This window comes from Cupressus sempervirens, chromosome 6, assembly GCF_028749045.1.
Source record: "Cupressus sempervirens isolate cs-2001-9-10 chromosome 6, ASM2874904v1, whole genome shotgun sequence".
Classification (NCBI taxonomy): Eukaryota; Viridiplantae; Streptophyta; class Pinopsida; order Cupressales; family Cupressaceae; genus Cupressus; species Cupressus sempervirens.
In genome coordinates this window covers 131,802,058-131,946,236 of record NC_143123.1, presented here as the reverse complement: position 1 = coordinate 131,946,236, position 144,179 = coordinate 131,802,058, and the positions used below count along the sequence as shown (strand labels likewise).

At 36.3% G+C, this 144,179-nt stretch overlaps 1 protein-coding gene across 1 annotated transcript; it reads left to right on the top strand.

Moving 5' to 3' along the window:
- The first annotated feature begins 26,772 nt into the window (after positions 1–26,772).
- Positions 26,773–126,154, top strand: LOC149551574 (acetolactate synthase small subunit 2, chloroplastic-like). Its single transcript, XM_089787080.1, has 12 exons — positions 26,773–27,100; positions 27,813–28,026; positions 87,999–88,082; positions 114,506–114,574; positions 114,681–114,764; positions 114,850–115,002; positions 115,116–115,205; positions 124,573–124,677; positions 124,768–124,890; positions 125,122–125,274; positions 125,573–125,638; positions 125,801–126,154. Exons 1-12 carry the CDS (start codon positions 26,868–26,870, stop codon positions 125,882–125,884), a joined length of 1,458 nt encoding a protein of 485 aa, XP_089643206.1. The 5' UTR covers positions 26,773–26,867; the 3' UTR covers positions 125,885–126,154.
- The last annotated feature ends 18,025 nt before the right edge of the window (positions 126,155–144,179 follow it).

Below are 144,179 nucleotides of genomic sequence, written 5' to 3'. Positions count from 1 at the left end.
AATATTTTATTGGGAGAGATTGTGGTGATACATAGACTAGACTCTCGCTTGTATTATCATCTCAATTCACATAAATGGATAGAATTCCCTACGTTTGTAATTCTTCACACCCCAATGGTAGAGGTTATTCCTATTGAATAGATTAAAACACGAATTAAAAGCCAAATTGGTACACTTTCAACTAGCCTTTGAGTTGGTGTTTTGTATCAGTATCACCATTTCTAGTTATTAAATAGAAGTATAGTTAGAGATTTCATCTTTCCCATTACTCGCTCCATGGGTAAGTGGATCCATTCTTTAAAGATAAGAGGAAAAGAATATTGGTAACACCCATTATAAAATCTTTCAACTTCTTGCTTACCTTGAGTTTATCCAAGGAACAGTGAGAAGGGGGAGCCTTCCCTTAAGGGTAGGAGGGTCTCTATCTCATACGTTGTGGTTGGTCTACCTATTTTGCAATTGAGTTTTAACAAATCCATCGGTTACAAAATATGCACCCAATAAAAGGAATGAAACATAAAAGATTACTTGACTCTTTTTCAGTAAGAATAAGTTAAGTATAACCACTCCCTATGTTTTGAATTCCAATGTTTAGTGAAAGAGGGTTTTTACCTAATTGAATAGATAGGCACATTAACTCATCTCTCTAACAACATCAAACATCAATGATCAAAATTCTTTATAAAATAAACAAATTATAATCTTCTAATAATTCTAGAAGGACAGAAAAACCTTCCCAAGACATGAACACACAAATCTAGTAACAATTCTAAGAATTATGGAAAGGATGGAAAAATAACTTGTGAAACACTTACAAACCCTTGTTTTCCTTTGAGAATATAAAAAAACTTTGAAATTTAAATTTAAAAAAAATTACAAATGAATATTTTTTGATGTAGCTATCCAATGAATAACTAGTAGACTATATTCAAGTTCACCATTAACACTCATGTATGAATGTGGTATTTGTAACTTTTCATCCTTCACTTTTGCGTGTCAAATGTTAATCTTTAAAAGATGAAAATTAAAGAAATAGTGATTCTTATTATTAAAAAATGACACATAAAAAGTGACTTTACACATCAAATTAACACTTCCACATTGAATATAAATTCTTTATATAAAAAAATATAACTAGTTAGTGATAAGGAAAATTGTGACCATTACATGTAATAACAACTTCATAAGGCCTAATTTTTAGAACCTACAATGGGAAAGAAACATGCAATATAGTGTTATATAGTTCCAAATCACCTTTTGGTCAAACATTTTTCAAATCAAGAGATAGATGGGCTCATGAATAAATGACTGAATGTATGAAGGAATTTCAATGACAATCACTAGACTAAGTAGTACAAGGGACCAAAAGCCATTACATCAACATATTTGCATATTTCTTTCTATGCTAGCTCTTTATTATGAATCTTGATGAAGAAGTTTAATAACTTATGATGGATTTTTCCCTCATAGAGATCATTAAGGCTTTCCATCTTCAAAGCACCTTCAAATTGCTTAAGGATATTCTCATATGTTGCACACTCTACAATGAAGTTTCACTTAGCTTTAACCACATCTTTGCCACAAAAAAAGCCACATGTTTTGTCCTCCCACTTTTCTTCGAGGGTTTTTCATCTAACCATTTTACATTTAAGGTAATGAGAGTCGATCCTCAACTATAAATATTAAAAATTTATCCTTCTTTTTTATTGTAGCCTTTGAATAGATTGCTTCATCAGACTTCCATGTGGGGTTGAATTTGTTAGCATAATGTTCTTTTTGTGAATGAATAACACCTATCAAAATAATGCAACATTAGATCTTTATTTTTTGTACATTTGCAGGGCTTGTAATAAACCTTAAGAAAGGAAAATCATTTAGAAAGTACTACGTAGGAACATCATAGTACACAACTAGAAAATAACTAGCCACAAGAGCCACAATGATAATAGAGCATATGATTAAAAAATGAATATTTTGATTAAATAAGAATGAGTGATGCGAATATATTGAATGATGCAATGCTCATACATGACAACTAGATGGCAACAAGACAATGGTTGATATCACTAAATCTTAAGTTGTTTAAAAAGAATGACTGGTAATATAAATAACTAGTTACTAGGATGAGGGGTTTAGTCAATCTATAAACATAGGGGCTTTAATAGAGATCTTGAGAGACAAGAAACATGTTAGAAAATCATCAATAAAAATAAACTAATAAACTTGAACAAGAATTATATTATTTATGGGTTAAGACATAAAATTCATCAAACTACATAGGGAAAGCCCTAGAAAAAATTATGAATCCTAAAACCTAAAAAGAGTTGTTCCAAGTAATATTTTAATTGTGATTATATTTTGACCACCTATCACACCATGATAGATGCATAACACCAAGACATAAGATTGAATTTATTATTAACAATAAGGTGACATAGATATAAGGGATCAATAATAAAGAAAATACATCTGCATCATCTTAAGTCTTCATTGAACCCTTCAAAATTATCCTAAGACAATTAATATGAGATACTAATTATGAAAGGGTTTGCTAAGAATTATATTTCCATACTCAAAATCCTTTAAAAAATAAATTTCTTAAAAAAATCTCTTGAAAATTAAGACTTGATAGAAAAGATGGAATCTCAAACTAATTTTCCAAAGGTAACAATCAAATTGCCTCCTTTGCACCACATATTTTCTCCTTGAAAGATGATCCATAAACACCAATCATCACCAATCATGAACATGCTTCATGCCATTATAGATCATGGGGATACTTATGTGAAAGGACATGGGAAAATGACCTTTACTATACAACTTTGGCCTATACCAAGGATTGCCAAACACCCCTTGAGTTCACTAATGTACTTAGTTATCTATTTCTCACCTATTTATTAACCCCCTTGAGTTATATGTTACAATATTATTTTCACAATTAATGTTATGCTTTGTATTCTTACAACATTTCCATTTCATCATTCAACATAGGAAGCAACGTATGTCCCTTTCATAGGTTCAATGCAATCACACTTGCTTTTGTTGGAATCTAATTAAACTTTCATTGAATCAATCTTAATCTTAGATCATTTGTAGTTACTTAAGTCATGTAGATTAATTTCATCATGCACCTACTTGACATGTTTTCAAATTGTTCAAAATGTAAGAAAACATGCTTCTCGCGAGGAAGTCGACAATCTTCTCTTCACTCTACAACATACTTTATAATAGTTTCTAACATGACCCCTTGTTTGGATTAAAAGGACATGACAAGACATAGGAAATCACCTTGATAACATACATGATTGCACCAATTAGAAGAGGTTGTGTCATTTGATCTAGTCCAAAATTATGCAATTTGATACAACTTAGTTCATGACTATATTTCATGGTTCTCCTAATTTAAGACTAGGTTGAATGACATAGTCTTGTCTTTAGGAAGAATTGTTTTTTTACATCCATATCCTAACTTCATTAGAAGATAAATTATAATTATTGATATGTGTAATCACCTAAAAATGGTCATCTAGACTATTAGCCCTCTTCTCAGCATTTTGGCTAATTTAATTAATCATTTACCTAGACCAAATTGCTAATAATCAATTAATTTGATTATAACCTATGGTTTTAATATCTTAAGTTCATTATTTGATTAAAAGAACATGTCCCCTTTAATTAAATAAAAAGACCCCATTCTCCTAACCCATTTAAAGTGCACACATAAAGTTCTTTTCTATTTTTGAAATTAAAAGAAAAGCTTATGAGACTTTTGTCTTATATGATAAGTCAACTCATTTTCCATTGGCTGACTTGTGTGTGCACACGGATCCCTCCCATTTTCAATTTCAACCATTGATCATCCAACATCTCAATCTTGATCTCTATTGTCTGTATGGCTTTAAAAGGAAGAGGGTTTCTCCCCTCAAAGGATCCACACTCTTGAGTATTGTTATGCTCCAAGATTTTTGTTTGAGTGTTTGAGAGCTTTTGTGGAGAATATCATCTTCTTGTCTTCATTCCTTGCATTCATAGCATTTTATTTACATGGCATCCTACCTTAGTTTGCATATAGTGTAGTTCTTTTGCAAGTAGCTTAGATCAGATAGTCTAATTAGGATGGCTACAATACTTTCATTTGTGTAGCATAGTTGCATTGTGCATACCATTTTAGCATACTTTCATTCTTGCATTGCATGCATCAAGAGTTCCTTGACACTAGTATTCTTGCTCTTGCTCAAAGAATCTCCCATTTCATGGTTTACTAGCAAGGGCTACATCTCTAAGGCTCAGTTGAGAGCCATTTTATGCTTATTTGTATGCTTTTGCACTCCATGACTAAGGAGCCCTAAGCCAGAATTCAAGCTTTCCAATCCATGGAAAACCTTGGGTAGAAGGGTTTAGGGAAGTGCACTCTTTTTAGTGTACATTTTTGGTGCCCACCATGGGGCAGAATAGTAGTTTTGTCCTTAGTTTTGTTGTTTTTGTCACCATTTTCATTTTTTGTTCTGTGTTTTCTTTTTTTTAACAGTCGTAATTCTAGGTGATATTTTTCTAGTTTTGTATGATAGCTCCTACTACTATTGTGTGATACTTTTTTTGGAAATAATGTCGCATAGAAATAGTGAACTATATCGCCTCTGTATGCAAAATTATGTCACCTGGCTTAAGAAAATATATCACACAGAGAAGTTTTGTTGCATGGATATACTATGAAGTATCGTACGATAATCTTCCAGCAAAAACTACCGCCCGACAGAGATTTGTTTGCTATTTGAGGTGTCTTGGTCAATTTTTGATTGTTGTTGGCTAGTTGCTGGTTTTTATAGTTCTGTAAATGGTTTTATAGAAGTCCATTTACAGATTTATCTTTGTTTTTGGAAGCTAACCCTTGGTGCTAATAGTTGTGGTTGTAGGTTGTTATTTTTGAAAATTTGAAACATTGCTTAAAAGAATGCATGTCAAAGCTCCAAATGCAAAAGGGCTACTAACAATTGTTGCAGGGCTGCCCGACGCATAAAAACCAAAAAATTTCTTGTTCTTTTTATTTCATGTGCGACATATACTAGTTGTTCATTTTTTTAGGCACATTAAAACTTGTAATCAGGATTCCTTGGTTATAGGAGAGTATGCTCTTCACCCTTGCGGTGAATTAGAAATCTTGACCCACCTTTGGATTTCGAAAGCAAGTGGATAATTTACTCTTCTTGGTGTGTTTGGGTGAAGCAATTGGAATAGGAGAGTATGCTCTTCACCCTTGAGGTGAATCATAAATCTTGACCTCCAAGAGTTGATCCACTCAATGTTTAGTTAGGATCCTTTAGTGGGCCTGCTCTCGAACAACTTGAGAGGAACGACCCAAGTGGAGACAAGAAAATTACCCTGCTCTTGCAACCCACTATAAACTCAAGGCTATCAAGGACATAAAACCTTGGTAGACATAGTGTTTATCTTCACTTAGTGTGATCGCTTATGGGATTTCGACCATAGGGAGATCACTAGGAAAGAACACTTAAGGTGCTCTCATGGCTATGAGGTCTATTACCCATCGCAAGGTGGGGTGTCCCATAATTGGGAGCAAGAGGAACACTATGAACGGAAGCCCTATATAGACACCCTAGGTTAGTATCCATGAATGGAAGCCCTATCTAGACACCCTAGGTTAGTATCCACCCTATTTTGTTGCTCAACTTCTTGGTGCAAGGATTAGTCCTAGTGGACTACCTGGATCACCCCAATATTTACACTCATAATATGTGTTCCCTTAGTTGTGCTTATGGAACTTCTATGACAAAGCCAATATCTCTTGTGGGTAACCACTTGGTGTGAGGCAAAGGAGCATCAAGCATGGGCCAAGTTGTTGAGTAATGAACTGTGACCTTAAGGTAGATTGCTTGGCTACTATTTTTGAATGTGTTGACTAGTGTTAACATTCTTACACATCAAACAATCGCGGTAATATTATTAGAAAGGTTGTTATCATATCACAAGTGCATGTTGGCAATGTTGTTTTTACCCTTGTTCAAGTTTTTGAAGACATGTTAAAACACTTACTGTTTGCAAACCTTGCTGATAACTAACACGAACTAGAAACATACATTGTTTGATTCAAAAAATACCTGATTGTCAAGACTGAAACACAAAATTTTGGAGTCAAAATTGGTCTTTTGTACACAAACTGGCACTTTATTTCCTGGTCTCTAAAGAAATATCGCATGACTATAATTTTCCAAAATTATATCGCTCGCTTGTTGTGAGTTATATCGCCCTTGGTACTAAATTCTATTGGATCACCCTATGCGAACTATTACCTTCAAGAAAAGTATCGCCCTCCTATTATGAATAGTATTGCACGATATTTTATGATGTCCTACTATCACTTGATAACTAAGAAAGTATTTCCTAAGGTTATTTCTTGCCAAAACAACATCTGCATTTTAGTTTTTCTGGTCTGGGGTGTGTCACTCTTGTTCCCTGGATTCTAGTTACATATTTGTATGTTAGGAAACTGTTCAAGGTTGAAAAGATGGGTCTAGTCCATCGGATGTAAGTCTTGAACCGTCACTGATAAATCACTTGTCAAAATTCAGTTACCATTCTTTTTAGCTACTTTCTATTGAGCTTCTTCCTCGCTTGCTCGACTCAAGTCACTAGTGTTGTAAATTCTTGAGCATTGCTTGACAAGCCATCTATCATACTTTGACAAATGACTAATCTTGATTGTGAAAGCTTCAACTTTGACTCACTTTTCTTGTTTTATTAAACAAGGATAATTCTTTACATGCTGGTTACAACTAGATTACAAATTGGGAGTGGTAATCATTCCCCTTTTAATTTCAAACAATTAGAAACCCCACTTAGACGTCCTCGTGGACAACCTTGTATGGAAGACCCTAAGCCAATTGAAACACAAAGAGCTAACATTAGGCATAATCTACTTTACAATTTTGAAAAATTGTTTGGCACATCTTGTGAGACACCTAAGGGTGAAAATAGTTTGGTCACCATGGTGCACCCCAACGAAGTCCAACGTTGTTTAGAGGAACAAGTGCGTGAAAATCAAGGGATCTTTGAAGCTATGTATGCTAGGGAAAAAGGACATAAACAAGTTGAAAATAATAACCATACCCACCATGAAGGGAACAAGGGGACTTGCTCTCGAAATGCTCTTGTTGGTAATTATGACAACAACACACTGCCAAGAACTCCTAGAGTTACCATGGGCACATGCCCTTTTGAAGTAACTAGCGAAGATGTCATAAAGTTCCAACAAGACAATTTCGCTCAAAAATTGATGCTTAGAGCTTTAGAGGAAAACATAGATGAATACTTTTGATACATGGCAACAAGAGGATGGAAACTTCCCCAAGATTTTGATATAGAGCACATCATTCCAAAATAGGAACCCACTGAAGCTAAGATATTAAGGGAAGAAATACAAGAACTGAGCAAACAAATTACACAACTACAAGTTTCAAAAGAACCACCTAAAACCTCATTTTTCAAATCAATATGTGCCCTTCCATTTGATAGGAGTCTCTACATGCTACCATTTCCTAAGGATATAGAGGTTCCTAAGTATGACAAATACGATGGAAATGGTGATCTGCACAATCATGTGAGGCATTTTTATGCTCTTAGCATGGACTTTATGCATGAAGACACCTTTCTTATGAGGTTATTTCCTAGAAGTTTAAGAGGCCAAGCTATGGAATGGTTCACTAAATTGAGTCCTCCCATTAAGACATTTGATGAGCTTGCACAACATTTTATCTAGCAATACTCCTATAATATTCAACATCCTATAATAGTGCTGAACTTATACAATATCAAACAAAAACTGGGAGAGCCTTTTGCAACATATCTTCAACGATGGAGGTCATTATACTCTTAGTATCCTCGACAAGTTCCTGAGGCTAAAAAAATTGATATCTTTGTCAATACTCTCATACCAGAATTATACTTTGATCCAAGGAAACATCTATTGATGTCTTTCAATGCCATGGTTGAGAGTGCGTATCATATTGAAGATGTTTCTATCAAAAAGGGTGATATTGTCACAAACAAAGATGAGAACAACAATGGAAATGGTAAAGACAAAGGTAAACCTTGGAATAAAAACAAGTATGTTGTTGTTAGTGAACAGATTGTCCTCCAAGAAAGTGCATGCACATACAACTCTGAATGCCCAAGTGGGAGGATTAATCGACACCAACAGTTGAACAAGTTATCATTGGATTGATAACCTTCCTCTAAATTTTATCAGGTACAGCTCCCCGTTTGAGATGTTCAATGAATAAATTATGGATGCTTTAACCAGAAAGCGCAAAAAGATATCAAGCATCTGTCCGTAAATATAGCGTAGATGCGTAAACCTTAAAAATTGAAAGGTAAATAAAAGTAAAGAGCAATAGATGACACAAGGTTCATTTGCTAAACGTTGCATTACATAATGAAAATGAAAAAAAACATGTCTTTCGTCCTCTTGAGAGAATTCAAATCAGAGCTTTAAAAGATGTTTTGAAATGATAATGTAACAAGGAAACAATGATATCAGAATGTAATTTCAGAGAAAACTATAAATGACGTAAAAATCATAATCAGTGGAAGGAAAAATACATTATAATCAAAGTTTAATGTGCTTAACCTCCAACCTCCCTTCCCTGATTGTAAAAGACCATAAAGACTCTTTTACACATTATAACCAAACCATTATTTAAAGAAAAACTGAAACTCCTTTCACAATATTACATCAATCATCAAAATCTCAGTTCTATCTCAGACACACGGTTTGGAAAAAGAAAAATCTGCCCATGCTCTAGCCTCTCATGATCTCTCAAGAAAATGCAATGATTTTGGAAATACTCCTCCCTTCCTGGAGCACACAATCTATAGTCGAAAGTTGCTAAATAATGGAACCCCTCTCTTTGTTGTTGCTGACCTATTTATCCTTTCACTTCCCATGGCTTTTTAGTTTCATAACTGATTCTTGAAAGATTTTATGACTCACCTTTCCTTTAAATCTATTTTATTCTCCTGTCTTTATAACTTTTTCTTCTTCTCGGTTAACTTTCTTTATCACCATCAATATTTATAATGTTTCTCACAATTATAAATACAACTTTATAATAGGAAGATGCATCGTTAAAATTTAATAGTGAGCCACAATGCTAAAATTAATCCTTTCTGGATAAATCTAAAACCTGCCTAAACACCATATAACTCAAAATATGTGCTTATTTAGACAGCTGGCATATAATTTAACTTTTTAAACTTTATCTTATTGCTTTGGCATGAAATCATCAAACTGTCCATATTTCTATTTTGGTTGTTCCTTTGCAATTGTGAGTTCCTTCATGCTCTGCCACATCTTTGCATGGCAATAAGATATCTCCTTTTGAAGCACAATAATTGCAATTTTATGTGCACTTATGGTTTCCCCCTTTCCACCTGTTTATATCATGATAAATATTGTCTTTTACCTTTACTAATAGGAAGCCCCTATCACATATGCATGCTGACAGATGGCATATAATTTGAAAATGAGGACTTGATATCACAGTGATTGTACTTGGAAATGTGACGTTCTTCCTTCCATCCAAGAAAACCCTCTCTTTTATTATATAGCATACGTTGAATGCCTGAATGCTAAGAATAGAAAAAGAGTTGATATCTAAAATTTCCTCGTATACGATCTTCTATAGATACTAATACTTCGACTAGGTGGTTAAATAATATCAACTCCAAATGACCAATGTTCATAGTTTTATTGTTTCTTAGAATATAAAATAAGAGATCTAAAAATAAAGATGTGACTTCAATGTCATTTCTCCATTCTAAAGGGCCACTCCCAATGGCGTCACATGTTGCATATCTATTGATGCTTGAAGTGAACTATTAACAGGAAACAACTCACACTACACATATTGTTGCATCAACTGATCAGCCAAAACCAAAGCCATCATAGTCTCGACCATTGACACAACTCTAGGTACTACACATGGATAAGACAACCACATGCCTGAAGTTTAGTCTCCTCCCTATCTTTGATGACAGTCATTTGTTTCTTCTACTAAGAGTGAATTTGATGGTGGCATAGATCATGAGTTTTCTATCAATGAGAACTGAGTTTAGAAATTTTCCATTGGCGTCAATTTTGATAAAGCACGTGATTTTTCATCTTCATGTTGCAAAGGTTGTTCTCTGAAAATGAAATTTTCTTGATGAATTGTGAAATCTTTCACTAGTACAGATATAGTAGAGATTTCTTTTGTTAAAAATTGCTAGACAGGCATTGCCAAAGTCTTCCCTGTAGCAATGTTATGCTGCAGAGACTAGTCAGGACTTGATGCACTCATAGAATCACCATCCTCTCCAAATGATTGTATGCACCTCATTCATTTCTAGTATACACCAGAATGGCTTACTTATCACCTTCCTTCTAGCATCATGTGCATTTATAACTATATTTAGCACCTCCAAAAACATGGCACAAACAGCTTCAAGTAATTCAAGATTAATATGTAGTAGGTAAGGCATTTGCCTCCACCACTCAAGTTTTTCCTGCTCTGGAGTCTTTTTATGGTATCAATTTTGTGAAACTCCTTGGGCCAGTAGTTCTTTCACCTTGCCATCTGCATAGAGTTCAAACGGACATCCATGGGCTTCTAGATCAAAGACGCTCGAGAGCACCAAGATGAGGCTACGCCATAGCCCGATTAAAAGTATCTGTGTATAAATATCCATGTGTTGCACACCATCTTGCAAGTAACTCATGAGCAACAAATCTCAAGCACACAAAAAATCATCTAATATAGCAAGGTGATAGATATCACAGGTCACAACCCAATTTACACCACACTTGGCAGCTTGGCAAGACTCAACATACATGATGAATTTCTACTGCAGATTTGCTAAGTATTCATGGAACTCACTGCACATTTATTTGTAGAACTCACCTCATTCCCAAGTAAGAATACGCTGCTTTTCCTGATAGGATGTTCATGAATTGCAAGAGCTCCATTAGCAATTTCTGTCCCACAAATGTCACAGTCCTTTCCCTAATGAAAAATAATAAAATCATCATGTGTGATTGTCTTCTAGTTGAGACCACAGAACACCCATTGAATATTTGATGCCATCAATCAATTCAAAATGAAGTTCAGTCTCTATGTCTGCACATGAGTCATGCCATTTCTTCCTAGTCACTTCTGAAACCTGTGACTTCTTCCCCACAACAAACTTTTCATTCCCGTTTTGATGAACTAACGGCAAACCATGACTAACTCATCTCTTCATTCATGCATCCCCGATGCGATAGTGGCTCAATTATTATTGACCGCCAAGTAATCACTTAGGGTGACTTGATTGTTTCACTTCAAAGGAGATACTTATTCATCTTACCTTGGGTTCAATCTTCATTGATTGCCACATTCAAAATACCATCTCATTTTTCCATGGGTGCTGCCAAACACTAACATTCTGATAAATATACTTTCACCATTCTTCGGTCTCCATTTCAACATATTGCTCTTTACTGCCAGTGCTTCAAAAACAAATTCCAATGCAAACTCTCGATATGTCTCATGAGATTGGTCAGACGTTCCAATAATGGGGGTTGGGCTTCCTTGTTTAGAAGTTTATTTCTCCATTGTCTCTTATATATAGCCAACGTCCAACCGTGGCATCTTCATTATATAAATGTGATTTTTTTATTGTATGTTGGTCTGCAGCTTGAGAACAATAGCTTTAGCTTCCTCAATGATTGCATATGTCATTATTAAACTTGCTTGAACCTTTGGGTTGAGCTGGACCTTTGAGTTTGAATGTTGAACTTCTAAATTAAGGAACTTTGAAGAATCAGCATGATGGTATTTTGTTCTTTGACTAAGATGCATCCTCAGATTATGACCTCTAAACTTTTGTATTGACCTTGAATCATGAATTGAGGCTGGGCTTTGAACTTTTTGGAAACTTATAATTCCACGATCTTTTTTACCCTTATCACAACTATGAGCTTTGAATTCAGACCATGAGGTAGGGCTAGCATAGTATCTTTAATGTTGAAACTGTTGAATCTATGAAAAATCTACATCTCGAACCATGAAACTGAACTCTATTTGTGTTGAATGTACAGGATGACTCATTTGAACCACTTTAAACTACTTTAAACTTTAGTTCGAAGTGATTTAGAAACTCTGCACTTAAAGCTTTAAGTTCTAGGTTCATATGTGTACCAACAATTGTTAATGATGGAGTGGTGGATACACCTAAGACCAAGGAACCTATGTTTAACCTTTCCACTTCCATATATGCAACAAAGCAACAAGAAAATGCAAAACCACAAACATGTGACAAAAGCTCTAAGTTTACTAAGAAACTACGTGTTTACACACCAATGGTTGAGCCCTATGAAACAGTCTTGAAAACTTTAATTGCAAACAACTTAATTACTTTTTCAGATAATTCCTGACCCTATGACCCACTCATCAAACCCCTTGTGGTGGAGAGAAGATCATATTTGCAATTATCATAGAAGCAAGGGTCACAACATTGAAAATTGTTTCAAGCTCAAAGATGTGATTCAAGATCGTATTGAGGAAGGCAAAGTTGTCACAGATGGTCTTGCCAAAAATGTTGATCACAAAGCTTTTAAGCAACCCTTACCAGAATATGAGAAGGGTGAAACCTCTAAAGCTACTAAAAAGAATCATGATGCCAAGATCAGATATGCTTATGCTGACACAGACAATGTCATAGGTATGCTTGAGCCTGTTGAGTATTTATGCATGGAAAATTCCAACGATGATAGCCAATATGTAGATGAACGACATAAAGTTTTCTTAAAAACATGTGATGTTCTTTAATACCATAATGATTCTCAACCTAATGTGGTGCTTCGGGTGACTGATTCTTTTTCATCACAAAGTGAACCACTTAATGTTGTTACTATGGGGCAATCTAAGGTTGTTCTAAAAGTTGCCCAAATTTTCAAGAATGTTTCATCTTCTAAACAACCAACGACTTCTAGGATCTTGAACTATGACCTTGTTAGTCAATTATAGCGTAACCTAGCTCAAATTTCCCTTTTTGAGTTGTTAGAGTTATCTCCCTTGTATAAGGATATCCTTGAAAAAGCTTTACACTCTACCAATGTTCCCATAGATATCGATGCAGAATGATTCCAAGCTATAGTGAATCATATCTCTTCACCTTATCCCCTTTCCTTTTTTGAAGAATATGATCGAGCTCCTAATCATCCCCACAACTTGCTCTCCATGTCGAAGTCCAAATCTTTTGCACTCGCATTCACCAAGTCTTGATAGACAATGGTGCAGGGTTAAACATTATCTCCTTTAATTTCATCCAACAATTGGGTATGTCAGAATTTGCTATTGATCCTAGATGCAAGATCACCATAAAAGCTTATGACAAAGTTGAAAGACCTTCCAAGGGTCTAATTGTGCTACCAATTCAAGTTGGTCTAGTGGAAAAGGATGTTGTTTTCCAAGTCCTAGATATACCCCTTGCATATAATTTGTTGTTGGGACGACCATGGATTCACAACATGCAAGCAGTGCCTTCTACGTATCATTAGTGCATCAAGTTCCCTTTCAGTGGCACTAAAGTAGTTGTCCCTAGTGATAACTCAATGTCTATCAACACATTGTCTATTGCTGAAACACTAGTTCCCAATAATCACTCTTCTCATGAGCCAACACCATCTCTTACAAAGTGTGAATGAAAAATGAAAATGATGAGTCTTGGTATGGGAGAATACACTTTAGACTCTATTGTTGCCCTTCCGATTTCCCCTCGGTCTTATGGAAAGTCATCCACCAAAAAGAAACCTTCTACATCTGCCATGACTCTTTTTGTCACTTTTTTCCAATCCTCAGTTCCTCTGGAAGCGAAAAAAGAAGAACAAGCTATTAAAGACTGGATATATAGGGGAGAAGATGATGAAGAGGATGTTACAGTTACCACTCCCATTTCTCCCAAATGATATAACATGCTTGCAAGTATGGGCTATCAAAGTCATGGGTCTTTAACTAGTAATAAAAAAGCTCTAGTTGAACCTTTAAGTCATACTCAAGGTCATGATGCTCGAGACACTATTGGCTTAGGATTTGGGCTAGAGAATAATATGCTCATGTCTACTCAAAATGTGCCCATATCTAGTGAATCAGAAGACAATGATCCTCCCTTTTTTGCTACTACTTTGCAAGATGAAGACTTTGTGCCTACAACTTCTCTTCTTTGGGGGGAAGACACTCCAAATACTACTGATGATGTTGAAACTTCCACTTCTTGACAATTAGAACAAGATGAATCCGCCCATGAGGACATGAAAAGAGGCCAGATTAGACAAAATATTGCACATCTAATTGCTAGAGATCAGAGTACAGACTCTGAAGAATATGAATGGGAAATTTTATCGGATGCCTCTTGTGAACTAGGAGTGGATGTTATTCACGCCTATGTAACTCAACCAAATGTAGTTGATGATGATTTTGGCTCACAATATGCTTTCGTGGATCACACTAGTTCCTCTAGGATTATTCTTGATCTAAATAACTTTGCAACATTCAATATAGGCTCACCTTTGCATGTCACCATAGATGACTCCTTTTACATCAATCACCTTGAAGCTTCTACCTCACTCTCATTGATCCATCCTGATCTCATAGATTGGTCCATTCAATATTGAACACTAGAAATACCATCTTTCCATAGTGACTATGAGATCGCTTGTTACCTAAATGCCATTGAACCCATCACTTCTTCCATCAATGAACCTACAATTCATATGACAAAAGCAGATATCAAGTACTTTAGTCATAAAATCAAAAGAAAAAATAAATAGTTAGATGGCGAAAACCACGTTGTGGCAGTATCTGAAACTAAAAATAGTAAAAATAAAGACATATCTAAAGGTGAAAACCTCTTTGAGGCACCTACGGATGAGGTACTTAGTAGTCTACCAAGTTATTTTCAAGACAAATTATCAGTTCTTATTGAGCCTACACAACCAATCAACTTGGGGACAGAGGAATCTCCAAAAATTGTTCATGTAGCTCAATCATTGTCAGCAAAAGAAAATGAGCAATTTACCCTATTTTTCTAGGATAAAAGATCAATTTTGCATGGACATACTCAGGCATGCCTGGGCTTGACACAGATCTTATCATGCATCATTTGTCTATTTCTCTTGATATTAAGCTTGTTAAATAAAAATTGAGGAAGATGCATCCACATGTAGCTTTGTTGGTAAAAGCAGAGTTGGAGAAACTTTTGAGTGCAAACTTTATTAGAGCAATTGACTATGCAGTATGGATCTCCAACATTGTACCTATATCTAAGCATGACAAAACTATCCAAGTTTGTACTGACTTTAGATATCTTAACAAAGCATGTCCCGAGGATGATTTCCCACTACCAAACATTGATATGATCATAGACATGATTGCGGGATATGAAATATACTCCCTTATGGATGAGTTTTTTGGGTATAATCAAATTAAGATAGCTCCAGCTGATCAAGAGAAAACAACCTTCACATGTGCATGGGGTACTTTCTATTGGAACATCATGCCTTTTGGGCTCAAGAATGCCGGTGCTACCTACCAAAGAGCAATGACCACCATTTTCCATGATATGATGCATAAAAATATGGAAGACTATGTTGATGACACAATGGAAAAATCTAGAACATGAGACACGCACCTTCAAGACCTTAGTTTGATATTGGACCGTATGGAACAATTCCAACTTAGGCTAAATCCAAAAAAGTGTGCCTTTGGTGTCACTTTGGGAAAGTTGCTATGCTACATTATCTCAACAAAAGGTATTGAGGTTGATCCTAAAAAAGTCCAAGCTATCATGGATATACCTCCTCCAAAAAATATCAGTCAACTTAGAGGTCTACAAGGACGTCTACAATCCATTAGAAGGTTTATTTCTCAAATGGTTAATAAAGCTCAACCTTTCAACAAGAATTTGCACAAAGGTTCTACTCATATATGGAATGATGAATGTCAACAAAGTCTAGATTAAATCAAAGGGTACATGGAAAAACCTCCAATTTTGATGCCACCCATCCTAGGCAAACCTTTCATCTTATATATCTCAACTATAGCTTCTTCTTTAGGAGCCCTATTAGCCCAAAGTGATGAGACTAGCAAAGAAAGGGCCATATATTATATTAGTCAAAGTTTGGTTTCATATGAGATGAATTATACCATCATTGAGAAAGCTTGTCTTGCAGTGGTCATTACTTGTCAAAAGCTTCGACATTACATGTTGGCACATACAATCCACCTAGTTGCTAAAATTGACCCTTTGAAAGATCTGTTAAGCAAAGCTGTGCTTACTAGTCGTCTAGCTAAATGGATGATGATTCTTTTAGAATTTGACATTAAGTATGTCGAATGTAAAACCATCAAAGGATAAGCTATAGATGATCAACTAGCTAATTTTCCTGTAGAGGATACAACACCCATACAAGCTGAATTTCTAGATGCATCAATAATGTACATCACTGGGAGAACTTGGAAAATGTTCTTCGATGGTTCTCACACACAAAATGGAGCTGAAGTTGGTATGTTGTTTGTTTCTCCTCATGGGTATATGATTCCCAAATCTTACAAACACTTGTTCCCTTGTATAAACAACATGGTAGAATATGAGGCTTTAACAAATGGGATCAAGATGGCTCTTGAATGGAGAATACCTGAATTGAATATCTACAGGGATTCCCAACTTGTTATTAACTAGGTGAATAATGACTATCAAATGAAGGATAACAATTTGATACCTTATAAAAAGTTGATCGATGCTCTAAGGAACTACTTCACTTTTGTGGAATTTCAGTGAATTCCTAGGGCAGAAGACAAAGCTGTTGATGTTATGGCTACTCTAACATCTATTCTCCAACTACAAGAACATGAATCTTGATTTGAGTTCCTGGTGGAAGAACTGCATCATCCCGCCTATGATTCCCCCAATAATCAAGTGATCTACACTGTTGTAGGTCATGATTCTTCTTGCTATGCCGACATCTTCTCTTACTTGCATGATCAAATTGTTCCTAAGAACCTCACGTGCAACCAAAAATGCCAATTCCTTCGTAATGCCTCACATTACATTTTGGTCTCTGGTGACTTGTATAGAAAGGGTCTAGATGGAACTTTTCTTAGGTGTTTAGAGATAGAAGAGTCCAAAAAGGCACTTGCCAAAGTCCATGATGGCATTTGTGGGGCACATTCTAATGGCCTTGCACTTGCTTGAAAGCTGCTTAGAGTAGGTTATTACTGGCCAACTATGCAAGCTGATGCTGTTTGTTGTGCCAAGTCTTGTAAAAAATGTCAACTCCATGGGAACTTAATGCATGCTCTTGGACATGAGTTGATCCCTTCTATGACATATTGGCCATTTCAACAATGGGCCTTTGACTTGGTCGAAAAAATTCACCCAAGTTCCTCTAGTGGCCACAAGTTCATCATAACAACAATTGAGTATTTCACTAACTGGGTCAAAGTTGTGTCATTATCTGCTACTATAGGCAAACATGTTGCCCTATTCATACTAAATCACATCATTTGTTGATATGGTATTCCTTCCTCTATTGTCATTGATAATGGAGGACAGTTAAAAAATAAGGACCTGAGACAACTATGTAAAAAGTTTAAGATCAAACAACACTAGTCTTCTATTTATTACCCTCAAGGGAATGGTCAAGAATAGGCCTCCAAAAAAACATTGCTGAAAAATCCTACATCGCATAGTTCATAAGTCTAGGAGAGATTGGCACCTATAGATAAATCTAGCACTTTGGGCCTATAGAACTATTATTCATACTCCTACAGGGGCCACATCCTTTTCTTTAGTCTATGGTTCTGAGTTTGTTTTCCCATTAGAAGTAGAGATCCCCTCTTTGCGAGTCTCTTTGCATGCATTGATAACTGATGAAGACCATAGAGCTATGCAAATACAGGAATTAGAGACCCTTCATGAGCATTGTAAAGTAGCTTTTTATCACATGAGGGATTATCAGAAGCACACGTCTACTAAGTATAACAAAACGGTTCATCCACGTGAGTTTCAAGTTGGTGACCTCGTGCTTAGAGAAAATCCAAAGAATCAACAACATCAAGAGCAAAAGGGAAAGTTTGAACCTAATTGGTTAGGCCCATACATTATTATAGTAACATTTGGGTCTAGTGCTTATCAATTGTCTACTCCTGAAGGTGAAGAGCTTACAGAGCCTATCAATGTCCTACACTTAAAGAAGTTCTATGCTTAAAGGCCTATTGCTCAACTATCTTGTACATATTTATGATCCTGAAAAAAATCCTAAAAATCAAAAAATGTCCTGAAAAATGATCATCTTAGTGAAAACCTAGCTATAGGCTCTTTGATGTATCACCAAAAAAAATCAAAAAAATCAAAACTACAAAGAAAAAAAAAAGTCCTGGAAAAAAAAAACACCAAGTGGTGAAAACCTGGAAATAGGCACTGCTTGAGACCCTTGCACCTATGTCTATCAGTCTCAATCACTCATCCTGCTACACATTCCTTGGCTTGGGATTGTTTCTTGTTCTCATCTTCAGGGCATCACTATTTAGCCTACTTGGGATTTCCTTGTGCACTAGGGTTTCTTTGGCAACTCACAAAACAATGTTTCTCAACACTACCCCCCAACTAGACATCAAGTGTTTCTCAACACTTTCAAATAGTTTAGCTACAGTCTCTGATGTTGTGATATTTCTCACTATCAGGATCAAGTCTTGAAGAAATAGCGAAGTGACTTACACACTTAAATGATTGAGCTATGTTGATCTTTATTTACTTTGTGTGCTGTCTATGATGATTTTTTTACTATGTGTTCTCTCCCTAATAGTCTCTCGAGGATGTTATTGACTAGAAGACTAGGGGCATGGGGCACATTTTCTTGATTTCTGCTTGTGGGTATACTTTATTTGTTTATAGTGTTTTAAGTGTTTCATGCAGATCCTATTTGACACATGGACTTATAAATGTATGACTATCTTCTTTGAAAGACCGCAATCGGGGGTTATCCCAGCGCTTATGCCTTGATACAGGTGTAATCTTGCTATACTAAACTTAGGGAATCTTATCGTGTAGTCATCTTGACTTCTGTCTTTGATGCTTAGATTAGATTTCCACATATCTATCTGATATTGATCATATTCATATCCTTATAGTTATACTAGTGATGGTTATATGATCTCACGATGTCCCTAATAAACACTCAATGATGAAATACGAGTCTAAATGTTATGTGTCCCTTGCCGGTAAACCACTTTGCATATTAGCTTGCATTTTAGGTTCATTATATATATATATATATATATATATATATATATATATATATATATATATATATATATATATATATATATATATATATATATATATATATATATATATATATATATATATATATATATATATAATTTTTTCTAATCTAGTCTTGCATTCCTACACATGGGGAGAACTCTCTCTTTATCCTTTTTGTGGACTTGTCAGCTAACTGCTTTCATGTTCTTCTTTGCTTTCTTTATCATGTCTTTCACCTTCTTCATCTTTCATTTCATATCTATCTTGTTATCCTGTCATCACAAAGGGTTAATCTAAACATCACATTCAATCTATCCAAGTGTCACATATTTTCAGAAACATAAAAGTCTATATCATACACATAAGAGCTAAAAACATCATACATAAGAGAGACACATGAGCATAATTATCCAACCAAATGCATACATGAGCAAGAAACAGAAATAGAAACATCACATGGAAACTAAAACGCTAAAACATCCATTTGAGACAAGTACACAAGATTGCCAATCGAATCCAGTATCTCATATATATATATATATATGTATATATATGTATATATATGTATATATATATATATATGTATATGTATATATATATATATGTATATGTATATATATATATGTATGTGTATATGTATATATATATGTATATGTATATGTATATGTATATATATATGTATATGTATATGTATGTATATGTATATGTATATGTATGTATATGTATATGTATATGTATATATATATGTATATATATGTATATATATGTATATATATTTATATATATATGTATATATATGTATATGTATATGTATATGTATATATATGTATATGTATATATATATATATATACATATATACATATACATATACATATACATATACATATACATATACATATACATATACATATACATATACATATATATATATACACAAGATTGCCAATCGAATCCAGTATCTCATATATATATATATATATATATATATATATATATATATATATATATATATATATATATATATATATCAATATGTCACAGTACATATACAAAAAATGAGATCCAAAATCTGGATATCTGTCTCAAAAATACATGATGTACACTCAAAATGTCAAAATGTTGATATTAGCCTATGACTGATTCCCACCCTCTACAATAAGTGGAGGTGGTAGCCCTGGTGGTGGAGCCTATCTCCTATTTGGTGGTTGTACTGCACCCTCTGATCTACCCACCTGCTCTGAGTAATCAAGTAGTCCCTGCCCTGGTGGCACCACACCCTTGTAAGTGGCATAATAGTATGCGACACGGGGACCATGATGAACTGCCTCTTGTTGTGCAACATCCCTCTCCCTGTGGAGCTCATCTCCTCGTGCTCGCTCGAGCATCCATGAGTTGTTGATCTCGCACTGCAATGGTAACCCAAGCTGCCAGTAACTCTACCTCTAAAGTGCAGATCCTAACATCTTGCTCGTCATCACCCCCCTAACCGGCTGCTCTGGCTTTGCCTTTGCTCTCCTCACTCACCATCACCTCAGTGATACCTCCCCCTCCTCCTCCTCCATCTCCCTTGCAGCTTGTGCCTGCATCCTCCTCCTCCTTGATCAGGATCCCTCTCCAACCTCCATCCACCTCACACCCTTGCCTTTGCCTTCGCCTCTGCCTCCACCGCCTTCGTGTGCCCCTCCTATAAGTAGTGCATTAGGCTCGGTGAATCGTGGAAATGGGTGCCTCTGCCTCTCATATAAGTATTTAGGATCTGCCCCTGCATCTTCCACATCTGGGAGATAATCCCAGTGAGTCGGCACTAGAGTCGGTGTATCCCATACTGCTGTATAGTAATCCAACATTAGCAACCATCTTCGTGCCTCATCTGACCACATTTGAGCATAGGTGGTAGTCTCCACCGATATCACCTGCCACTCTGCAAACAACTACCATACCTGACTGATCACAAATCACTCCACCACATCTGTCATCCTCCCCACCAGTGGCCTATTGTATCTCATATAGTCCAGCTCCCATGCATCAGACCATCTGTGGCACTCTCAGTAAGGCCGCCATGTGAATGTCGTCAGCTCATCAAAGACCCACTGATAATAGATCACATCCCCACTATGTGTTTGGGGGATAAATCCTCTATAACCAAAGATGTACGATTGGCTCTGCTCTCATGGCTGCACTCGTGGCCGGATCACCGCAATGTGCTCCCAAACCCAGATCTGTACCACTACTACACCACATGCCCATGAGTGGCCCTCATGATACACTATCTCATGTAGCTCATTGTACATCTTTGCCAGTATCGTAGGTCCCTATGCCATCCTACGTGGCCATGCAATCAGATCAAATACCAGTCAACCCCATCCTAGTGGGAAGCCCTTCTGGCCCTTGTCTGTCACTAAAGCTTAAGCCACCAATGAACATAGCAAGCTGGGAAGAGAGAAATCTGCTCCATACTCCACAATCAACCGCTCCCAACCCAGATGCTAGTCTAAGATAGTGACATCATGAAACAACTACTATGTCACAGCCTGCCCCTTTATCGGGGTTTGATCATAGTATACTTGCGACATCTCTAAGGTTAGCATCAGTCTCTCTCACATCAGTATTTGCAAAACATGACAATAGCAACCAATCAAACAACTTACTAGCTCACCTTGACATGGCACTCGAAGAATGTGATAGACGTCCTCTAATGTAATAGAGGCCTCACTAGTCAGTAGATGAAAGGTGTTATGCTCGTTGTGCCATCACTCAGCCAACATTGTCAACAATCCATGGTTTGCCTGTATATGGGGCATCTGTATAACCCATCACAAACCTATCACATATATGGCCCATGCTCATCATCACTCAGATACTGCACAACACGCAACCCCACCACTTTGGGGGCTTTGATCACTAGCGTTGGGAATACCTCCTGTTAGCACACAACATGTACACGTCAATAACACATCAAAAATGTAATCATAATGTAAAAAATTCACAAAAACATGCTAAAACATAGCTGTGTGATACTTTTTCATACTACCATAATTTGTTGACAAAGTATCGTACGATACTCTTTCTAAAGACATGTAACACAATTCTATCGTGCAACATTTTGCACCATTTCATGCGACATATGGGTATGTCCCATACAATAGATTACATTACATGTGTACAATACATTTAGGGTAAAAATCTACCGCATGATATTTATCAAAGTACTTGTGTGATACTTTTTAGGTATCGCGCGATATTCTGCAAAAAACCCTGAAACCGTATGAAATAACACCACCAAAAGCTCAAAAAAGTGACAAAAAGTTGTTACTTAACAGCGCCCCATTCTGCTCTAGCCGGTTGTGCAACTAGCTACGTTCGAAATGGTGTCGGTGAAGCGAAATGTTCACTAAAGCCATCATAGCTTCTCAACCACTCACAAGCTCTCAACAACTCACAAAAGACAAAATAAATTTGAAAATGACACTTGGGCCCCTTTTATAGCTTCTAACACCATTTTGACCTAATTTTCAAACCTCTCAGAATTGCACGAAAACTGCACCCTTGGCTAATTTCAATGTCTTGGATCCATTTTTGGGATCAAAATCAAAATCCGAGTTCATCTTGATGGTCAAAATTGGATTTTAAAATTCTACCTTCTTCTAAGTAGTTAGTTAATTTTCTGAGGTCTACTCTCCAAATTATCGTTGGGGGATCTTCATTTCTTCATGTCTTCATCATTCCCATGCTTTATATCTCCTTCTACTCACCTTTTCATGCTTCCAATCACTTTTCTACTTAGTTTGACCTAGTTTTTATGCTTTATCCTTTGTGGTCAACTTTGGTCAAACTGGGGCATTCTATCACTTCTTAATAGTCACCCTTTGGTTCTAATCATTCATTTATCATCTTGGACATTGTTATATTTCAATTTATTCATATCTAGCTTATTTTTGCATTCTCCTCACCTCATTTCGATTTCGATCCTAAGGGGGCAGACATACTCTATCATCGCTTGCCACAGCTGTCTATTTCTTAGGAGCATGTGATTGACCTTTTCGCTTGCTCTTGATTTTTTTACTTTGCTAGATGTTAGCATCCTTCTTGGATTCTAACATCGTCTTTCTTTTCCTAGTTTTCAGTACTACTGCTATTAGTCTATACATTCAGGATTTGCTATCTCTTTCTACATTTCGTTCTTCGAAATCAAATATCTATATCTATTGCTACCTACTTGGCTTATGTTTTCTTTGACATAACGTGTTTTCAGATTGATCACACATTAGTCAAAGAGGGCCAAATGTAATCACCTATAAATGGTCATCTAGACTATTAGCACCCTTCTCAACATTTTGATTAATTTAATTAATTATTTACTTAGACCAAATTGCTAATAATCAATTAATTTGATTATAACCTATGGTTTGACTATGCTATCCTAAGTTCATTATTTAATTAAAAGAACATGTCCCCTTTTAATTAAATAAAAAGACCCCATTCTCCTAATCCACTTAAAGTGCACACATAAAGTTCTTTTCTATCTTTGAAATTAAAAGAAAAGCTTATGATAATTTTTTCTTATATGATAAGTCAACTCATTTTTCATTGGCTGACTTGTGTGTGCACACAGATCCCTCCCATTTTCAATTTCAATCGTTGATCATCCACCCTCTCAATCTTGATCTCTACTGTCTGTATGACTTTAAAAGGAAGAGGGTTTCTCCCCACAAAGGATCCACACTCTTGAGTATTGTTATGTTGCAAGATTTTTGTTTGAGTGCTTGAGAGCTTTTGTGGAGAATATCATCTTCTTATCTTCATTCCTCTCATTCATAGCATTTTGTTTACATGGCATCCTAGCTTAGTTTGCATATAGTGTAGTTCTTTTGCAAGTAGCTTAGATCACATAGTCTAATTAGGATGGTTGTAATACTTTCATTTGTGTAGCTTAGTTGCATTATGCATACCATTTTAGCATAGTTGCATTCTTTCATTAGATGCATCAAGAGTTCTTTGGCACTAGCATTCTTGCTCTTGCTCAAAGAATCTCCCATTTCATGGTTTACTAGCAAGGGTTGCATCTTTAAGGCTCAAGTGAGAGCCATTTTATGCTTATTTGTATGCTTTTGTACTCCATGACTAGGAAGCCCTAAGTTGACATTCAAGCTTTCCAATCCATGGAAAACCTTGGATAGAAGGGTTTAGGGAAGTGCACTCATTTTAGTGTACAATATGTAGATTCACAATTGAATTTAGATATCATTATCACAACTAAATCTTAAACTTTAATAGTCAATCATTACCATATCACATCAAACTAATCAATAAAGTTATAATGTATATTATATAAAACCTTATTAGTTCCTACCAAAGCCAGGAAACTATTGTATCCATTCAGTTTATTTTTTCAATTGAACTGTACGTTGTGAGTATTGGACCCCACCTTATGTACTCATTCATGTTGGTATGATCAAAATCAAAGATGATTTATTTCTGTTTCTCGCAAATTCTTGTTTAGAGCAGTTTATTCGATTTGCATGGAAATTTGTATGGCTTTGGGTACATATTTAATGTGTTGATGTTATCTGGTTGTAAATTTAATTTGCATCAATTTTTAATATTACATTTACTATTTGACATAATTAAATATATATTTTATATGTCTTTTAGAAAATTAAATGATTTTGTTTGATATTTTTTAACACAATAATATATTAAGGTTATAATACATACAATATTATAAATAATTAAAACCTTTAAATATTTTTATTTTTAGATTATTAAATATATTTAGTTATATTTTTCTATTATAATATAATTTATTAATAATATAAATATAATAGAAATTATTTACATAATTAAAAAATGAAAAATAATAAACTCTTTGATTCTGATTAATATTTTTAAAAATTGCTGTTGTGATATTTTACAAAAAAATTTATCATCAATATTTTAACTTACATTTAATGTCTTTTTATTTGACTATTTACAATTTAATTTCCAAAATTAAATCAATTGATAGATAGTAGTAGAATTTTAGAGTTACATTTGGTTGGATCATATTATCTTTTTAATTTAGATTACACCAATTTCTCCCAAATTGTCTCATATACAGTGATTTGGTTTGGTTATGTTTGCAAAACTGAACTACATAATAGGTATAATGTATTATAGCCTTTTAATCTAATTTTTTAGAACTATGTGTACATTTTTGTCTTCATATATTATCTGGATCTTTATGTATATAAATGTTGTCCTCCAAGTTTTATAAATCATGTTTGACTTAATTATTCATGATATTTTAAATTATATTCTTTACTTTATAGTAATGTTACTTGCATGCTAAAAAAATTAATTCAATTTTTTTGTAAAATAAGTCGAGAGGTATCTAATTTTAAAAGAATTAATATAAATTTAGTAAATATTGTATGCAAATGAAAACAAAAATTCCATGAATAAACTATTGTATTTATTTTTATATATTCTATGCGTAGAAGTTTTACGAGACTGTGAGCAAATCAAATTTAGACAATGATTTATTTCACCATGTACAAATTTAAAAAAAAATCATATTCCATAAAATTCATAGGAATAAAAAAAATGCATATTTTTATTTTGTTTTTCTAACATGTAAATGAATGTCAAATTTTTTTTCAAAATGAAAAATGTTTACATTGAAGATTGCTGCCACTGTAGAAAGCCTCTCAGCTTAATTATAGTTTTGAAAATAATACTTTTTAAAATCTTGATTTTTTTGTCATTCTCTTCCAACTATTTCTTTTTATTGCTATAACACTTATTATCCTCCTTTCCATCTATGACCTCTTTTAACTGTTTGTCTACATCTTCTTTCACTCTTATTTCATTTTCATCCATATATCTATAACACTTATTATCCTCCTTTCCATCTATGACCTCCTTAGCTGTTTGTCTACATCTTCTTTCACTCTTATTTCGATTTCATCCATATATCTATAACACTTAATTATCCTCCTTTCCATCTATGGCCTCTTCAGCTTTCTGTCTACATCTTATTTCACTCTTATTTCAATTTCATGTATATCTACTTTCGCGCTTCTCTTCTCTAACCATAATTGTGTCTCTTTTTTTAATTCCTAATTAAATTCTGTGTTTATTTGTGATGTGAATATCAGAATTTAACTGTGTGATTTTGAGTCAAACTCGATGACCCATGTTTCTCAAACTCGATGACCCATGTTTCTGTGTTTATTGACAATAAACCTATATTACCTGCGATGGGAAGCATTTTTTTCGTCACAAAAATACCGAAGAAATGGTGAAGAGTGTGGGTGCTGACACACCACTCCCACAATTGGCAAAGTGCGAGCAAAGAGCATACGAACACATTTTTCAGTGTCCAAGTCAAACAAAATAACTTAAGAAAAAACACAGCTGGACCACCAAATTTTAAACCGTGCAGATTATTATCAAATCGTAGGGAAGCAGCAGGAAGTGTTTGAAAGACAATCTTCACGCGGGTTGCAGAGTTTATGAAGTTGCGGCTATGGAGACCATGTTCAGATGTCATGTCTCAGAAGCTGCATTTGGAGTGGATTCGAGAATACCCACTTCTTCGTTTAAAAGATTTTGGGCGCTTTCGGTACCGACAAATAAACAGCAAGCAAGCCCTCGGGTGTATCTTCCCACGCTCTCCAACAATAAAAAGGATATTTCACTTCGTTGCAGAGCAACCCAGGTTGCAGTACCCAATGCAGCCCCTCCAAGATCCATATCTAAGTAAGCCGTAGTTTTTCCTTTATTTTTTCGTGGCACAAAAGCCTTATGCACACACAAGTATGTATGGAACACTTGCATTTAATAACCTGCACATATATAATATATATGTTCTGTACACTTATGCGAATACATGCCTTTACATATTCTATCTATATACGTTTGCATACATACAGTATGAACTCTATTAACATTTGTGTGTATACACTGTGTATATATACGTTTCTGCTTGTATATATCTCTATGCATATCTATTGAGTAATACAAATGCATATGTATTTAGGCATATGCACATGTATGCACTTAACACACACTTCCACATACATAGATATATATGTATGTGAATCTGTGTCTGAGTGATTTGAATATAAACAAGGTAAATGACGCACAATCTCTATGTTTGTGGGGATGGAAGTGGGATGATCAACCGGACAACAGGGCTGTTTGCTGGGATACATGTGTACATGAATGAATGATTTTAATGTTGTTTACAAATTAACTCCACATTCCTTTTTATTTCTGACCTCCTTTTATAAATCTTGATTATAAAGGACTAATCAGTCCCAGCCTTAAATTTACTCCATATTCCTTTTTATGTCTGACCTCCTTTTATAAATCTTGATTAGAAAGCTAGCTGTTTGGTTGGTCTCATATTCGTGAAATATATGATTTTTTAAAGTGAAAGTTGATGATGCAACCGATGTGCATTGAACAGGGTTAAGCGACACACAATCTCTGTGTTTGTGGGGGATGAAAGTGGGATGATAAACCGGATAGCAGGGGTGTTTGCTAGGAGGGGATACAACATTGAGTCATTGGCTGTTGGACTGAACAAGGACAAGGCACTTTTCACCATTGTTGTATGTGGCACAGACAGAGTATTGCAGCAGGTTACCCAACAGCTTTATAAGCTTGTCAATGTTTGGAAGGTCAGTTTTCCGTCTTCCTAGAAATTAGGATAATTGTTTTACAAATGCAAACAATTACAATAATTTCATACATTCAAGTTGTATAATGACTGATGAAATTGCAAGGCACATTATCCAAAATCACTTCCGCCTAGCCAAAATGGTATTTGATAAAACAAAGTACTATGTTGTTTCCCATCTTCCTGTGCTATATTCTTTAACCCCCTTAAAAAGATTCATGGTGAGCAAGGTAGTTATTTGCGTCTGGCCAGCCAAACTTCAAGTATAGCTGGTATGCACTTGCAACTGCAGATGATATTTGTACTCTGTCATGTTTCATCTTATCACACGTTGGGTGCCTATGGGACACATCCTGAACTTGGGATGCATTTCAACCTTGTGAAATACACCTAAACCACACATTCTAGGCAAAGACTTGTCGAAAACAAAATGTTAAAAAGTTTGAATAGTACAAATAAGTGTTATATTAGGATTTAACAAAAACATGTTGCAGTTTACATGTGGTTTGATTTTTAACATATGCTTAGTTGCTGGTTTGGGTTCGGGTACAGATTTGGGTTCGAGAATCCGGTTTATGGATTCGTGACTTTTTTTTCCCATTATGATTCATGAGGATTTGTGAGTTTATATATATATATCTAAGATATTGATGCGTCTGGAAAAAGGTCGGATGTGAGTGTGGATGCTTCCTGATGTGCGGATGCATTAGAAAGCTGCACAGGTGCTGGCAATCATCATTTGAAAACGGATTCAACTGAAGTTAAATAAAAGTGAGGGTGTCGTTTAGAGTAGAAATGATACGTTAACAAAGCAGTCGTGGAAGTGAATACAGACGAAAGAGGCACCCATTCTTAATTCATTGGCGACTACAGCTTGCATTGCAGCTTGGATTGTCAACGCTACATTTGGATGTGTAATATTGTAAAACGTCGAATTGAGTTGCCCCTTCACTTTACTCAAACTTAACAAAATCCATGCAATACACGCAATTAGGCTACCTATCATCATCATTGCTTCTTCTGTAGAACAAGAGATATACCCCATTGACTTAAATTGATAAATCGCTGGTGAAGAGCTTGTATAAGTTTTGGTCATTTATAGTTGCTGAGGAGGCTAATCTGAAATGTCTATCTAGCTGACAAAATGGCAGTTTATATTAATTTATTAATCATTTAAAACTTATAATACAATGAGATTGTAATTTTAATTTAATATTAAATAATAAATAAATGTCTAATAAACAACCATTTTGTCGGCTGGGTAGACGCTTCTAGCTAATATGCCCATTAGTGTTGAAATTGTCATTGAAAACAGTTAATGTTAATGTGGGGCCTTTTGCCTCTGCATTTGACTAATTTCATAGGGCAGATTACTAGATTCCTCATCTGATGGTCCATACGTCAACAACTCTCAATCAGTGGGATAATGTTTGTATATTAAGTTAATTATAGTATATTCTGTACCAAAGTAATGAGAATTGGAATTGGCAAGGCCAATTCGAATCGTGAATTGGCCATGAATCGGCAAATTTAAAAAACCTTTGAGATTTAGAGATTTCAACAATTTAAAACTTATTTTAATACACCCTTTATTGAATATAACTTAAACACACTATAACATCATCAAATAGAGGTTAACAACATATATAAACATGGAACATAAATGATAAATCCATCACATACGTAACTATGTTACACGTAAAATGTAAATTGTAGGCTGTAGCTCAAGTAAAAAGAAATCATAGGATCATAATGATTCAAATCATAGAATGTATGTAAGATGAAGATCCATAAGACATCAAATCATAAATGTATGTAAGAATCTAAGATGAAGATCTATGAAACATATGTATGTAAGAATCTAAGATAAAGATCCTCTCTTCTAGTCATGTTAAACAATTAGAAGGCCCTTTAGGGTTAAAACAAAGAGGAAAGACAAAAATTATATTAAAAAAACATGTGTTCTTATTAAAACAATGTCTTCGCTTTTGGCTGCTTGCGGCGATTCATGACAAAAAATTGGTGATTTGATTCACCAGCTCCAAAAAAATCACCTGGCCACGATCCCAAACTCATCCATTTCCCCCCAAAAACAATTATAGGATCTATATTTTTCCTTGAGATGCATAACCCAAGCTGTCTCCTAACATTTGCTCCCACCTTTGGATTGTTGAAGATCCTATTGAATGCCCTCTTATATCCACTAGCAACCTTAGCATCTCTATAAGGTGCCATTCTACCAAGCATAGCAAGTACCGCTGGGCTAAATACCTGGGGGAGAGAGCATAAGCTAGGAGATGCAAAGGAGTAGTCATCTTGTTCCAATGGTGAAGGACAATTGTTCCCACCTTTTTGTATAAGGTGTCTGTTATGTCATTCTCTCTCCTTTGAATGACCTAGGATATGAATAACAAATGATTTTCATGTAAATTATCTTGATGTAAGTTATGTAAATTAAAACTATTTAAATTTAGCTATATCTTAATAATAATAAACTTGGATAGAGGATTGACAATTGTATTATAACTTACCACTTTGACTTTCTCCAACATGGTGTCCATGGCATCATATATGTACCCTAAGCATAGCCATGATAGGATTGGTGAATTCTGATATGTATTCCGCTCGAGTCCACCAATCATCATCCAATATCATTGCCTTGACCTTTTCGGCCCTTGTTCTATTGGATTGTTTCCAAATGCCCCATTGATTGTTAATGAACATTCGTGAGAATGCTTCCTTCACCCCCACAAGTTGTCTAAGGATGTGTGATGCAAAGCGGATTTCAGCCACCTAAAAACATGTTAATCGTAAGTTAGCGACACATTTAGTTATGTAACACATGACATAAATTGATATTTCATAAAGTAAACTAAACAAATTAAATTTTAAAATTTACCTTCAATAACTCCAATTCAGAGAAAGTTCTGAAAATTGCTTGTGACATATGGTGGTTTGCCACAAACATTTGAATCTCCTCACCCTCATCATATGTTTTCTTCACCCAATCTATTTAGGTGCCAATGACTTGTATCACCAAATTGAGAGAATGGACGGTGCACGGTGTTAAAAAATATGATCATATCTAGCCTCTACCAATGCACTTGCAGCCCTGCAAACTTTTGCATTGTCCGTAACAACTTGGACAACATTATTACTACCCAATGCCTCTATGGAATCAATGAGAATGTGAGCAATAAATCCAGCATCTTTTACTTGACCCTCACAATCAACCGCCTTCAAAAACATTGCCCCTTTGTAGGACACAACAATAACATTAATCAAAGGACTATTTTTGCAATCTTTCCATCCATCTTAGATAATAGACACACCTGTTTGAACCCAAGAATCTCTCATGGGTTTGAGTCGAGTCTCTTCATTCTTTCTCTCATTGTGCAATAAGGTCGTGCGCAACTTCTCATATCTAGGGCCATGTTATCCAGAAGGTGCACTAATTATTCCGTCCACCATCTCCCTCCAATAAGGTGATCTAACTAAGTTGAATGGAACAGCATTTGCAAAGAGGTAATGTCTAACTTTTTCATCAGCTAGATCTCTCAACTCATTTTGAAAAGCCTTATCTAATGGGCCTCTCTTGCTGATGTGGAGTTGGGCTTTTTGTACATCTTCATCATCCTCTGTAGGTGTAGGCGAGAGAGGACTTGTAGAGGCTTGGTGAGTGGGTGGTGGCAATGTTTTTTCCCACTAGAACTTTGTTTCCCTTTTGAAGCTATCTTATCATCATTTTCATGTTCTTTTAAAAATGCTCCTATTTGCCCAACTGACAACCCTTTCTTATCAGGCCCCATACACATATTAATACCTTTATCCCCAGGACCCAAGAAATGAAGTTTAACTCTAGAGTAGGAGCTTCTATTTTGTTCTTGGCAAAAATTACATTTCCAAATGAAACCCCCACCTCCTACAATGTGGAATTCTTGTAGTCTGTCTCCATAAAGGAGACCCTTTATCAATTTTAAATTGTTGAGAACACTCTTCACCCGCTGAGCTTTGACTACTCATTCTTGCACTTACAATCTATAACAAAAATTTAAAAACAAAATTCTTCAAAACTTGTAGAAAACATGGAATCAATTTGAAACTTGAGAAAAACTTGAAACAATGAAGAAAAAACTAAAGAAAATGGTTCAAATATATACCTTCAACACTCAAATCAACCTTCAAGCAAGAATTTATCACTCCACAATCAATCTCCTTGGTATTTAATCACTTCACTTCAAACTTGCAAGAATGAAAGAGTTAAATGAGGGATCGAATGAGTCTAAAATGAATTATGTAACAAATAAAAAGGGGCGTTTTAGGGTTATGTTGAAAAAAACATAAAAAAAACTTTTATTTGTTTTTTTTTGGGCTGACATCTCATTTGGCCCGTGGGTTTGCATTTGACCTTGTGGGTCCAAGCAGATTCGCGAATCCACACGAACCCATAGGGTTAAATGCAAACCCTGTGTGAATCGGTTCGTGGACTCGAATCAGGAATAGACTTGGACCCGGTTCGCGCTCCAGATGCCCAAATCCGTAACTAGGAACATATATGGTAATTTTGAAGTATGGACATTAATAAACTTACCTTTCAATGTATGTTGTTTTATGTTTATTATTATGGTATTTTTGTGCATTAGGTGCTTGTTATAATCTTTAAGATTGCATTAATAAACTTACCTTTCAATGTATGTTATTTTATGTTTATTATTATGCTATTTTTGTGCATCAGGTGCTTATTATAATCTCTAAGATTGCATTAATAAACTCACCTTGTAATGTATGTTGTTTTATGTTTATTATTATGCTATTTTTGTGCATTAGGTGCTCATTATAATCTCTAAGATTCTTAATCGTTTTAATAGATGTATATAATCTAGGTTAGTGGGTTCCTTGTAATCCTTTCCTATATTCATATGGGTACAGATTGTGTTCAGGTCATAGGCTGGTTTCTCACTAGGTTCATCTAGGGTCCCTCCCAGGCATCCATGTAGGGACCTTGAGGGAACCTGAGCCATACCTAGGTGATCCCAAGGGCTGTCCATAAAAAATCAGGATTAAGTTATTTTACCTAAAGCATTTTTATAAATAATAAAGTGCTTGTGCATATGATCTTGTCCGTAGTGATATAATTGTGAAAATGGTATGCATCATGAAGGTTTGTGTGGTTTCAAAGGCCTTATGATTATACCCTTCTTGCACAAATTCATTAGCTAGGTTTTGATATATATCATTCATATCCTAACAAATAAAGAAAAGTTTAGTGGGGAGTAAAGTCGACCAAGAGAGCTGTGAGGGGATGGGAGTGAATCAGTTATCAAATTATTAAAACACTTATCAACCTTATTTATCCTTAACCATGTCAACAATATAATCAGCAACCATAAGAAGATATACATACACAATACACCAGATATGTTAACTAGGGAAACCCTAAATCAGAGGGAAAACCCCAGTGGGGATGGTACCCACAAAATGATGTACTAATATAAAAGTTCCTTGTAAGAGGATGGATTCTATTAGGAGCCAATGAAATACATTCAATACATATCAGTCCCTATTAGGAGACTTTGAATCCCTAGTAGGAGATTCCAACCCTCTTAGGAGTTGTGCCAACCTTGTTAGGAGTTCTAGAAGGGAGATGGACCCACTGTCCAAACAACTTCAGGGGCAAGACCATCGCACTCACTGTATTATTCCTTGCAGAATAATAGAAATGAATAACCTTAACTCCTTCTTTGTCCTCTTGAACGGACCAAACATCTTCTGATCTGAATACCAGATCATCAACTTTGCATCCAAATAATCCCTTGGATCGCTTACTCACATTTTACCAACTTCGTATATCACTTGTACAATTCACACTTCATACATAAATTATACACCTCACCACAAGGAAAATAACCTTCTTTTATACCATATTCTCAAAATAATTCCTCGAGTCGACCTTGAGGTTTTCCCAATTAATTATAATAGGACCTCATTAAGATATTGCAAAACATTACATCTTTTCGTAATTGAGAGTCATTGTCGGCTCAATCTTTACAACTTTTCACACATGCGACTACTGACACTGTGCACTCATTGACATCATCACCAGGCTGTCTACTATCACAGTCTAATTGCGCTTATCATGATTCTATCTCAGTTAAAAGATACAAATCAATCACCAGAAATCACTTATTAGGTACTTTGTCTGCTTACTGTCTTTTGTAATTCATGAATAACTTCCGCATGTCTTCAACTCTTTGTACGCGCACTTATCCACTTGATTAGGACACAATGTAGAATGCATCATTAATTGCACTTGATCTCATCATTAATACACAGTCCGTACGACCTCGGTTTCTGTCTGCTACTCTGCTAGTCTTCACAGAAACAATACTATGTTGACATCAATGTCAAACACATTCATGAATGCAACATGTCAATCATGCTATCCATCTATCCAATGCTTAAGATACTCCCCCCAAAGGAATACCATCAACATTCATGTTAATAATCTCCCCCTTTGGCGTTGATGGCAACATAGATGAAAAACATCTAAGTTCCAAGAATACCAAATCCAACTCTGTTGCTGTTCTCTTCTTTTCAAATCCTCTTCATCAATCAAATCTAAAACTCATTGGAACACTGCTCTGTCTGTGCTTTCTCATCTTTAGGATCGACATCAGCTGTTCACACTCTAATTCTCAGGAACAACTCTCCATTCTTATCTATCTTACATGGATGGTCATTAGTTTCACACTTCTCCCTCATTGACATAAATAAATCCTCGAACAATTATCCCTTATACACACGTCTCCCACATACTACCAGAAGATGTTTTTCATGTATACTTCTCCCCCATTGACTTCAATGACAAAGGCTTCATCATGTCAATCTTCTGCTCAAAGTTTTCAACCAGCTTTAAGTGTCCAAAGACATTGTTCAATACCAACTACCAAGAGTCCTTGATAACTCTGCTCATTTCAGATACTCCCCATACAGGAAGCATCAACATTCAATCCAGATAAACAATAGTACTTTGCACAACTGGACTGATGCATTTTCTGCATCATTTACTCAGAAGTAGGCAGGGGTAAAACCCCAAGCATACCTTGCAAATACTCAAATGTATCTTTAGGCAATGGCTTTGTAAAGATATCTGCAATCTGCTCATTTGTACTCACATACTCTAATTTGATCTCTTTCTCTGCAACTTTTTCTCTCAAAACATGATACTTAATAGATATATATGCTTAGTCTTAGAATGCAACACAAGATTCTTAGACATACTCATTGTACTTGTGTTATCACAATGTATGATAATAGGATTTGAAAATTCTATCCCAATGTCCTTCAACATCTACTTCATCCACATGATCTGATTGCAATTGTTTCCTGCTGCTACATACTTTGCTTCTGCTGTACTTTGTGAAATACAGTCTTGTTTCTTGCTTAGCCAAGAAACCTATCTTCCTCCAAGGAAAAATGCTCCACTACTGGTGCTCTTTCTGTCATCCATATTGCGTGCCCAATCCGCATCAGTAAATGCACACAAAGTAAAATCACTTGATTTGTCTTACCATAATCCAAAATTAGGTGAACCCTTCAAATATTTGAATATTCTCTTTATTGCTACATAATGTGAATCCTTAGGATTAGCTTGAAATCTTGCTACTATCCCAACTGCATTTGCTATATCTGGTCTGGTGTGAGTTAGATATTGCAAACCTCCAATCATAGATCTATACTTCTTTTGCTCAACTGTAGGTGTCTCATCTTTGCTAGATAACTTATGACCAGTTATCATAGGTGTATCAACAGGTTCACAACTTTTCAAGCCAAATCTTTTCAACAAGTCTTTCAAATACTTAACTTGTGATAAGAAAATACCATCACCGTTTTGTACAATCTGTAGACCCAAGAAAAATTTCATCTCAAATTCATTTTTCATTTTATTAGCAAATTTATCACTTGCTTCATTATTACCTCTAAAGATTATGTCATTCACAAATATTACAATAATCAACAATCCATTCTCAATTTCTTTCAATTAGAAATTGTTATCTACCATAGCTTTTGCAAATGTCAACTTTGCCAAATATTTGTCTAATCTAGCATATCAAATTGTAGGTGCTTGCTTTAGGCCATACAATGTTTTTTTTCAATTTGCATACCATGTCTTTTTCTTCTGTCAAAGGAAATCATTCAGGCTGCTCAATGTAGACTTCTTCTTCAAGTTCTCCATTCAGAAATGTTGACTTTACATCCATTTGATACACTTTAAACTTTGTACTTGCTGCATAAGCCAAGAACATTCTTACTGCTTCAAGTCTAGCAAAAGGGGCAAATGTCTTTTCATAATCTATGCCTTCTTGTTGTGAATATCCTTTGCATATCAATCTTGCTTTATTCCTCACAACCTCACTTTGTTCATTCATCTTATTTTTGAATACTCATTTAGTTCCTATAACATTCTTGTCTTTAGGTCTAGGAACCAATTCCCATGTCTCATTCTTCATAATCTGATCTAGTTCTTCCTTCATTGCTTGAACCCAGTGATCATCCGTACATGCCTCATTTGCACTTTTTGGTTCAACTTTAGAAATTAGACTCAATTCTTCATGTACTCTGTTTCTTGTCATAACTCCTTTGCCTTTGCTTCCAATAATCTGATCAACAAGATGATTTTTTATCAAATTTCTGTTCGGTGTAGGTGTTGCTGTTACAAGTCTTACTTCTTTTCTAGGTTCAAATCTTTGTTCAACAATTCGAACATCATTCTGCAAATCATTGTTAGTCTCGAAGGAAACTTCAATATTCTCTCTAACAGGTTTAGGATTATCTTCTTCTTCATCAGAGTTATAATCCAACATTCTTTCTTTAACTCCAAACTTTTCATCTACTTTCACATTTGCGCATTCAACAATAGTCTTAGTTCTTTGATTAAAACATCTATAAGCTTTGCTTTTCAATGAATAACCAAGGAACATACCTTCATTGTTTCTTGCATCAAACTTACCAATATCATCTCTCTTTACGTAACATTTACTTCCAAAAATTTTGAAATATTTTACTGAAGGTGCATGTCCAAGCCATAATTCATAGGGAGTCTTGTTTGGACCTTTTCTAATCCACAGTCTCTTCATGGTGTATATTGTTGTGTTGACCACTTCTCTCCAAAATGTCTTGGATACATCATTCTCAAACATCATGACTTTTGCCGCTTCTGTTACAGACCTATTTCTTCTTTCAGCAATCCCATTTTGCTAAGGAGTTTTAGGTGCTGATCTCTGTCTCTTGATACCATTTCTTCACAAAAGGTGTTAACTCTCTTGAAGTAAACTCTCCACCTCTATCTGATCTCAAACATTTTATCTTTACTCCAAATTCATTCTCAACTCTATTCTTGAACAACTTAAACTTTTCAAATGCTTTAAACTTTTCTTTAAGAAATGCTACACACATCATTCTAGTGAAATCATTAACAAAAATCATAAATTACCTTTCACCATAGGATCCTCTTGTTCTGGTAGGACCACTCAAATCTGTGTGAACAATCTTCAATTTTGCTGTGGTAGTGAACTTCCTCTCTAGGAAAAGAAATTTTCTTTTGCTTAGCTATAACGCATTCTTTACAAACAACATTAGTAGGTTTTACAATTTTAGATAAATCTTTCACAAAAAATGTACTACTAGCCTTCACAATGTTATCAAAGTTTATATGACAGAATCTTCTATGCCATAACAAACTGTTATCCACTTTTGCAACTAAACAAGTTATCTTTGTAGGGTTTAATTGAAACACATTACCTGTGGATCTTGTACTAGTGCCAATCAACTTACCATCCTTATCCTTGATAATGCATGTCTTCTCTGTGAATTGCAATTGATAACCTTTATGAACTAACTATCCAACACTCAATAGGTTATGCTTTAACCCATCAACAAAATAGACATCATTAGTGTTAGTCTTTCCATCAAGAATAATACATCCTATTCCCTTGATATGACAACCTGTATTATTACCAACTCTGACGATTCCTCCATCATGATTACTAAACTTAACAAACTTATTCACATCTCTAATCATATGATGCGAATAATCCAATCAGCTTTCTTTTCAACTTGTGAAACTGGAGCTTTTTCTTATCTAATTTATTTATTAGGATTTTCTTCTTTTATAGCTACAAATCCTAATTCATCATCACTTTCACTTTGAACTTTTTCTTTATACTCATCATCTTCATTTGCATACAAACAATCTCTTGGCCTTCTAGACTTGAAATTCTTCTTATACTTTTTCTCTCTTTTAGGACACTTAGAAGCATAATGATCAAATTCATTGCAAGTCCAACACTTAAAAATTCTTACCATCTGATTCTCTTCTTACAAATAAGGCAATTCCTTCTTCAATTCTTTTATCTTCCTCAGATTTGGATTTGCTACTACTAGCATAGTCTCCATTGTTTGGTTGCACTTCTTGGTAAAGAAGGACGAACACTTAATGCACTAAAAGATGTTTCCACTCTAGGCAATTCTTGAGATTGCTTTAGCCTCAATTTTGCTGCTTCCAATCTTCCAAGTAAAGTCTCTCTGGTAAACTTCTCAGTACAAAATATCACTTGTTCAATCATCTACGCTATCTGTTTGAATGGTGGTGTCAAAGTTTTTAAGATCTTACATACAATCTCATCTTCATCTTTAGATCCTTGACAAAACTTAATTCTTGCAACAATTTCTGATATTCTACCAATATAGCTTCTCACAGATTCATCTTCCATCATTTTAGCATTTTGAAACAAACATATCCAATTCTGTAGTCTGATTCTTTTAGCATGCTTATCTCCCAAGTAGATTCTAAGACTTTCCAAATTTTATGAGATGTCTCTAAGGATTTTACCTAAGTGTATTTGTTTTCAGGAAGAGCTGACAATAATGCTTCTCTGGCAAACATATTACACATAAACAAATATCGTGTAGCTAAATTGCAATCCTCAAGTTTGCTTTCTTCCACAATCTTCTTTCCATTCTTTGTCATCAGCCAATATCTTAGACCCATATATAGCAAATGAGTCTTCATTTTCTCCTTCTAGCTGTCATAATTAACTCCATCAAATTTAGGACTTTCTTTTCTGCAGTGACCCGCCATTGATCTCCTTAAGCTATTAAGCTTTTTCTTCAAGGACTTGATGCTTTGATACCAATTGTTAGAAAGTAAAATCCACCAAGATAATTGCGGGGAGGGTTGAATCAGTTATCAAACTATTACAACACTTATCAATCTTATTTATCCTTAACTATGTGATCAATATAATCAGCAACCATAAGAAGATATACATACACAATATGCCAGATATGTTAACTAGGGAAACCCTTGATTAGAGGGATAACTTCGGTAGGGATGGTACCCACAAAATGATGTACCAATATAAAAGTTCCTTATAAGAGGATGGACTCCGTTAGGAGCCAATGAAATATATTCAGTACATATCAGTAACTGTTAAGAGACTTTGAATCCCTGTTAGGAGATTCCAACCTTGTTAAGAGTTGTAGAAGGCAGATGGACCCACTGTCCAAACAATTTTAGGGGCAAGACCACCAAACTCATTGTCCAACTGGTCTCTGTATTATTCCTTGCAGAATAATAGAAATGAATAACCTCAACTCCTTCTCTGTCCCCTTGGACCAGACTAAACCTCTTCTTCGGACCAAACCTCTTCTGATCTCAATACCATATCACCAACTTTGCATCCAAATAATCCCTTGGATCTCTTACTGACATTTTACCAACTTCGGATATCACTTGTACAATTTGCACTTCATACATAAATTACACACTTCACCACAAGGAAAATAATCTTCCTTTATACCATATCCTCAAAATAATTCCTTGAGTCGGACTTGAGGCTTTCTTAATTAATTATAATAGGACCTCATTTAGATATTACAAAACATTACATTTTTTCATAATTGCAAGTCATTGTTGGCTCATAGTCATTATAACATTTCACATGTGTGACTACTGACATTGCACACTTGCTCACATCATCATTAGGCTGTCTACTATCACTGTCTAACTGTGCTTATTGTGGTTCTATCTTAGTTAAAAGATACAAATCAATCATCAAAAACCAATTATTAGGTAATTTGTCCGCTTACTGTCTTCTATAATTCATGAATAACTTCTGCATTTCTTTGACTCTTTGTATGTGCACTTATCCACTTCATCAGTTGACAATGTAGAATAATCCTTAACTGCGCTTGATCTCATCATCAATACACAACCCGTACAACCTCGTTCTGTGTTTGCTACTTTGCTAGTCTTCATAGAAACAATACTATGTTGACATCAATGATAAACATAGTCATGAATGTAACATGTCAATCATGCTATCCATCTATCCAATGCTTAGGATACTCCCTCAAAGGAATACCATCAGCATTAATGTTAACAGGGAACTTGGGGTAACCTGAGCTGTACTTAGGTGAGCCCAAGGGCTGTCCATAAAAAATCAGGATTAAGTTATTTTACCTAAAACATTTTTATAAATGATAAAGTGATATGATTTCGTCCTTTAAGTGATATAATTGTGAAAATGGCATGCATCATGTGTTAGAAATAGATAATACCAAGAGTGGGGGGGGGGTGAATCAGTATTTTACAAATTTTTGCCCACAATTGAATATTGTTAATTACTTTATAACTTGCATATGGAAGTAAACCAACAATGCTGAACAGTAAATATAACCATGCACATAGATAACTCATAACACCATTATTTGTTAATTAGAGAAACTTTGGCCAAGGGAAAACCCCAGTGGGGATGATACCCACTAGATGATTCACTAAACAATAGGATCTTGTTAAGGATATTGACCCTGTTAGGAGTTTATGAAGTACATATAGTGTCTTGAGTCCCTGTTAGGAGAGTAGGCCTTTTTAGAAGCCTCAACTCTGTTAGGAGTTGGTAGAACAAATACAATGTATACAAAAAGAGCCCACTGCCCTAACATGCAATTATACAATTCAATTCTTTACAAGAATAGATATATATACAATACTTGTTGTTTGCTGTACTTCGCACTTGTTCTAATCATACATCAGAATTCACATCACATAAGGCTTGCAATTCTTTCAAGCTCTTTGTACAAAAGTTTGCATCACATAACACTTGCTTGTCTATCATAGATAGCACACTTATCTTCGCAAGATAAGATATTTACTTATACCTTGCATAATTACAAAACTATGTTTAGTCGGCCTTCATGTGTTCACACGCTTGATATAATATAAAATAATATTCACATAGTCGGCTCATCATAACTTAGTAATTATTCCGTAACCAAAATAATTCCTGAGGTTGTACAATACAATTCTCTACTATGCTCTGTTCTGCACGGTTAAATACCCGCACTGGTATATTAACCATATCTTGCGTCATACTGTCCGTACAAATCTGTGCACTAGCTCAAGTCATCATGATACTATCATGAAGCTTCCTTGAACTGCGCATGAGCTAACTCTCAACGAGTCGTCCGTACACTTAACATCTGTTCATTGTGCTACTGCAAACTCTCTAACACTTAGACAATTTTCTAACTCTAAATGCATAAATGAAATGCTGAATGTATGTTGCCATAAATGACAACCATGAAGACATCTATCTGACCATATTGCCAACATCATGAAGGTTTGTGTAGTTTCAAAGGCCTTATGATTATACCCTTCCTGCACAAATCATTAGTTAGGTTTTGATATATATCATTCATATCCTAACAAATAAAGAAAAGTTTAGTGGGGATTATTATGTTTTCTGTACTGTTGTGTCTTTACAAAACATCCAAAAGAGACTAATGGGAATACCCAGAATCTTCTCTTCAGGAATAAGAGTCTTTGAGTGCTGTCTTCATCATGATAAGTTTTCTGTGAGATGTTTAAGCATGGATTTTGAGTGCAAACTCCCGATAACAGGGGTTAAAGGGCCAAAAATTTCATATTTCGGAGGAAAAGTTTAGGTGTTTTTGTCCTTTTAGGAAGGAGTTGTCCGAGCTGTCCTGGAATGGTTGAAGGACACCCAAATGTCATCAGGACTTCCTGAGAACAGTGGGAATTTCCCTTACCATCCCTTATAGGGGGTCCGCCCCCTGGACATTTCCATGTAGTAGGCAGTGGGCTCCAGCCAGGTTGTTTCATCTGCGTTCTTGCATCCCAGGGATGTCCCTGTTTCGGAAACACTCTTTTTTTTTCAGGGGGACAGACCTCTGTGGGACTGTTTTTTATATGGTTTTGTGATAAGCTAACAATTAATATTTTTAGCTTGCTTCTTAGTGATGCAATGTTTAGTTATATTATGAGCAGGTTCCGTTGCTTATAAGTATACAAGACATACTGCAGCAGGAATTTCTGTTAGGAGCAAGATAATGCAATATTACAGTAAAGATTGTTTTGTGTTTAAAATTAGGGTTGGCTTAACATTTAGCTGGTTTGTTTATTGGTTGTAATTATATCAGATATTTATTACTGCTTTGTTAGGAACCTGTGTGTTCCTTCTGTTTATTTTGTTACAGTAGAGTTGTTGGACGCATATGCTTTGTAAGTCGTCCCGTGAGTTTATTTTATTATCCCACATGCATAGGTAGTATTACTTTTCTAGATCGTACCCAGTATATAAGAATAGGTTGAGGCCCTTGATGGGCACGGACGAATTTATTGTATTGAGCTTGCTCAAAGGAGGTTACCCCCTCGAAGTGGCCTGCGATCAGTAGATTTATTATGAGTTCTGCTATCACTTTGTATTCTGTTATTTCGAGCATTCTCACGATATTGCTATAAGGAGGTTCTTCTCATCTGGTATCAGAGCACTCTCTTGGGCTCGCTGGGTGGAAATTACATCAAATTTTTTTTCTGTCGTGGCCTTCAGGTTCCTCTCACTTCTAATATCTCTTGTTATTGCAATAACTCTTTTCCGTTGCTCTGTCTGTGAGTGAATTTTTCTAAGTCAACTGTTCAAAAAAAAAGAGTAAAAATTTTTCTGTTTTTTAGTCGTAGCTTCCTTGTTTGCTTTCTGTTTCTGCTCATACTTCCGCAGAACGTCTGCAATATCATTTCGCATACTTCCTTCCTTGGCGACCCAACCCCAAATTTTACATATCAAAGCCCTAAATCCCTCATTTATCTAATTTTAGGGTTTGCCCTATCTTTTTCACCTCTCATCCAATCGCCACCAAACTGAGCCACAAGATTCAATTCCTCATTTTGCTCCCTTATCCCTCTTGGACTGTTCGCCTCATTTCGCCTCCCTACCCTTGAAACCCTCATTTTTCTTTTTCCCTTGTCCCCAGATAGTCTCCCACCACCCGTCGAACACCCATTTCCTATATGAGTTTTACCCAAATCCAAGTTTGCCGTAACTAAAAAAGTTTTTGTTTCTCATCTTCTACCCATTTCAAAAAAAAAAAAAAAAAAAAAAACCTTGTTTTATGGTTGTTACGCGTACAGGAGCAAAAATCATGGAAGAGGAAATTGCATCCCTCAAAACCAGACTTCAAGATCTGGATGACAAAATTCTGGGTCTTAACTTTCAGCAGTCAGCCATGAGCCGAAACCATTCAGGAGATACTGGGTCCTCTTCTGGCAATTTCCGTGGACCAAAGCTTGATTTTCCACGCTTCGATGGTTCTGATCCGACTGGATGGATCTATAGGGCAGAGCAGTATTTCAGCTTGCATAATACTTTGGATAACCACAAAGTCTCCCTTGCATCTTTTCATTTGGAACATGAAGCTCTTCAATGGTTCCGTTGGTACATCAAGGCTAATGTAGGCCCAACGTGGAGCGAATTGTGCACCCTCATTTTGGAGCGCTTTGGCCCTAGTTCCTTTGATGATTTCACAGGAGCACTCACTAAACTGCGTCAAACAGGCACTGTCAGAGAATACCAGACAGAGTTTGAAAAATTAGCTAATCACACAGAGGGCTTGTCTGATGAATTCTTCCGTAGTTGTTTTGTCAGTGGTCTGAAGGATGCACTTCGCTCAGAAGTCAAAATGTTTCGACCTACTACAATGATGGAAGCCCTTGGGTTGGCTAAGTTAGCGGAAGACAAGATTAGTGCTCTACAACGCTCCAGATCTAATTTTGTTCCATTCAGAAATACAGGTTCTCACAACCCTCCAGCCATACCAGCTCCCAGAACTACTCCGATCAAGCACTTGTCTGAAACAGAGATGCGAGTTAGGCGAGACAAAGGGCTTTGTTATAATTGTGATGAGAAATGGTCTCGGGGCCATAGATGTGTTCAGCAAAAGCTCTATCTCTTGGATGTGGATTCTCCACCGGAACTGGAAGAATATGTAGATGCTCAGGAAACAGTGGATGCTGAGGTTGAGCCTCACCAGCCTGAACCTCCTTCCCCAGAAGCTCCACCAGAGATATCTGTCCATGCTTTGGCAGGAGTCACTACTCCACAAACCATGCGGGTCCAGGGTTTCTTCAAGAAGATCCCTCTTACTATACTCATTGATTCTGGTAGCACTCATAACTTCATTGATCCACGAATAGCCAAACAGGCTGATTGCTTTATCCATCCCTGCTCTAGCTTTGAAGTCATGATTGCCAATGGGGGCACTTTACCTTGTAAAGGGAAATGTCGCAATGTGCGTCTCTCTATTGGAGCTTATAACATGCGCTCTGACATGTTTGCCTTACCCTTAGGTGGTTGTGATGTAGTTTTGGGTGCCCAATGGTTACGCACTCTTGGCCCCATTCTCTGGGATTTTGCTGAACTTTGGATGCAGTTTTCAGCAGAGGGGCACCAACACACTTTGAAAGGCTTACAACCAGGGTCTCTCAGCATCATCAGTTCACACCGTATGGAAAAACTTCTTAAGAAGAATTCACATGGTGTCATCGCTCAGCTCCATTCCATTCAGATGCAGCCATCAGCAGTCTCTAGCACTCCTGCCGATCTCCAACACATTTTGGACAAGTATTCTGGTATATTTGCTGAACCTGTGGGATTACCTCCTTCTCGTCCAGAGGACCACCGTATTCAGCTCCTTCCTGGCAGTGTTCCGCCCAACATCAGGCCCTACCGCTACCCATTTCATCAGAAGACCGAAATCGAGATACTTGTCCGTGACTTACTGAAGCAAGGTATTATTTGCCCTAGTACCAGTTCCTTTTCTTCTCCAGTTCTGCTTGTTCGCAAAAAAGATGGGTCATGGCGACTCTGCATTGATTTCCGAGCACTTAATCATCTCACTATAAAGGACAAGTTTCCCATTCCAGTTGTTGATGAACTTCTTGATGAACTTCATGGGGCTCATTTTTTCTCCAAGTTAGATCTTCGTTCTGGGTATCATCAAATTCGGGTTAATGAGGAGGATATACCTAAAACTGCCTTCCGCACACATGATGGTCACTATGAATTTTTAGTCATGCCCTTTGGCCTCACGAATGCTCCTTCAACATTTCAGGCAGTGATGAATAACATATTTCGACCATACCTCCGAAAATTCATTCTGGTCTTCTTTGATGATATCCTCATATATAGCAAAACTTGGGCTGAGCATCTCCATCATCTGGAGTTTGTCTTGCAACTTCTCTCTGATCATCAACTCTGTGCAAAACTATCTAAATGTGTGTTTGGCCAGGAGGAAGTGGAGTATCTCGGGCATATTGTTGCACACCATGGAGTGCGGGTGGATCCTACAAAAATAGATGCCATGAAAACTTGGCCGCATCCTAAAACTCTCAAGAGCCTTCGGGGTTTTTTGGGGTTGACTGGCTACTACCGCAAGTTTGTCAAAGATTACGGGAAAATTGCAGCACCATTGACAGCTCTGTTAAAAAAGGATGCCTTCTCCTGGACCCCTGTTGCTGAGACTGCATTTGAACAACTGAAACAGGCTATGTGCAGTACACCTGTTCTCGCGATGCCAGATTTTTCCAAACCCTTCACTATTGAGAGTGATGCTTGCGGCAATGGATTGGGTGCTGTTCTCCTGCAAGATGACCATCCTATTGCGTTCACTAGCAAAGCCCTCTCTGGTAAGAATCTAGCCCTCTCTACTTATGAAAAAGAAATGATGGCTATTTTGCATGCTGTACAGAAGTGGCGGCCATACCTCTTAGGGAGTCATTTTTGCATCAGAACCGATCACCAAAGTCTGAAATACTTCCTGGAACAACGGGTATCCTCTCCTACACAACAGAAATGGGTCAGCAAACTCATGGGGTATGATTATGAGATCACCTACAAGAAGGGTAAGGAGAATATTGTGGCAGATGCTCTTTCTCGCACATTTGATAATCAAGCTTCCCTTTCCGCTATTTCTAAGCCCATTCCCAATTGGTTAGCGTCTGTTCAGCAGGGCTATGACAGTGACTCTTCTTTATCTCAAATCATTCACCAGCTAGCCAATAATCCTTCTGCTATACCACATTACTCTTGGGATGGTGCTTCTCTTCGATACAAGGGTCGGCTAGTGCTTCCTCAGAACCCAGCTCTACATCAGGCTATTTTTTATGAACTCCATGCTTCTCCTTCAGCAGGGCACTCAGGCTTCCTCAAAACTTATGAGCGAGCAAGGAGAAACTTCTTTTGGAAAGGGATGAAACAGACGATTCAACAGATGGTGGCTGAATGTGATACTTGCCAACGCCACAAGGGTGAAACGACCCTCCTTCCTGGCTTGCTCGAACCATTGCCCATCCCTACACGGATTTGGACTGATATTTCTATGGATTTCATTGAAGGGCTTCCTAAATCCGGTGGCAAGACAGTGATCTTGGTTGTGGTTGATCGTCTCTCGAAATATAGTCATTTTTGTGCCCTCAGCCACCCCTATACTGCCTCCTCTGTTGCACAAATCTTCATGGACCAGATATTTCGTCTTCATGGACTCCCTTCTTCCATTGTCTCTGATCGTGATGCAACTTTTACCAGTCATTTTTGGACTGAACTGTTTCAGAAAACTGGCACCAAACTGAAGATGAGTTCGGGCTATCACCCACAAACTGATGGTCAAACGGAAATTGTCAATAAATGCTTGGAAACTTATCTTCGTTGCTTCTCTTCCGAACAGCAACATCAGTGGGCCAAGTGGCTCCCTTTAGCTGAATGGTGGTACAATACCTCTTACCACACTGCCTCTAAAATGACTCCATATGAAGCAGTCTATGGTCAGGCACCTCCAGTGCTCCTTCCCTACACTCCCAATAGCTCACCAGTCCAGGCAGTTGACATAGTTCTCCGCAGCAGGGATCAGATTCTTCGTACCTTACAGGATAATCTTCACATGGCCCGTAATCGGATGAAACAGCAAGCAGATCAACACCGTTCTGAGCGCTCATTTCAAGTTGGGGATATGGTTTTTCTTCGTCTACAGCCATACAAACAATCCTCCCTAAAGCTGAAAGGGCGTCATAAGCTGGCCCCAAAATTTTATGGGCCTTATCAGGTTCTGCAGAAGATTGGTTCAGTTGCTTATAAACTGGAACTTCCTCCTTCTTCCCGCATTCATCCAGTCTTTCATGTTTCTTGTCTAAAGAAAGTTCTGGGTACCACTGTCAGAGCACAAACTACTCTCCCTGAAATGGATACGGAAGGATCCATTATCCTGGAGCCGGTGGCAATCATTGACCAGCGCACTCGCCAGCTTCGCTCTCGCTCCATCTCTGAGGTCTTGATTCAGTGGCATGGCATGCAACCAGAGGATGCTACCTGGGAACCCCTTCTTCAGATTCAACAACAATTTCCACACCTTAAGCTTTGAGGACAAAGCTTTTTTCTAAGGGAGAGGGGATGTTAGGAACCTGTGTGTTCCTTCTGTTTATTTTGTTACAGTAGAGTTGTTGGACGCATATGCTTTGTAAGTCGTCCCGTGAGTTTATTTTATTATCCCACATGCATAGGTAGTATTACTTTTCTAGATCGTACCCAGTATATAAGAATAGGTTGAGGCCCTTGATGGGCACGGACGAATTTATTGTATTGAGCTTGCTCAAAGGAGGTTACCCCCTCGAAGTGGCCTGCGATCAGTAGATTTATTATGAGTTCTGCTATCACTTTGTATTCTGTTATTTCGAGCATTCTCACGATATTGCTATAAGGAGGTTCTTCTCATGCTTTGAGTTAAAAGATTTCTCTTATTTCTGTTTCCTTTCACATCTTAGCAATTTATATGTTCAAAATTTTCTAGATGGATTTACTTTGTCAAAATTTAAAATTTCAATGAATTTCATAACATTGAGTTTTAGAACTTATATGGACTCAGAACATTGTTATCAGAGAGAGCAGTATTTTGCCAGTATGTGAAGTTATAACAACTTAACCAAACTATCTGAAAAAAATTGGGATAGAAGCAAAGGTCAAATAAGGGGAAAATAAACTTTCTAGCTTTTGGTTCCTTATCTTATAAGTACATCCATTAGGGGTATGTTTTGTGGTATAGGTACCAGAAAATGGATATGCAAATGTTGAGAGAGCTTAGAAAAGCTTAAATTTGATTGTTTCTTATTGTTTTCCTACTGTGATCACAGATATGTGGTATTTAAAGCTTGGCCATTGTACTTCATGGCCAGGGATTCTGGGAACAATTAGACTTTTGCTTAATCACAGTGCTCACTAGGTTGTGATTGAATGCTTGAAAAGTGTTCTGGATGGCCTTGTGAAGGGAGCAAGCTTGTACATCTGATTTTGGCACAGTTTTCACTGAAGTTCTCATTCCACATTGGATTTCTTTATGGAAAATCACTCTTGTTGATTCATTTTCACATGTTACTGTTTCTTTCACTTATTTGTGCTGTTCTCTTACATATTTGCAAACAATTCATGCACAAGTAGATTTGATGCAGCTGTATATTAGGATGAACAACCATTTGTAAGCATAGTTCTTGTTCCTATTAACACTCATTTGTTGTAATTAATCTTAAGTAATAATACTCCTTGATTGTATTGGGGTTTGTGGAATGTAAGCATTCACATGTGTAGTAAAATATTTTGAATGTAGTAAAAATAGGTCTGTAATTGTGTAATGTCGCTTCCTTAGACAACTTAGCTATCAGTAAAGGTTGACCTACTTCCAGGGTTCTGGTAGGTTAGAAGAGTGGATAAGGGACCCAATGAGGGGTTGCAGAGTTTAGCAAAGAGATTTGTAGCCATTGTGGACAATTTCGTAAAATCTCCTATTTTCAAGAGGGATTTCTACTTGTTCACGGATAGACTGGGAGCTGACTAGAAGGCAGTACAGGACCTTAGGCATCATCCTGGAGGCTTTGGTTGCAGTTCCTATTTTTTAGGAGGGGATTGGCAGCTCACCTGCAAAATCTAGACATCACCGGGATGGCATGGGCATCAACAGTTTTCGGTTTGGAGTCAAGGAGATGGATTTGTGAAAATTTTCAACTAATGAAGTTGTAGCCTAATGTTTTAATTTAAATAAAAATGGAGTGATTTAATTAAGTTGCTTTTTAATATAATAAAGTATTATGGAGTGGTCCCCCATGGCACACACTCTAGGAGTTATAAGTGTTGAGATTGTTTTTAAAAGGTGCACAGTGTGCAATCAGACCCTCAAGAGGTTCAAACCTCTAGAGGAAAAATGATATTAAGAAATTTCATTAAAATAAAATGCGAAATCCTAAAAAGGGATCTGCTCGCTCGGAGGGAAATGGGAAAAGTTAAAAAGAAGATTTGAGATTCATTTCATTCATTCTGAAAACAAATTTTTGAGAGCAGCAACTGTGTGGAAAAGAAATTCCCAGATCTACTGTGGAGGACAAAAACCCTTCATAGATTGGTGGCCCATGGAAGTGAGAAAGCATATCAGGGACACAATTCTTCACTTTGGACAGGTTATCAGCTATTTTATTGTAGGAAAAGGGTATTTTATTGACAGGCTGGAAGTGAAAACAGTAAGAAGCACTTGAATTGAGCAGATCAGGGACATGCATTAACAGATTGGGCCTTTCAAAGGTCATAACTAGACCAAAATTGCATCTTTCGAGCCTTCCATAACATTTTGAGCACGTGCATCAAACCCTAGGTGGCACGTGGGGTTTCTTCTTGGTTTTGCAGCTGATTCAACATCTACAGCAGTTGGAAATTTCATATCAGACCTAGAGAAGAGTTGTGGAGTTGAAATTTGAAGGTTGAAGAAGTTAAAGTTGCTGTCCAGACTTGTATCAGATCTATGTATACAATTTGGAGTATGTACTTCAGCCATATTCTTGACTAAAAAGCATATCTATTGCCCACTATTTGTTCATATGTTCATTCTTTTTGTTAGCACCACTTTTTTATTCTAGCATTCATCAAACCCTTGCAAAATTTCAAGAAAAACCCCAAAAACACAATTAATCAGAAAAAAAGAAGACAAACAAAAAAATTATATTCAAATTTTCCTATTTGCTGGTCAAGGACGAAGCAGAAAACCTAAACACAGGAAACTGTATCAGAATTTAGTTGGGTATCTTTCAGTGTAATTAGAGAAGGATCGTGGTACTCTAAGGGTATTGTGAATTTATAACTACTTATTATGCATCTTAGAAGGTTTGAGGCATAAAAATTGTTATGGTGAATCGACATTGTTGCTAAATAGAGGAGATGAAAGCTCCTTATGTAGATTTACAAAGACGATGTTTCTAAAAGAACCAATTGTGAGTTAAAGACGAAAATAGAAACTACCTAATAAACTAAAGATTAACTAAGATGACCATTAAAAAAATATTATAATATTCTAATACTCTCCCTTAATGGTCATTGTCTAACTGCTGTCTTTTTTATCACAAATTCTTCAAAACATTTTGCTGCTGCTGAGACCCTTCCTGGAACTGCAAAATGTTAATGACCAAGAAGCCAAAATCCATTTAGAAAAGAACAAAGAAGGGTGCTCCTTTCTTCAGAAAGTTTTGGAAAAGAGATAGGAGCCCCCCATGACTCTACCATTGAGATGAGTCTGCCACTAGCCCCTTCTAGAATCAACAAAACATTTGACTAGAAATCATCCCAAAACATCCAACTTGATGTTGGATAATGGAGCTACTCTTCCTCGAAAATAGAGATAAGCACTAAGAACAACTAGCACAATCTTGAGGAAAAATCAGCAAACTTTGCAAACTTTGCAAATGAGTATGATGCCCCAAAACAGATCACTAAAAGCTATGATTTTTAGGAGAAAAATTGACAAAAAACCTAACATAATTTTTGAGTTGAAAAATTGATCAAAACCCACTATGATTTTTGAGGTGAAATAAAAATCAAAACCAAATAGAATCCAAGACATTGTAATAGATACACAAACTTCACTTTTGAGAAACAATTGTAAAACCCAATAGATAATTTTTGAGGAAAAAATTAATAAAATCCATTAGTAAATCTTCAAGGGAAAAATTATGATAGCTCATCAGATAATTTTTGAGAAATAAATTATAAAGCAACAGAGGAAAATGCAGCAAAACATGAGACTCCACATGGCTAAACAACGAATGCAAAGTGCATGCAAGTACATGCAACCCTCGAAAATCATAGACTTTTGCTCAAACCAAGAAATTGCGCTATCAAAACCCTTAATTAGGCTTGTAATTTTTAGCAAAAATCTTCAAAGGCAAACCACAAAATTTTCATAAAATACCTTTGAGGATTTTTATTTCAAAAAACTAAAAACAAAATTTTGGAAAAATTCCAGATCAAAAAAGGCTCACATTTTTCTTATGAAACTCATCAAATTTTATGAAATCGTATCAATTCGCTTTGATACCATGCTATGGTAAACCAATGTTGTTAAATAGAGGAGTTGAAAGCTCCTTACATAGATTTATAGAGACAATGTTTCTAAAAGAAACAATTGTGAACTAAAGATGAAAATAAAAACTACCAACAAACTAAAGATTAACTAAGATGACCATTAATGAATCACACTATAATATTCTAATACAAATAATATGTTTGTAGGAGAACACAGGGACAATTGAAATATGATTCACATATTCCAGCAGGTGTAGTTTTGAGTAATATGCATTAGGGTAGTAAGAGTCCTTGACAAAGGGGAAGAGAAAATGAACAGGGTGATCCAAAATGTGAGTATTTTGGAACTGTCGTCAATACACAACCCCTAATAGCACAAGCCTTATAGAAGATGAGTGGGACCTTTGACAAATAAGAGTTAGATCACCCCATGGATATGCGTAACATGCATGATAGATAAAGCATATCAATTTCAGTTGTTGTGAGTTATAGGAGTAGTAGAGATCCATCTTCGTTGGACAATGCTTTTGAATCTCCTCTACATGGTAGGGCACGTACTTAGACAACTGACAAACTTATGCTACCCCATTTTCCACCTAGAGAGGAGTCACCACCAATTGACCCAATTGAGAATGTGGAGTTTCAAGATACGTTATGGCAACTATTGATGAGTAGGCATGCCTCCTAGAGCCTATTAGACAAGTGTTTCCTATTTATTAGTATTGTGCACAATGCAGAGACAATACGATGAATCATCGTGATAGGTGACCCAAAAAAAGACATAATGGTGACCTCAAATGAGCTTCTAACAAGTTCACTTTATCTTCCTTTGAATGTAGTGTGAAGATCGACACATGAGCCTTGGTGCACAAGCTTGACATCTATCTTTCACAGAAGCCATTGGTTAAGGATGAAGCTATTCAGTTTGCAATATTACATTTAGACAACATGGTTTATGATTGGTGGCATTATGGTTTGGTTACCCAAAACCATGGACAAATTCATTCTTACAGGGAGTTCACTGAGTAGTTGATTACCCAATTTGAGTGTAAGGATGTTAAGTTATAGTACAATGATTTAGCATCGATGCAACAACTCAGACATGTTGAAACCGTAACGCCCCGCCAAGGGATCCAAAAGAACTAACCTAAAGTTTTACTAAGTTTGCCAAACATTTTTTATTTTTTTAAAAGAATAACATGTACAACAATCATAAAGTAGCGGAAGCAATAACATACAATCATACATAAACAAACATAACAAATTACATTCCTTAAGGATCCCAAGATGTTGAATCACATTTAAATTTAAATAATACTAAGTCTAATAAATAACACATCCACATGAAAGAATAATTACAAGTCCAAGTTCATTTAAATAATATACATTTGTTTCGAATGCCACTTGGCAATAAAATTCGGAATGCACAATCATCCACTGTACATGTCACAGGGTATGAAAGGCTAAAAGAATATACATTTATAAAATAGATTACATCATCCCTTTCGGCTCTATGAAACAAGATACAATACAATAAGTAAAATCATCCATCAAATAGATATAACCATCCATCATAATACACAAAGATAGAATGAAAGGAAATGTAGAACAAGGAACTCTAGCCACGACATCAACGGACGGATCTCAATGGTAAAAGTAAAAAGCATTACCACCCAACCTCGTGTTAACCTAAAAAGGTCCACTCCCACCGCATTGAGGAGATAGTCTCAAGTCCCAAACAGGATATCAATCCCAAGATCAAAAGTAATATCTATGTCCAGGAAACCCTAAAAGTAATTAACTCAAAGGTTCCAAGATAAATTGACATCTAGACCCAGAGGCAAACAAAGACACGTAGGAAATCTATACTGCTAGTGGGCAAGTGTCATCGCACGAACCAAGTCTAGGGTTACTCGACTAGTCTTTTAACTCTCCGACCCCCTAGTGACTCTATGTGGCACTAGTATCCTTTCATACTGACAAGGCATACTAATGATGCATGTTAGCAACCAAGCGTCCTCTCTATTCCCATCCTAGTCTGTACTAGCACTCGAGGCATGGGCGAGGCAAGACAAGACTCTTATTAGGTTCATTTTACTCTCATTTAGTGTAGTGTTATCACTTATTAACAACTTACAATGGGTTACCTTGGCAGCCACTTTGGACCCCAACCTCCATTGCAAGCCACTTCCCAACTTAACATACATATTACCTACCCTAGGCTCATAAAAGTATAAATCAAAGAAACAAATTTCACCTCAGCCCTATACAAGTGACTGGAAAGCATCAAAAGATAATCCACAATAACACCTTAGTTCTTTACAAGCAATTGGAAAGCATTCTAAAAATAATTGATCGAAGGCTCAAAGGTTAAGCCAAATATGTCATACCATCCATCTCAATTTCCTTCAAGAACATTGAAAACAATAATGAACAATAAATCCAAACTCATCATAGACCATACTAGACACATTACCATAGTTGAGTTTAAAAGATCGATATCAAATCATCATCATGACATCACAACACAGAACTCCCGAGCCTCTTGTAACATTTTAAGATTGGTCAACACTCTAGTCAACCCAAACCCAAAACATAGACAACATACAAATAATATTGTAGTTTCATAGTTTGGTTTGATTTTGAAAACACATAGTTGAGTTAACAATAAGGTTTAAGTATTTGTTTCAATGTATGTTTCAAGTAGATGAGATTCACAGTTTACCCTTACAAATTAACCCGTTTCTTATATTTGAATATATCACATAATTACCTTTATTTTATGAGATAATCAATAATTCATTATTTAACAATTTAATAAATAAATTATTTTAACTTATTATTTTAATAAATATTGATTATTTTAATAATCAAAATCGTTTAAAAAAACATAATGAATAAAGTTAAACTTACTCCAATAACATTTAATTTTATGAAGGAAATTATATTAATATATTATTAATTATTTAATTAATAATAAATAACTGAAACTATTAATAAAATTATTAATAACTAATTAAAATTAACTATATTTAAATATATTTAAAAAAAGTTCATTAATAATTAATAAAAAACTTATTAATAAAATTATTAATTAATAATAAAATAATAATAAAGTCTTTTTTATAAACTAAAATATATAAAAAGCAATCCTTGCAATTCTTTTAGAAGCCTGCAGGCTTTGCTGCCACGACAAGCTTGCTGTCGTGGCAGCAGGTGTACCTACTGTTCACGGCAGCAGGCCTGTTGTGCGACCTTTAATGGCCGTCGACAGCCTTTGCTGCCACTGTAGGGGAGTTGGTGGGAGGTGGGGGTTTGGTGGCCCCGCCTCCCCACCCCTATTATATATATATATATATATATATATATATATATATATATATATATATATTTTAATTAATTTATTATTATTATTATTTTAAAAAATAAATATTAATAACAACCCTTCCAATGAATTTTCTTTTTAATAAATATATTTTTTTAACAGAATTTTTATCCATATCCTGATAGGGAGAATATTACAAACCATTCAAATTTTCAATATAAAATTTCTATTTCTTTCAAAACCCTTCTCGGTTTAATTTTCAATTTTTAAATCTATTGAAAGAGGGTTCTAATGATATTTTAATCTTCACGTATACAGAAGAAATCAATATGCATACCAATAATTTCAAAATGAAATATTGAAAGATTCGTCATAATGAAATTCGGATAAACAATTCACAGTCACGAAGAAGACAGAAATATTAAATTACATAATTAACTAGGTGAACAAAACACAAGGATCTACCTGGTTTTGACGCTAAATTCGCAAACACCAAAAGATTGTGAGATATCTTCTCTCAAAACCTTCTCTTCGAAAATCTTCCTTCTCCAAAATTCTCGGTTCTCCCCAAAACTTCTGTTTCTGGAAAATGAACTCTAAATTGCTGATAAGGAGTTCTCTCCTAAATTCGGGGCACTGATTGTGCGATCACCTGAGGGAACTCCTTGATCACCACCCTTTAACTCTTTATTATCTTTTTTTTTATGTTTTCATGCACACTTTTTGCAATATAAAATATCTTTATTAAATTTATTTGCTTTCTCTTTTTAATTAATTTATTATATTTTAATCTCATGCATAAGCTTCATGCAATTTAATTAAAATAAACTTTATTAAATAATTGCTTACTCTCTCTTGCCGATAAAAAAAAAATTGCTTACTCTCTCAATAATTTTCGAAGTGTTTTCTAATATAATATTTAGCATTAATTTAAAAAATGATCTCCTAAATATATTATTATTAAATTAATTAAATATTATTACGCTTTCAAAATAAAACTATAATCTCCTTTTTAAATATAATTCTTTTATTTAATTAATTAAATATAATTAAATATGAAATTATCTTAATAATTTTCTATTAAATTAAATCATTAAATATTCTTTTAATTTGACTTGATTAACAAAAAAAATAACCAAAGACCTAAAAGATGAAATATGAAAATCCATCATACAATACCACATACAAGATCAAACTCAAGGGTTATAATTACGAATTTACGTCATATGACGAATTCAGAAGGGTAATCATCTCAAATACTTGTCCTAATTTTCTAAGACAATTGGTTTTAAGGTTAGGATTTGGACTCAAGAATTTATCTCCCCTCTCTTACCATTGAGATATTGTGATAGGGTATGCTCATCCTGGCAATTCACGGAAGTCGATACCTGATACCTGCAATTTGCATAAAATCCACACATGTACAAACACATATATTCTAAGCTAAATAGGCAATGGCAGGAAGTGGTGCATCATGTAGATCCCAACTACCAGGTCACTACGACTCTTTTCCTTAACCACATTAGAAACGTTATACATAAAGAAAACATACATGCACATCATACACATGCAGTATGGGGTAAGTATCCATAAGAAAACACGTATAATAATCCATCTAACATCATCAAATAATTGAAATTACTGTAATAATCATCATCAAGGTATAATTATGAATACATGAAGTAACTAGTACCAAGTAGTCTCATCATAAAATCAACCGAGTATGAAAACAATATTTGAATTTGGAAAATAATGCTACTAATCATCAAGCATAAACATAAACTGGCCTACAAGAGTTCAACAATAATCACTGAATGTAAACTAGGGGCAGGCACTACAGAAACTTATACTAGTGAGTTTTAGTGTATTGCTACTGTTCTCAGAGATGCCTGATAAACATGTGGGTGATGTAATTTGTTGAGGGGTTACATGAGAGGTTACGAGGTTTAGTCAAGGCCTTCAAACCTAGGACTTTAAAAGAGGGTATATAGACTACCTTAGAGCTTGATACCTCACCACCACCTACTTCTTATGAATAAGATAAGTAGTCTTCTAGGAGCTTCGAGCCATCTCAAAAGTCCTCTACAAGCCTGAGAGTGTACCACCTTTCTCTAGGATGGATTAGGAGTCATGAATGAGTTGAGGATAAGATAAGATAAGATAAATTAATTAATGTCCAACAAGAGACCACAAGTACCTAAGGGACTGAAAAACGTACAAGGCCACAACCTGTGGGGGGAGCACCAAATGGTGTTCGCGAAAAGAACAAATAGGAAAGCTAAACAACAAAAGAGAAAAATACGAGAACCTCCTCATAGGTGAGATGTAGTCTAGAATTGAAGGATACAGTATGGGGTGAGGGTGAGCCCCGGACCGTCTCAAAGAACCATTGGAGATAAGTTGATATTGTCGAGTGTATGCTCTACGCAGTCTCACAGCTCTGGTGTGACCCGAAGAAAGGTTGAGCAACTGCTTCATCCCCCAAGTAGGAGACGTAGGAGTGAAGGAGGTGATGAGCTGGTCTAAAGTATGTCCCGATGGGAATTGAATCTGTAAAGTGTGATCACGACATTGCATGGCCTCCTGGAGATTGAGGGCAAGACACTACTAATCAGTGTATCTGAAGAATGTAGATAGGGTCTTGCACTCCTTGAACAAACAATAGAACCTTCCCCTAATTTTATAGTAGATGGGGCAACAGAAAACAAAATGGGTCTCCATCTTTGCCTCCCTGAGAGGACAAAGGTGGCACACCCTATCCTCCCTATCAATATGGTGGTCGGTTTGTATACATAACCGATGGGAGCCCACTTTAAAAGACCCTAAGGAGATGCAAAGAGCATGAGTCCAATGACGAGTGAGGTACTAGGGGCGTACAACAACCCTGCCTTGGTTATCCATGTAATGCTCAACATAGAAAGCCATCCTTGGGTGGAGTCCCCCTGAAGGGTTACTCTATGTTGTGATAATCAATTGTTTGTAGATGTTGGTCTTGACGTGCTCATTTAGCTCCCGTTGAGAGGGAAGGAGGTGAGCAAGGGCATCCAAATAGAACTGAAAGGGCGGAAGGTGGTCCATTACAAGCCCAATTGAACCAAGAAGAGAAGAGGCCTAGGCAGACCAACAATGAGTTCTGCTGGTAGGATCAGAACCTGCCACCTCCTCGGAAGAGCAGTAGGCTAGGTAAGTGTATTTGTGGCGACCCTTAGCAAAGTCCGCGGAGCTTTGAAGCCGATGGAGAAACCAGACCAAATCAAAGATGGTCCCGAGCTTGAAGGGATGAGCCCCAAACTTGGCCAAGATGACATTGTGGGGAGTGGATTGATAACATTTGATAATGTGTTGAAGGAGGGTCTAGACTCTCTCAATCGAAGCCCAATCCAACTCCAAGAGAGAGGGCCCCTACACAATAGAGCCATAGAGGACATTTGACCTTACCAAGGAGTCCAAGAGGGACATTTTGTTCGTGGTATTTCGGAAGTGATGTTTGAAGCACTGTCTCTCAAGCATAGCTAGGGAACCAAGGCCCTTATTAACTTGAGGCTGCATGGAAAGTCTAAAGTTTTGATGGGGTCCAAACAACTTGACCCCTAGGTAAGTATAGGTGGAATTGATCTCAATCTCTTCTCCCTGAAAGTGGAAGTGGAGATGCGAGGTCTTCAAGCAATTGAAGACCATCACTTGGGTTTTGCCTAGGTTCACAACTAATTGCCGCAAGTCACAAAAGGAGGCCAACAGATCAAGAAGCCGTTGGAGACCCTTTGGTGAAGAAGTAAAGGGAACCACGCTGACGACATAGTAAAATGCAGATCAAGACTTGGTATAAGTAGCAACCATCACTAGGGAGCAAGAAGTCATGAAGGAAAGTCTCAAGCTTGTCAATGTACATACCAAAAAGAGGAGGGGAGAGAGGGCAGCCCTGCTTCACCCCAACGATGCTCTGAATATGTTCTGAGAATCCATGTGGTATCCTAAACGTGCCCACCATACTCTAAAAGCCTCTGGAAGTGAGCCTCCCAAAAAATAGAATCAAAAGGCTTTGTGAAAGTCTATGAAACAATAGTAGACTTTCGCCAAGCAGTGTCGAGCCTTCTCAATGATAGTCCGTAGAGTTAGAGTATGGTCCATGGTCTAAAAATTTGTACGAAAACTAACCTGCCCCCTAGTTTGATAGTGTCGACGATCAAGCTCCCTAGATAAGATAGTATTTAACATGGTGTCATAAAATTTAACAAATGTATGCCCAACCATGATGGTCATGTAGTTTTTGAGGTATAAGACAAGCTTGATCTTATAGATTAGATAAATAGAATGCCTCGACCAATAGTCAATGCAAACCACTCTATAAAAGAGCACTGTGAGAAAATAGCCCAAAATTGTAATACCAAGCTTGAAGAACTCCACTTAGAAGCCTTCCTCATTTGCAGTCCTGCTACTGTTCATGCATCTAATTGCTTCACTAATGTTGGAGAATGTGAAGAGGTGGCAACGAAATTGGGGAGTGAGGTGGAGAGGGGATTGGTCAAGTATCTCATAGAGAGTGGCGGTGTGAGAGACAAGGGAGTTGTGATCCAAGGTGGAGGGGCAACGGTGGCAAGGGAACAAGGTATGCCAAAAGAGCTTCAGAGACTGCAAGAGAGAGGCACAAAGGGACTTGTTAGAAAGTAAAGTCCACCAAGATAACTGAGAGTGGGGGGGGGGGGGTGTGAATTAGTTATTTGATCAAATTTTTTTTTATTAACCTTATTAACTCTAAAACATGTGAGCAATATAATTTTATAAACAATAAGCATAAGAAGATAACCATACATGATAACACTAGTTATGTTAACTAGGGAAACCCTTGATCAGAGGGAAAACCCTGGTGAGGATGGTACCCACAAAATGATGTACTAATAGATAGATTCCTTATTAGAGGACGAACCTTGTTAGGAGTCAATGAGTTACATTCAGGATATATCAGTCCCTGTTAGGAGACTTTGAATCCTTGTGAGGAGATTCCAACCCTGTTAGGAGTTGTAGAAGGTAGAAGGACCCACTTCCGAACAACTTCAGGGGCAAGATCACCTAACTCACTATTCAACTGATCTTTGTTTTATCCTTTGTAGAATAATACCAATGCAACTGATCTCAGCAATTCATACTCTTTCTTTGTCCTCTTACCGTGCCTCTTCTGCACCAAATACTTCTCAGATCTCAATACCAAATCTGCTTACTTGCATCACATAAAAAATCCCTTAGATCACTTATTCGCATTATATTGCACATATTATTTCACAAAAATCACATCTTACAACCAAGGAAACAAACCTTTCTTTATACCAAGTCTTAGATTACATTATTGAGTCGGCCTTGAGCCTCTCTAAATTTATAACTACAATATAGGACCTCATTAATACACGTTACACCTCATTTCCATAATTATCAAAACTGTCGGCTCATTGTCTTCTTAATTTCTTCACACGTGCAACTTTTGGCTTGGTGTAATCAATCACGCCATTTTCAGCATGTCTTCTACCTATGTCTAAGTGCGCTTATCCAGATTCTATCTCTGTTAGGAGATATAATCCAAACATCACAAATTGCTTCTCATGAACTCTGTCAGAACATAGTCTTCAATAAATCATGAATAATTGTCACCAGTTTACAACTTTCCATGCGCACTCTTAATCAAATGATTGGGACACTTTGTAGAACACGTCCTCAACTCCGCATAACCTCATTTGCCACCTTCTAACTGTGCGGCCTCAATCTCTGTTTGTTACTTTGCCAATCTTCTCAGGATCATCAATATCTTGATGACATCATTGAAAAACATAGTCATGAATGCAACATGTAACCACTGTAACAATCTCTTAAGTGCTCTAGCAATGCTAGGATACTCCCCCATAGGAATATCATCAACATTCATGCTAACAATCTCCCCCTGTGGCATTGATAGCAACAGAGATGAAAAATATCTAAGTTTCATGAATACCAAATACAACTCTGTTGTTGCTGCTCTCATCTTTTCAAATCCTCTTCATCAATCAAATCTTGCAGTCATTGCATTGCCCCCTTTGACATTTCTCTTCCTCATCAATTATGTATACATCATGTCCCCCATGCTTAGGAGTTCATTCTCCCCCATTCACAAGAGATGTTTTTCATGTATTCTCTCCCCCATTGACATCAATGACAAAGGCATCATTATGTCAATCTGCTGCTCAATATCTTCAATCAGCTCAAGAGTCCAAAGACACTGTTGAAATACCAATTACCCAAAGTCCTTCACAACTTAGCTCAAACACAAATACTCCCCCATAGATGAAGCATCAAGCATTTAGTCCAGATAATAAAGTAGTGCTTTGTTACCACTAGACTAATGCAACTGTTTGCATCAATTACTCAAAATTAGGCTGGGGCATAACCCCAAGCATACCTCTCAAATACTCAAATGTATTCTTAGGTAAAGGCTCTATAAATATGTCTGCAATCTGCTCTTAAGTGTTTACATACTCCAATCTGATTTCCTTATATGCCACTTTCTCTCTCAAAAAGTAATACTTAATAGATATGTGCTTTGTCTTCGAGTGTAACACAAGATTCTTTGACATACTCATTGTACTTGTGTTATCACAATGAATGATAACAAATTTTGAAAACTCTATCCTGATATTCTTCAACATTTGCTTCATCCAAATTATCTGATTGCAACTGTTTACTATTGCAACATACTCTACTTCTGCAGTACTTTGTGAAATACAATCCTGTTTCTTGCTCAGCTAAGAAACCAATCTTCCTTCAAGAAAAAATGCTCCACCGCTTGTACTCTTTTTTGTCATCCACACTGCTTGCCCAATTTGCATCAGTCTATGCACATAAATGGTGCAGGAGCACCTAGGCTAACTCCTAGTCCTAACTCTACATGCTGGGTTTTGGCTTGTACTGACCCTAGCTAAGTTAGGTAGGTGTCTTTGGACCTTAGAAGGTCATTGTTGGTTTTGTTCCAAGGTGGATTTGACTAGGTTCAATCCACTCTAGGTGTTTGGTTTTCTTGCTTTAGGTTGCTTGTGTTTTGGGTGTTAGGAAGCCAAACTAGGGTTATGGGTTTTATACCTTGGCAAAAAGAGTCAATTTTGTGCAAGAAGAATGTAGCAGCAGTAACAAACCATCTGAAGTACCCTTAGAATCGGAAGAAGGGGAAAATCTAATGATAAGAAGGACATTGATTTAGGAACCTAGCAAGGAAGAACCAAGCCAAAGAAGAGCTCTCTTTAGAGTGAAGTGCAAGATGATGGGAAAAGTGGGTAAGGTCATCATAGATTCAGGTTTCACAGATAACATTGTGTTAGAGGAGGCAGCTAACAAACTGAACATGAAAATAATTCCACATAGCAATCCCTACAAGGTTACATGGCTTAGCAAAGGACAACATGTTCTTGTAAGTGAACAAGCATGGGTTGAATTCTCAATAGGAAGGTATAAGGACAAAGTGATATGTGACATTCTACCTATGGATGCATGTCACCTTTTACTAGGTAGGCCATGGCAATTTGATAGACAAGCAATGCATGATGGAGCCAAAAATACATATTCATTCAAGAAAGATGGTGTAACATTCAAGATTCAGTCCTTAATAGAAGAGGGTGAAGTGAAATCTCCAAGGCCTAATGTACTCATGGTAGGTGAGAAAGAGTTCTTGCAGAGCTTGGAAGAAGGAGAGGGGGTAGGGTTTTCCCTAGTGTTGAAGCCTAAAGAAGTGCTGATAAGGCAGGAAAGAAAACAGAGCTGCCTAAAGAAGTGCAAGAAATGCTTGAAGAATACAAAGATATTGTTAGTGATGGACAACCTACTACCCTACCTCCCAAAAGACCAATTAGCCATCAAATTGACTTCATCCCAGGAGCTACCCTTCCTAATAAAGCTCCCTGCAAAATGACCCCTCATCAGAATGAGGAAATGGCCAAGCAAATCCAAGAACTCTTAGACCAAGGCCTAATTAGGAAAAGTATAAGCTCTTGTGTTGTGCCTACCGTCTTAGCACCTAAAAAGGGGGGAACTTGGAGACTTTGTATTGATTCAAGAGCCATAAATAGGATCACTATTAGGTATAGGTTCTCAATACCTAGGATTGAAGACCTAATGGACTATTTAGGGGAAGCAAGGTACTTTACCCAGATAGATCTTAAAAAGTGGTTATCGCCAAATTAGGATAAGGGAAGGGGACGAATGGAAAACAACCTTCAAGACCATAGAAGGTTTGTATGAATGGCTTGTCATGCCATTTGGTTTATCAAATGCTCCCTCTACTTTCACGAGGCTTATGAACAAGGTGTCGAAAGACTACATTGTTAAGTTTGTTGTCTATTTAGATGACATCTTGATTTTTAGCAAAACTAAAGAGGGCATATCAAACATTTAAAAATTGTTTTCAAGAAATTGCATGAGGAAAAGCTAATGATAAATTTGGAGTAAGTGTGACTTCATGAAGCAGGAGCTAGTGTACCTTGGGTTTGTTTTGTCTCAAGGGAACCTTAAGATGGATCAAAGTAAGGTGAAAGCCATCGTAAATTGGCCTACCCCTAAAGCTTCAATTGAGGTGAGAAGTTTTCATGGCTTGGTCTAATACTATAGAAAGTTCATCAAACATTTTAGTGCTATATGTGCTCCTATGTTAGACACTATCAAAGGTGGAATGAAGACAAGGTTTCATTGGACTCCTCAAGCAGATGATGGGTTTGAGACACTTAAGAAGAGGATAGCAACTCAACCTATTCTTGTTCTACCTAGTTTTGACAAGCTCTTCACAGTGGAATGTGATGCTAGCAATGTGGCAATTGGGGCAGTTCTAAGCCAAGAAGGGAGGGCAGTGGCTTTTCATAGTGAGAAGCTAAATGATGTAAAAAGAAAGTACTCTTCCTATGACCTAGAGTTGTATTCTCTAGTCCAAGCTTTAAGGAAGTGGAGGCATTACTTGCTTCCAAAGGAGTTTGTGGTCTATTTTGATAACCAAGCCCTCAGTTTCCTCAACTCCCAAGACAAACTCAGCAGCAAGCACATGAAATGGGTGGAATATCTACAAGCCTACACCTTCAACATCAAGCATAAGAAAGGAGTGCAGAATAAGGTAGCTGATGCACTAAGCAGGAGACTCCTAACAGTGCAAGAGGTTCAGTTGTAGAGCATTGGGATTGATAGCTTCAAGGATCTATATACCAACGATGAAGATTTTGCAGACATTTACAAGGTATGCAAGGAGTATAGAAACAATTTCCATGGTGAGTTTTCTGAATATACTTTGCAAAATGATTTGTTGTTTAAGGGCAGTCAACTATGTGTTCGTAGGGATCAACGAGGGAGAATTTGATTCAGGAAAAACATAATGGGGCACTTAGTGGTTACTTTGGGTTCAATAAGACACAAGAACTAGTTGCTAGTTTCTATTTTTGGCCTAAAACGAACAGGGATATTAGAGAATATGTGGAGTGCTATGTGGTGTGCCAAAAGGAAAAAGGCACATCTTCCAATGCAGGTCTTTACCAGCCTCTACCAATTCCTAGCAGACCATGGGAGTGTTTAAGCATGGATTTTGTTGTAGGGTTACCAAGGACCAAGCAAGGCTTTGATAGCATTTATCTTGTGGTGGATAGATTTAGTAAAATGACACACTTTATCCCTTGTAGGACAATACATGATGCTTGCCAAATTGCACACTTGTTCTTTAAGGAGGCGGTAAGGATCCATGGCTTACCCTTAAGTATTGTTTTAGATAGGGACACAAAATTCATGAGTCATTTTTGGAAAACCTTGTGGCACAAGTTGGGCACAAATTTGTCCTTTGGAGCTGCCTACCATCCTCAGACAAATGGACAAACTGAGGTCATTAATAGGAGTCTTGGCAACTTGCTGAGGTGTCTTACTAAGGAAAATGGGCAGGTTTGGGATCAGCTCATTGGACAGGTTGAGTATGCTTATAATGACACTGTTAATAGATCAACTAGTAAAAGCCCTTTTGAAGTTGTTTATGGGTTGCATCCTAGAGGGGTGTTTGCACTAAGAGAATTGAAGGATGGTGCCAAAGGGAGTGGATATGCTGAGGACTTTGCCCACTCCATGAGGGAAGTCCATGAATTAGTAACGAAAACCTTAACTGACAATGCTGAGAAACTCAAGCATAAAGTGGATGATAGTAAAAGGGATGTGCAATTCCAAGTCAGGGATCTTGTAATGGTCCACCTAAACAAAGCTAGGTGGTAGAAGGGAGTCCCTCATAAGCTGCAGATGAGGAGGTTGGGACCTTGCCAAATACTAGCCAAGTATGGTAACAATGCCTACAAGGTGGAACTTCATGAGGACATTGGGTTATCACTAGATTTCAATGTTGCTGTTCTGGTTAAGTACAAAGGCCCCACTTCAAATGCTGATCATATATTGCAGGAGGTCACTCAAGATGTGACAAACCTGAATTTGACTCCTCCCTCACCCAAAACAGCTGACAAAGTCCTTGATTCAAGGGTCTACAAGAAGACTAGGACTACAACTTATTGGGAACATCTTGTCAAGTGGCATGGCCATGAAGATGCAGAGGCTACTTGGATTATGGAGTGGACTTCAAGAAGTTGGGCATAAACCCCAGCTTGTTCAATCCAAGGGTGGATTGAACCTTTTGTTTTCAGGGGAGTATGGTGCAAGAACACCTAGGCTAACTCCTAGTCCTAACTCTACATGTTGGGTTTTGGCTTGTATTGACACTAGTCAAGTCAAGTAGGTGTGTTTGGACCTTAGAAGGTCATTGTTGGCTTTGTTCCTAGGTGTATTTGACTAGGTTCAATCCACTCTAGGTGGTTTGGTTTTCTTGCTTTAGGCTGCTTGTGTTTTGGGTGTTAGGAAGCCAAACTAGGGTTATGGGTCTTATACCCTAGCAACCTGAGAAAGGTGTGGTTTTGAGTTATCTTGTCCTCAATGATGATTTTACATCCTTGTGCATAGGTTGGAGGCTATACCTAAGTCATTTGGCAAAAGTTGGGGAAAGATGTCAAAAAGATGTCAATTGTGCAAAAGTTGTCAAATAGGTAAAAATGGTCAAAATCATGTAAATTGATGTTCTAAAGGCTAAATCATGCCTAGACATCATAGATGTGTCATAGTGGACAAATTTGGAAGTTCCCAAAGGAAGGAAGACAAAGTTCTAAGAAATGCAAGAAGTTGTCAACAACTTCAAAAAGTTGCTTGACAATTTTTTGACAGGAAATTTGCATAGTGCAAGAAAGAGGTTGATGGTTATTCTAATTGTCTAAAACCTCTTGGGAAACTTATAAAACCACGAAATGAACCCATCCCAAGTGTTGGAGGTTGTAATAAGCAAAGTTTTGTAAGTGGATCCTTGAGATATAATTCAGAATTTGACAGTTTTTGAGCTTCTTGATTGCATGTATGGTTTAATGGATTGGAAAGCTCATTTTTGTGTTGGATTCTTATTGTTCATGTTGTTACAGAACTTTTCATTTTAGAGTTCAAGTTGATCAGAGTTCATTTGTGCATAGTTAGAAAATCAATTGTACATAGATTATTCGCTATTTTTGCTTTGCAGTTTTTGGGAAAATGGCTCCTCCATGAATCCTCATCATGGAATCATCGTGGTTTTTAGGGATATGGAAGTGGAGCCCTTGTACAGTGTGCATAGCAAAGGAGAGGCCTGGAAAAGCTTGGCAACTATTTTTAAAGTGATGCCTTAGGCAAGCCTTAGATGCATGGCTAGGCGATCACAATGCTAGCAAGCAAGTGGGATTTGATAGATTGAATGTGTTAGATAATGTGTTAGATACTTCAATGTGAGAGTTGCAGGATGAGGATGAATGTGTGAGGAAGCCTTGTGCCAAAGGAGAAGGTTCCAAGACTAGTTTTGCCATATATTTTATCAGACCCTAATGAATGCTGTTTGGGAATGTTATAAATCCTTGTTTTTAGGCATGAAAATAGCAAGGGAGTGTACGAATAGGTTGGGAACCTGAAACCCACAAAATCTCATAGTTTTTCCAAAAGGGTATCCATATCTGAGATTGGTTTGCCACCTTGTTAAGTAAAGTTTGGAGTTATGGCCCAAAAACCCACTTTAGAGGCCTAATTTTACTAGCTCTAATTAGGCTAGTTTGGGCTAGTTTGAAGAAATTGGTAGAAAGACCTTTGGATTTCAAGACCAGAAGCATGGATGAGGCCTAGAATCTTTAGAATGAACCTCTCACTCATTGTAGAAGGCAGAAAGGACAAGATTGGTGGAAAAGTGAACTTGGTGAGCAAGTGTGGTGCCTAAAAGGTGGAAGCAAGTGAGAAACCCATCGGTGTAACTGGTTAGGGAGGTGTAGGGGATAAGCTAGCAATCCTCTAAGATTAGGGTGACAAAGAGGAACCCTAATAGGCTAGAAGAAAGCCTAGTGAGTCCTTGAAGAAAGAAAGGACTAGTTACCAAATCAGCTTACATCAATAAAGTAAAGTCATTTGATTTGTCATACCACAATTCAAAATCAGGTGTACCCTTCAAATATCTAAAAATTCTTTTTATTGTTGCATAATGTGATTCCTTAGGATCAGCTTGAGATCTTGCTACTATACCAACTGCATTAGCTATATCAGGTTTTGTGTGTGTCAAATATTGCAGACCTCCAATCATAGATCTATACTTCTTTTGTTCAACTGTAGGTGTCTCATCTATGCTAGATAACTTGTGACTAGTTACCATAGGTGTACCAACAGGCTTAGAACTGTCTAAACCAAACCTTCTCAACAAGTCTTTCAAATACCTAGTTTGAGAAATGAAAATACTTTCATCATTCGGCACAATCTGTAAACCCAAGAAATACTTCATCTCACCAATCATGCTCATCTCATATTCTTCATTCATATCTGTTGCGAATGCTTCACTTCCTTCATCATTACCTCCAAAGATTATGTTGTCAACAAACACCACAATAATCAATAAGCCATTATCATCTTTTCTCAAATATAGGTTACTATCTGTATTACCTTTAATAAATCCCAACTTTAAAAGATGCTTGTCTAATCTTGCATACCAGGCTCTAGGTGCTTGTTTTAGTCCATATAATGTTTTCTTCAACTTACATACCATATCTTCTACTGTCAAAAGAAAACCTTCAGGCTACTCAATGTAGAGTTCTTCTAACTCACCGTTTAGTAATGCTGACTTCATGTCCATTTGATACACTTTGATTTTCTTATTAGCTGCATAAGCCACAAACATTCTTACTACTTCAATTTTGGCAATAGGTGCAAATGTCTCCTCATGATCTATACCTTCTTGCTGCGAACATCCTTTGCATACCAATCTTGCTTTGTTTCTCACAACTTCACCTTGTCCATTCATCTTGTTTTTGAAAACCCATTTAGTCCCAATGGTATTCTTTTCTTTAGGTCTTGTAACCAGTTCCCAAGTGTTATTCTTCTCAATCTGCTTTAATTCTTCCTTCATTGCTTGGATCCAATGATCATCCTTGCAAGCTTCATCAGTACTTTAAGGTTCAACTTGAAAAATCAAACACAACTCTTCATGTACCTTGTTTCTTGTTGTAGCTCCCTTGTCTTTGCTTCCAATAATTTGTTCAGCAAGGTGATTCTTTGGCAAATTCTTGTTTGGTGTTACTGTTTCAACTCTTGCTTCTGTTCTAGGTTCAAATCTTAGTTCATTTCTCTGTTCCACAACTTGAATCTCACTCTGCAAGCCATTGTTAGTTTCATAAAACAATTCAACATTTTCTTGGTTAGTTTTAGGATTGGCTTCTTCATCAGAATTGTAATCAAGTATTCTTTCTTGATCTCCAAACTTCTCATTCACTTTAACATTTGCGCTCTCAACAATAGTCTTAGCCCTTTGATTAAAACATCTATAAGCTTTGTTTTTCAATGAATAACCAAGGAACATACCTTCATCGCTTCTTGAATCAAACTTACCAATATCATCATCTCTCTTAATGTAACACTTGCTTCCAAAAATTCTAAAATACTTCATTGATGGTGCATGTCCAAACAATAACTCATAAGGAGTCTTGTTTGTACCTTATCTGATTTGTACTCTGTTCATTGTATATACTGCTGTGTTAACTGCTTCTCTCTAAAATGTCTTTGATACATCATTTTCAAACATCATTGCTCTTGCTACTTCTGTTATAGACCTGTTCCTTCTCTCAGCTATACCATTTTTCTGAGGTGTTTTAGGGGCTGAAAGCTGTCTCTTAATACCATTCACTTCACAAAAAATATTAAACTCATTTGATGTAAATTCTCCACCTATATCAGATCTTAGACATTTAATCTTCAATCCAGATTCATTTTCAACTCTATTCTTGAACAACTAAAACTTATCAAATGCTTTAGACTTTTCTTTAAAAATGCTATTGACATCATTCTAGTAAAATCAGCAACAAGAATCATGAAATACTTTTCACCATAGAATCCTCTTGTCTTTGTAGGACCACTCAGATCTATGTGAACAATCTCCAACTTTCCTGTTGTAGTGAACTTCTTGCTAGGAATTTTTTCTTCTTCTTCTGTTTAGCCATAACACATTCCTTGCATACAATGTTAGTAGGCTTCACAATTTTAGGCAAATCTCTTATTACAAATGTAGTGCTTGCTTTCACAATATTATCAAAATTTATGTGACAAAACCTTCTATGCCATAACCAATTGTTGTCAACCTTAGCAACTAAACATGTCATCTCATTACGATTCAGCTGAAAAACATTACCTTTGGATCTTGTACTAGTACCAATCATCTTACTATCCTTATCCTTGATAATACATGTCTTTTCTGTGAACTGCAATTGATATCCCTTGTCAAGTAGCTATCCAACATTCAAAAGATTATGTTTGAATCCAACAACAAAATAAACATCATCAGTGTTAATTTTTCCATGAAGAGTAATGGATTCTATTCCCTTTATGTGACAAGCTGCATTGTTTCCAACTTTGACAATCTCCATCATAACTATTGAACATCAATGGATTTATTGATATCACTAGTCATATGATGTGAACAACCACTATCTATTATCGAATCAGCTTTCTTCTCAATTTGTAGCACTAAGACTCTTTCTTCTCTAACTTCTTTTTTAGGACTTTCTTCTTTTATAGTAACAAATCCTAACTCATCATCACTTTCGCTTAGAACTCTTTCATCTAGTTCATCATCATCATTTGCATACAAACATTCTCTAGGCTTTCTAGACATGAAATTCTTTTTCTACTTCTTTAGTCTTTTAGGACATTTAGAAGCATAATGACCGAATTCATCACAAGTCCAACAGTTAAAGATTTTCTTACCATTTGGTTCTCTTCTCACAAGTAGGACAATTCCTTATTCAATCTTTCTGTCTTCTTCAGATCTTGATCTACTACTGCTAGCATAATCTCCACTGGTGCTTGCGAATAGATAGAGTAGGTCGAACACTTATTGCGCTAAAGGCAGTCTCCACTCTAGGAAAATCTCTAGATTGTTTCAAAATTATTTCTGCTACTTCCAATCTTCCAAGAAGAGTCTCTAGAGAACTTCTCAGTACAAGGTATCACTTGCGCAATCATTTGCGTCGTCTGCTTGAATGTTGGTGTCAAAGTTTTCAACATTTTCCATATGATCTCATCTTCTTCTTTACTTCCTTCACAAGCCTTGATTCCTGCAACAATTTCTGATATTTGACCAGTATAACTTCTTACAGATTCATCTTCCATCATTTTAACTTCTTGAAAATAGACATCCAATTTTGTAGTCTAATCCTTTTAGCATGTTTATTACCTTTAAAAGTGGGTTCCAAAGCTTTCCAAATTTCACAAGATAACCTCAAAGATTTTACTTGACTGTACTCATTTTCAGGAAGAGATGACAGAAGTGCTTCTCTAGCAAGCATGTTACACATGAACAAATCTCTTTTAGCTTCACTACATTCTTCAAGCTTGTTTTCTTCAACTATGGTCTTTTCATTCTTAGTGATCAGCCAATACCCAAGACCTAGGCATAGCAGATGTGTCTTCATTGTCTCTTTCCATTTCTCATAGTTAATTACATCAAACTTTAGGCTTTCTTTTTTGAAATGACCTGCCATTGATCTCCTTTATTAAGCTTTTCCTTCAAGGACCTGATGCTTTGATACCCATTGTTAGTAAGTAAAGTCCAAGATAATTGAGAGGGAGGGGGGGGGGGGGGGGGGGTGTGTGAATCAGTTATCTGATCAAAACAACTTTTATTAACCTTATTAACTCTCAAACATGGTGATTAATGGTGATTAATATAAAGAACACTCATAAGAAGATAACCATACACAATAACACCAGTTATGTTAACTAGGGAAACTCTTGATCAGAGGGAAAACCGTGGTGGGGATGGTATCCACAAAATGATGCATTAATATATAAGTTCTTTGTAAGAAGATGGACCCAGTTAGGAGTCAGTGAATTGCATTCAATGCATATCAGTCCTTGCTAGGAGACTTTGAATCCCTGTGAAGAGATTCCAACTCTGTTAGGAGTTGTAGAAGGTAAAAGGACCCATTATCCAAACAACTTCAGGGGCAAGATCATCGAACTCACTGTTCAACGGATCTTCGTACTATCCTTTGCAGAATAATACCGATACAACTGATCTCAACAATTCATACTCTTCCTTTGTCCTCTTACCATGGCTCTTTTGCACAAAATACTTCTCAAATCTCAAAACGAGATCCGCTTACTCGCATTATACTTCATATATCATTTCACAAAAATCACATCTTACAACTAAGGAAACAAACCTTCCTTTATACCAAGTCCTAGATTACATTATTGAGTGGGCCTTGAGCATCTCTCAATTTATAATTCCAATATAGGACTTCATTAATACACGTTACATCTCATTTCCATAATTATCTAAAGTGTTGGCTCATTGTCTTCTTAATTTCTTCACACGTGCAACTTCTAACTTGGCGCAATCAACCACGCCATTTTCAGCATGTCTTCTACCTGTGTCTAACTGCACTTATCGAGATTCTATCTGTATCAGGAGATATAATCCAAGCATCACAAACTGCTTATTAGGAACTTTGTTAGAACATAGTCTTCAATAAATCATGAATAATTGTCACCAATTTTTGACTTTCCACATGTGCTCTTAATCAAATCATTAGGACACTCTGTAGAACACGTCCTCGACTCCGCATAACCTCATCTTCCACCTTTTAATTGTGCGGCCTCAATCTCTGTCTGCTACTTTGCCAATCTTCTCTAGATCATCAGTATGTTGACATCAATGACAAAAACAGTCATGAATGCAACATGTAACCACTGTAACAATCTCTCAAGTGCGTCAACAATGCTAGGATACTCCCCTATAGGAAATATTATTAGCATTCATGCTAACAGGATCTACATTACAATGTGAAGAACATCCGCTTCTTGTGGCGAAGAAGGTGGTGGTAGGTGAGCTTCAACAAGATGAATGAGGGGGAGAGGGTGGAGAAAGCCAAGTGTATTGAGTGGTGAAAGGACTTGCAATCCTCTTCAAACCATTGATTTATGGGGCAAGTACTTTTACACTTGCGACTCCAAGAAAGGGAGGAGATGCAGTGGGGAATGGAGAGGAGGGGAGACTCCCATATCGCGGTTGCCAACGAATTAAACATGGAGGAAGCATCCTGCTAATCATTGAAGGAATACTAGTCGAGAAGCCATCTAAAGTGGTGGACGAAGAGGTCATGGTCACTCTTGGAAAAATGAAAGGAAGTGTAGGTGGGGGAATTTGCCTCCGGAGGTGGTGGGCAGGTCTTGAGTGGGTGGGGGGGGAGGGGTGGGCGGGCACGGGGCAGGGGAGGGAGGCACAGGTTAGAACATAGTCAACAACACTCACGCTGCCGTAGTGAGGCTAGTAGGTGAACAAAATGGAACCAGGAAAGTAGGAAATCTTGGTCAAGATCATCAAGCCCGAAGACTCTTTTAATTGCAGTAGATGGCGACCATGTATAGTGAGGGGTCCTTACCTGTCCTCTAAGAAACGCTGTAAGCCTAGGGGTCCCTACCGAATCTGCCCACGGTTGTAGAGGGGAGTGTGAAGGTCTCTAGACCATACATTAAAGTCTCCTAGAATGATGATGTCACCCAAGGCTAGTAATTTGGTAATGTACTCATGTAGTTCCTCAAAAGGGTCACCCCTCTTTGTTCTATGAACTGCATAGTATTATGAAGCTGATAGAAAATAACATATTGCGATGAAGATATCTTTTTAATGTGATGTTGTGTGACTAATGTGGATCCACATGAGTCTGTCTGAACTGTCACAATGAACCATGAAACTCGTGCTTAAAAGGTAGCCTCTGACCAAACTGCAACCCCATCGAACCCCCTAACCCTACTAGAAAACTTAACCTCATCTCTAAAAGTAGACAACCACTAGTAATTGGAGATGACTGTTGTCCTGCATTTTGTCACCACAAAATGTAGATAACAACACGAAACTTTTTCAAGCTAGTTTCGCGTTTCTCTAAGCTTGAATTTGATATTCAATTGCTTAATGTTGATCGATTCAATCCATTTCAATTTGAATATCAAATTGTTTTACTGAAGGCCTTCGTCAAGTCGTTTTTGTTTTGCTTTCTGTCGAGCCTTTGCTTGATTTTTGAAGCCTTTACAGTCCGTTTTTTGATTTTGAGTTTTTGTTTGCTTGTTTTTGGTCCTTTGAATTTGCTTATGTCATGCCCTTCGATTTCCTCTTCGATTCGGTCTAACCTAGGGGTCAATCGAAGTTGTTAGTCAAGAGATATGGTCATTTTAGTGCCTCAAAAGTGGACATTTTATGTGCAACAATACGAATTAAAAAAATGATGTTATATTTTCATTTTGACATTCACTTTTTCAAAAATATAACATTTACTTACTTTTTGTTATGTTTTGAAGTTACTTTTCATTTAAATTTATAACTTAAAGTGACTATAGAACTATATAGTTACTTTTTAAATTTTTGATTTTTAAATCAAATACTTATATAAATGTCACTTTAATTTAATGCTTATGAATTATATTGATTAATATGATGCATAAATATTATTTTTGACCCAAATTGTTGACATTTTTATAAAAATAAGTGAAATACATAACAAAATAGCCTTAAAGTGGACATTTTATGTGCATATGCATGTAAAAAACTATTAAAAGTGGAAACTTTTCATGCTATTGCACATAAAATCTCAATTTGAGGACATTTTTCATGCCATTACATCAAAAGCTTGTAAAAGTGGACGTTTTTGATGCAATGATATGAAAAGTTGAGGTTTTATGCTTGTGCATAAAAAAGGTGAGATATGTTTATAAAATATGTAAGTGACTCCTAAAAGTGAGATTTTAGAGTCTTACACATTTTAAAATATTCAATGAGTTTCAAAAAGTGAGATTATGTTTCAAGACATATTTTAAAACATGCAATGGACTCTAAAAGGTCCTATTTTGCCTTCCAACATGTTTTAAAATATGTAATGAACATAAAAATGTCTTATTGTGTGAAGAAAACATGTTCTTGCTCCAAAAACCTCCGATTTTGATTTTCTCCATGGATTTGGATGAAATCACTTGCATTCAAAACATTTTGGAGTGGTGATCATTTTGCCCTCATCAAAAATTAGTTTATTGCACCCAAAAACGTGTTTAAAACCCCCAATCTAGGGCATGAGTTTGCATAAAACTCCATAAATCTGCAAAGTTTGATCACGTTTTTGTATGGAATCAAGTCGTTTTTACCTCATTAGCTGATTACATTGCTTGAAGATCATTATTTTGGTGTTAAAACTTCAAATCGACTTGCTTGGAAGATCGCATTTTTTGCTTGTTTTGGCAAAAAACGTCTCAAGAACATGCAATCTTCAAAACGTTGGAAGTTGGAGCCAATCTAGGGCACGTTTTTGCATTTTGCTAACTAATCTCCTTTGCTACCCTTCATAATTCGAATTTTGAAGATTTGAAAAGTTCTCACCATTTTAGAAGAAGATTTCAAACAAAGAGCATCTTTTCCTTCATTTTTGGCACATATTTTTCATGTAAGTGGACCTCTTCTTTTTTGCATTTTAATTCATGCTTATCCTTGCTGATTTTATGCATGAAATCGTTGAGTGTATGCCATTTGTTAAAATCTTTGCCTTAGAATGTGCATTTTTCCTTTAAATATGAATTTCTCATTCATTTTGATGTCTTTGGTTCTTCCCCAAGTTCCAAATTCGAATTTCATCTTTGGAGTGTATTGCATCTTGGCATGTTTTGAGTTGTTTTCAAAGGTATGTTTTTTCTTTCATTTTGGTTTTGTGTGCTTGTTTTTCGGTTTTTCTCCATTTGGAGAAATTGCAAGTTTTTTCCCAAAAACTTGTTTTTCCTTCATTACATGAGAAAGCATTATCATTTTTCACATTCCGTTTCCATGTCATTACATCTCACATCCATCCAACAAATGCGATTACATGTTTTTCACTTCATTTGCCATCCGCATATGCATGTAATCCCATTTTCCGTTTCCATTTTCATCCATCTCATTTTTCACTTCCATTCACACAACACTATTACACGAAATGCCTTATGTGCAATTGCATCCAAAAGGTCCGATTTTGATCAAAAGTCATATTTTGAAAAGACAAAAAGATGTCATTTTTGCTTTTTGTGTACTTTGACTTCTTCCTCCAAAAGTGACTATATAATTCATTATCTCACCTCCATTGTTTCATTTCCATCTTCATATACACATTCGCACTTATATGAATAAGTACATGTTTCCAGCTCATAACATATTTTACATGTTACCCTTCATCTGCATATACACGTAAAGTGTACCTTTCATTTGCACTTACATCTCATTTCACTTTCCATCTTCCGTTACATGTTGCATTTACATATATGCATGTTTCATTCAATAAAGCCTTGAAAACTTTAACTCGCTTTTGAAATCAACAACTTTCACTTTGCACACATTCCCATGCGTTTCACCTTCGCACATTTTTGTTCCATTCCATTTTATTTCATTTTCCATATCCACATTTTCATTTCATTTCATTCCACATTTCGTTCATTCCATTTCACTTTTCATTCCATAGCATATGCATATGCTTTCTCTTCGAAAGTCACTCTTTTTCGAATCTTCGCTGTTGCTTCGGTATTCACTTGCATGGAGATTCCTTCTGATGATGTATTTGTGTTTTGAGATTTTTGTGTTGCAGTATGAGCACAAGAAATGTCCTCGCCTTCCAAATCCAAGGGCAAGATGAAATACCAATATGACAAAGAATTGACTCATGCAGTTCCTTCTTCAGTTACGTCTGTTCTTGATAATGTGCTAGACACCAAGATTGGTCACGTAGATGTGGCTGATTTTCTACAAAGAATTGAAGCTCCACCTACACATGAAATCAAACGTATTAAAAGAAGCAACATCCATTTGGTTTCTACATTTCCCATGGTGGCCATAGAACTTGATTTTGTCTACGGATGTGCTCGGTGCTTAACTCCAAAGACAAGGAATATTAAAGACGCTGACGGCAAGGTTATCATTAGCCTTGATCTTGAAGTGATTGAACAAATTTTCAAACTGCCTCGAAAATCAGAATGTGCTGATTTGACCAAAGAATCTTTATTAACTTGCTGGAATGAACAAAAAAGCAACTATCAAAAGTATGTCAACCTTTACTGGTTAGACAACAAAAGAAGCAATTTTTCCAAGTGGCCAAAGACTCTTCATCGGTTCAATTTTAAACAAGAATACAAAGATCTCATCATCCTTCTTAGCAAGATCTGTGGTCTTGAGGATTCTTCCGATTTTGAGCCATGGATGTACAAATTTATGTTTCAAATCATAAAGAACAAAAAACACATATTTTGGGGAGAGCTTATTAGTACTATGATCTATTAGTAGATATGCAATGTAGGAACATCAGTACCTTTTTACATGAATTCATATCTAGTTTACATTGCTGCTGCTATGGGATCTTTTTTAGGTCTTTCCACCAAAGGTGATTGTCTTCAAGTACCTGTTTGGGACTATTATGACCAAATCACTTTGGCTAATAGTAAATACTATTACAGAAGAGTTCAAGATGCCTTCTTTGGACATTACAGGTGTCTATTCAACAAACAATTGTGTATCACAAGAGTATCTGATGCAGCATGGGAAAGTGTAAACCAGTACGGCTGCATTTTTCTTCAATTTCCTACTTTCACATACTTGAGAGTTGGATATTTCAAAGGAGAGTCATATACCTTACCTAGGTATGCTATAGATCGAATCATTCTAATGGAGTTAGCTAGAGAACTCATGGATGTGCAGAATGATCAACATGCGTCACATAGGCCCAGATTTGGCATCACCTCAGCCAGACCTTTAACTACCGGCAATTATTCAATTGTTTCTGTGCCTAAAGCGAAGAATATGGGAGCAGAGTTGCAATTGATTACATTGAAGAGGTTCAAGGCTAGATTTGATTTTGATTATCGAGAGATGAACTCTCAGATAAAGAGGGCCTCTACTCATGTTCATCGCATTGAAGATATTTGGATTGACATGAGAATAGAGTTTGATATTATGAAGATGGATTATTGTAGGTTAACCTTGCAACAAATAATCGATCTTAATATGTTGAAAATCCCTCTAAATTTCCAAGTTGAAGATGATGGTAACATCCTTGATCTGGAATTTCATCAAGCCGGTTTTGATAAAATGTGACCTTTTCCTATTCAATGGCAACAAAAAGAAGGTACATCTATTATAGACAAGTTTCAATCCATCTCAGCAAACACTAACAAGTGGTTGAAAAGTAAAGGCCTAAAAAGAGTAAATCCTAAGATGGGTCTGGATTGTGGAAGTTTTGGTTCTCTTGGCAGGAAGTCACAATTGGAAATTACAGGAAAAAATGGTGCTTCATCTTCAAATGTCAAGAGTGGTGCTTCATCTTCAAATGTCAAGAATACTCTCAAATTCAAATTAAAGGGCGGAAAAGGAACTAAATCATCCCAAGTTTCTGAACCAATTCAAGAATCAGTGACAAAATCAGAAGAAGAATTGGAAACAGAATTTGAGAAAGAAGATTTAGATGAAGAAGGAGAAATTAGAATCACATCTCCTACTAAGCCTACAAGTCTTCTCCACATGAAGAGCCCTTTTTGCATGAGGTTGATGATGATGTAGATTCATTTTCTACTGTTTTCACTCACTCCATTCTAGTCTCAGAAGTTAACACCATGGCTCCTGCAATTTCATTTGTTGCTCCTTGTGTTCCTGCACATGATCAATTTGAACAAGATTTTCCGACTCTTACTAGTGGTCAAGTTTCCCAACTTGATACATCTTTGATAGGATTTGAACTTTTCATGACAAAATCTTCACAACATATTCCTATGCCTACACCAGTGCAAATTGAATCCTGTTCAGTCACTATAGATAGATGTACAATTTGGATTAATGCCAATGGTCTCCATTGTGCCTGCTTCTACAGATGAAAGTTTCAACCTACCTGCATGGTTGAGTAGAATAACAACGAAGAGAAGGAAGGTGGTTGTTCCTCCTGACAATCTTCTTGTGAAGAAGACTAAATCCAAATCTCTGAAAGACAAGATTGTTTCTAGAATTTTGGTTGATTCTGACAAAACCAAATATGTTGAGGTTGCTGAGCCCTTAATAGATAAACCTGTTGAAGAACTTACTAGCTCTGATTATAATTTTACTAAGATTGAAGTTGGGAAGCAATCTCGTTTGAGTTCTTTACAAGATGCTTGTGATGCATTGGCAAATGTATCAAAAAGCAGTCATGAGCTTTGGGAAAAGAAGAATCAGTTGAAACAGGAAATAGCTCGTTTGAATGAGGTCATGCAAAAGCAATCTTCTCAAAATGTTGTTACATCACAAACATCTAAAGAGAGAAGGTTGATTGAAGCTGCTAAGTCTTGGATACAAGAAATCATTGTTGAAGGAGTTCAAGCTATCATAGAAACACTTGCAATTCTAAGGCGTGTTAAAGAGATGAACAGAATGGAACTAAGCTTAATTTCTTTTCTGACTCAAGAGGCAGATAACCTGAAGGAAATCCTTGAGGATTGGGATGAAATGATTAAGTTTGATCTAAATGCTATGGTCTTATGTGACGTTCTTCTGTCATGTGAAATGTTTTTCAGATTTCAAGGACTCATTGGTTACAAGGAAGAGACCTTAAGAAAGTTGATCACAAAATTGCAAGTGGCTCTTGAAGATTGTCAAGTAGTTGAAACAAGCCTTACTTGTGATTTTGAGCAATTGGGATGCCGTGTTACTAATAATTTTGGTAATCTTTTGGCAACAGAGAGTGAATTCAGAATATACAATCAGGATCAATGTTGATGTAGATTTCGAAGATTTTGGTTCGCATACAATGAACAAGTTCGTTTTGTACAAATCCTTGACAAAACACTTGTTAGATAATACGACAACAAATTCCAAAGTTGTGCAATCAGCATATGAAAATGCAGTGAGAATCAAAGCCATATCAAAGACTATGGAGATCGCTGATCTTCCCAAAGTGCGTGACGTCATTGTGAAATTCAAGGCATTAAGAAGCAATCTTTAAGATTGTTGTGTAATTTCTATTTCATAGTTGTTTAGATTTAGAATGCATTACATGAAAAAGTGTAATTGCATGTATTGTGAATTGCATGTATGCAAAAGATGTAATGCAAGTTGCATGTAACCCTTTAGTTTTTGTAGTTAGACTTGGTCAAAGTTGGTTGAGTTGCTCCCCCTTTTTCCTCTCCCTTTTTCTCAACTTCTTTGCCTATATAAAGGAGTGCCCCCTTCATTGTAAAATCATCATTATCTTTATGCAAGAGAGCTTTGGAGAAATTGTGCCAGCAGAACTTTGTTTGTGTTAGCATTATTTTGAGAGAAAGTGAATACAAAGGAGCATTTGAGACTTAACTTTGATTAAGTGAAATTGTTGCTTGTATGAATTTTAAGCTTTGTGTATAATTCATTCAAGTTATCTTTGATTCGTACTATCTTTTGTTATTGATATTGTATCTTGTGATTGATAGAAAAGAGTTGAGAAACAATTGAAGCCCGAGCTTTGACCAAGAGCAATTGTGAAAATCCATAGCTAGAAGCTTTGTCTGTAGCTTGTATTTTCATCTTGATTCGCAAAATAGTTAGATTGTTCTTACTTTTAGGAGTCCTTGTGCCCTAATTGTAAACATTTTACCATATAGAAGTACAACAGGACTTAGAGCCAAATAGGTACGTTTTGGCTAACCTTTGAGTTAGTTAAAATTTATCGGTATCACTGTTTCCAGCTTGTGATAGAAGTGTAATTAGAGATTCACCTTGCCCATTATTCGCCTTACGAATAAGTGGATCCTTTCTTGAAAGTTAAGAAGAAAGGATAATAGTAACACCTTGTTCATAAATCTCTCAATTTCTTGCTTACCTTGAGTTGATTCAAGGAACAGTGAGAAGGGGGAGCCTTCCTTTTAAGGTAAGAGACTCTGTCTCACACGTTGTGGCTGGTCATCCTATTTTGCGACTGGATTTTTACCCAAAACTGTTAGTTGTAAAATATCCACCCAACAATGCCAGAAAGAGGGCATGTGAGACTGTCATGGGTCTTCCTAACAAGGAGGATATCAGCTGAACCAAGAATATCCTAAAAAAGACTTGGCAAGGGCTACAAGGTACCGTTGTTGTTCCATTAATATACATGTAGGGTCATTGTGAGGTTCCGACCTCGATTTCTATTCAGAAGGAGGAGAATCTCGAATAACCAATTTGAGGTTCTTGATCATTGCTCACTTCCTATTGTGTCTAGCCTTTACAACAGTCCCTAGGAGTGCTTTAGCTTTGTCACATGTGATTTAATGAGATCCTCATCAAGAAAAATCTTAGTAGGAAGAGGAAAAGGTTTCCTCTTCACTCTAAGAACTTGAAGACAATTGGCCAAGGAGAGGAATTAGAGAATGAAGGTGCCGTCAAGGCCAACCCAAGCTCTGTCAAGTGTAATGTTTGCAATGTCTAGCTGATCGTTGAGAAACAAGTGACCTGTAGAGATAGGATCAATGAAAGATGGGGGGAGGTCTCAAACTCTAAGGTTGACCTCACGAGCCTACATAACCCGCTCATTTGTCAACCTAGCCTGCACAAGCTTTTTACAACATGTAGGTTTGCAAAACTAGAGGTGTTGCAAATGGAAGCATAGAATTTGAGCTGCTACTCTGTTTCCGTCGCAAAGGAAGTTTGCTTGCTTGAGTTCAATTTGTTTTTTTGATAAAACTGATTTCCAGGCTATGTTCTTTATTGGAGTTTACTTGTGGTTGGAGGTTTGTATTTTCCACTTTCAACAATTGAAAGTTAGAGTCCACATTTAGCCGCAGATCAACCAGTGCAATAGACAAGGAGTTAATGCTGTATCGCAGGCTGAGATTTCTTTGCCTCTAACTTGACCATGCAATCCATAAGCCTTTGATATGTGATTGTCGTGGATGGAGTGTTCATCTTGTCCAGTGTTACAGGTCTATAGTTGCAAAGAAAGGCATTAGTTGAGCGATCGTGACAAAAGAGAGTGAACATGACTGCAACAAAAATGTTGGTGTTTGCTGGTATACACACACTACCCACATGCCAAACTGACAATAGCGCACATGGTAAACACCAACGATGACTGTCACAAAGAGGGAAACCACAAAAGAAATGGTTGGAAGAAGCAACAATGCCGCAATAAATAATTAACACAAAGGAGTCCCCAAACACATAGGTTGAGTGAAGAAGAGTGTTGTAGTAGCCCGACACCATAGCGACCAAATAACCCAACGAAGCTCACCGTAGCAACAACATAGCAACAGGGTAGCCAAGGTAAGTAAATACCCTATCAAGGAGGAAACTTTGCTTCTTGTGTAAGCAACCTTGGGAGCCTTGACATCGATGACTTGGGAAAGTCAAGGTGCATCTCATTGAGGTTCATTTAAAGGTGGAAGGCAAGCATATTGGGATACAGGTTTAAAGGACGACACTGTTAAGGGTGAGGAGAGGACTCAACAGGTGAATCTAGGAGAGAAAGATGCGTTGGTTGCATCCAATCTACTCATTACCTCTCTCTAGAAAGTCCTAGAATTCTTACCTTTTTCTTAATGGGAGTGATTAATGGTCAATGCGCTTTCCTTGTTCACAATGGTGCCACATGATTTTCTTGACAAGGGATTGGTCGCTAGGCGCGAGTTGCATAGAAAGGACTTTCCTAGGTTTAGTGTGACAGTTGCAAAGGGGTTCTCTATGAGATGCACTGATGGGTTCCGTAGCTAGCAATAGATTAGGGATTACACCTTGACAAGTGACTTGTATGTGACAGGACTTCGTGAGATTGACACAGTACTGGGCATCCATTGGTAACAGTATCATGGCTGGTATATGTAGGATTCCGAAGGAGGGAGTTTGAGTTTGTGGCTGATTGTAAATAAGTTGTGTTAAAGGCACTATCAAATGGTTGGCCTGTAGTAATTTCAACGTGTAGGTTGGAGTCTTCCTTCACCCATAATGGTGATGGTAGTATAATTTCTCCTATTGATGAGGAAATAAGCCACCTAAAATCTCATTCTTTGTACCTTAACATGGGTGACATGGAAATGATACTAGGCGTACAATAAGTGGATTCAAAGAGCAATGAAGGCTAAGGCACTTGCTGTGCGGGCAAAAAGCAATCACAAGAAGTCAAAGATCACTACAAATGTATGGAGCAAACAAGAAAACAAAGGGGAATCTACTTTAGATCCATATCTCTTCCAGGGGAATAATGTATATAGGTTGAGCTAGCAAAGGAATATCTCAGAGACAATGTGACAAAGGTTGAAAATAAACTTAACTCTCAGTTTGGAAACAACAATAATATACTCCATCTTTCTCATAACATGGCCACTAATAGTTATGAAGAATGTAATGGTACCATTCGTACAAGTGGGCACATGATAATTTTAATGATACTTCTTGTCTAAGGATTGAGCTCATACATTTTGATACAGCTGATGTTGACAGAAATGAGCTGCCTAATTCAGAGTTTCTAGTTGAGGTAGTTGATGATTCCCATGACAGTGAGCATATCAATTGATGTCTCTCCTAGTGGGCTAGTCACTATAGAGTCATCTTTGGTGGGCCAGTCACTATAGAGTCATCTTTGTTGAGCAGTGATGGCATACATACTCCAATTTTGAGTTTGTCATCTATATCTCTTGATATTATGGCAGTGATATCCTTGTTGAATGGTAACGTCATAGTCTTCGACCCCTTATGGACTAATGGTTGTCCTAATTGGAGTCATATAACACTCCATGATTTTGTGTTGACCACATAAATGGTTTAGTATGAGAATGTTGAGGGTTATTTCTTTTGGACATTCTTTGATCGAAATTGGTTTGATGACATGTTTAGTCCATGTCGTTGGACAAAGATTTGATAGCAACACATGGTGGTCATTTGTGTTGGTTTTTTGGCGTGTGAAAGTCCATCCTCACATTGTTTTGATGTTCGACATATATGGATGGTTACTTTGTGGTGATTGGGTAAGATACTTCTTCTACATCTCGTACAACCTGTTCTTTATTTTGTTGTGGGGTCTATGTAGCAATTTGCTTGGTACATTATTTCACATGGACTCCAACATGTTGTTTCATGATTTATGGTGTTTTTGCATTTTAATCGGAGTGGAGCGGTGGTTGTTTGGTGTTTGCTTGTGGGAAAGCAATCTTGAGAAGGGAGGACTATAATGCCCCTTCCTTAAATAGCTCAATTATCAACATAGGTTGACCTACTATCAGGATTCTCATAGGTCAGCAGAGTGGATAGGGGACCCATTCAAGGTTGTGGAGCTTAGTAGGGAGCTTTATAGCTATTTTGGATCGTCTCCTATATTTTATGATGGATTCCTACTTTTTAGGGATTGATTGGGAGTTGACCAAAACACATCAAGGGACCTTAGGTATCATTTTGGAGACTTTGGTTGCAGTTCCTATTTTTAACAGAGTACCCTTATTCCTAAATTCAGACATCACTGGGATGACATGGGCATCAACAATTTTCAGTTTGGAGTCCAGGGGATGGATTTATGAATAATTTTGCAATATGAAAGTTGTGGTCTAATGTTATAATTTAAATAAAAATAAAATGGTTTAATTAAGTCACTTTATAATATAATAAAGTATTACGGAGTGGCTCCCCAAAGCATACACCCCGAGGTGCAATAAGTGTCAAGTTGTTTTTTAAAGGTGGGCATTTTATTAATGTGCAATTAGATCCTCAAGGTTTTTGAATCTCTAGAGGAGAAATAATATTAATAAATTTCATTAAAATACAGTATGAAACCCTAAAAAGGGATTGGCCTACTTGGAGGGGAAAAAGAAAAGTTAAAATGAAGATTTGAGATTCATTTCATTCATTCTGAAAAAACCACAGTTTTAAGAGCAGGAGTTATGTGGAAAAGAAATTCTCAGATCTATTGTGGAGGAAAAAAATCCTTCACAGGTTGGCGGCCCAAAGAAGTTATAAATCATATCAGGGACATCATTCTTCAATTTGGGGTCGGTTATCAGCCATTTTATTGCAGGAAAAGGGTATTTTATTGACTGTTTGAATGTGATAATAGTTAGCAGCAATTTAATTGAGCAGATCAGGGACAACCATTAGTGGATCGATCCTTTCAGATGTCATTGCTACACCAAAGTTGCATCTGTCCAGTCTGCTATACCATTTTGAGCACGTGCATAAAACCCTTGTTTACCGTACAGGTAAAGAAATCAACGCATACGGACAATAATAGCAGAATAGCAGAATTATATTCGCAATAGCAAATGAATAATGGTTTACAAAGATCCCAGACGGGCTATAAATACTACCGCTGAACCTTCCCGAAGGAGTCCGTCGGCCACAAATATTCTATCCGCTACAAACTATCTACCGACGACGTCGGCTACAGAATACAGAAACACCGCCGGACCGTCGGCTACAGAATACAGAAACACCGCCGGACCGTCGGCTACATAATACAGAAACACCACCGGACCGTCGGCTACAGAATACAAAATACCGCCGGACCGTCGGCTACAGAATACAGAAACACCGCCGAACCGTTGGCTACAGAATATAGAAACACTGCTGGACCGTCGACTACAGAATACAGAAACACCACCGGATCGTCGGCTACAGAATACAAAATACCGCCGGACCGTCAGCTACAGAATACAGAAACACCGCTGGACCGTCGGCTACAGAATACAGAAACACTGCCGGACCGTCGGCTACAGAATACAGAAACACCGCCAGACCGTCGGCTACAGAATACAAAAACACCGCTGGACCGTCGGCTACAGAATACAGAAACATCGCCGGACCGTCGGCTACAAAATACAAAATACCGCCGGAACCATCCAGTCGGCTAACACCATCCCCCCCAAAAAGAAAAGTCGTCTCCTGACGACTAACAAAATATCTGAGACAAATTAACAAACAAAATACATTAACAGAGTGACGACAACAAGAGAAATCTGCTTCTGACACATCACTGTCACCTTCGTCCCGTGCCTGTAGCCTCTGCTAACACAACACTGCCTCCTTGATGAAGCTGACCTTGATAGCCACCTGTGCTGCTTTCTCTGGTTTCAATTCCTCGGTACTCTGAGCCAAGTGTCGCTGCACTGCCTCCAACTGGATGATCAGCTCCTCCCGAGCTCTCTACGCATCCACCAAGACAACCTCATAGCCAACACCTGCTCCCACTGCCTCTGGTACACAGAAAGTCCATGCCTGCAACAACTTCAACTCTTCTCGACTGGTCAGACTCCCACGATTGATATCCGCAACGACTGGGGGTCCAGGGGGCAACGCCCCCGGCAGGGTCACCGCCGGACCCTCGGCTACAGAATACAGAAACATCGCCGGACCGTCAGTTACAGAATACAAAATACCGCTGGAACCATCCAGTCGGCTAACAACCCTAGGTGACAAGTGGTTGTTTTTTGGGTTTTGGAGCTGGTTCAACATCTGCAGCTGTTGGAAATTTCATAGCAGACCCGGAGCAGAGTTGTGAAGTTGAATTATAAGCTGGAAGAGGTTAAACTCACTGTCCCAGACTTGTATTGGATCTATGTATACAGTTTGGGGTATGTACTTAAGCCATATTGTTGAATAAAAAGTATCTATATTGCCCACTATGTGTTTATATGTTCATTTTCTTTGTTAGAAGCAATTTCTTTATTCTAACATTCATCAAACCCTTGCAAAATCTCAAGCAAAACACCAAAAACACACACACAAAAAAAGAGACAAACATCAAACATGAACATAAAATGATATAATCAAATTTCCTTATTTGCTGGTCAAAGACAAATAAGAAACCAAACTCAGGAAATTAGCTCAAAATTCAGTTGGGGATCTTTCAAATTGGTCATGTTAACATTTGCTTGATGACTTTAAGTTGTTAGAAGTCAGCCATTGTTTCTGTATTAACCTCTCATTATTCAAAGTGTTTAAAAGTTTCTTGAAAAATTTGAGAACTTGTGAGTATTAAGACCTTTTAAAGAAATTTATGATTATGAGACTTATTGGACCTCCGTGAAGTTTATGACCAAATGGTTGGTGTCTGATTCATTAAAGTTTGCATTAAAGATGATCCTTTGGTGTCATTTCCCTAACAGTCATTTGGTCATAAATAAGAATGCAAGAGTAATTGTTATGACAAATTGTTTGGTTAGGGAATGTATGGTTTAAGGATGGGATTGATGACTTGGATTATCATTTTAAGCAACTTTGTCAGCATATAGAAGCTTAAGCTTGTGTTCAACTGTACATCAATTTACCCACGTTCTTATAGTAAATTGAAGAACACAAGAAGCATGCATGGGATGTTACCCAATCTATGATTCATCTGTAGAGAATCCCTCTTCATGATCCAACTAAGGAAAGATTGGCAAGCCTTCCATACTTTTTATGCTTTGAGAGCAAACTCAACTAAAGTGCCCACCATCGTTAAACACACCTACTGGGACTTATATAATTAAATGGAGGCTTTGCCCTTGATCCCTTAATTGTTAAAGACTTTCTTTTAATTACTATTAGTAATTACCTAATGCTTTGGAAACATTAAATTAATCACACAAATCATTGAAATTGAAAGCTTCTGGAATAAAAATGGAAGCATACAAGGCAATTTCTCCTCGTTACTTATTTTTAGTTCCTTTGAAAAAAGGTCGAGGAATTTTCCTTAGTTCATATAACTTATAATTGCTGGGAAACCAATTGGATTTTACATTCAGTTTTCCAGTTCTTCAGAAAACCTATGCTTTCAGTCCTCTGAAAGATAGTCTGAATGAAATGCTTACAGTCTTTTAGCTTTGTCCTATCTTTATACTAATTTAGCTAAAAATGTTAATCTTCCAGAAGAACAATCTTATCTCACAGATGAGATGAGTTGGAAGATAATCTTAAATCACTAGTGCATATTCTGACATTATTAGAGATAATTGACTAAATGAAAGACTTTCACTTTAATTGCTTACGTGAAATACAAGATAGAGTAAATTAAACCTCTTGAACTTTTCCCTGCACCTGCATGCGGAACTTGTGGGAATTTCCTGTCCAAGCTTGAAACTCAATAGCTAGCTGATTTAGCCATATTAATTTTCAATGTTTTAGAAATTAGGATTTTTTCTTTCAATTTTACGTATGAAATTAATATATAATGCTAATGTATACATTCTAGAAAATGCTGAGTTGCGCATCCCTTTCAGCATCCCATTCACATTAAATTCAAATTTCTCAATTTGATTCTGAAGAATAACTGATTGGGCACAGACTTTCTCTTGAGGGATTCTATATTTAAGTTTACATTGAGTTATTACCTTTCTTAGTCTCACAGGATATTTGCATTTCAGGTAGAAGACCTTTCAAAGGAACCGCATGTAGAGCGAGAACTGATGCTTGTAAAAATAAATGTTGATCCCATCCAACGTGCTGAGGTAATTTTCTATAACATAGTTTCTCTTTTTGTTCCTATTTCAAATGATGGAAAATTGCACAAATATCAAGTACAAAGAAATAAAAAATGAAGTTAATGAACAAGTAAACTGCTTCGGAATTCTGAAGTAATCATCTCTAAAGTTTGGCTGTCCTATTATACGCATCACACATTTTACACACACACACACACACACATATATATATATATTTGAGCAACATATTTATTTTTAACACATGAAATGATATTTGTATCAATCCTATAATACATTTATTGTTGAAAGGAATGCGTTTATCATCAAAAATACAAATTAGAACACAGAGCCACAACTACATTCCACAGTGCAACTGGTAGATGTGACATTTGATTTTTATATATTGTCTTTATATATGTTTTCATTAGTACCAGAATCAGGGCACCAACAATTAAAAACTATATGGTAGAGTTCTAAAGATAATCCTTGTGCCTAAGTACATTTTAAATGTGTGTGCAATTGCATGAAATAGCAAGCTGATCAGCAACAGACGGAGTGACAATTCAAATAAGAAGATTGATTCTTTTTATGTTTTCAAGTGTGCCAAACAACCTTCCTAAATAGATTGGTTAAAAGGTCAAGTTTAGCACCAAAGTCTTATAGAGTCCCATTCTAGATTTGTCAGAACATAGGTCCTGTTGCTTATGCATTTGTGCCGACGAGTTCAAGGTATGCCCATTTTTGCGCTTCAATCTGCTTATCCCTGAAGATGGATTTACTAATGAGAGCTGAAACATCGGACAACATTTCTCAAGAGTCAAACGCTGTTGTTTGTACAAGCTTCTGATAGTGTAATACACTGAAAAAATGATAACCTGAAAATAAGAAAATATTTCTACTGTGTTTTCTCAAGAAGAAATTGGGCATGGCATTCAAACTGAGTTACCAGTTCTGGATGAAGAGGAACAACTTGTTCTACAAAAGGTTCTTAACAGTGGACAATAAATTTATCAAAGGCAGATCACCGAGTACTTTATTCAATGAAAGAACTAACTACATTAACATGTCTTAAATGCATGCTATGTGATTGTACATCAACTATATGAGCGTTTTTTAATATATTGAATATAATATGTTTTGGTCATTTGTTTTTATTTTACTTAAGATTAAATTTGCACCCTTTAATATGATGCAAAAAGAAACAGTTGTCCAGTAGATTCTGTTATTGTAAATCTATGTTGTAGTAAACAGAGGAGATGAAAGCTCCTTATATAGATTTACCCAGAAGATATTTGTAAAAGAAACAATCATGAACTAAAGACAAAAACAGATAGAAACTACCTAATATACTAAGGTGACCATTCAAGAAACATTACAATATTGTAATACCCTTGTTTAATGTTCATCATCTAACTACCTTGCAGAAGACTGTACATGTCTTGTGGTCATAAATTCTTTCTTTATTAGATAAATTATTTGGTAAAATATTGGATGAATTAATGAATGAGCAAGGCGCTCATATATAGTTTACAAAGATGAAGTTATAGGAAACATTATAATAACGAAAGAATAAAAGAATATTAAACATTCTAGTATTTACAAGATTTACAATATTGACCATTAAAATAATAACAAACAGGATATTAAAAAGAGATTATTTTAATCATAGAAGCATAAATCGTAATGGGGAAAGATCATCAAACCAAAAGAGTACGATTTTTTGGAAAACTAAGGGAAAAATCGGATTTGCAAAAAAATGTTAAAATTTTTAAGTAAACCAGTAATTTTTTTTTGTTTTTAAATTAAGAGGCATTTCCACAACATAGATATATCGAGAGTAAATAAAATATAGAACAGTGTACCTAAGTTACTATCTTCTAGTGCTTCTACAAATTAAAAAATTGAAACAAAAAGCATTGTACTTAAGTTACTTATACTTCAGTTGTAAAAATAATAAAATAAAATGGTTCTCAAGTTGGAGCTAAAAGCAGTCTATAAAATCAACTGTAACTGAAAAAAAATATTATTAGTGCAAGTGCGCTGTTGTGACTATCCCCAACTTGGAAATTGAACTTTCTACTAAAATTATTCCTGTCTATATCGTCTTTTACTGTAGAGAGTTACTTTAGAGTTAATGGTTTTCATTTTAACCTGTTTTTAAATGAACTGGATAATGATAGATGCAGCAAAAAAGTGACTACTGACAATTTATAACCTTATAGAGTAAATACATAAAAAAGTACTTGTGTTTTTACACTGACTGTTGCAAATCCTAGTAAATCTGTCTGATGTCAATATTGTAGGGTAGTTATTGTGAGCTTCTCCTAAGTCCAAATTTTAAAAAATTACATCTAAGCTAGTGGAGGGGAATAATACTGGACATTTCTTTGTGGAAATAACACATCCTTTCAGCTTAGAATAAGGCAGATTCAAACACGACATGCTCAATAATTGCAGGAGATTGAGAAAAATGCAGGAGATTGTCAATTGAAGAAATAGAAAAATGTTGCTGATGTAATGAGGGAGGAACTGAATGAGCAAACATACAGCACAAACAACAACAGACATAAACAAAAAGAGCAGCGCTCATTTTATATGCAAAAAAAATTACAACACACAACACGAATAACAATAAACATATACAAACACAACAAAACTATACGAACAACAATCATGACTTGTTTGGAATGCATAATTTTGCATGATAATAGTGAGATGAAAGATTCAGTATTTGTCATAAAAGAAAAACCAAAAACAAGAATTCGAAAGGGAGGATTCAGAAACAAGATACAATTCAAATCGCAGAAGAATATCTTGAAAATTGGCAGAAGATTGGTGAAATGACAGTTCTGAGCCACCCAACTCCTCTCTGCAACTCATGCAAAAACAAAGACAATTGAAGACACACTTCTGTAAAAATGACACGGGAACAGGGTTGAATGCATTTACAGGCTCGTGTGGGTGTTAAGTAGTAAAAATGATCTTTTTTTGCTGCAATTTAGGTTTTTTTTCACACCATTTCCCAGCCAGATTGATCGCAATTAACCATGATTATGGAGCTCATTATGCAAAAAATATTGGGGCAGAAATCTTTGGAGGAATCCAAAGGCTCTTCTTGCCTCCCTGATATTGGAATGTTTGCAGATGCAAGTGAGGATCAGGAATCCTAACCCAGTTCCTATGAATCTTTCATCAAGATTGACAAAGTCAAAAGTAATATCTGAAGTTTTACAAAGGTGAGCATGGGTAGCAGTATTGGTGTTTGGACATTAGAGTTTGATGGTAGATGCAAATCTTTGGGGTCTGGTATTGGAATAATTTTGATATATCCGCAAGGTGAAATGTTTCCCTTTTCCTTAAAGTTCCAGTTCAATAGTACCAACAACATGGTTGAATATGAGACCTTGCTACTGGGCATTGAAATTGGACACACAACAGGAATGAAACAAATCTATATGCACAAGGTAATGCTGAGTTGATGGTGTGTCAAGTCATAAATCAGTATCAAATGCAAAATAATAGGCTAAAACACTACAGTAACTTGGTGTGGGATTACATCAAGCCATTCAATGCTTTCAACATCTTATTAGTTCCATGAGAGTTCAATGATAGAGCTGATTCTCTTGCTGTGTCAGCAACACTGTTAATTCCTTATAAAGATTTTGCTGATAATCTGTACTAGATTGAGTTGATTTCAGGCCAAGTGCTCCAACAAATCAGACCATTGGAAAGCTTACGATGATGATTAGAAGATCATCAACTTTCTTGATGATCACTAGAGAAATTTGATGAACTATACTTTGAGGGTAGCGAATCATCTTCTAGAGAATCGGTCTTAGATGGTAATCTTGAAATTGGAGAAGAATTCCTTCAATTGAATGGAAATAATTTTTTTAAAGGTGTAGTTTCTCTCAAGAAGCTTTTTGACAAGCATGATAGATATGTCAAGAAGCAACCAAAAACCAGAGCTAGTTCTACAATGGAGTTCACGAAATACAATCTTGGGTCAGAGGTTGGTCCAAAAATGGTAAACATTGGTAAGTGTTGTACTCTAGACGAAAGGGAATAAGTTCTTTTCTTTGTTACCTCAATACATGGACATCTTGGTCTATTCTTGCAATGATCTCAAATTCTTTCGCCCAAATGAAGTACAACACGAAATTCCCCTCAAGCTTGGTGTTGTCCTATTCTGACAGAATCTGAGACAATATAATAAAATTTTAGGCATGATATTCTAAAATTTAGGATATATTAGATGCTGGGACCATCTTCCTTATCCATCATTCTACATGGACAACATATACTGCCCCCACGTGTAAATAGAATGGGGAAAGTCGCATACATGTAGATTTCAGGATTCTCAACCAGCTGTCACTGTAGGATCATTACCCATTGCCGGTAAGATCAAGTTCTACAGACAGTGACAAAATCCCAAATGTTGTTAGTAAATAGATGGATTCCTTGGCTACTGTTGGGTGGATATTTTGCAACCGACAATTTTGGGTAAAATCCAGTTGCAAAATAGGATGACCAGCCACAACGTGTGAGACAAAGTCTCTCCTACCTTAAAGGGAAGGCTCCCCCTTCTCATCGTTCCTTGGATCAACTCAAGGTAAGAAAGAAGTTGAGAGATTTTGTAAGGGGTGTTACCAATATTCTTCCCTCTTTGCTTTCAGGAAAGAATCTAGCACTTTTATCTAAAGTTGTAAACAGTGATACTGATAAACTAATGCTAACTCAAAGGCTAGCTGAAAGCGTACCAGTTTGGCTCTAATTCCTGATTTAACCTATTCTATAAGAATAACCTCTACCGTCGGGGCACAGAGACTTCTATAAGTAGGGAATTTTAACTATTTTTTGTGAATTTGAGATGGTAATACAAGCTACAGTCAAAGCTCTTAGTCTATGTATTGCCACAACCACTCCCAGTCAAAGCTTCGGCTCCGATTGCTTCTTAAATAACTATGTTCTATTATTGAACACACAATAATAACATGAATCAAAGACAATAGGCACAAATTATAGTCAAAGCTTCTAATTTTCTCTATCACAATTGCTTCCAGTGAAAGCTTCGAATCCAATTGCTTCTTTTATTCATTTTTCTCCCAATTTCATACGACACAATCAAAGTTATGCTTGCACAAATGTGGCAAAAATTTCTTGCATACAACAAAAGATTTTTACAATGAGGGGGCACTCCTTTATATAAGGACACGAGTTGAGAAAAAGATGGAGGAAAAGTTGGGAGCAACTCAACCAACTTTGACCTAGTCTAACTAAAAGAGAAATTAATGGGTTACATGCAACTCGCATTACATGTAATTACATCTTTTCATCCAATGCATCTTCTTCAATTACAAACATGAAAGAAGAAGAAGAAAGACGGAAGAGAATTGAGACAATCCTAGGGATTGTTTTGAAGGACCTTGTACTTGGTGATGCTATCCCAGATGATCACGGGATTGGGAGTTCCTGTATTTTGTGCCACTGCATTCACCTTGATAACCATGGTCTTGCTTTTTTTGGTAACCGATGACTCTCTTTGATGAATTGTCCGTTGTCATTTAAATCCTTGATGTGATCAAGATTTTCTCATTCAAGTAGTCATGAATTCTCCTTTGTAGATTGGCACATTCTGGAATCTTTGACACTTTGAAAACCTTCTTGACGGTGTCCAGATGTAAACTCGGAATAACTTTCCATCAACACCTTAAACTTTCTTTTGTTTTGTTTTTGAAACAAAGTGCTTGGCGCATTCCCACACGAACTTAGGTTGAAAATCAAATGAATTACTACTTCTTGAGAATCAAAACATGCCTTCTCAAAGGGAAAGCATATGTATTTGGATGGAGAACGGTAGGTGAAGTGAGAATGGAAGGAGATGGATATGCTTTAAGACATGAAGGTGGAACGCATGGGAATGTGTGTGAATGAAGACTCTTGACTTTTAAAAAGTGACTTGGGCATTCAATATGTCATTGCATAGAAAATGGATTACATGTATATGCAACATGTAATGAAGAATGGAAAGTGAGATGACATGCGAATGCGGATGGAAAATGAGCTTACATGTAAGTGTGTATGAAAGGTGAAAGGTGAGATGAAATACGTGTAATCCCATTTGATGAATGAGATGCGAAGTGTTGTCACATGGAAAGATGGAAATGGAATGGATGATGCTTTTGCATGAAATGGAAGGTGGAGTGAAGTGAAACATGACCAAGTTCTTGGGAAAGAACTTGCAATTTCTCCAAAAGAAGAAAAACGAAAAAGCAAACAATGAAAAACAATCACAAATCAAACACATGCCTTTGGTCTTAAACTCAAACATGTCAACAAGCAAGTTGCTTTCAAGTGCAAATTCGAATTTGGAATTTGGGAAAATTCCAAAAGTGTGAAAATGAGAGTTTTCATCATTTTTAAAGGCAAAATGCACTTTTCATGGCATATATATGGACAAGTGTGCAATAACAAGCCATAATATGCATTGAAATATCAAGATAAGCATGAATTGATGAGCAAGTTTGAAAATGTCCACTTACTTGGAGATCAAAGAGCCAAAATAACAATAATTATAGACTTTGAAGACCAATTCTCCTCCAAATCAAGATTTTCAAACAATAATTTAACTTTTTTCGTACTTGCATTCAACAAATATTAATGAGCAATGAAGGGTCGAATTTGACATGAAAATGCCAAATACATGGCCTCCAAAGACAAAATCATGCATTAAAACTCAAAAAGGCCCCTCTTGATCAAAGGTATGGGCTGGAAATGCCATCTTTTGAACAAAAACACGATCTTTTAATACAAAAATCTGGGTCGATTTTGCAAAAATGTAGCCCAAAAATCCATGTTTTTGAGTCATTTTTGACTTGTGAATGCAAAAACGACTTCCCCAAATGCTAATACATGGATCCAAATGCAAAAAATTGACTTCAAAAAGCATAAAAGTGGATAAAAACCCCAATTTTTTGGGCTTTTTTGCAAAAACGTGATTTATAAAAGGCACGAAACAAAAACATTTTGACTTCCAAACACCAAAACGTGAGCCAAGATGCAATGCAAACTACTAAAAATGCCAAAATGTTTCCTCTTGCAAAAACGTGAGCAAAAAATGAAGATTTTTGGTGATTTTCTCAAAAATGTGCTGTTGAAAGGAGTTAAAAATAACGTTTTTTAGCAAAAAAAATCCACATTCATTGTTTGAAAACCCATGGATTGGCAAAAACGACCCTATTGGAGAAGATTTCAAGAAAAACCATGAAGGAAATCAATAAAAATGGGTTCTTGAGAGTTCTTTGCATGTGTTTTTCTCCAAAACGGGTTTTAGAAGGGCAAGAACATGAGATTTCATGCAAAACGCACCTTTTTATGGTCAAGGCATATTTTAAAAACTCACTTTTAGTGTAAAACTCACCTTTTTGATGTGGATGCATGTTTTAAAAGTTCACTTTAGTTCAAAACTCACCTTTTAGATGTGAATGCATATTTTAAAAACATGCAAATACATATAAAGGCAAAAACTCACCTTTTTGATGTCATTGCATATTTTAAGTGAGCTTATATGCAATGACATGAAAAAGGTCCACTTTAAGTGACTTTATACTCTAAGTTGAAATTTACATGCAAAGACATGAAGAAGTCTACTTTTGATGAATTTAACATGTAATGACATGAAAAAGGTTCACTTTTGATGACTTTGAGTGATTTAATAAGCACATGTTAATTTAATTTCAATAAAATATTACTTAAATGGGACATAAATTATATTTACATATCATATTTAACAATATAACATGTAAATATTAGTTAATAAGTAATATTTACTAGAGCATTTGATTTAAATGTCAAAAATTAAATTGAACTATATAGTTAATATAGTCACTTAAGTGAAAAATCAAAAAGTAAACTCAACTTAAAAATATAACATAAAGTGCACTATAGTTACTTTAAATGAAAATTTAATTGATAAAGTAACTAAAAAACATAACATAAAGTGAATTTAAGCTATATTTTTCAAAAAATGAATGTCAAATTAGAAATATAACATTATATTTTTAATTCATGCTGTTGCATAATAAAAGTCCACTTTTTGCGCACTAAAATGACTATATCTTTTGACTGACAACTCCGATTAAGCTCTATGTTAGATCAAATCAAAGAGGAAACCGAAAGCCATGACTTGAGTAAAACCAAAGGACTAAAAACCAAGAAACACACACTCAAAAGCAAAGAAAAGGACGTTGAATGCCTCAAAAATCAAACATAAGCTCGACAATCAGAAAAATGAAAAAGACTTGACAAAAGCCTTCAGTAAAAAGATTCATTATATCAATTGGTGTTGTTTGATTGATCAATACAAACCAATTGAATAATGGAATAAGCTTAAAGAAATACAAAATGAAAAGTTTCGTACTGTTACCTACATTTTGTGGTGACAAAATGCAGGACAACAACTACCACCAAACTGAAGGGAGTGAGGATCAACAAAAGACTACATATACACATGGGGCACTTTCACATATTGTAGGATGCCATTTGCTCTCATCAATGCAGGTGCAACTTTTCAGCGAGCAACGAGTCTTGGCTTTCAAGAAGTACTACGTAAGTTTAATGTTGTTCATTTGGATGACTTGACCGTATTCTCATAGAATCAGCAAGATCATTTTTATTGTTTGCCTGGAAATGTGTAGACAAGATAGGGTTTCCCTTAAAAATAAGAGATCAATTTCTGGTGTGATAGGGCAAGTATTTGGGACACGTCATGTCCAAAGAGGGTATAATGATTGACTCTAATAGGTGAAATCAATTCAACGTCTTTCGCTACCAAGAAGTAAAATAATGCTCTTTCTTCAAAATTCTTTAGAAATTGAACTTGCAAATTTTGTTCCAGACTTCACTAAGGATACTTGTCATATCATAAATATGATGAAAGGCAACATTGTTTTTCTATTGGAGTGCATGCTCTAGCATTAGTTTGTCTAGACTACACAAATAACTTCATGAATGGTTATGCTTCTGAGCATACTTTGTTTGCAATTTTGGTACAAAAGAACAATTAGTGGATCAAGTCTCCCATTTCGTTCATGAGCTGTTCATTGAAGGTTCCTGAGCTAAAGTGTATGAAAATGGAAAAACATGCCCTTGTCGTAGTCAAAGCAGTGAAGCATTTCAAGTTTTATATTCCTTACACACATTTGATTGCTCTAGTTACATAGACAGTTGTGAAATCTATTTTGACATAGCAGGAGTTTGGTACAAAGAGAGACAATTGGATTGCCAAAATTCAAGAGTATGACATGGAAATCAGACTTGCAAAGTTGGTTCATGGCAAAGGTTTATGTCAGCTTATGGCTGAAAATAAAACAAATGAAGAGATAGGGGAAAGTTTCGAATTTCTTCTAGTAGTGTTCTTCATTACTACGACTGACACATGGTACTCTAACATTGCCTATTTCTGAGTTATGGTGAGTGTCCAACGCATTTGTCATTCACGAAGAAGAGGAACGTGAAGCTCAAAGCTGCAAACTTCGTCTTTGGGACAATGGTTTGTAGTTTGTACAAGTGGAGCATAGATGGAACATATCTTCATTGTGTTGAGAAAGTACAACAAATGAAATCATCGGAATCTTTCCATAATTTTGGCATGTGATGATCATTTCTTTGTGCCTGTTACTACTCACAAAATTCTAAGAGAAAACTATTACTGACCTAGTCTTTTTCAAGATGCGTACAATTGGGTTTTGAAGTGTGAGTTGTATCAGTGTTTCATTAGCAAGCAAAATATCCCAACACTTCCCTTGAAGCCAAGTGTTGGTGGGAACCATTTCAACAATGGGGACTTGATTTCATCGGTTTTATCTATGCGTCTTTGTCATGTTCCAAAATTTTAATGTAATTTTTTAAATTAAATTAATTAATTAACTGGTCCCAGAATTTAAATAATATAAAGACCTTTAATTAGTTACTTTAATTAATTAATATGTGGCCCAAGATAATATTTGTATGTGTGATTCTGATTGATTTAGTATATTTCGGACCCATTTTTATATTAGTGTCCATTGGTAAGTGTTGCCGTCGACTATCTTTGTACACCCTTAGAAACGTTGTCCCTGACGGGTATTTAAGAACGACTTGTAGGTAGTCGTAGGTATGCGATTTGGATTATTTCTTTTGTACTGCGAATTCTAGTTGGGATTCTCTGTTGTTCATCGTTTCAGAAGTGAAAGAACTTCCCTACTTGGCTTGTCCGGTTTCGGTGAGATTCAACCCTCACCCTATTCTGTTGTATATAATACTTTGCTTGGATTTGGTAAATCGGAGCAGCATCTTTTGACAAATATTAATTGAAGGATTATTTGTGTTCAATCTCCATTCTTGTTTGGCTTTATCTAATGAATTTAGATCTATAAGTTTATGGTTGCATGATTGGGCATTCTTCCCTCTATCCGTACACTATCGGCCGGTTCCCTCCCTCCAACTATATAGATGACTCTGCCTTCATTTTGCGTACGGCTTGTCCTACCTCTACCATACGGCCTCCCTTGGACTATTGTACGACCTCCCCTTGACTACTGCACAATACGAGCAATTGAGGTTGCACAACATAGGCAATTGAGACTGCGCAACACAGGCAACTGTGGCGGTGCAACACGGGCAACTGAGGTCATGCAGCATGGGCAGTTGAGGCCGTGCAACACGGGCAACTGAGGTGGCGCAACACGGGCAACTAAGGTCACGCATCATGGGCAACACAAACGCTGTGCAACACAGGCAACTATGGTTGCGCAGTACAGGCTGTGGCCGCGCAACATGGGCAACTAAGGCCACACAACACGGGCAATTGAGGCCATGCAACACGTGCAACTGAGGCTGTGCAGCACCAACTAAGGCACGAACAACCCAATACTGCGAGGAATGGAACATTACAATGGTATCAGAGCAGAAATCATTCGAGAGCTTCTCTGAAACTTTCGGGAACATTACAGTGGTATTAGAGTAGAAAACGTTCGGGAGCATCTCTGAAACTTTTGGGAACATTACCAAAACCGTTTGGGGACATTACAGTGGTACCAGAGTTAATGATCTTGCCAGCTTGCTGGGATGATTGAGAGATTTTGGTACTTGGATCACACTATGTCCCCGAACAACGATGGAGAGTGGTGGTTGAAGGCACTACAAAGGATTGGCAAAGAGCTCAGTGAGGGTGTTGATCTTCCATTAGATATATTGGAAGTATGTTTGTGTTAGGTGGACCAATTACCTTCAAGATTTATACAGAGAATCCTCTCGCCAATTAAGGAGGCCTTAAGTCAACCCAGGCTTTTGAGACATCATGACAAGGATAAAAGATAGGCAGTTACAACATGTCTCAGTGAGGTCTTGAGAATTTCGGCTCCTAAAGCACTGTATGATGATAACACCATGATAGAGATATTGCAATTGATAGTTGATAGCTTTCGGAGTCTTAATGACTTTAGTAGTGACCCTTTTGGTAGGAGATCTACAATATTGGAGAATTGTGCAAATGTCAAAGTAAATAACCTTCTCTTAGATCTTGAATTGCAAAATTTGGTCCATGATATGTTTCATCACTTCTTGGTCACCATCAAGGAAGATCATGATACTAAGATTTCAGTTGCTATGGAGAGTCTTATGATTTCGTGCATTGAAGAGGTGGATGAAATATCCCAACCCATCACATCTATGTTATGAGTTGTTTGTAATCTAGAATGTGTTCCCTCTATAGCAACATATAGATTGGTTAGTAATGTTTTCAAGCGTTGCAAAAAAAAACTAATATCTCATTTGCACAAGTGGGAGAGAATGATTGACAACGATAAGGATGATACTTTACATGAGGAGAATGAAGGCATGATTACAGGGCCACTCCAAGAGGATTTGCTAAATCTTCCTACTACACCAACATGGGGAGAACACCAAAAAAATGGAGAGTTTGCTTGCACGGATCTTGTAAAGACATGGATGGATCAAGTTGTGCCCATCATCAAAGTTGTGCCCATCATCAAAGTTGTGCCCAAGATTGTGCTTGTCACTGAGGCACTATCCATTGAGGAAGTTCCATCAGTTGTTGAATTTGTGTTCATCATAGAAGCTGTGTTTGTTGCCGAGGCTTTGTGGCTGTCACCGAAGCTATGTCCATCATCGTGGTCTTGTCTATCGCTGAGGTTGTATGTCCATCACTATCATTTTGTCTGTCACCATCGTGTCCATCATCATCATGTCCGTCATCGATGCCAAGTTTGTCACCATTGTCGTATCTGTCACCGTCATGTCCGTCACTGACACCGAGTTTGTGTCCGTCGCCGTCATGTCTGTCACCGTCGTGTCCATCATCGACACTGAGTTCGTGTCCATCATCGAGTTCGTGTCCATCATCGTCATCATATTTGTCACTGTCATGTCCATCACTGACGCCTAGTCTGTGTTCGTTTTCGAGTTCGTGTCTGTCATTGTCGTGTCCATCATCGATGCCAAGTCTATGTTTTTCGTCGAGTTTGTGTTCATCGCCGTCGTGTCCATCACCGTCATGTCCATTGCCAACGTCAAGTTCATGTCCATCGTCGAGTTTGTGTCTGTCACTGACGTCGTGTCTGTCATCGTCGTGTCCGTCACCGACATCAAGTTCGTGTCCGTTATTGTTGTGTCCATCATCGACGTCGAGTTTGTATACCTCGTCAAGTTCGTATTTGTCACCATCGTGTCCATCACTAACACCAAATCTGTGTCCATTGTCGAGTTCGTGTCCATCACCATTGTTGTGTCTGTTGATTGCCATATCTGTCATCGTCATTGTGTTCGTTGTCATCACCGTCGCCTTGTCCATTGCCATGTTTGACACCGTCGTCGTCGTCATGTATGTCATCTTCATTATGTCCATTATCGTCACTGCAATAGTGTCTATTGCGAAGTAGCGAAGTCCATCATCATGTTCATCACTGTCGTTGCGTCTATCAACATCGTTGTGTCTGTCATTGACGTCAAGTCTGTATTCGTCGTCAAGGGTGTATCCGTTGCTATGGTTGTATCCATCGATGACGTCATGGCTGTCTCTGTCATCATTGTGTGTCCATCATTATGGCTGCATCGGTCACAATAGCTACGTTTGTCGCCATTGAGACATTGCTCGCTATTGAGGCTCTATCCATCATCAAGGCTTCTGTTCTGTGTGCCATTGAGGTTTTATCTACAGCTAAAGTTTTGTTTGCCGCCGAGGTAATCTCCGTTGAGGTTTTGTCTGCCAAGGTTCCCTTTATTGAGGTACCCTTTGCTGAGGCTCCCATCATTACGACACCCTTCACCGAAGCTCATGTCATCGAGGTTGTCACAGTTGAGCCCCCCTTCGTCGACATTCTCACCACTGAATCTCTCTTCATCAAGGTTTCATCCGTCAAAAATATAATAGTGATCGTTGTGGTTGTGTCAGTGGGTAAGTTTGTGCCAGCATCAACATCTGTGTGCATGACCATACCCAAAGAGATTTTTGAACATAATGACATGAAAGATTTCATCAATTTGTGTCATTGGGATCCTGGTGAAGGCTACGACAATGCTTATATTAGAGTGGCACAACAAATGCTTAATGACAATGGGGTGCAAGGGAGGTTTAATGACAATTCACTCATTTCGCCTGCTTGTTTGGTTTGGGATCCTGGTGACTTAGGATATAATAATATTTATATCAGAGTGGCACAGCGAAAGTTTGATTGCAATGTGGTGCTGTAGAGGATTGATGTCATTTCACTTGTCTTGCCTGCACGTTTGATTCAGGACCCTGGAGCTGTTGGTGTTCCGTTAGATGACGAATTGCTTGAGGGCAAGCAATCTTTGGGCAGCGAGGATTTGTCATGTCCCAAAATTTTAATGTAATTTTTTAAATTAAATTAAAATATCAACTGGTCCTAGAATTTAAATAATATAAGGACCTTTAATTAGTTACTTTAATTAATTAATATGTGGCCCAAGATAATATTTGTATGTTTGGTTCTGATTGATTTAGTATATCTCAGACCCATTTTTATATTAGTGTCCATTTGTAAGTGTTGCCGTTAGCTATCTTTGTACACCCTCGAAAACGTTTTCCCTGACAGGTATTTAAGCATGGCTTGTAGGTAGTTGTAGGTATGCGATTTGAATTATTTCTTTTGTACTACGAATTCCAGTTGGGATTCTCTGTTGTTCGCCATTTCGGAAGTGAAAGATCTTCCCTACTTGGCTTGTCTAGTTTTGGTGGGATTCAACCCTCACCCTATTCCGTTGTATATAATACTTTGCTCGGATCCAGCAAATCGAAGCACCATCTTTTGGAAAATATTAATTGAAGGATTATTCGTGTTCAATCTCTGTTCTTGTTTGGCTTTATCTAACGAACTCGGATCTATAAGTTTATGGTTGCATGATTCGACATTCTTCCCTCTATCCATACACCATCGGCTGGTTTTGTCCCTCCTACCGTACAGATGACTCTGCGTTCATTCCACCTACGTCTTGTCCTACCTCTACCATACGGCCTCCCTTGGACTATTGTACGACCTCCCCTTGACTACCGCACAATATGGGCAACTGAGGCCACACAACACAAGCAATTGAGGCTGTGCAACACAAGCAACTGTGGCCACTTAGCATGGGCAATTGAGGCTGCGCAGTATGGGTAGAGGCCGCGCAGCACGGGCTGTGGCTGCACAACACGGGCAACTGAGGCCACATAGCACGAGCAATTGAGGCCACGCAACACAAACAACTAAGGCTATACAGCACGGGCAACTAAGGCCGCGTAGCACGGACAACTAAGGTCGTGTAGCACGGACAACCCAATACTACTGGTAACGGAACATTACAGTGGTATCAGAGCAAAAACCATTCGGGAGCATCTCCAAAACTTTCGGGAACATTACAGTGGTATCAAAACAGAAAACATTCGAGAGCATCTCCAAAACTTTCGGGAACATTATTGAAACCGTTCAAGAACATTACAACCTTCAAGTGTAGGGCATACATTTATAATCACTACGATGGATTACTTCAATAATTTGGGTGGAGCCAATATCAACAAAGCATGCTACGTTTAAAGTACTATGTAGCTTTCTAAAGCATAACACCATTTCACAATTTTGTGTTCCTCACAAGATCGTAATAGATATGTAATTGTGTTTTCATCATACGAGACATTACACAGTTTTGTTATGACCATGGTATCTCTTTGGTGCATTCTTCTGACTATTACCCACAAGGTAATCTCAAGCAAATTTCAATAGCAGGAACTTAGTTATAATTTTAGGAAGTTGGTGGATGAAATTCAAAAAACTTGGCGCAAGGCATTATACATTGCATCATGGGTAGATTGCATTTCACCAAAGCATGCAATTGTATGTGACCTTTCCACTTGTATGTTTGAATGCCAATATGCCTATCAATTTGGTGTTGCCAGCTCTAAAGCTAGCCAATCTAACTGAGGATGCAACATTTGAAAGTGTCTTGGATGAGTGAATAATGTTCCTATCTGCATTAGAGGAACAACACAAACAAGTGGTGGACCGCATTACAAAATTTTATAAGAAAGTCAAAGTTTTCCTTTGACAAAAGAGCCAAGCAACCAAATTATAAGGTTTGCAATATTGTCTTTTTCTTGAGAACAAAAGGGGATGCATGGTTAAATTTGATTCCCTATGGAGTGGACCATACACGATTCATGAAAAATCTGGTGAAAATAGCTGCTGGCTAGCATATCAAGATGAGACTCCATTCTCATTGTCCCACAGCAGCAGCATTAGAAGCATTACAATTCGCAATGCTCTAGACAAGTTTTGTAAATACAAGTCCAAGTATTTAAAGTCTTTGTGCTTTTTGTCTCTTTCGCGTATTTTTGTCACTTTGATCACCTTACTATATAGCTCAATAGAGTGAACTTAGGTGCTTAGACAACCAGATTCTACATCTCTTGTTGTTTCCAAAAATGAATGAAAAATGTTTTTGTCAATATTGGCTTGGGAAAATCATAGATCAACCCCCATAATTTTTTGTTTAAAAATCGTCTTTGTGCTCTAAGCATATTTTTTGAAGCCTAAAACTCTTATACTCGTAAACCTTTTATTCATGTCGTAGTTTTTCGTTCAAAGGGCATGGTTTCAAGCTTTATTTTATTACCTTTTATTGTTTTGAGTTGTAATTAAAATATGAACAATTAAGACCCTTTGTATATCTTGTTGCAATCTGGAACAAAAGTAATTGAACTTTTTCTATTGCCATGCGTTTAGATAACAAGCTTTAATATACTTGTAGTCCCAATCTACATAGCAAACACATCACAAATTAGAAGATTACATGGAAGAAAAAAAATGCTCTTTTATGAATGAAACAAAATGGGTTACATGACAAACCACTTGCTTCTTGGGAACACTGAGAACCTCTCCTTGTAAGTTGAGAATTCATTTGTGATAGCACATATGGTAAATGGTCTGAAACCTTTATTGTAAAAAGACATATTTTGGACAACCTTGAGTATAATTTAGAGAAAGCCTTGGTAAGGATTCATCAATGATTCTCAATTTTGGGTAATATTCCATCTTGTTGAAATTCAAGCATATGTACTCTTTTTCCTTTGGAATATATTTTGCAAAATGTCATTGCTGCAATATATCTATAGGAATGATAATCAGCTCATGTTTTGTTTCTCTTTCATGTATCTCATTGTCTTCACTTGTGTTAGCACACTATCAGAAACTCATAAAGGGCTTTCGACATTTAGTTCCAATGTCTTCATTGTTCATGATTGGATTCTCTATAATCTTTCCATCTTTATCTCCTAAAACGATTGAGTCTTGGGAAGAATTCATCATAAAGGAAACATTGCTATATTTTGTATGGACCTTTTAGGGCAAAGGTCCATTGATGACAATTGAATGCTCAACAGTTTTCTTCCGTACTCCTATACATGGGATTTATCGAAAACAAGGATGAGTTAAACCTAATGGCGAAATTCATTGTTTCCTCCATTAACAATCCACTTTCAAGGTGTTGTGGAACACTATGAAGGTTTGATAATGAATCTTCCACTATGTTGCCGGATTCGCACCTTGGAGCTCGGGTCCGGGTCCGGATTCGAGCCGGGGTCCGCGACGGGTCCGGGCAAGGTCCGCATTTTGGCCTGACCTGCAGGCCAAAATGTGGACCTTGCCCGACCCGAGTGAATCCGGGCGGACCCGCGGCAGGTGAAGCATTAAAATTATGTTTTTTTCATTATTTTTTTTGCCAAACCCTAAAGTAAGGCCTATTAGATGCATTTCATTCATCTAATCTCTCATTTGCTTTGTCATTTTGCTCTCTCATTTTGGTGTGGCCATTTTGCAAGTTTGAAGAGAAGGTTGTAGAGATTGTTTGTGGAGTCTCAAATCCTTCAAATAATCAATGCTGAGTGTTCCAGGTATGCATTTGATCCTTCCTTTTGCTTCTTTCATAGTTTGTTTTTAGTTTTTTAAATTTTTTATATTTATTGTTCTAAATTTTTATCAAGTTTTGTATAAGTTTTGAAATATTTTTTGAAATTTGTTTTTATAGATTGCAAGAATCCAAGAATGAGTAGTCAAGGTTCAGTGGGTGGGGTGGGATCTCAAAGATTTAAAATTGATAAAGGCTCTCCTTTATGGAAGTATACAACAAGAATTGAGCAATGTGCTGGTGGGGGAGGGTATATATGGAAATGCAATTTTTGCCAAAACCAATATAGAAGCTCCTATTTCCGGGTTAAACATCATTTGATAGGTCCACCAGGTCAAGGGATTTCCATGTGTGAGGGGCCCCCAGAGGGAGGTAAAAAAGGGTTATTGGCTCCTCAAATAGTAGGCATGTTAAAAAAACAAGAAGAGGTTGATAAGTTAGTGTCAAAGGCAAAAAAAGATAAGTCAAAGCAAATACCACCAACACCACCCTCTCAAACAATTAGTAAACCACATCCCTTCCTACCTACCCCATCTATGGATGAAGATGCAATAGAAACACCCACATCCCGCAAGAGAGGCCCATTAGATACGGCATTTGAAAATGACAAGAGAGAAATTGCTGACATAAAGGTTGGGCGTTGCCTCATTACAAATGGTATTTCATTCAATCTAGTGAGATCCCCTTATTGGAGAGAGATGGTGAAAGCAATAAATGATGCACCTCATGGTTACCAATCCCCTGGATATGAAAAGTTGAGAACCACCATATTGCATAAGGAGAGAAAGAATGTAGAAAACCTCCTCAAACCAATAAGAGATTCTTGGATCCAAACGGAGGTGAGCATTGTCTTTGATGGATGGAAAGATTGCAAAAACCGTCCATTAATAAATGTGATTGCTGTTTGCCCCAAGGGGGCAATGTTTTTGAAGGCGGTTGATTGTGAAGGGCAAGTAAAGGATGCAAATTTTATTGCCCAACTTCTCATTGAATCCATAGAGTCCGTGGGAGTTGACAATGTTGTCCAAGTAATAACGGACAATGCTAAAGTTTGTAAGGCTGCAGGTGCTTTGGTAGAAGCACAATATGAGCATATCTTTTGGACACCATGCACTGTCCACACCTTGAACTTGGTGATGAAAACAATGGGCAGCCAAATTGAATGGATGAAAAATGTGTATGAGGAGGTTGAGCAGATCCAAATGTTTGTGACAAACCACCATGTCACAAGCAATTTTCAGAACTTTCTCCCGCTTGGAATTATTGAAGATAAAGTGTAAACTTTATTTAGCTTCATTTATCATTTTAATTTTTGTGTCATACTTTACAAAATTTAATACATATTCTTAAATTTTTGTGTTATCAACTTATCATATTAACTTACAATTTGAATTAACATGGTAATAGGTTGCTGAAACAAGGTTTGCTTCACACACAATCGTCCTTAGACGACTTTTGAGGGTGAAAGAGGCATTGAGTCAAATGGTTATTAGCAACAAATGGGGTGGATGGAAGCAAGCTGATATAGAAAAGGCCAAAACTGTAAAGGATTTGATCTTGAGTGATAATTTTTGGAATAGGGTGGAATATGCATTAGAACTCACCGAGCCCATCATGTCTATGCTTCGGTATGCCAACACGGATGAGCCTTGTTTGGGGAACATATATGATGCCATGGACTCCATGCTAGAAAGAATGAAATCAGTAAGTTTAAATTTTTATACAATACTTTATCCTTGTTTATTAAGAGATTTTGATTTTTGATTTTAATTAAGTTATTAACACTACATCAAGATAACTTACATGTACATCATTTGACATCCCAGGTCATTCAGAGGAGAGAGCAGGATCTTGATACCTTGTACACTAATGTGGAGAAAATTGTTTAACATCGTTGGAACAAGATGACTACACCTTTACACCTCCTGGCATATGCACTTTCTCCTAGATATTATAGCAGTGAGATACTTGCTATTCCTGGTAGAGTGGCACCATATAGAGATCCTGAAGTTGCTGCTGGGTATAAGAGGGCACTTAACAGGCTCTTTAGTGATCCTGATGTGGCATCAAATGTTAGGAGAGAGTTTGTTGATTTTGTCTCAAGCAAAAATGCAGAGCCTAATGCAATCAATGACCAAAGTAGATTGGATGCCATTGGATGGTGGTACTTACATGGGGAAAGTTACATGTACCTCCAACCTCTTGCCATTAAGATCTTGTCACAAGTATGTATTTAAGTTTTTTTTCCTTTTCTTATGGCCACTTAGCTTGTCGAATTAGCACTCTTAAATTCCTATTGTATTGTAAAATTACTTAGCTAATTTTTAAAAATTTGTTGGTTGTCTCTCTAGGTTGCGAGCTCTTCTGCTGTTGAGCGGAATTGGAGTACATACTCTTTTATCCACTCAGTGAAGCGTAACCGGTTGGGTTCGAAGAAAGCAAAGGACTTTGTATTTATTCACAACAATTGGCACCTCCTATCACACAAGGATCTAGGATATAAGAAGGGACTAGAGAAGTTGTGGGATGTACTACCTGAGACTTCTGACTTGGATATGATTGTCCAAGATATATCTAGAATTGCCTTGCTAGATGTTGAGGAGGATGAGGAGGAGGATGTGGCTGCATCTGGGGCTAGTGGAACCGGTTTGGATTCCAATGATGTGGAAAATGTCAATGATATAGATGAGGATGAAGCCATTGATCCCTCATATTTTGATGACCCATTTGACCCTTGAAGGGCATTTGCATCTTTGATAAACTATGTTTAAACATTTTCCATTGACTCATTGAGTCATTTATGATTTATCACTATGTTTCACAGTTTCAAACTTTATTAAGTCATAATTTATTATCTATTAGCCTGATGAAGTAGTCTATGTTTTGAAATTCCATTTTGCATTTTAGTAATTCAATGTATGATTTTATTTACAACATTAGCATGGATTAATGAGTGAGTATTTAATGTTTATCTTTGACATTTGGCATTGATCAATAATCAAGTAACATTGATATATTCATACTATGGAATGACTTAGTTTTACTTTTACAACTATGTGAGTTTTTATTTTTTTGCATATATATATATACTCACGAACCCACCCACGAACCCAAATGGGGAAAAAAAAATTGTCCGAACCCACGAACCGAACCCGTCCCCGAACCCGAATCGGCAACTTAGATCTTCCACAGACCTCTAACTTGATGAATGTATGTAGATCTGAATTATATTCAAGAAGAATATATATGTTTTTTATCTAAAATTGATCTCTCATTGACATCATCATCCTTTGGTAGCAAAGTCTTTCAACTCTTCAACCTACGATGCCGAATTTGGTTCTGGTTTGAGTATGGGTGCGGGTTCAGGTATATGATTATGAAAAAATAAATTCCTTGGTTCAGGTTTGGATTCTTCCATATATGCACATATTCACCTTTGCAGGTCACTCATATAGTATTTGGAAAGAAGCAGAAGTATTGGCAACAATCATCTCTTATAACAAGGTCACTCATATTCTGAGTTCATTTAAATGTTTGGTCTTTCCTTTTAACTTGAACATAGTATCAGTTAGGTGCTACAAGGAAATGCAGTTTTACATTTCTTTTTGCTAATATTCATCTAAGAGTGTTAACTAAGTTCCCATACAGCTTTGAGAAGAACTGTTGCAATCTAATGTTTTCAAGCTGTGGCTCAGTCCTTCATTTCTGACAAGAGAATGCATTCTTGACACCCTCATATTATACTATCAAATTAAAGTACAAGATAGAAGGTTCTTGTAGTTGAGATTTATAAATGCACAAAAGTTTCTTATATTCTTTAATGTTTGGATTTAAATAATCAGTACTTTCCTGCTATGAAATGTGAGCTACCCAGAGTGTTCCATACTAATAACTTACAACATCATAAACTTGACTTAAGCTAACAACTCTTAAGGTCACAATGGTGGAGTTTTCAATAAACACAATTTGCAAAATAGAAGAGGAGTAAACGTGCTTATTACTTTTTGCAGCTAATCATACAGAGAACTTAGCATCTTAATGCCTCCCTAAGAGTTTCTACAGCAAAAAAGATCTTGAAATAATTTCTAGGATTGTTTCATGTGACAACAAAGAAGACTTAGAAGTATCGTGCAAAGACCAGCTTACTATTCCTACCCACAGAATTAATCAGCTGCTAAACCACATCGAATTCTTTTCAAAGAAGGAAAACTACCAATTTTTCCTGTTCCATTATTTCTATGCACCAAAGAAACACAAAGAGATGTGCCTGAAATTGTTAGAGGAGGAATTGTAGTCGCTACTCGACATCAGAAACCAGATATGAGTAGGTATTGTGCTGTCTCAGACTTCTTCCAATTGCTTCTTCCCTTCTGTATTATCAATTTTCTAGCCTCCAAAAAGGTAAAACCATTCCCAAAATAAGACTTATATCAATACAAGGCAGGGTATACCTAAGTTGGTGAATCATCACTATTTTTCAGTCATCGCCCATCACGATACAAGAGTATATCCGCACGGATGAAAACAAAATTTTATAAGGTTTCAAATTGATTCATCATTCCCCGCTTCGTTGCATAGTTCCAATACATATTAATCGTGTTTGAAGCTGAATGAATTATGGAAGCACCCCACATAATCAACTTATTATTGAGTGTCCGCTTTGTATCATAATGAAATGTTCCACATTAATATATTTAACATTAAATTAAGTTATAAGAGTTTGGGTATCTAAATGCTAGCAAGTGACAGTATGAAACATGCATATACATATAGTCAAAGTATATAACTATCATATATTTACGTGTGTGGGTGATTCTACCAGAGCCATTAATGACACACGTGTAAATACATGTATATATCACGACTACACATACATACATATTTGAAATCATTACTTGTTAAATTTTACATTAAGATACTAAAAATAAACGTTGTTAGGAACCCCAATGAGTTAGACAAGGTTGACACAACCTAGATGGTGCAAGTTGGTGGTGTCGATACAACTCTATGGTGATGTCCATTAATCGAAGATAAGGTGAACACAATCCAACTCACAATCTTACCAGGAATACAACCAGACAAGGTGACCCAATCATTTTCAATTGGTACTTAACCTTCCTCTGCAATCAAGTTCATCAGTGATCTTTACCTTATCTTTTCCCTCTTTCCCGATGATACCTTCTCCCCTTTTTCTTGGAGGCCACATCAATCTTGCACTCACTTGCCAAACAAAAGTAGTCAATCTGTTATTATAGCGTCAAAATCTTGTCAAAATACATAATGTAAAACAATAATTACATCTATTTCAAACTTGTTTGATCATATACAATAATATTAACAAATACACTCTATTGCATGTTATTCAAAATTATATGATCATCATTGCTAGATAATATAATTTCAAAAGCGTGGATTAATGAAATCCAGAAATCATTTAGGGCACAATTTACAAAGCCACTGTTTAAATAATTTTGGAAACCATTTAGGGCATAATTTATAAAACCACTGTTTAAATTAAATTCAAAACCATTTAGGGCACAATTTAAAAAATCATGGTTCTAAATTTATCCATTTCGAAGGGATGTGACATATTCTCCTTCTTGTGAATCATTGTCCTTGATGATTGCGTAACAAAGTTAACAACATATATACAATATAAAAGCAATGAAACATAGTTCAATTAATCAAAATTGATTATATAAATTTAACAAATAGGGAAACTGTTGATGGATTTCATTTTTGTCTCCCTAGGTGGCACTGTCTTCTATGTATTGGTCCCATTGGACTTTGCACTGTTTAACTTCCTTGTTTAATTTAAGCATTTCAGAGGGGTGTCATATCTACTAGGGACTGCTTGTTTAACATGCATCATTATACATTATTATGCAATAGTGTGCCTTAACTAAATTAAGAGATAAATTATTTGTTCATAATGCAAATCATAATCACTATATTTAAACCTCATCTTATCTTCTTTCCTAACTCCAGTGGAGGATAGTTAATTTCTGTTATAAGGTACTGAGACCTGCTCTATAATTAAGCCCAAAGGCTTTATGAACTCTTGTAAATACCACCACGTGGTCCCAAGGGGTTCAGCAACTCTTCCAATACGATCACCTGGGAGTCACCTAACTTGGGATGGAATTACTCACACCTCCCTATACACAAACCAACCTATCTTTCCATTGGTTTTAATGAAAGATTTAAGATTAGGATAACATAGTTTTAATTGTGTTGATATGAAATATATTAATATGTGGACATTCAATTGTTTCTAATAAGTTGAATTCATTATCATTAGCAATATATTTTATAAATGCTTTGTTTGATATATATATATATATATATATATATAAAATCACCTCTAATCTCTTCCTTGTGATGAATACAGAATAATTCCTTTGTTGCTCTTGATCAGATATTCTAAGTCTGATCCATCTTCTTCCTGCCCTTTTTGGATGCCCACTTGCATTTTATATTTCACTCCCTTGGTATTGGATATAGTCAATAGACACGTCCTATTCACTAGCTCTGTCCTCCTTCCAAAGAGATGTGACTTGTCATCCAAGCTATTTGATGTTTGACTCCAAGTGCTGCCCTTTCTTAATCACTGTTTTGTTTCCATGATTAATTGTTGTTTTACAACTTAATTTAATTCATCGCCTTGATAAGCTCAAGCATCATTTTCCTTAGAACATATTTGTTGTCCTTCTGTAAACTAGATAAGATCATATTTATATGGGCATTTCCCCTTTATATGAGTCAGCCAAATGATATATGGTTGGCCTAGACTTTATTCAATTCTTTTTTTTATTTGAGTCTTAGTTTAATGCAATGGGTCATTTTATATAGCGGGCCTTCTATGTTTTATTTGTATTTTAGGAGGGACATGATGAACGAGCTAATTCCATATCAATCAATCAAACCACATCCACAACATTTCTAGATGGAGGACGTTACTGGTTTGATTGTCTTCAATTCTAAGTGCGACGGCTCAACTTTGGCTCCTAGTGAGATTATTTCGCTCCAATACTAAATGTTTGGTGGACTACTAAAGCCCATTGTATGAAATTTGGCAAAGGCCATAATAAGGCCTTTGATGCCAGAAGATATTAATTGCCAAGATACTATGTCAGTTGCAAGCATTTATTTCCATTTTGTTCTCATCGTTTGATTCCGAGTCTTCCATAGGGAGTTATGCTCGATCAAAATCATCTATGGCAGTCCTTATCTTTAAATATATGATGTTTCCTTCTGGTAATTAGTAATGAATATCTTAATACTATGATTCCTCTTCATTATCGAAATCAATGCTTCCAGCGAATATATTTTATAAACTATGATTCTCCGGTACCATTAAAAATGGAAAGAATTTCCTAAGGATGCCTCCTTGGATCACATCCCTTGTGTTATAATCCGTCTCCTTTATATCAATTAACATGTTCTTTTATTTATGTTTAGTCTTTGGTTTTATGGCTAATTTTTATTCAGTTGGAACCACTAAGGTATGTTAACTGATATCTTCTATTAATTGCTGAATGATCATTTGCTTGTAACAATATTATGAGTCTTACATGCTATATATATTGGTCGCTTCTCTCGCATTCCTAAGTATGATAGGGGTGCTAAATAATCTGTTTGGAATCATGTTTAATAATTAGTTATTTCTCGACATAAGATGGTTTATCGCAATCCAACCCTTCTTCAATTCTTAACTGTCTATAATGAGGGACCATTGAAACACTTTGCAATTTTGTCTCTTCTTGAGATTTCCCAAAATTGACATGATGTATAGAAGGGTTGGAACATCACAGTCAGGGTTTTACATGGGAACATGGCAATAGCTGATATTCTCATTTCCAATATGTGATTGGGATATTGTGGACCTCTTATGAAGGAAAGAACTTTTAAAGTTGTGCTGCTATGTCTTGTATTAGTACTTTATGCTTTGAAAGTGTTATATGTCCTATACAATTAACCCATTGAAGACAGCATAACAGGTGGTATTTTAGGTTTGCACCTTTTCTTTATTCGGATTCCTATGTATGGGCATGATATGTAAAGCTGGAGAAGAGATATTGCATGTGAGGGATGCATGTGTTCATGAGATATCTATGAAATATACAAGCATCAGAGAAATGTTAAGAGAGTGTGTAGCAGTTTTAGAAGACAAAACAGTGCTAGAGAGATGATTATTTGAAGGTGGCTGTGGGTAGCTAGAACCAAATGTAACTGTATGCAGTTGTAGTTAAGCATGATTATAGTTTTAATTTCGTCGTGAACCATGTATCTCCATCCTTGAATGGTGTTTATTGTACCCAACTGTTTGCTATTCTGTCAGCTTTATCAACAACTGGTCTTTGGCTTGTATTTAGATTCTCCACTTGTGTTTTATATTTCCATTGCATTTTTAAAGCTGGTTTCCATCAGTTTCTACTCTTTGGTTCTTTCTCTTTAAATATTGGATAAATAATAGATCCTTAGCTTCTATTATTGATTGAAGGTTTTCAAGTACCAGCTCCAGTTTTTGATTTCCCATTTAACCATTTATGATTCCTGGGCAACATTCTTTTACAGATAATACCTCATCAAAATCCAAATTAGCCAGATTTATCCTCCTGAAATAATTTAGTTTTAGTTAATTATCTGACAGACAATGCTTACTCTTGGAAAGATATTCAAAAATCAAAATTTTGATGTGTGAGTGGAAAGGTCGAGAATACATAAATTTTTGAGACACCCCAACCCCTTTCATTCCAGGGAATTAAAGGACCAATTCACCTAGTTCACTTGAGTAATGTGCAAGATATCTTTCTTGATTGATCTCGATTTCACAGTTTAGTTTCTTAGCACCCTTTTGGTGTTCAAGGCTGTTATAATGTTTTTTGATTCAATGATTTATGTTCTAAATCAATTTTCTGAGATGAATGAATTGTCTGGAGTTGCGAATAATTATGTGCATCAATACTAACATTTACTGATGCCTTAGCCAGGTCCTAGGACTCGTGGATATCTTCAGAGGCCGAGTGGTTGATGTATCTGAGAATTCATTAACAATTGAGGTTTCACATGTTTTAGCCATCACATTCTATTTCTTTTGTTTTAAGGATATGGCATTGAAGTTTGAACCCGCAACCTTCAACATTTGCATTGGATTGGATTTTCCAGGTAACTGGTGATCCTGGAAAAATTGTTGCAGTTCAAAGGAGTTTCAGCAAATTTGGGATTACAGAACTTGCAAGAACTGGCAAGGTTAGCCTTATAATATACCTTTTATCATAAATAGACGTAGTTGATATCTGGAGAAACTGGCTAATGCTGCTTTTCAATTCTACAGATTGCTCTAAAGCGAGAGAAAATGGGTGTAAAAAATCCTTCTTGCAGACTGTCAGATATATCTTCTATGGAAGCACAAAGTGAAAACTTAGAACAAAGTATTGTTAGAGAGGACCTTAAAGTTCCAAAATTCAATGTTGATTTATCATCTGGGGTATGTACTGAATTAATCCTTTCCTCTCATACCATCTTAGCTCCTTTGGTAACATCTTTTAACTTGCTGTCATCTGAAGACGAGTTGAATCTTTTCAAATGACTGCTTCTCAGGGTGATGTTTATCCAGTGGAGCCTTATGATAATGATATTTGGCAGAATCAAGTTCTTGATGCACATTGGGGTGTCTTAGAGGATGAAGACGTAAGTTGTGATGACGGTGAAAGCTTTGTTGTATTGCTTTGATGATTAGCATAAACATTTATAAGGAGGTATAAAATTATGTTTCAGAATAACTCTAACTGTATAATAGCGATAACAATGTAATATTCTAATTTGTGCTAACAGTGCCCCCCTCATCCAGTGTTATTGAAATCATCAAATTTACCTTGCCATAGGGACCCTCTTTGAAATATCCCGAATGGATATTTGCTTTGCTGCTGCTATAATGTTTGATTATATAAATTATATTTTCCTGTAGATTTTTCTTTGATCTTATAAAGCTAGACAAAAGTTGCAGAAGAATGTTGTTTCTTTTTGTATTTTTCAAAATAAAGGTTACAACAAATAAATAACAGTAACTGATAAAATAGAAGTGATAGAAATCATCTGCAGCAATACATACTAATCTGGAAATGATTCTAAAACTGTACCGGCAGAGTCTAATTTATTTCAGAATAGTACCAATATAGATGTACTTCAAACAAGGTTGCCGCTTGCTGAAGATGGGAACTAGCTACAGCCAAACAAGTTCAAATGATAAAGCCCAAGCTGCTGCAATAAAACAAATCCAGTCTGCAGCAAATAAACACCTCAAAATTCCTCATGTGAGCTGCTATAAGGAAATGCTAGGCTGAACCAAAGTGGCCTCCTTCACTAAAAATCCACTGCCTGCAAAGTGTGATTGCAATACTAGAAATCGATCCTCTACGTTAATCAAACTGTATGCATAAGAACCTTCGAATCTAATCTTGTTGAGGGCTACGTCCCAACAAATTTGCTCTCAGCACTAGGGTTTGCGTCCTAGGTGAGGAATGCTCTTCCAGAGCAATGGCGTCAAAATAGGTTGACAAAATGATGAAAGATACTCACCTTTTGGTTACCATCTCCTTATATCCCCTCTCCAAAGCAAATTGAACCCTAAAAGAACTCTAAAGTGGATTTCATTTGAACTTTATAATTTAACATTATTTCCCCAATAAAGGCATCCAAATAGAAGGAAATCATTACTTTATTAATGACAAATAGCTCCAAGCATCAAATAAGTCTTGGCAAGTGATAATCAAATAGTACAGACTGAGCTCTTTCCAACGAGCTATCACACAAGCAAATCGATCCAAATGGAGCCAGAAAACTACTTATTACTCCAAAATGGCTAAACACTTAGCCTTATTTAAATTATTAAAATGCTAACTTAGGTGAATATTTAAATATATTAAAATATTGCCCAAGTGGCCAAGGAACAACCCAAACACCTCTAAAATATGAAACTGAGTTTGTCACCTGCCTGTGATTGATGCCGGACAACTTGGGCCAACTAGCAGTCTCACTCTCAAATCTAGGGATATTCCTAAAAATAGGGTACACACCCAAATCTCCTGAAATTGAGACCAAGGGGTGATCTCATAGAACTTCAACTCTGGAAACGTCACCACCTCCTAAAAGGTAGGAACCTCCTCCTAAAATCAAGGAACTGCTCTCAACTGATCTACTACTGCCTGTAATACTAAATCCGGAAGCTGAATAGAAGGAAATCATTACTTTATTAATGACAAATAGCTCCAAGCATCAAATAAGTCCTTGCAAGTGATAATCAAATAGTAGAGACTGAGCTCTTTCCAACAAGTTATTACACAGGCAAATCGATCCAAATGGAGCCAGAAAACTCCTTATTACTCCAAAATGGCTAAACACTTAGCCTTATTTAAATTATTAAAATGCTAACTTAGGTGAATATTTAAATATTTCCCAAGTGGCCAAGGAACAACCCAAACACCTCTAAAACATGAAATTGAGTTTGTCACCTGCCTGTGACTGATGTCGGACAACTTGGGCCAACTAGTAGTCTCACCCTCAAATCTAGGGATACTCCTAAAAATAGGGAACACACCCAAATCTCCTGAAATTGAGACTGGGCAGTGATCTCATAGAACCTCAACTTTGGAAACATCACCACCTCCTAAAAGGTAGGAATCTCCTCCTAAAATCAAGGAACTGCTCTCAACTGATCTACTACTACCTGTAATACTAAATTCGGATGCTGAATAGAAGGAAATCATTACTTTATTAATGACAAATAGCTCCAAGCATCAAATAAGTTCTTGCAGGTGATAATCAAATAGTAGAGACTGAGCTTTTTTGAACAAGTTATTACACAGGCAAATCGATCCAAATGGAGCCAGAAAACTCCTTATTACTCCAAAATGGCTAAACACTTAGCCTTATTTAAATTATTAAAATGCTAACTTAGGTGAATATTTAAATATTTCCCAAGTGGCCAAGGAACAACCCAAACACCTCTAAAACATGAAATTGAGTTTGTCACCTGCCTGTGACTGATGCCGGACAACCTAGGCCAACTAGTAGTCTCAGCCTCAAATCTAGGGATACTCCTAAAAAGAGAGAACACACCCAAATCTCCTGAAGTTGAGACTGGGCGGTGATCTCATAGAACCTCAACTTTGGAAACATCACCACCTCCCAAAAGGTAGGAATCTCCTCCTATAATCATGGAACTACCTCCTAAAATCAAGGAACTACTCTCAACTGATCTACTACTGCCTGTAATACCAAATCCAGACGCTGAATAGAAGGAAATCATTACTTTATTAATGACAAATAGCTCCAAGCATCAAATAAGTCCCGACAAGTGATAATCAAATAGTAGAGATTGAGCTCTTTCCAACAAGCTATCACACAGGCAAATCGATCCAAATGGAGCCAGAAAACTCCTTATTACTCCAAAATGGCTAAACACTTAGCCTTATTTAAATTATTAAAATGCTAACTTAGGTGAATATTTAAATATATTAAAATATTTCCCAAGTGGCCAAGGAACAACCCAAACACCTCTAAAACATGAAATTGAGTTTGTCACTTGCCTATGACTGATGCTTGACAACCTAGGCCAACTAGCAGTCTTAACCTCAAATCTAGGGATACTCCTAAAAATAGGGAACGCACCCAAATCTCCTAAAATTGAGACCAAGGGGTGATCTCATAGAACCTCAACTCTAGAAACGTCACCACATCCTAAAAGGTAGGAATCTCCTCCTATAATCAAGGAACTACTCTTAATTGATCTACTATTGCCTGTAATACCGAATCCGGACACTAGAAACCCTGATTGAGTCCCTAATCACACTGCCAGCCTACGAGACTCCATAATAGGCATAGTTACACCGCCCTACGAGACGGGGGGGATGGTGGGACGGGGGGAGAAGTTTCCGAGATGGGGGGTCAAAGGAGCCTTGATTTGGGGATGGCAGGGGCACGACGACAGGGGACGGGGGGAGCAGGGGTGTATATACTATACATATGGTACTTAAAATGCTAGTTATGAAAATATGTACTACAATTATACAATATAACTTGATATAATCACATAAAGACGTAAAAAACAGTAAACTTAAACAATAAAAAATTAAAATTGAAGATTGCATTGAAGTTTTGAACTGGAACATCATGATTCGTGATCAAATGACAAACAAACAATGAACATTGACATTGAACATCAACAAATATTAGTCTATATATTAGTCTTCAGATCAATAGTATGAGTATCTAGATTCTACTATCCAAAAGTAATCAATGGTCATGAGTCACGAGTCATGAGTCATGACATAAAGATGATTACAATAAGTATCATTTGCCATGAATCATGATATCAAAATAAGTATATAATATTATAATGCAAACAAAAACCACAAGTCTCCCCACACCCACAATAAAGGAGACTTCGTCGCATCCCCCCGCAAAAAAAGGAGACTCCGTCGCGTTCCTCGGCACCTGCAATAAAAGAGATGTCTCGCCATCTTCGACGGAGGTGGCGCCGCCCGAAATGCTGAGACGTTGTCCCCCCATACTGGGGATGTCCTTGTTTCCGAGACAACCCATTTGGGGGGGGGGGGGGACGCGTCCCTATGTTACACTGATAATAGGCTAACTCTCATTTCACTACTAGACAGAGCTAAAGAGGGGACATGACACTCTCTAAGGGGACATGACACTCTCTAAGGCTTACACAAAAACATTGCTGATTACATAAATGAAAATATAATTTTGCGAAATTTTTCCTTGGAGAATCAAATTCTGAATGAATTGGAAGTCCTCCAAGTTGCCTTGTGACACTTGTACAGGTGTAGCTCTGAGTTGAATTCTTGAGTTCTCAGTCCTGAATTCTCTAACCATAGACACTGGTTAATTTTGGACAAAAATCCTCCAAATTGTCTCTTGACCCTTGAAGTCGATCACAGTCTTGTGAACTCTTTGGGCAACTGTCCATACCATACTCGAGCTCTTCACCAAACCCCAAACTTGTCTCTAACTCATAACTTTTATATATATATATATATAGACACACCCACACACACACTCATACATGTGTGTGTGTGTGTGTGTATCATAGTTGAAAAACTTGGTCTTGGCAATATATTGGCTGATTCAAAAGAAATTCAGAAATTTGGAATCACCAAAAACTCAGCACTTTTATTGAACTTTTGAAAATATATAATTTCTTAGAATAATCTTAACAACACACATTTACACCAAATTTGTGGAACATATAGTGATTTGAGATATTCACCATATATAATCAACGATTTGACATAAATACATAACAATTAGAACTTAGCATATTAACAGAGAATCATTTACCAAAAAACAAGTGCAATATCTAAATAAACATAAGTTCAATATATATCAAACTCCAAGAAACTACAATCTCTGAATACATATTAAGTTTCAATTTGATGACAACTATAGAAGTAGAAATTACAAATTGCATCTCTGGCTAAAGTTCAAGAGAGATCGCTGCTGCTACGTGGGTACTGCTGAAGTAGTTGCAACATCCTCAACATGGATCTGAATAGGTGCCTCTTGGGCTTCTAACTGGAACCCTCCGACCATGAGCCTTAGACTACAAGGGCCAATAATAGGCTAATCCAAAGAAACTCAGATGCTTGCAAAATTGGGGACATTACAATATAGTTGTATATGGACCTATAGTATTTGGTTATGACGCATTAGGATCTCTATTTACTTGTAATGGAGTTTTGGCAATGGTGTTGTTTATAAGGTCATGTATAGCTCGATATCACTTTTGTGGGAGCTTTATGTAGTTACATATTGTGTTCCTTCTTGCAACCAATATGGAAAAAGCTCAGATTGGTGGCGAACGATACAACCTCTATTAAAGGTGGGGCTTTTGTCCTACTAGAGTGCGAGTGCAAGCCAATTCTCTTGCGGAGACGTGGTTGTGGATTCCATCACCTAGTTCAAGCACACACTTCCCATTCTGTTAAGGCACACCTGTTAAGGTTTAGCTAACATTTTGGGTTTTCATATAAAGGAACATTACATGCCTGATATGCTTCACAAGGGTCGACCTCAAGTCCTCGACTCTAATACCAAGCAAGGAAAAGGTTATGTTAAAAGCTTGGATTGGTGGTGAATGACACCCATTGATGTTAACGTTGAGTTTTTGTCTCACCATAGTGGCAGTGGAAGCCAACCCCCTCATGCACACACAGTTTTGGGCCCACCTTTTGGTTTAGGATTATGCTGCCAACATGAGGGAGGAGCATTTACTGTGGATTTGTTGACATAGTGGGTTATTGGTCATCAAGAACGTTACATTTCTTTGTTTCAAGATCTTAGTTCTTTTAAAGCTATTGGTGATGCAATGTGTATTTTAAATACATGATAGCTATGGATAGTATTTGATTAGAAGATGACTACTCTTTTGCAATGGTTGATAACATCATAGGAGCTCCTATCATACAAATGCTCATTGACATTGTTGATATTATCAATAAAAAATGGTTATCTTCTAATGTTAACATCTTGGTTATCACGAAGGACTCTTGGAGTCTTTCATTAACGGGTTGTTTACGATTGTCTTTTGGAGAGGATGTAGTTCTCTTTTGTTTCAAGTGCGAATATTTTTGTCGGAGCTTTAATATTTTGTAGGGTTGCATTTTAAAGTTTGCATGGAATTGGTAGTTTCGTATGGAGACTAGAGAGACTATGATGAGTCTAGAAATATCTTCTACTTAGAGATGTGTCAAAGTGCTACTCACCATGATGATTTCAAGGAAAAAGATGAGGGGCCTACTATTGTCATTGATTATTTGAATTTCTAGTGTTGTTTGCATATGGTCACTTGTAGGTGAATGATCTAAGAAGAATCACTTATCTAAATATTGAATTTATCCTTTAATTTGTATCTTGGCTTGTCATATTAGTGACTCTTATCAAAAGTTTTGAGGACTTTTCAAGAGGAAAATGCATGGTTTTATGGATTTTGCATTGTGCTCTTTGTTTCTTGGTCTTGAGCTTTGAGTCTAGTTTTAAGGACTTATTTTGAGAGGTAGAGGAAATGGTATATAGCTTTGGGTATATTCACTTTGTCATGGGACTATTTACGGGAATACTTGGTTTGTTGATCCACCTTTGGTATTAGAGGTTTACATCTCTATCACTGCCATGTGTAGATCATGTTTTGAATGTGAGATGTTGATATCCTTTCATTTTGGGAATGGTGAAGGAGATCTTACTTTACACAACTTTCTACATATTAGTGTGGTACAAGGATATGGTTTGATTTGTAGGATCTCTTCATGGTCTTGTTCTTCTTCCTAGAGGTTTATGTTCACATTACATTGAATTTTTTATTTGTATTGATCCATGGTATCACCATTATTGTTATCGTGTGTTGTTCGTTGTTCTTTGGGGACAACATAGAGGTTCCATGATCTCTTTCTTTTTTTGAGTGTAGAGAACTTGAGAGAGTTAGAGACTAGTGGTGACAAATGCGTTGTAGCATATAAATTTGGAGGCCTTACATAATGTTGTATGTTTCCTTGACAATATGTAATAGAGGAGTTAACTAAATCCTCTATGTGAAGTGTTCTATGTAGAGTTGGTGTGCCTTGATCTATTTTTTAATTGACATCGGCCATACAATGGGAGTTTTTGGATATGTCAGATTATTTGTTTGATATCTCGGTTTGTAGGTTACTAATGTGATGATGAGTTTGCACGTTTCATTGTTTACGATCTACAAGTTATGCAATTGTGTGGGCTCATCACCTATTTGATTGCAGTGGGATGCCTCGGATGTGGATTGTTCATATCTAAGAGATTGATTTAATGTTGATGTGAACTTGTTTCTTGGCCTAGTCTATGGTCATTTGTGCATTTGTATGTTGCATTTGAGATACAAGGATGGATATACAAAACTTAATTCCAGTTTTGGTTGAGTACATCAATCGAATGAAGTTCTATCTATGATGGTTTGAATACCTTGGTTTGTGGTATGGCTAGCTTGTGAGTTACAAATTGTTGTGGTTGCGGGCAACTTGTATGAGTAAGACAGCTACTCGAAGCCATGTATGATGATTTGAATTTGATGCTTGTTCATGTATGGATTGGTGCAGATTGTTATAATTGATGTGTTGCACCTTGACATGTGAGGAGATTTTTGGTTGATGGTGTTTATCATGTTTGCTTTTGGAAGTATCTTGTTGGAGCATGAGAACACAATGAAGATTGAGGTGGCACATGATCGGCTAGGAGATGTTTTCTGCTTGTTTTTAACTCCCGTGGTTGCATATACGATGTATGATGTGAAGGGGGCAATGCTTGGCTCAAGGTGTCACATACCTTTTAAATCCTACTTCATATTACATAGTTCCAACATCTTGAGTGAGTGTCCCTAGGCACTTAGGTTGTGTTAGGAAAATAATTTGTAATATTTTATATCATCTATTTGTAATACATTTATAAGGGATGCATGGTTCCACTAGCAATAGTAAAGGTGAGGTCTGCATATAAATATTTAATTTATTTTTTCCCAAATGTGGATGGCAAAAGATGAGTGAAAAGAACAAAAAAATGACTGATGGCCTTCTCCATGTGGGTGTTTGGAAAGAGGCAACAAACTTCTCTTGATATTCCTTCATTTGCGACATTTAATGTGATGTTATATTTCAAAGTTTGAGCGCCAAGTTGGAAGGAAAGTTTTTGGAGCCAAAAATTATGTTCTTACACACTTGTAGAGGTAAATCTATTGATGAGATGTTTGGAATGAAGAGTCATCTTAGGGTACCAACTTTGCTGAAATGTACTTTTTTACAGCTCTAAATTTAGCTTCTTGGATGCAAAAATGACTGGAATAGTTGAAAGTAGAGTTATACTGTAGGTGAAAGAACCAAACTAGAAACATGCTGGAGCACAAAGAGGTTGTCCATAGGTACATAGGTGATGCCATATTGGTGGCATCAGGAAAATGGAAATGTGTGCCAAATTGTAATCTTGTTTTGAAGATAATGCATACTTGGCCCCTCGCGTATTTGTGCCTTTTTGCTGCTATCTTATGGTGATTTAACTTTTATCAATTGCTGTTATAAGTTCACATAAGGTGGTGTTGTTAAACATGTTATGTTGGCTTACTTTTAGCCCTATAAAGAAGATGGATCTAATCATGGAAATTCCACATAAAGTTGATTTGATATCAGAGCTGCATACAAATTTCAGATTTTCATGATGTAGCAGTACAAGCCATATTTCACCAATTGGTGTCATAACTTGATAACAAATCTTTTATGTTAATTCATCGGCTAGTGTGAAAAATTTCCAACAGTACTTTGATAAAGTTAAGATAGAATTCATCAATAATAAAAATATATCAAACTATGATTCTTTGTATCGGCGAAGAATGTAAGCTTATTCTTTGAGTTTGGATGCCCTTCAAAAAGTTGCATATGAACTCAAACAAAACAAAAAAATATTTCAATTTACTGGAAACTTACCCAAAAAGCAAGTTGTGTGCAAATACTATGCTAAGCATTCTGTGCATGTTCGTGGTTAACACTTAACACCATCATTCTAATAGAATTTGAACATTTCTTCATTATAGAGACAAAGATTTTCCTTTTTATATTCCTCCTTTTTCCATAGCTATTTTAAGCATTGCACGCTCAGGTATTCTTTTTGCTTTTCTCCTGGTTGGTACATCCTCTTATGTGAGTGATTTCTTTTTCTTATCTCTATCTGCACAGATTTACTCTTGATTATTGCATGCTCCATCTGACATTATCCCTTACTGATTTCAATATTTAAATGCATTATAAAATGCAATACATTTCCTTGTTTTGTCTTATGAACTTGGATGACAATGCAGCAGGAATGATACTTTTATTTTCCTCGTAGCAGTGGTTATCACTCAAATGCTTTGCATTTCAAACCCAATTTTTCACATATTAGATTCTTTATAAAGTTGCTTTTGGTAGTTTGAACAAGTTGAGAAAAGATTAACCATCTTACGCATCTCAATTTTTTTTTGTTCTAGTCTACTGGACTGTGTTCTCACACATTGTCAATTCTCGTGAATGATGCTCCTGGAGTTCTCAATATTGTGACTGGTGTTTTTGCTCGCAGAGGCTACAATATTCAGGTTTGCAATTTTTGAAAAACTGTTCTATATTGAAGAGTGCAGTGCAAATTATTATGATAGTAAGTGAGTGGTTTGGCTGTATATTTACAGAGCCTGGCTGTGGGTCAAGCAGAAAAGGAAGGAACTTCACTAATAACTACTGTTGTTCCTGGAACAAATGATTCCATTGAGAAGCTGCTGCAACAGTTATATAAAATTGTTGATGTTCTCAAGGTTAGGACAGATGATATATTATTCCATTTGATTCTACTATTTCATTCATTCAGTGAGCCGAACTTTATATCAGACATGCACCCTGGGAATAAAGGAATGCCAGATGGTTGTAACAAAATACCAAGCAGTGCCACCATTACTTGGGCAACATAATACGTCATGGAACAGAAGTTCATTTAATATAGGTTCATTGTACATTTCTTACTGCTTACATGGAGCTCAACTTTGCAGGTTCAGGATATAACACATTTGCCATTTGCAGAAAGAGAACTAATGCTTCTCAAGGTTGCTGCAAATAGCAGTCTGCGTAGAGATATCTTAGACATTGCAAACATCTTTCGAGCAAAGCCTGTCGATATATCAGATCACAGTGTTACACTCGAGGCATTCACCTTCATTGCTATTCTTCTTTTATTAAATGTTTATTATTTCTTGGAAATGTCTGTTATTATCATAAGAATATTATGCTAGTTTTAATAGCTACATATTTAGCATTACTTGCTTTTATGCCCATTTTGTGAGTGTTGTAATTCAGCATTAAGAAGGTGCTATCTTTTGAAGATAATAAATTAGTGAGCAGTAGATGGTTTTATTTATTCATTTATAGATACATATATTTCAATTGAAATTGTCACAAAATCCAGACAAGTAAAGAATACTGAAATTATCTCTCTTGCCTCAGCTCACAGGTGACTTGGAGAAAATGGCCGCATTGCAGTTATTACTTGAGCCCTATGGCATATGTGAAGTCAGTGGCTCTCCTGTACCTTTTCATTTGTGCATTTCTCGTTTTGATTAGCATTTACTAGTCTAAAAGTACTTTTGATTCTTTTCAAATTTCTTTCTGTGGAGATAAATGTCACAGTATTATGTATGCCAGAGATAATGTTGGTTGGTTTTTTCTCTATAGGTGGCCAGGACTGGACGAGTTGCATTGGTTCGTGAGTCTGGTGTCAATTCCAAGTATCTAAGAGATTCCTCACTCCCATTATAATTAAAAATTGAAGTTTATCTTCAGTGCTAATGTAAATAAATACTTTGACTCGTAATGCAATGTTAATTATTACATGTCCTGTTATCAACATTTTCAGCATGCAGCAACATGAACTAGTAAATTGCTGCATATTAGAGTTTGGATTAAGCTAAACCTCGGAACGTGAAACTTGAAAACTAATTAGTAAGTTCTGATGCATCTGTGCTGTATTTGTAAGCAACTATTACTATTTTTCAATCCAGCTATTAAGTTGATCAGTGATTGGTCTAATTCATTGCTCAATTCTAGAAGGCTATGGTCCTTTTAAAACCTACTACTATTAAAGTGTGGCCAGAAAGATTAAATCAGAGATTGGCCATGTTCATCTATCCTTAAATGTCTAAAACTGGCGCTCTTCCATTGCTATGGTTATCATGAAATAATGTACAGGCCTAAGAAGATTATAGTTTTGATATCGTCTGTTTTAACTCATTGAAAGATTATGTTCCTCTCGGAGTAGCTTCTTTTTCGTTTTGTTAACTAGAACTCTTTCATCCAATTTTAGTCAAATGCTAGTTAATTATGTGGGAGGGATGACTGGGTCTGAAATACGGAGGACATTAAGCAAGCACAGATTTATATTTTCCATTGTATCATTGTTTGGGTGTGACCAGATCCTGTACTTAAAATAATTTGGCCTTCTTTAAAAAGGGGTGGTCTGGTTCCCTTGGAGCAAAGATTGTTGTCAGACGATTGAAGCCTTAAAAATAAAATTGGAGATCTTGGAGACTTTCATGAAGATGTCTCTCTTATGCTCTTTTTTAGAACTCTGGTCAGACATGCCTCTTATAACCTAAGATACCGATGTGCCCACAAAAGCAGTGAAGGCGGAAGCGGGCATAGAAGTCTCGTGGATGCCTTCCGGATGCGTCCCTCATGGCTGGCAATGTCAAGGAAATTCTGAGTCATCATGTTACTACTGTAATAGTAGGCTATTCGGTGGATGCTGATGGACAGCAGGTGCCTACTGTATCGGTACATTGCACGTATGCTGATGATTGTCATGCAATCACAGTAGAGGCTGCGGCACCTGAAAGCATGGGCACAGAAGCAACTGAACTTGAGCACGCATCCCTGCCATTGATGCACAGATCGGGAGTCAGTTCCATGGGATACATTGATTACTTTTAATTATAATTATTTCACATTGCATGTTAATATGATGAACATATTTTTTAATACGGTTTATTGTATTTCTCATTTCATCATATTGATATTTAATATATATTAAATGTATGATTATATAATAATAAAATTCATGTATGACTATATAATAATAAAATTCATATAGTGATTTATTTATTATTTATTAAGCTATATATTAAACTATAAATATTAATAATTAATTTTATCAATTTGGTTGTAACATTATTAGTCTAGAATTTATTATTATACTTTATAGTTCATTTATTGCTTAATTTTCAAGGTCATCATATGAACATTGACACATATGATATGACTTATTTCAATTTAAATATTGGTGAACTATTATATATCTTGATCAATGTTGAAGTATCATTCTATAAAATGGTTTATTTTTGTATTAGACTTAATGAATTAAGCATAAATGGTACACCTTTCATCTAGTGCATCTACATGTTCCATGATGATAATATTGGTGAACTATTATATATCTTGATCTATGTACCTGAGAGTTTATCTACATGTTCCATGATGATAAATTGTTGTTTCGAGTCATTTGGCGAAGTCCTATTTTGAGCAAATGTCAAATTTGCATTTTTTTACCGTAGTGTCAAACAGTGACAAGAGGCTTTGTTTGCATTTGAATATCTTGCACCTAGAAATGTTTTGTGATTTGCCACTTTGGGAATATCTAGTGTTCATATCAAAAAATCTATATTTCAAATTTTGAGTCGTTTCGAATCCGTTTGATTAGATTTTGAACCCCTCAAATTTGGTAGTTTACTGTTTTCATGCTTATGCATTGTGCAAATTTTTGGGAAGCCCTGTTTGATTTGTAATAACTTTTGACCAATTGACCAAAATGTTGAATTTCTTTTGTGTTGTATTGTAGTGGTCAGAGACTTGTTATGTTTCAAATTTTAGCTTATGACGAATTCGTTTGATCAGTTTTCAAGCGTGATTTCAAATAGAATTTTTAAAGTTTTACTGGTGTCAGCATTTGCAGATTGATTGGTACCCTTGTTTGTGATGTTATATCTTGAAATCCATGATAGGTGAGATTGAATGGATTGTACCTTTGTGTTGTCCACTGAAAATACTGTGTGTGTGTGTTAGTTTTTAAGTCTTGATGAATCCATTTACACACTTTTTCAGGTCCATTCCATTTGCAAAAATCGTTTTTCAGACTGTTTCCAGTTTGTAAATTCTGAGTAGCCCACTTTGACCACTTGCCATTCGCGTCCTGTTATTCGTCATGAGCCCAAATCGCAGATTTATAATGTTTTCATGATAGAGAACCAATGCCTCAGTTTTCGTTTTCCCAAGTGTTAGTTTACCCAATTTTTTAAGCCAAATCCGAATGCATTTTAGTGTTTTCTGACATGTTTATCTGCAGGAAATTTTAAGAAGGCAACTTTGATAGCGAATATCTTTTGACCTCAAATTCGTCATAAGACAAGATTTGACAGGGTGCAAGAGTGCGGAGCAAAGAATTAGTGTATCAGATTCCAGAGCTCGATCAGGTGTTCGGATCAATTTTTGAGGCTAGTCAAAAGACCTCTTGGCACCAAATTCACAGTTTGCAAAAAGTGGGTAAATGAGTTTTTAATGATCAAATTAATGCTCAAAATCAATTCCAATTAGTTCGAGATAATCAATAGATCAATTCAGCATTTCAGTGGTCTGAAAATTTTAAAAAAATTAGTCGGACCCACTTTGGGGTCCGACTAAATTCAACAAGCTAATAAAGTATTCAGGATTGGAGTTGTTTTAAAAGTCATTATAAGCGACTGATATGGGAACATCGTTATTCAATGTCAAGTGATGCGTCATTATAAAAAGGGAGAATCAAGTATTAATGTTTGTACTTATTATGAAATATGCAAAGTTGCTTATACCACTTTCAAGTTGAGAGTGGGCAAATGATGAGCTAGTGGCTATCTCGAAATTCATAGAAGATGAGATTGTGATTACACACTATAGAGAAAGAGAAGGACTCAATGAAGGCATTATAACTTCAGATCCTAGATAGCATTCGAGTAACATCATATCCTAATGAGTCGGTGCTTATAACTGTTGGGGCATTTGAAGACAAAGGAAACCCACATGAGGTGGCATTGAAGGAAAAAGTCAGAGTCTTTTATGACTGGAATACCACATGAACAGAGAAATAATATATTTGTTTCTATTTTTCTAATCATTTGTGTAGTTGTGGGATTGGGCATGGGACTCTGGCTGGGGCAGCATAAGTACTCTACCTTTCTTCAAAAGTAATATATGAGGATGAAAGCAATATAGAAAAAATATGGAATAGAAGATGCCACACGCAGTAAGGGAGTCAGTGACAGATAAGAAGGAGGCTCAATACAAAAAACAGAGTATCCAACACATAAAAGATGCCTTCTCAAAAGGTAAGACGCAAGGAGGAAGGAAAACGTTTTAAGAGCTAAAAAGCCCACCTACAAATGAAAAGGAAACGACAGGGGATATGTAAAGGTAGAACCCACAGCCAAGAAAGACAAGAACTAAGATCATGTAGGGATAGGCCAGTATAAGGGAGATCATGCCATTCAAAAGCAGCATGCCCAATGAAGCCCACGACACATTCAAATACCTCACACCTACGGCTATGAAGCAACAAAGAAAGTTGTACAGGATTATTCATGCAAGGGCAATTTGGAAGAGGGTCCACGCAGTAGCAGAGCAGCTTGTGCAATGGGTAAAGGGTGTTAAAAAGGTTAAACCCCACGCACAACAGTCAACGAAATCAAGGAGAACACACGCAATAGAGGTCAAAGCCATAAGTTTTTAAAGAACACATATATTCAAACTCGCAGGGGAGCTAAGGAAGGAAGACCAAGCTCCCACGCAAAAGACAAAGGGAGTTTAATGCAGTCAGTTTCTAAAACTGCAAATAGCCCACGTAAAAGTTTAAAAGAAGCCATAAAAATTTTCTTGTATGAGTGAGAGGAGATAAGCAGTAGCATTGGAGGTGGACGCCAGTAGAAAACAAAGCCCACGTAGCAAGTAGTCCATGCATAGTGGGGAAGAAGATGAAAGATAAGGCCTGAATCTTATTGTTACTTGAGGGGTCAAGGAAAGATAACAAATTTATGTGAAATTCTTGTGAATTCGGCTGACAGATCTCTGAAATTTGATATCCAAATTGAGGGGAATGCATCCAAGCGTTTGTCCCACATTGGGCGCGTTAAGGCATTTCATATGCTTTAAATACAATTGCACTCACTTTGGGTAGTGTCTTAAGAAAGATGCCTTTTGAAAGGCATGCAACGCGCGCGGGTCCCGGATGATGACGGATGGACACTGACAAAGACAAATTTTTGAACAAACACGCATACCTAGACTATGAAGTTAGTAAGCAATCGAAAAAGTCTCAAAATCTGGCGGTCGCTACCTCGCTAGCCAGAAAATCCCAAGTTTTTCGGCTAGTGACATAGCAAGTCACCGAAAAACTATGAAAATCTGACAGACAATCGTGGGTCCTATGTGGCAGTGATGTGGCAACGTCAGCAAACCAAAAATTGACAAGTGGCAGTCGGACAACAATGGGTCCCTATTGTGATGACATGGCACATAAAATCGAGATGGAAGGAGATTGCGACACATGGCGGATTGTGCGGCTGTCGTTAACTCGCTATAGGGAAGTTGCTCACTCGTTAGTATAGCAACATAGCGAGTATGAGGTGGTGTGCTGACATGGCAACGAGCATGACAGATAATGTGGTGACATGTGGCACCTAGTTGTAGAGGTGAGAACCAATCAAAATGTGCCACGTGTCAAGGTTGGTCAACCAAGTTTGACCCAAATTGAAAGGCTAGGAAATTTCAAAGGTCTCAAATAAAAGTTTATTTTTCTAAAGTTTTCACGGCAAGGGCAGATTTTTAAATAAAATTTGACTTATCATATAGTTTGAAACTATATATAAGGATAAATTTTTGCATTTTTTAATGAGAAGCTCTGATTGAGAACTTGAACATTAGAAGGCCATAACAGAGACATTTTTTTTTATCAAAAATGGTCGCTCCAATATACCGCTGGAATCGGAAAGATCTAAATTTTCCAAATACGAAGTTGGTTTGTGCACAGGTATTCACTGGTTCGTGCTATAAGCTAATTTGTGAATTTTGGGGCGTTCTCAGCAGAACAGGAAAATTTAAACATTGATCATCAGAATTGGTTAAAGGATAGATATGAAGGCTTGGTGAAATGTGAAAGTGAAGAAAATCAATTCTGAGATGTTTTCTTGGCTTCTTGAGGTTATTGTAACTGGTTTTTCACTTTTACCGTGATTTCATTTTTAACACCAAAATCAATTACATTCTTTCAGCATGAGATTTCTGAGATATTTGATGCCTTGTAGAGGCCAAATGATGGAATTAGATATTCAGTTACAGAGAGAAGGAAGAGAGAGGTTATTCAGTTATAGAAGATTGAATTCCAAGTGGACACATGTTAGGCATAGATCAGATATGGGAATTCATCTTCTCCTATATCTTTCTATCTTTCATTCTTTGCAGGTTGTTGGCAATTTTCTCTGGGTAATACCAGCAGGGTTCCAATGTTCTACTGTGAAACCATGGATGTGATTGGTTTTGCTTCCTGTTTATTGAGATGAGCTCTAGCAGTGAAGACCACACACCCGCACCTGTGCAGATTTGCATTTCATTTTCATGCATTGTTTTTGAGATATGATAATGCATGCTAGATTATGTGACATATCTTGAGCTTCATTTTGTGTTGCCAGTGTGTGTATTTGGTCTTTCCAAGGATAAATACAAAAGGGGATTTACATGAATTATCTGAGTTCTCTAATTATGTCTCCTAATTCTTCATGTGCTATTAATTTTGAGATTAAATGGATAAGGTTCATTTGATTTAGGGAAACTTGGATGAGTTGTATGTCAGATCTGTTGTTGCTTTTGACTCAAGGAGTTAAGTAAATGCTTCAATGTTCTGATAGGGTTTTTGGGTGTATGAAGGGGATATTGCATAAGAATGGGATTTGGGGATTTTAGTTGATAAACTTGATTGTAATGCAAACAAGTTAGGTCATCTTGCTGGTGATGACTCTATGTCCCAATGGATAAGACACTGATCACTAAATCAGATGCAAGCTGATATGAATGTCATTTGCACAAAATATTTTATTCAAAATAAATTCAGTATTTCATGTTTTGTAGTGGGCTGAAAATAATTAACCCTCACTCAACTTATGAGATTCATAGATTTGCATTTAGTTGTTGTAGATCTGTGTCGTTTCATGAGTTATTAGGAGATATAAGGGTTTTCATCTGTAGTAAATAGGTTCAGATTTATGTTTTAAATGCATTGGTACCATATCTCAGAACCTCAAGGTTAACCCGCCTAGGTCTTGCAGAGCCTAAAGTGAAGAAGGGTCAAGCCTTATAGTTGGCCCAAGACTGCACTCAGGTGCATTCATCATAGGAATTTGCTAGCCTTAGTTGCATTTGTCTGGTTTCTTGGTTGTTTGTAAAACTGTTAAATCAAGAGCCAACAGATGTAATGGCCACAACAATAAAGCATCTTCATCTAGGTCAAATTTGGATTGAATGAACGTACATTTACCCCCTTAATATCTAATTTGACTTCTTTGTTATTAGATTGTAGGTATCTGTCAAAGATCAAAGAGGCACTAAGGTCCCAACTAGGAAAAAGAATAACACCATCTTCAATCAATAGCTGCCTACCTCATTGTGGAGTCATACTTTCAATTTCATAATCTATATTTTCCTTAAGTGTCCTTAGTAATTTTGCCTAATTCTTAGGAGTAATGTTTGGGACAAATTATCTAAGATTTTTTCCTTTTATATCAAATAAACAAGACTTAACTCTTTGGACTTGACAAACAAGTTATTAGATACAAAAGAAAAATATTCATATAGTCTATTGTCATTGTGTACTTCCAGTTTTCTTATAATTTTGTCATCCTTATCGAACTCTTGTTCTAGATTACCTATTTGCAACCTTGAAATGGCTTCTTGTTCACCGTGTTCATTCTCCCTTGATTCCTGCCTAGAATTCAACTGTATCAGTTGGTACCTCTTATCATATAATTCTCTATTGTCTTTTTCAATTACCTCTTGGGCTTCATCCTCTTCCTTCCTAAAGATATCCTATGTTGGTATGGGCTTATGTAGATAATCTCCCAAATTCTATTTCTTCTTGCAAGAATGAATATATCCCTCATGATCAGATCCTTTCCTCAGGTAATGTTTCATCTAATTGAACTCTTCCAATAGTTTCTTTTGTATCTCTTCATATGCATTTGTTGATACAATAATAAAGTCTCCAAAACTTAAAGTACCAAGCATAAAGACTTGCTTATGCAAATGACTAAAATGCTAAGCATCGGATGTACTTAGTTGCCTTTAAAAATCCAAGTATGTAATTGTATTGGGCATTATTTTAGGCAATGTAAATGGTGGTCCCTCAAACCCATAAATTCTCAACAAATGAAATCCAAGTGGACATTCAAATCTCCCCAATTATGTTGAACAATGACTCTTTCATCAAAATCCTTAAGTCTCAAGAATATTTTGATTTCCATTGAAATTGGCTTATCACAATGGTACCCATACATCTGAAAAAATGACATAACAAACCATTCTTCAAACTTTATGTAATTAGACTTGGGGTACCCGGAGTCTCAAATAGAGGTTCATAATTACACAGGTTGCTCATATCCTTCCCTATCTTTGACATTTAACTTTAACTTCTTAGGCCACATCCCTTAATATATCCATGAAACAAGATAATATGCATCAACAAAGATTAATACATAAATATTATTTTCTTGTTATCCTTGAGAAACAAAAGTACTTCATGCAATTTCTTTACAACATAGGAAACATAATCCAATGAAATTTGCTCAAATGTTTGAATTTCTTTGGCGAACACCATTGCATCAATTATCATAAGATATGACACTTCTACATCCCAACCTTCCCACAAGATAAATAGGTGTACTACAAATAAGGCTTGAACAAACTTATGTTGATTAGTGACCCATCCTATTGTTTGGGAGCATTAATTTTCTTTTCCTTCTTATCTTTGTGAATTGACAAATTTCATCCTTTATATGTGGTGTTACTACAAATAAGGCTTGAACAAACTTATGTTGATTAATGACCCATCCTATTTTTTGGGAGTATTAATTTTCTTTTCCTTCTTATCTTTGTGAATTGACAAATTCCATCCTTTATATGTGGTGTCCATCTTGTTATACTCTTCTAATTCATTAAAAGACAAAGGCACACTAAAGGGTTGGTTTAATGTACCCATTGATAAATAAAGGCATTATCTTGAGCATTCAAAATATATCTATTCTCTAAATTGTAGTCCTCATGAGTATCTCCAATAATTTTATGTTAATAAACACATTATGCATGGTCAACTTACCAATATTCATCACCCATGCATGATAAAGTAGCATTGGTTTGTCTCTCCCTAGGTAATGAAACAAAAACAATTCATATCCTGTAGTTTTCATCCATATATCCCATACAAATTTGTATTTGTCTTCCAACTAGTCTCTCTTTGATAAATTTTGTTTTGACTTCTGGGATTTAGGGCCAAGAGATTGCATTTGGTTGATCATGTCCTGGTTTAATTTCCTAGATGGAGTTTTGTCCTTTGTCTTCATTTTCTTGACCTTTTATTCAACACTCTTGGTTGGCCATTTTCTCCTTGAAGTACTAGATGCCTCTATATCTACAATTATAATTCCCTTCAGTAATGTGTAAATTCTTCCTCTACAAAAATCTTCTCTTTTCTATTTCATTATTATACCATCTTAAAATGGAAGCACCCATTATTTAAGACCTTTTAGCTACCTCCCTTTAGTGGTCTGATGGACCATATATGTATTTGTGCTCAATCAAATCTTTCTCCTATTCAATCTTGCCTTTTCCATTTTTATTTGTGAAATTTCTGAGACTTTAGGGTTACCCCTTCAAGAGATAACCCTGGAATAGCTCAACCTATTCTAGAATAGGATAACCCAAGATGGCCTATTCCCTAGGAACTTTGGGTCTCAGGGCTAGTTTTGTCTCGAGGACTTGAATTTGAAAATTAGGTGATCCTGTCAACTTACTTTATTTTCATGCCCAAAAACTAGTATAAAAGGAATCTTGAGAACCTCATTTTCACATCCATGATCATTCACGAGATATTAATCATTGTATAGACAAGGATACTCAAGCTATCAGATTTTCTAAAGCATCTATCAAGCATTTGTCAAGGATTCGAAGATCCTTTGTGAGCATCTCCTCTTCAAGATCTAATATTTCGTTGGCCATCAAGGGAGGAGATATACATTGTGACATTCACCATCTTCTTCTTTGATGCAAATTTACATCCATGCATCTGTGATGTGGTTTGCGGAACTTTCCTACATCCTTCACTGGAAATTCAACATCTACAACATTCAAGCATTGAAAGATCCTTATTAATAATGATTTTATCAATCAAGGTGAATATTTACATTTGTATTGCTTCATTTCATGATTTAAATTTTCATTTCATTTCAAAGTCAAACCCTCAATCTTGGTCTTGACTAAGGCAAGCCCTCCCCTAATACACAAAATTATTTTTCCTTGTATGCAGGAGCAAGATATCAAAATTGTAACTACAAGTCCAAAAATTGCTTGTCAAGATCTTTTTAGAGAACCTAGGTTGGTTTTGCTACAATGCCCAAAGAATATTTCCATCATCCTATAAATCATATGGATACTTTTCTTTCCTTCGACATGTTCCTAGAGGTCTTAGGAAAATATGGGGTTTTTTGAGTTATTTGTCCTGATTGTTGATCTACAGTCATAATTATAGTCACAGTTTTAGATCCACAATTTTAGGAAAAAAAGGAATCTTCTCTTGCATATTTGAAGGTAAGTCTTCATCCTTTATTTTCTCTCTTAGCTTTCCATATTTTAATTGGGTTGATTGCATATATTATATAGGAGCATCTTGGGGCTTTAAGTAATCTTGCATCAAAGAAAAATAATAATAATAAAATATTTCATGAACCTTATGGTTTTTGAGGTTAGGGATGTGTTTGAGACATGTTTTTGAACCTTTTCCTTTGAGCTCTTAAGGATTGGATGGATTGTGTTGAAGTTAGAGTTATTTTACCTTGTCGTTGGAGCTGTATTTTCTATTTTTTGTGTGCTATTTGCATGTCGTGTAGCCATTGATACTTAATGAACTAGCTTTTGTAGTCTTAGGGGCTCAAAGAGGACCTAAAATACTACCTGCATCTAAGAGCGCATGTTTTAATTCATCCGAATTTGGGAGATATCACCATTTTCCTCATGTATCAATTTTTAGCATAAAACATGTAGTTTTTCGTCTTGCGCAACTCCCTATGATGAAATGGGATCTTGCTAAGTTACAGACATGTTCTTGGGTCAAATGTGGACCTAAATATAACTTAGCATCGAGTATTGTTCATATTTGCTATAGTTTTGGTTTACTCTTCCAAGGTTGGGCGTATAATGTAATTAATTTCTTGGCAAGCCGACTTGTGGCTTAGTTGGCTATATAAGGAGCTTGGGTTGATGTAGAAATCATAATTCCACATCATTAGAAAGATAGATCATTAGAAGATCCTTGAGTAGAAGATAGATGGATCTTGGACTTGATTTCATAATTCATTGTATATGGCCGCAACCCGAAAGGCTCACAATTGAGCATGTTTGGATTTGTTTTATGAAAGTTAATTGATTACATTAGTATGGTTGTGTGGAATTCGGTCTCTAGTTCTGTTTTGGTCATTTAATTTGTATGTTGCTTCCATGCATAACTTTAAGTAGGGGATGTTTGTAGGTTTAAGTTGGACTCATTCCTCTTGAATATGTCTGTCCCTGCATCAGGTAGTATCAGAGCAGAGTTCTTTCTTGTGGATTGGATCGTCAAGAACCTTATTGAATTGGTTATAGGGTGGTAGATCTAAAATTTGACCTATAATTTGCAGAAGGTTGTGGTCTTGCAGGAACTATTATCAAGATGATTCGTGGTAGAGGAAATGCAGATAATGCTATTATGTACATGTTAAGGCAGATTGCAACCAAGCTTGAAGTTGTAGAGACAACCCAAAGATGAGGTGTATATCTTGAAGATGTTAGTGATTAAGAAGAGGCAACACCTAATCCTAAACCTATACCTAAAGTTGAACAAGATGAGGAAAGACTTTTGAGAGTTTTGTCTAAAGCTAATTCCAGACATGTTGTAGAAGTTTCTCACTATGATGGAAGACTTGAGACTGATGCATTGTTGGATTGGATGTGGATAAATATTTTGAGTATGAAGGTACTCCTGATAATAAGAAGGTTAAGATTGTAGTTACAAAGTTGAAAGGTCATGCATCTCTTTAGTGGGATCATTTGCAAACTGACAGACAAAAGAGAGGAAAAGAAAAGACCAAAACATGGATGAAGATGCTTGAAAAGATGAAGAAGAAGTTCCTTCCAATAGACTACCAAGTTATTTTGTTGAGAAAAATGAAAAATTTGAGATAAAAGGACATGAGTGTGAAGGAATATACTAAGGAATTCTACAAGAGGGACATCAAATCTGGACATGTTGATGATGAAGTTGAGAAAGTGGCTAGATACCTGAATGGCCTGAGAGCATCAATTCAAGATGAGATCAACTATGTTAAGATGGAAAATGTGGAAGAGGCATATCAATTTACTCTAAAGGTTGAAGAGAGGTTGTCAAAGAGACATGATCAAAGGTAGAGAGGAAGAGGTGGCATATTTCAAGGAAGAAGAGGTAGAACCTATGGAGAAAGTAGTAGATCTGAGAACACAATGCAAGATAAAGGATGGAAAGATGAACCCACTAAAAGAGGTACTTACTCTAGAGGTAGCTATACCAGTTACTCTAGGAATAATAATAGTGGAAAAATAGAAGAGAGATCTTGATTTAGAGGTACTTGTTATAAATGTGATGAACAAGGATATAGGGCCTTTGAATGTACTAACTCTAGAAAGAATATTGGAGGTAATAGCATAAATACTTTAGCTTGTGAAGAAGTTGCTGAAACACCTAATGAACTTGAAAATGGTGATAATTTATTATTAAGAAGGATATTGTGGAATGAAGAAGCTAACGAGGAACCTATTTTGAGAAGAAGTTTGTTCAAAACCAGATGTAAGATCACTAGAAATTTTTTGCAAAGCAATCATTGATAGTGGAAGTTCAGATAATTTGGCATCCGAAGATATGGTTAAAAATTTGTAGTTGCAGAGATTGAGACATCCTAAGCCTTACTATGTTGCTTGGATTCAAAAGGAGCATAACTTACTTGTAAGTGAACAATGCCTTGTCAATTTTAAAATTGGGAATAATCATGATGAAGTCTTTTGTGATATTATGCCTATGGATTGTTGTCATATTCTTTTGGGTAGGCCTTGGCAGTATGATAGACAAGCTTTGCATGATGGTAGATTGAATCAATATACTATTTGGGTGGAAGGAAATAAACAAATTTCGTTGCCTTTGGTGGAAATTTTTTATGAAAGTCATTGTACTACAGTAAAAGTATGTTTGGAAGAGGGTAATAAGTTTGCAAAGGAAATCAAAGAACATAATGTTTGTTATACTTTGATTCCAAGAAATATTGAGAAACAAGATGAATTAAAACATGCACCCGAGATTAAACCTTTCTTGATTGAATTTCATGACATCATTTCTAATAATGTACCTAATGTTTTTCCTCCTATGAGAAGTATAAGTCATTGTATGGATTTGATACTTGGAGCTAGTTTTCCTAATAAAGCACCACATAGGTTGACACCTAATGAAAATATTGAGTTGAATAGACAAGTGCAACAATTGCTTGAGAAAGGTCTAATCAAAGAAAGTTTGAGTCCTTGTGCAGTACCTATTGTGTTAGCACCTAAAAAGAATGGAGAATGGAGAATGTGCACCAATTCTAGAGTTATAAAAAAGATAACAATGAAGTACATATTTCCATTTCCTAGGATGAATGACATAATGGATAGTTTGAGTTTAGAAAATTATTTCCAAAGATTGATTTGAAAAGTGGCTATCATCATATTAGAATCAGAGAAGGAGATGAATGGAAAAATACTTTTAAGATTAATGAAGGTTTGTATGAATGGTTGGTTTTGCCCTTTGGCTTAACTAATGCACCTAGCATTTTTACAAGGTTGATGAATGAGGTTTTGAATTTTTTTTTGATAAATTTGTGATTGTATATCTTGATGACATTTTGATATTCAACAAGAGTAGGGAAGAACATCTTGAACATATCAGACAAGTATTGCAGAAATTGAAGGAAGAAAAGTTGCTGATTAATTTGAAGAAATGTTTATATGAAGGAGGAAATTGTATACCTTAGTTTTGTAACTTCATCTGATGAACTGAAGATGGACCCTGAAAAGGTGAGAGTTATTCTTGATTGGCCTACACTAGAGAATGTTGGAGAGGTAAGATCATTTCATGGATTGATAAGTTTTTAAAGGAAGTTTATCAAAAAATTTAGTTCTATTTGTAATGCTATGAATGAAACTATGAGAGGAGATAAAAAGGATTTCAAATGGACACATGGAGCACAAAGAAGTTTTGAAACACAGAAACAAAAGATTACAAAATTTCCTACACTTGCCTTGCTTGATTTTAGTAAAAAATTTCAAGTTGAATGTGATGCTAGTGGAAGTGCAAATGGAGTTGTTTTGAGTCAAGAAAGAATACTTGTAGCTTTATTTAGTGAGAAGTTGAATGATGCTAAGAGAAAATATTTAGTTTATAATCATGAATTCTATGTTATTGTTCAAGCTTGGAAGAAATGGAGACATTATTTGATGCCTAAAGATTTTGCGTTGTATACTGACCATAAAGCTTTGTAGTATTTGGGAAGTTAGCATAAGTTGAATCAGAGACATATGAAGTGGCTTGAGTTTTTGCAGATTTTTTCATTTTCATTGAAGCATAAAAGTGGACAGTTGAATAAATTTGTTGATGCCTTGAGCTGAAGAAGAAATTTTCTAATAGAGATGAGAGTTAAGGTACTTGGTTTTGATGATTTGAAGCATTTATATGAGATTGATCTGGATTTTGCAGAACCTTGGAAAGCTTGTAAAGAACAGACAATGAGTGATAAGTGGGTTGATTATTTCATTTAGGAAGACATGTTGTTTAAAGAAATTTTGTTATGCATACCTAGAGGATCTATGAGAGGAAACATAATGAAGGAAAAACATAGTGATGGACTTGTTGAACATTTTGGGATTGATAAGACAATAAACTAGTTTCAGAGAGATACTTTTGGCCATAGATTTATAAGGATGTGTAGAAAATGGTAAGAAATTGCAGAATTTGTCAAACAACAAAAGGAACTAGTCATAATTTTGGATTGTATTCTCCTTTTACTGTACCTAATAAGCCTTAGGAAGATATCAACATGGACTTCATTCTTGGTTTACCTAGAACTCAGAGGGGCAATGATTCTATCTTTGTTGTGGTTGCCAAATTTTCAAAGATGGCTCATTTTATACCTTGTAGGAAAACATTTGATGCATTACATGTAGCTGAGTTATTCTTCAAGGAAGTGGTAAGATTACATGGTTTTCCTAAATCTATTATTTCAGACAGAGATACTAAGTTTATTGGTTATTTTTTGAAGACACTTTGGAAGAACCTAAATACAGAGTTGAAGTTTAGTTCTACATTTCACCCTCAAACAAATGGACAACCTGAAGTTGTGAACAGAGGTTTGGGTAACTTGTTGAGATGTTTGGTTGGAGATAAGCCTGCTAATTGGGATTTAGTTTTGGCATAATCCAAGTTTGCATACAATAATTATGCAAATAGAAGTACTAAGAAAACACCATTTGAGATTGTTATTGGATTCCATCCTAAGGGAACTGGAGAATTGAGAGACTTGAGCATGAGAACAAAATAGGAGTGTTGAGGTTGAAGAATTTTCTGATTTCATGAAAACATTACATCATTAAGTCAAAGATAACTTGAGCAACAGTTTTCTAGTATATAAGGAATGAATGGATCTGAAAAGAAGACATAGATCTTTTGAAGTTGGTGATGAAGTAATGGTTTACTTGAGGAAGAAAAAATTTCCAGTTGGAACTTACAACAAGTTGGAAATGAAGAAGATTGGGCCTTGTAAAATTCTAAAGAAGTTTAATTGTGGTAACACTTTTGAGATTGAATTACCAGAGGATATGGATATTTCACCTATCTTCAACATTGTAGACATATGTGAGTACCATGAATTAGATCATGAAGTAGCTTATAAACTATATTATCCTAAGAAGCAAGTTGAAGGCATTGAAATAATTTTGGATACCAGGGTAAGCAAAAGCACCTGAAGAAAAGATTATTTGGAACACTTTGTTCAATGGTAGCATAAACTAGATGAAGACAGATCATGGATAACTCAAGCTGAATTGGACATGTTTGATCCAACAGGGGTCATTAGAAAATCCTGATGAGGACATCAGTTCTTATTAACCCTGAGTGTCTTATGTATGAGCATCTTGGGGATTTAAGCAATCTTGCATCAAAGAAAAATAATAATAATAAAATGTTTCACAAACCTTATAGTTTTTGAGGTTAGGGACGTGTTTGATACATGTTTTTAAACCTTTTCCTATGGGATCTTAAGGATTGGATGGATCGTGTTGAAGTTAGAGTTGTTTTACCTTGTTGTTGGAGTTGTATTTTCTATTTTCTGCATCTATTTGTGCACCACGTAGCTATTGATCCTTAATGAATTAGCCTTTTTAGTCTTAGGGGATTAAAAAGGACCTAAAATAATACCTAAATCTAAGGGTATAAGTCTTAATTCATCCAGAGCTGGGAGATATCACCGTTTTCCTTAGGTATCAATTTTTAACTAGTTTTGCATAAAGTGTGGATTTCTTCATCTTGCATGGTTCCCTATGATGAAATGGGATCTTTTTAAGTTAGGTGCATGTTCTTGGATCATGTTTAGACCTAAATATAACTTAGCATTGAGTATTGTTCATATTTGTGACAGTTTTGGTTTACTCGTCCAAAGTTGGACCTATAATGTAATTAATTGCTTGACTAGCCCACTTGTGGCTTAGCTAGCTATATAAGGAGCTTGGTTTGATGTAGAAATCATAATTCCACATCATTAGAAAGATAGATCATCAGAAGATCTATGAGAAGAAGATAGATGGAGCTTGGACTCTAATTTCATAATTCATTGTATATGGTTGCAACTCGGAAGGCCTTACAGTCGGGCATGTTTGGATTTCTTTTATGAAAGTTAATTGATTACATCAGTATGGTTGCATGGAATCTAGTATTTGGTTCTCTTTTCTTCATTTAATTTTTATACTTCTTTCGTGCATAAATAAGGGGATGTTTGTAGGTTTAAGTTGAACACGTTCCTCTTGAATCTACTCGTCTATGCATCAATTTAGTGCCAAGATCTATTCTACTCATGTTATTAAATCAATTGATTCAATTTTATCTTCACATTGCACATCTTAAAGTTAATTAAAATTGCATGAAAGAGGACTTTCTTGCACACTTCCTTGATTTTGGGTTTAAAATTGGCGCGCCTTTATCCCACTTGGGCTTTTCTAATCTATCTTGGATCATATTGATAGTTATGTTTGGGAGCCCCTCTTTCTGTTGTATTTAATGGCTTAGTGTGCAAACGGTTTGTCTCACATAGTTTTTATTAGTGCTTCTATTTTTTCACTAAACATTTTGGTAAACCCGATGCATCTTATCTTTTTTAGTTTTCAGTTAAATCCCTTTATCTCTATTATTTCCTTCTTTGCATTGGGTATTTATCTTCTTTTGGTGAACTTGACACATCTCCTCTTTTTGACTTTGGAGTTAGATCCTTTGATCTCTTTTATTTCCTTCTTTTCATTGGGTATTTACCTTCTTTGTATTTAATGGCTTAGTGTGCAAATGGTTCATCTCACATAGTTTTTATTAGTGCTTCTATTTGTTCACTAAACATTTTGGTAAACTTGATGCATCTCATCTTTTTTAGTTTGGAGTTAAATCCCTTTATCTCTATCTTTTCCTTCTTTGCCTTGGGTATTTATCTTCTTTTGGTGAACTTGACACAACTTCTCTTTTTTACTTTGGAGTTAGATCCTTTGATCTCTTTTATTTCCTTCTTTTCATTGAGCATTTACCTTCTTTTAGTGAACCGAACACATTACACTTCTTTCTTATATATTGGAGTTAGATTTTTCTTTATTGTTGCCTTTAGATATACCTTTCTTTGCTCCTTATTACATTAATATTTGTTACATCTTGGTTGTGGTTAGATCTCATCAAAAAATCATTTTTTGATCTCCCCTTTTATGAGCTTTATCATATTAAGTTCAACCTATGACATCCCCATTAGGAGAAGTCATAGACTAATGGGCTCTTTTAACCATGATTTCTATTTCTTTCCTAGGACCCATGTTGATACCAACATTTTTCTTCAATATGTCAATCATATTCTAGAGAATAAATATTCTCACTCTCATCGTGATGAAGGTGAAGCCTCAAGAGTTCCTCCTTCTGAAGTTGATAAGATCTCTTATGAGTTTGACAAGTTAAAAAATTGGCTTGTGAAAGAGAGTCAAAATCATAATATTGTTGTCACTATTGGGCCTATTAAGAAGCTTATAACTCATGATGATAAAAACATTTCTATTTTTCATGGAATTTCTCACCTTATTAATAGTCATACTAAACCTTTGATGAAATATGCTCAAGAGTTAGGATACACTCCTTCCACAACCACTGAACCTTCTAATCCTATTTCAACTTTCAGTCCTAGCATTTCCACTTGCACTCCACCTCTTATGATGACTTCTACACAAGTCTATAATCTTCTAAGTGTTACTCTTCTTAATTATAAGACCCCTCCTTTGATGCATTAAATAAAACCATAGTCGTTCAAATCCAAATGATAATTTTGGTAACAATAGTCTTACCTTCATGGGAGTTGTCACCGAGGAAATTGAAAAGCATAATGTGATAACCTAATGTTAGGTGTTAAGATAAATTAATGTGCATAAAATTCGGAAGGCTACTTATGGC

Excerpts from the sequence above, each read along its gene's own strand:
- LOC149551574 (XM_089787080.1), top strand. The coding sequence starts at position 26,868 with ATGGAGACCATGTTCAGATGTCATGTCTCAGAAGCTGCATTTGGAGTG. Across the intron at positions 27,101-27,812 it reads CCTCCAAGATCCATATCTAA|GGTTAAGCGACACACAATCT; the intron begins GTAAGCCGTAGT and ends TGCATTGAACAG. Across the intron at positions 125,275-125,572 it reads ATCACAGTGTTACACTCGAG|CTCACAGGTGACTTGGAGAA; the intron begins GCATTCACCTTC and ends CTCTTGCCTCAG.